We start from the raw sequence: 144179 nt of genomic DNA, 5'->3' as shown, positions 1-144179 counted from the left end.
TTTCAAAATGTCTCAAAATATCTTTCTTTTCAAAGTATTTTCAACAATTCCAAACATGCATCATGTTTTCAATAAACTTTTTTTCAAAATCATGTCATGTGTGTTTGATTCTTCTGCATTCTAAGATTTAGAATAATTTCTTAGACATTTAAGCAAAACAAAGCATACAGTTCAATCCTTGGTTTGATTACCCCTAGTTAAGACACTATGAATGGTTGAACAGGCATATCCCAATTTCTAAACTTTTCCCATATTTTTTAAAACGGAGACGAGTTTTCTAAAAACATTTTCAAAAGGTCAGTTGAATTGCAAAAGTAAAATTTTGCATGATAACAACCCCTAAGGGAGTCTCATGTGTAGGCCCCACAAGCCAATTGCTAAAAATAGGAGACGACGCCCCATGTGTGGGCTCCACCAAGCCCAGTCATCCTAGCTTTATGGGATCTTACATCAGGATCTAGTAGATCCTTATCAATCACCATGGCACATTAAAATGATATGAAGTAAATAGAAACACATGGAAATTTAGGAGTTGACAACGACAGATTACAGGTGAGACCTGACAAGACCTGTTCTTCCAGCTAACAAACATTACCAAGAACTTTAAGACATCATTTCCAATATATTTTGTAAAAAGCATAATAAAACCGTTTTAAGGTCAATGACCTCATGTCTTTTCTACATCATGTAACAAACAAGACTTGTAAGATTCTGGCAGCTGAAAGGGAACAAGAACAAAGTGAGAAAAAACAATAGAAAGCAGTCACCTTCTCAAAGTAAACCCACATATTGTTACCTATTGTTGCATAAGTTCTTTGAAAAATCCATTCACTGTTATGAAAATGTGGCGTGCAAATCACTGCATTGTTAGACTTACTGATCTTCCACGGTATTATCAGCAGAATGCTGTTCAGAACGTCAGCTGGTCCTGGGATGAGATTTCGATGAGCAAGCTTCTTCCTTTCTCTTGTGATGGGCAAGCAATGTGATTTACACCAGAGTTCATTGTCATTAAATAGATCTCGAAGCATTTGGCCATCAACTCCAACCCCATATCAAATAAATAGATAATGCATGCACAACACAACACACATTTCCAAATAAAAGCAATAAAGCCTATATACCAATCAAATACCAAGGCGCTTAACACCACATTCCGAACAAAACTTGGACGTCGCCCGTAAATAGGGAGCTCCACATTCATCACAAAACTTTGCTGGACTTGTTGGCTGGAAAAGAGAGAGAAAGAGAGAGAGAGAGAAGAAGAATTAAAAAATAAGAAAAAGAAAAAAGGCAGTACTAACATTAGAAGCTCAAGAAGAGGCCTCTGAAACAGTTGATTCAAAGAAAAGCTAAATATACATTTCAACGTACTCTTGACTGCTAGCTAAAAGAGAGCAAATGCAATGATTTAGAGGAAGAGAAAAGTTGAAATTGGCAAAACCAACTAAAATTAAGTACATAATAAGTACTCTTTAAGCATGATAGTCATGATTAAATGAAACTGCTGCAACCAAAGCTATCAAAACTATATAAAGGGGATACACATAGTTGCATAAAAAAACCATACCTGATAAATTAGAAAACCCAGCTGCTACAAGATAAATACAGGTCCAGGTTTTAAAAGGCTATGTACTTGTATGCTAAAATACATATGTTCACACAAAAATGGAGTATCATGATACATCCCTTATCCACTAGTAATATGGAAGAGATGAAATCCTCAACCAAGATTAATAGAAGGGAATATTTGTAATCTTCTAACAGGAAAGATGCTTCAGATTCTCCATAACTGGCATAGTTGACATTCCATCTCATCCAGTGTTTTAAGCATCACTTTCACTAGCAGCTTGCAGTTATTCCACCGTGGAAGTATTGCCTAATAGGAAAACTATTTTAAGTTACAGATGACAGTTATTCCACCGTGTGGAAGTATTGCCTAATAGGAAAACTATTTTAAGTTACAGATGACACCTACTAGGTTATTGGCACCTTCACATGGATGACGATTATGTAAAGTTCATTGAAATACATCATTTGACTCTTTCATGTTGGCACCTTCATATGGACGACCATTATGTAAAGTTGATTGAAATACATCATTTGAGTCTCATGTTGGAACTCAAAGATTAAAATTCTAAGCAAATTCAGTGAAAGATATCTTGACATCAGCTTGCATCATGAGAGTAAAAGCTTTACATTGGTGAGTCAAGAATGAGATGCAGGTCGAGAAATGAGAAGAAAATTGAGAATAAAAAAACAACTTAAGGATGGGCCAAAATATATCACACATTTCCCTCTATATCTAGAAGAAAATCAAACAAATTATATATTCTTACCAGCACATGCAAGCGGGCTGCAACATGCATTCCAGAGAGAGGTTGGAGACAAGGCATATGCTGTGAAATGGTTGGTGACTGATGTGTGTGAGATATATCTGGTACGTGAGAAGCATGAGCACACTGTTGCGTATGAGATGGATGGGATATATGGGGAACATGCTGATTTTGGTGGATAGACTGGTGTGGCACTTGATGCATAGAGTGAAGCTGTGGCTGATGTGTCAAAGATGGAAAATGCTGTTTAGGTTGAGAATGCTGCTGATTCTGTAGCTGCCAAAACACAAAGCACATGAAAATTGAGATTCAATAGACTGGGTTACTGAACCAATGAAAGTTAGCTTGCTTACCATGATATTAAATAGAACGTCTATAAAAAATACAGCTAGACAAAGAAAATACAGGGAACAATAATTTGGGTAAAACTAAGGGAAGTTAGTAACGTGACGTTTAAATTACAAGATGGTATGAGTTTACTTGTTCCCAAGAACGTTGGTACAAGGTTTTAACTGTGGGGATCTTAAGCTATCAATCCAAGCAAAAATATTATAGTGCTCCTATAAGCTAAATATGTAAAACCCGTGTCTTTTAAAAAAAATGTTTTGGATCTAGGTTGGATCCGACCGGATCCGGGTCGCAGCCACCCCCCTCCCGTTGTAACGCCCCAAATTTCAAATTTGCGAACATTTTCAGAAAAACAGGCAAGAGACTAGAAATATCTCTTTCCTTCAGAGTTTGATTATGAAATCAGCGGAAGATTTTTCTTTTGATAAATCATAAGGCAAGCTGACAACTTTGGGCACATTAGCAAAAGGAACCAAAACTCACAAGATTCGGATATCCCAAGGAAAATCCGATACAAACCCATAGCGTCCAGGACGCGAGCTAAGAGCAAGAAGAGAAAGTCTTGAAGCTATCTTGCAATCGCGCCATCGCCCGTAGAGTATCTAATCATCACCTGTACCCATAGAATGGGTTACTTTCGCAAAAAACTAGAAGGTGCACAAGAGAGACTACAAGAAACTGAATTAAGTACATTTAATTCAGTAGGTTACGCAGTTTAAAGCAGATATGCAGTTAAACAGGTAAACAATGCAAGCAGGTGAATAGTGCAAACGCGTAAGTAGTACAAGCGAATAAGTAGTGCGAGCGAGTAAGCAGTGCAAGCGCGTAAGCAATTCAAAGCAAGTAAGCAGTGCAACTGACAAACGCAGCATACGATTCAATTGATTGCAGGCTGTGAACTACTATACAACAAGCTTGTTCTCGTTCCTAGAACGAGGTCTCTGCATCTAATCACCATCAGGACATTGTTTGTCACTCACTACTTCCAACAAACGCTTTGTCCTGAACAACCTTAATCTATTCTTATCTCTCAAAACCTTACGCGGCCAACTGCCACTTGTTATGACTCACTAAGGCATCATACTTCCTCAGAAAAGCTCACCCTTCCGTAGAAGGTCCAAAACATAATCACTAACTCAAATCGCTAACAATTTGATTCTCACATATGAATCCTGCATGTAATCATGCTAAAACAGAAAGCCGAAACTATGAATTCATAGTTGGCTATCACAAACAATCTCAGGAGATCGTCACAGCTCACCATAACTTTTTATGGTAAGTAAAAACACAAGATCCACGTCAGATCGCTCGGTCCGAGAGATATACGACCGGACAAGGAATTACCGCCCTAGAGGGTATACCTGATCTTGGACCATACACTTCCTTATAGGAGTTCACCGACTTCGCGGTTACCCGTTCGTGGACAGTGTACATCCTCACAGAGATTCTACCGCTCTAGCAGGGTCACCTGGTCTTGATCATACATACCCCCACAGCGAACCCTTTGGGAAGCGGGTCCCTAACAAATGTCATATCCAATGAAAAACATTGCGATACACGCATCAACACAAATGACGGTTCTCAGGGTCGATAGCCACTAATACAAACGACAAGATCAACGTCGGATCACATAGTCTGGGAAATGTATAACCTCAAAAGGAATTCCGCCCTAGATGGTATACCTGGTCTTGGACCATACACTTCCTCACAGGAGTTCACCGTCTTTGCGGCTACCCGTTCGTGGACAGTGTACATCCTCACAGAGAATCTACCACTCTAGCCGAGTACCTGGTCTTGATCATACACGCCCTCGTAGATAATCCTTTGGAAATCAGGTGCTCGACAGACACCCACTCAGTGATACATGCATCATTAATCGATTGCTCTGAACCATTGACCGCCTCGGGGTCAGTAGCCACAATATGGGCACAAGCATGCATATCAGCAATATGTATCATATCACTTCACATAGAAGCATATAATCCTAAGCATCGTGTTATTGCCACAAGGAATATTGCAATCCTCAAATAGGCCCTCAAAGCATGTGTAAACGACACATAAGAACGCGCAGATATGGCAATCCAGTTGATACTATGGGCGAAGAGTAACTAACTCTACCCGTCAGCCAAACAAAACAACTGCACTCATAACAATGCTCGAAAAACATATAATTACCATAAAATGGCTCAGTCCATCAACATGTAATTTAATTAATCATAAGGCATAAACCATTTCATCACAAGCCATTCATAAGCAATCATACGGCAGCAGTTATATCACAACATGTAAGCAGCTTATAAGACAAGCGACCACATCAATCCTAGTTGCCACCAGTTCGTAGATTACGAGCTGTATGCAATCACATCAATCATAAGAGATGCAAGTCAACAAGTGTTACGCTACAATAAGCACCAAACAGTTCGACCAAGGGATAAAGCAAGTCACATGCTAATATGTAGCAACTGGCATAATGCTATTATTATAAGCATTTAACTAGTATGAGAAACTCCTTATTACTCCGCAAAGAACTGCGTAAGCAGTTTAACCAACTAGAGTAACGCCTTGACAGACGTGCACAGCTCAACGAGTAGCATACTGAACTACCGAGCAAGCAAGCGATTCAGTAGTGCAAGTGAATCAATAGTGCAAGCGAGTCAGTAGTGCAAGTGAATCAATAGTGCAAGCGAGTCAGTAGTGCAAGCGAGTCAGTAGTGCAAGCGAATCTCCCAACCCAAAGACCTGTGTGAACAGACCTTATGTTTCGATAATTACGAACCTGCGGGTACGCGCAAGCAAAACGTAGAACCAACTGAGACTAGTTCGGGCATCTGTTATTCTATGTATTTTCAATAACCCGAATAGCTAGTTGAGTTCGCTCCAAAGGGACGGCTTTAGCCGAGAGAGGATTCCCCAAAGAAGGTTGTGCCACGGATGCATCCAACTTCTGCAGAAGTGTTGAGCTAACTAATGTAGCCCCTTTCCCCTAACTCCAATGACTGGGGAGGCCGAATCGTTGCCCGTAGGGTGGTTGTTAACAACCTGTCCATTGGAGTTTGTACCGCTCTGTCCTCTCCCTTGACAGACACATAGAAGCGAATAGGTACGTTAGGGGTTGCTTAACTAACGACCCATTCTATGTTGTGGTCTTTAAACCACTCGAGCATCTTGCCTGTGAAGGCGAATGTGAGGTCATTTATGTGATTACAACATTTTGCATTTAGCGTTGTTCGAGGTCGCACGACCGTCTCATCCGATCATCGCAGTACTAGACGTGTTGTGCACGACTACAAGTACTATAGGATGAAGGGGGTATAGCTCCTCAATAGAAGCCTCAACAGGAGTGTTTCACAAAGACGTAAAGTTTATCAACTTTACTTTATCTTTTGAAACAGCAGTACCTTGTGCCAACATTATGCATGTGATTATCTCGAATCACATCCGCTATCGGGGTATCTACAAGTCTCGCATGACTCGATACCGGCCTCGATAGACGGGATATGGGTTTCTCAACAGAACACCCGCCAAGAAGTTCGCTCGGACCCCCAATTCGAGATCACCCAAGATATGCCAAAAAGGCGAGCATAACCAGCCAGTCACATCCTTCCAAATGCTTCGATTTGGAGCAGTCTTTGATGCTTTTGCGCAACTCTCTAAAATCTCAAGTCGTCTCTGCAGGACTGCGCACACGAAGAGCCAGGATCCTTGCGAAGTATCCTTTTCCTTAGACGAGGATGTGTCGCTCGCTCCCGACTGAACTCTTGTCGCAAGAGGGACAGTGGCAAATGCCCGTTGCATCCTCCACGAGGATGCCTTTAAGGCATACGCAAAGAGCAAGAACTTGCACATCATCTGCAATAGCAAGGCAATACCAACACATATGCAAAAGCAAGAGCCTAGGCGCAAAGCGCGACGACAAAGTAAAGGCGGTAAGCAGAAGTGCAATGCAAACCCTCGGCACAACGCGCAACGGCATGTAAAGACTGTAAACAGGAGTGCAACGCCAAACCTTTGTGCGATGCGCAACGACAAGGTAAAGGACAAGGATCGCGATACTGCGTCCTTGAGTTAAATACGTACTCGTATAAATATATATGATATATATATATATATATCATATATATATATCATATATATATATATGCATATATATTTATTTACTTGTCCTTTTTTAGTTAATTGAACTCAATTCAATTGTCCAAGTCTTCTGTGCAATCTTCCCCTACCTTTGGGAGTTGCAAGCTTGCTGGCGTCTACGAGTGTAAGCGGTGGACGGCTTGGGTAGCGGAGCGCGAGCAGGATCCGTCGCACGAGCTGCAAAAATAATGATCTTAGCAAGTTACCACCAAAATAGAAAGTCAGGGGCACTATCGTCGTCCTGACGTAAGGGAAGCAAAGACAGGGGCATCGTGCACATGCGCACCTGCTATAAGCGCAAGAAACAGGGGCTGGGGCTGCGAGCCCCTGCTGACTTGCTGTCAGCGGACTCAGAGGAGGCAGGGGGTCACGCCCTTGCCCGAAGAAGACAACGAGAGAGGCTTCGCCCTGCCTGCCAAAAGAGCAAGGAGGCGAGGCCCTTTCCTGCAAGCCACTAAGGGGGAGGCAGGAGGCCTCACCCTGCCTGCCGAATGTGTAAAGAGGGCTAGGGGACTCGGTCCTCTGCCATCTCTGCAAAAGGACAGCGGCAACGACCCTGCTCTGTCCTGCAAAAAGAAACAAAGATAGGAGATGAGCCCCTGTTTGCCAAGCAGAACAGAACACAGGGAGGGCTCGGCCCTCTCCCAAGCAGTAGAGGGAGGAAGGGGGGTCTCGGCCCCTTCCCAGCGAAGCACGAAAACAGGGAGGGGACTGACCCCTTCCCTACGCAATTAAACAAGCAGGGAGGGGCTTGACCCCCCCCTGTATAAAAGACAAGCAGGGAGGGGCTCGACCCCTCCCCTAACATCAAGGGACCGAGGAGGGGGCTCGACCCCTCCTACTGCATATTACGAAAGCAGAGGGGGGGTTGAACCCTCCCCTGCATAGCACATAGGCAGGGAGGGCTCGAACCCTTCCCCGCAACAACCAGAGGCAGGGAGGGTCGAACCCTCCCCTGCATGACAAAAATGAGACAGGGAGGGCTCGACCCTCCCTGTGAAAAAGGGACAGGGAAGGCTCAACCCTCCCTATGACCAAGAAGAGACAGGGAGGGGTCTCGACCCTCCCTGTGAACACAAAAGGGCAGGCAGGGGCCCCAAATTCCCTGCCAGAACCCTTCTCACAGGCGGCAAGGGTTTTACCCTTGCCGACCTAAGTGGTAGGGGCTCGGCCCCTGCCGACCTACCCGAACAAGAGGCAGGTAGGGGAGGCGGGGCTTGCCACCGTGTCGTCCAAGGCACGAGCAACCCCTCCCCTGAAGCCCTACGCCCCAGAGAAGAGGCGATGCAGGCGGCAGCCCTGCCGCCTGCCGAAAAGAAGAAGGGGAAAAAAATGAGGGGAGGTGCTCAGCACCTCCCTCCCTGGCAGGCCCCGAGCGAGAGGCAAGGGGAGAGTCCCCCTGCCAACGAGTGGCGACGATAGGGGGCTCAGCCCCCCTGTCGGACGATCCCGAGAAAGAGAGAAGCAGGGGCGGCGGAAGGTAAAGAAAGGAAGAAGGGGAGGTGGAAGCGTACCTGGGGTCGTCGGAGCGGAAGGAGGTGGTGGTGGGTCGCCGGCGCCTTCGCAGCAGAGAGAGGGAAGGAGATGGCTGGCAGCGGCGACAGTGGAGGGAGGTCGCAGGTGGCAGCAACGGCGGCGTCGGAGGGAGGTCTCCAGCGACAGAGAATGCAGAGCCGAGTCGGGGAGAGAGAACGAGAGACGAGAGGAGGAAGGAGGTTTCGAGAACCTCCCCCCTTCGTTGCTGCGTGCTTTTAAAAGCACGCAGCCGACTAATTTACCCGGGTCGGATCCGAGTCCGGATCCGGTCCGGATCCGGCCCGGATCCGGATTTTTTTTTTTCGACTTTTACACCCGTAGTCTATTTAAACCCCCACAAGAGGGGGGGGGGGGTCTTGATACGAAACCCGGAGGCATGCTGGAGTACCCCAACCCCAAGTCACCCCCAACTCTCACTCCCCCCCCCCGACTTTCACTGTTTAGTATCCGCAGGTTTTAATGAAAATGGAATTAAAAATTGTGTGCATTTAATAGAGACATGCATACAAAAGAAAACTCTGATAATAACTTAATAAGTTATTCATGCATGTGCATTAAATCCATACATCTTACTGTTCTGCATTAGATCATGCATTTTTATTGTTTTCTTGAATGTGATATATCCTGTTGCATGATTCTTATTCTTATAATGCATGAATGGTTAGCTGAAGCATGAGATAGCTGTTACAATTCCTCTAAAGATATTGCTTGAATAAGATTTATGTTCTTTTTACTTATTCGAGTTGCTAGAGGGATTCGTATACAGAATCTATGATTCTGACACCATACATTTTGTGTTTTTCACAACCTCTAAGACCCAGTGATGTGACTAGCTGCTTCGAGGAGCTACGAGAGCTACACGACTGCTTTATGATTTTTACGAGAGGGAGAGAGTGGCTCTATTTTTTGCTTTTTCATGTTCATTTACTTATCGTTCCTAGACATTATGATTTGAATGAATAAAGTTGAGTTGGTTTTGTTGATAGTAGTATAAGATCTTTTGTGGATGTGGTTTGGACTGTAAGACCGGGTCTTTGGGAATGTTTTCGCAATTGTTTAAAAAAAATCTACTTTTTAACAGGTAATTTGATAAAAGGGTTTCTTTGAAATTTCACTTTTCGTATAAACTTTAAAACCTCATTTTGAATCTATTTGGTTTTAATGAATGTACGGAGTTACAAATCTGTTGGTTCGCAAGTAATGCACCCAAGGTCCATTGACTTGTTATTTCAAAACACCATTATTTTTTGCTGAATTACTATTTAAAACTCTGATAAAGGAATGATTGCAAAGCTTTAAATTTTTTTTTTAAAAGTTACAAGTCCGTGATTTTGGGGGCGTTACATAATCAACTTGTTTTGGGTTGGTCTACATCATACCCAGATAGACCGGACAATCAAGTGAAACATAAAATACCTGCTCACTTTACTTTACTGCAAATTATTCTTGTTCCTGAAAGTTGGTAAATTCATGCTTATTAATATATATTTTGTTCTCATCTGGATTTGATGTTAAATGCTTGAGATTGTTATTTCACACTTGCTTATGAATTATGGATGCATGAATAGCTTGTGAAAATCTTATATCTGCCTTGTTGATAGTTGATGCAAATTTTGATATATTTATATCATGCAAGCTTTATGTGTTGTATCTTGCATTAACTGTGTGAACTTTACTGAGACTTTTCAAAGTCTCATTCTTTCAAAAAAAATATATTTTTTAAGAGATGTGATGTCTAGAACGAGTGCAGGATGCTGAAAGGGGTTGTGCACACTGATGTTTTTTATGATCCCAAGGGCTTCTTGTTTCATTTAAATTCTAATACTTTTCGATTATTTGAATGACTATTTAATTGGACAATTGATTTATTGGTTCAATTTTGAAATGCAATTATTTTATGCTCAGTCAATTCATATTTGGGGTATGTGATAGTAGCAATTCTTGTAAAGTAATGTATCCGAGAGATTTGACTAAGAAACCAGTTTATGAAATTGATTTAAAAAAAAAAACAATATTTTTCCATTGTGTTTACTCACATAATAATGACTTAAGGATTTTGTCATTCAGATGCTTTAATTTCAAACTATGTTCTATGAAGATATTAAACGTCGGTGCATGCGCAGGCTGACTCCCTATAGCTTAATTTGATTAAAGCAATGACAATGATAAAAAAAACTTGGTTTAATATTTTATGTTATGTAATGGTTCAATCAGATTCGTTGGCGGTGAATCTGTATTGGATTTGGTACTAGGAGGCTAAGACACGCTCGCGCTTGCACTCAGGGGGGTCATCTAGTACTTGGTACGGTTGGAACAAGTCCGTTGAGGAGACCGTTGTATTATTATATTTTAGAAAAAAAATATAGAGAATCAACATTTTGTAAACTTGACGAAAAAAGATTCCTGGTATTTTTAGGTTGAAATCTGTCGGGCCGTTACAGTTGGGCCTTTCCAAACGTCTCTTGGTTTTGAATTTTGACTAGTCAACATAGTTGTCTAGTTTGCTTTTAACCAAAAACAAAGAGACTAAACTATATATATATATATATATATATATATATATATATATATATATATATATTACATTTTTAATATATGTCGGGTCGAGTACCCCACCCCGACCTAGTACCCATAAGTCGACACAGGTACTGGCACTTGGGTGGCATACCCATGTTGATAGGAGCACATAATTGTCCTGGATAAATGTTCCTATGGTTTTGATAAAATCATATGAATGAAGTGTTGCAACTAAACTGCATAGACTCAACCAGCACTCCTTGTGCAAACCATGGTTCCAGAGATGGAGTAGCACTTCATATTAGGTTTTTGAGGATTTTCACACACTCAAGATCTCAATGCCGAGTTTTCCACCACCCAACACAACCATAGTTGTCTTATACTAAGCACATGAATTTTCTTTTAAGTGGTATTAACAAATTCTTTAGTCATCTTACAAATGGATAAAACATTCTTCAAAAAAGGGAGGGCTGAATGAGATGTCTGGATGGTGAGGTCATACTATCATAACCGAGGGGACTTGGGTTCGAATCCCATGGGGGTTATCCCCCAGCTTGGCTATTCCAAAAAATAAGAGATCTTTAGCAAAGGTGCATTTTCTTATTTCCCTCAATGATGGGAAGATCCCAAGATAACACCAGACTATTTACAACAGGTTCCACAAAATAAAACTCATGATAAAAAAACACCACCTGCCATCTTTAGTTAAGGTTTCTTTCACACTTCTAGAGTTAAGCCTGTGAAACACAAAATAATCATGGATCTAGAAATAACTAGAGGCCAGTAATGGTGTTTACTGGTTGTGCAAACTAAAAAGAGAAAAAAAAAAGAAAATTAATTGCAGTAATCATGAATATGCACTTTAACACTCACAGGAGGTCGGTGTTCTGGTGCATTTGAAAGGGGAGGTGAATGTTCGATACTTGGAAATGCCTGGGAACAGATTGACACAAAAGAATAAACAATTCGTATTGTGAGTCATTGTTACCAATATGGAAACAAACATCATACACACTTGGAGCCCAGGGATGCTGGGAACTGAAGGGGATGCAACACGCCTGTATTTATGTCTAGGCGAATAAAACTTATAATCTCTTGCCAATACAGCAACTTCATGCCGACCAGTCAAGCGTTTAAACCTGTAGCAAGTATTTATTATTAACTGGCGAAAGAGTATCAGGTTTACTTCAAAATTTAGAAGCATTAAATAAATATGCAGCAATCATAATACAAAACCTTGCATGTCCAGCTATAAACACCCACTCGGCTGCTCATAATAGTTACCAAAAGCATGGCTTGTAGCAGATTTAATTTAAAATTTAGAAGCATTAAATTAATATGCAGCAATCATAATACAAAAGCATGCATAATGTCCAGCTATAAAATCCCCCTCAACTGTTCATAATAGTTACCAAAACCATGGGTTGCAGGTTGTGGTCACTTTAAGAGATGTAATAATGTAATTTTGTGTATTTGTCTTGCACTTGACTAATTATACTATAATATACTTGTAGGTATTTCCTCTCTTGCATTTATTCATTTGTATTCAAGGTATACTAAAGGTAAACCTTTTTGTATATTTGATCTCTAGACCAGGTATACATAAAGTATACCTATTAGGTTTAGGTTAAGTATACTTAATGTATTCTTTACGTTAGATTAGGTTTTTTATTTATTTTTATCATTATTAAGATGACTAAACAGCTTTTTTTCTGTTTTTTGGACATTTTTTAATGACCAACTAGTCATTGGGACTTTCTCTAATCAAACTAATTGTTAGATGTCCTTTATATATTGCTTCTTCTTTTGTTGTCTAGGTGAGAGGGTGATGGGTGTAAATATCTATTTGTTTATGAGTGTTTGTAGGGAGGTTTCCTTCGTAAATATTATGAAAATATTTCAAGCTTAATAAAATTATTTATTTTTTATTTCTTGTTTTTTACTATGTTGTTTTGTTCACCTTTGATAGATATATTATGTAATGTATTTGCTTTTTGTTAGCAAAGTATTTATGTTTTATTGGATCTTTAGATTGTCTCGGATTCTGTGACATGGTACTAAAACCAAGACTTGATCCTTCAGTTTATTTCCATGTCCCGATTTTATTTTCCATTTACTGAAGATATTATATATGAATAAGAAAAATACCCCTTATTTGAATCCATTAAAATAGTTAAAACTCAATATCAATTTCAAAATTTTATGGATGGGTGTAACGACCCCAACTCATACCCGTTAAAAAGTGATTTTTTTTTCTTTTTTAAAACATTTTCAAAAACATTCCCAAAGACCCGAGACCTTTGCAGTCCTAACCAATCCACAACCACAAGGAATCTTACATTACCATCAATGAAACCAAACCAACTTCATTAATAAAAATCATATAATCTGAGAACAGTATGCAAGTGAATATAAATAAATCAAAAGGTGGAGCCACTCTGTCCCTAAGAAAATCTGTCAAAAAGTCTACAGCTCTCATAGTTCCTCGTAGTAGCAAGTTCCCTCACGGGGTCTCATAAGCTGTAAAAAACATAAAAATAAGTGTATTAAAATCATAGATCTTGTGTACAAGTCCTTCTAATGAATCAAACAAGTAAAAAGAACATAAACAAGATTCATGCAACATTTCAGAGAGATACGATTTCAATGAAATCATTATTCAAATAATCATTCATGTAATAGGGAACAATAAGGAATAACTATTAAACAATAGAAAACAAGTATCATGCATTAGGAAACAATGATCATGCAACCCTTAATATAACACAAGTAAGAAAGCAAGTAAATATGCATAGCAGCAATATGCATGAATAATTTATTATCTTTTACCAAAGTTTTCTTTTATATGCATGTCTTTACTAAATGCACCCAATTTTTTTTGTTCTTTTTATTATCATTGCCCGCGGATACTCAAAACGGGTATACAATTCTCGAGGTCAAGTTAGGTTCCTAGTTGTAACTTAGCATATAATTTATATTTTATTTCACACTTAGCCCTCGACCTATATCAGGAATTAACACCATCCATCAGAACATTAGAAATCAACATTTAATGCCGAGACATTAGGGAAATTAACATCCACTAATGTCATTTTCTTGGTATACCAATAATAACAATTGTATCTACACACCACCCCAAGGCAAAGTGGTGGAAACTCCCTAAAACCGTGTCCGAGAGGTGAACCACCTAGTTGGGTTTAAGAGCACAAAACGCACACGGAGTTTTAGTATCCTCATGATTCTCCAAAACCGCAGTCCAGAATTCTCGCACTAAAGAAGAGACATCAAGAAAAAACGTGAATTACACTGTTCTCTTCTTTTTATCTTTTTATTAAAAGAATGATTTATTTCAATTCTTTATTTTGCAAATCAACATGCAAAACTCATCACGAGACCACAGTCCGTGGTAACATGAAACAGTGCAATTAATTCAATAAACATTAAGTGGATTTTTGTAATGCATAAGAAAAAATAAACATGGAGCAACACATGCTCAAGGCTCACACGGCCTACAATGATCCATCTTTTGACCATCGATGCATCTAATGCAAAAACCATCATAAGCATGCCACTTAAGAATTCCTTTAACATGCTTTTGAATGCATATTCATACATACTAAACAAAAATGTACATGAATAACAACTTTCACATGCATGTGTTCACATGATTATACAAAATACATGTTTCTTTTTATCAATCATCTCATGCTCAATATATGAACATTCATGCGAATATGCATAAGCATAACAATATAAATTTTAGGATTTGCACATGCCCACTACATACATATATAAGTAACATTATCTTAAAAATATCATAATCATGCATCAACCATAATTCTTTTAGCTTTTTAGGCGAGCTCGGGGTACAATACACGTACCCACCGGGTCCAACCCATGCTGCCCGCACTCGGGACAGCATTGGTAGGCGCCAAAACAAACTTAATTAATTCCATGAAAGCCTGTATAACAGTCCGGAAATAACCATACAAATTCTGTATAAGTGCAGTCATAAAAATCTGCATCTAAAGCATGTATAATTTCATTTTTCTACATGCATAAAACTCAAACTTATAACATGCACAAATCTGGAATTAATATGGGCATTTTACATGTGAAAATCTGCACGTATCTTTGGGCATTTAACATATATGAATCTGAACACATAATGACTGAATAAAACAGTAGATCTATACATAAAAACACATAAGTTTGAATTATGCATTTGGACATACAAATTTAGTTATACATGTAAGCCCGAACATAATAAGTAAACCTCAATATGCAAAAAAGCAATGAATCTGAAATTATATGCACTTTTTGGTCACACACATAAAATCTGGACATTCAAAAGTAGGCAAAGTCTGGATGCACTTGATCACTATATATAAACATATGGCTCCTTTTTATCGAGATCCGTCCAGCATTCATTGGGTCTTATTTTTTTTTTTTTTTTTATTTACACACTCAGCCGAACTCACCCCTGCACCTACCCAGCCGAACTAGGTTGGCTGGGCCTGGCAAACCATACGCTTGCCCAATTGGATATTTAATTATTAATAATTAATTAATTAATTTTTAAATTAAAATTAATTCAGAATTTCAGTTTTGGTTAGCTAAATGGACTCCCTAAAAAGAGTCCCTAAATTGCTAAGAGTTAAGAATAAAAAAGATTTATTTAAAAGAAGAAAGACTTCTTTAGGAAGGAATTGAAAAGTCAACAAAAGAGAGAATTTTAAAAAATTTGGAAAGTGGGCGAGAGAGACTGTAATGACCCCAACTCATACCCTTTGAAAATGCGGATTTTTTTTTTAAACCATTGCGAAAATCTTCTCAGAAACCCGAGGCCTTTACAGTTCCACTCCCAATTGGATAAAACAACCAACCATAGTAGAACTTATACTTATCATCCCAACCTATAGCAACCCATTATTTATTACACATGAAAGAAAGAGTATCCAACAATAATTGCAAAAGACATATCAGAGTTATTTTAATAACATAAAAGTAAATAAGAAAAAAGACTGAGCCACATTGTCCCTCTGTGAACTGTTTAGCAAGAACATGACACTCGTGACTCCTCTAGAAGCCAGTCGTTTCACTGATCACCTACAACTGCGAAAAACCATAGAAGTAGGGTGTAAGAACTGAAATCCTGAGAACAGGTACTTCTAATGAAACAAGTGAGCATAACGAATACAAATAAGATTTCATGAAATCATTTAGAAGAAAGCAATTATGACAACTTCATAATTTCAATTAAGCATTCATGCAACAGAGAATAATTTTTAAGCATGAAGAATCATTAAATAGTAGCATTGATCATAATTTAAGTAAGCAGGACATTTAGCATGCATTAGAAATTAAGCCTCATGCATTCACCATCATGTAACGATTAAGAAAACAGGTAAAATATGCAGATTCTGCATAGCATGATTATGCATGATTTATGTGCAATGCATGAATTCTTTATTATCTTTCATTAAAGTTTTATTTTTCCATATGCATGCCCTATTAAATGCATACACTTTAAGTTCCTCTTTTTAATTAACTACTGTTGCCTGCGGATACACCAAACGGCTAAAATTCTCGAGGTTAATTTAGGTTCCTAAGGTAGCTTAACACACAAGTTGTATTTTACTACTGGATTCCAAACTTAGCCCTCGACCGATATCAGGAATCAGCACCATCCATCGGAACATTGAAAATCAGCATCCAATATCGAAAACACCATGAAAATCAGCATCCACTGGCGCCACTTTCTTGGTATACCAAAACAATAGTTGTGTCTACACACCACCCCCAGGCAAAGTGACAAACTCTCCTTAAAACCGTGGTCAGGAAAAAGAACCTCAATATCGGGTTCAGGGGAAAAAGTAAAGCACACGAAGTTTTTGTATCGTCGTAGTCTCCCCAAGACCGAATCTCTAAGATTCTCATTCTTCCGATGGGAGATCCCAGAATATATATTACATTGTTCTTATTCATTATCTTTTTATTAAGAGTCAATTATTGAGTTTTGCAATTCAGCATGCAAAGCAAAGACAAAAGCTCGCATCTACCCCTACGAGAACCATCACGAGACTCCCGCTCATGGAAACACATAGAACAGTATAATACAGTGCAATAAAAATAGATGTGATTTTTGCGATGCATTTAAAAGTAAATAAAGAAAGAGCATCTAGTGCTCGAGGCTCTCCAGGCCTATGATGATTCGCTTGGATCATCGATGCACCATATGCAAAAATCATAACAAGATGCAATACATGCAATGATACCAACATGTTCCCAAATGCACATTCATACCCATTTAACAATGTGCATGAGGTACCACAATCATATGCATGTGTCTACCATCCATGTGCAAGTGCTTTCATGAAATCACTTAACACATGCATTCATTCATGATTCATAAGTACATGAGAACATTTATGTAGGATTGTACATGTCAAACACATCGATTTCACGTATGCACATGCACTTGAAACCAATTCATAAATGCACGATAATTAAACATGTTCCATAAATGTAGGCACATGAAACTGTTCATTCATAACATATGTTAACATCCACACACATGAACATAACCCGGATCTAGAAATTGAATTTTAGGGCAGCATACATTCATATCATATATGCACCTGTACCAAAATAAACTTTGCCATAACATGTTAACATGCATGCATTCATATCCAACATGTCATATAGGAAATAAACTACATGCTTTCTAAATGCACATCCATATATGCAAACCTTTATCATGCTGTAAACACCCCAAATTTTCACCCTCATCCAGTGTTTGTCCATTTCATGTGTCATTGCATGCATTCGGCATATCATTTCATCGCATTGCATAGCATTGCATGCCATTACATCTCATTCTCGGGATCCAGCACTCCTATTTCAAAACATTCAATCCAGATTTGAATTTTAAAGCTTTATTTCAAAATCAATTTCAAAACCTGGGTTTTTATTCAATACTCTGTCATTTTCCAACCCCAGGACTTTATATTTCGAAATATTTTCTCAAGGAAACAATCTGGATTCATTTCAAATTCACATTTTAATCGATTTCAATTCACAGATGAGACCCATTAAGGTGGTGTCGCTTCTGAATTCCTCTATTCATCAAATTTCTCAAATTTTTGAAAGTTTCAGTCCGATCAGGACTCTGTCTCAGAGTCCTAATCCAGTCAGGAGTCTGTTTTTAAGTCTGTTTTACTTCCATTTTTAGTCTTTTTCGATTATTTTCAACATTTAGGTCATTTTACAGAGTCCAGTTAGTTCAGGACTCTATTTTAGAGTTCGGTCGAGTTAGGAGTCTAACCCTGACTGTGTTTTCTGACTTATTTCATCATTTCTTGATAAAATCTTTTGAAAATTCTTTCATTTGGCTTTTAAAATCTAAAATCTCAGAGTCCTAAGAGTTCAGGACTCTAACCCGGAGTTCCAGTTCGCTTGAGACCCTATTTTCAAAAATCTTGAATTTTAATTATTAATTTTAACCCCTTTTCAAAGGTATTTTCAGTGTTTATTTCAAAATTTGCAAAAGTCGATGTGGGCCCACTCAGTTGGTACCATATCCAGAGGAGTCCTGACCCAGTTAGGACCCTATGCCATTTCAAAAATTTTAATTTCAAAGTTTACTTTTGAAAACTTTCTCAATTTCAAGTTTTAAAATAAATTTTTTTTTTTAAAACTCAAGTAGGGCCCACTCGGGGTGGCGCCATATTCGAGTAAGTCAGGGCTAAACTAGAGTTAGTCATTGTCCTAGTTAGGTTAGAGGTTTAGAGGAGTCAAAATCAATTTTAAAAATCCATTTTATTTAAGTTTTAAACCATTGGTTTTTAAAGGTTTTAAATTCAGATTTTAAAAACCAAATGTGGGTCCATACTAGGTGGTACCACATTTGGACTTTTTAGGGTTTAATTAGGTGTTAATTAAGGTTTAATTAGAGTTCATTTAGGGTTAGAAAACCACAAAAAATCGTTGCCTTTAGTGGATTTATTAGAAAGAGTCCTAAAAAAATGAAAAACCTCTTAATTAACCCTAATTAAGTGACTTTTTGAAAAACTATAAAAAGGGACCTAAGGGGGGCCAAAAGGGGGGCTCTTTTCTCTCAAATTTTCGTGGCCTCTCTCTCCTCTCCAGCACCTCCACCTTCCTCCATTGCAGCTGCAAGCACCAAGGTAATATTTTTAATATTTTTTAGTTTTATTTAATACTTTTTCATGTTTTAAATCAATTTTAGTCATTGGCACCATCACCTTCATGGATTAAACCATGGATTCAACCTCAAGAACCATCAAGAATCAGCAAGAACGATCCAAGAAGGTGATCTAACCCTGTTTTGGATGATTTACAGAGGTTTTAATCCATTAGAATTGATTTTAATATGATTCTTTACATTATTAACCAATAAAATATATGATTTACCCTTTTTAATGGGTTAAATCTATGTTTTAAAGGTGATATCAAATTCCAGCCATTGATTCCCTGTTTTTATTTTATTTTCATGGTTTATTCATGTTTGTTTTACGTTCTATAGCATAGAAATAAGTTTTATTTACTGTTTTATGGTTTATTTTATTTATTTACATTAGTTAATGCATGGTTTTTCAAGTTTCTTAAATTTCTGTGTGTTTTAGGTTTAGAACAGTAAAGATAATGTTATTTCGGATTGAAGTTCTCATTGTTTATTTCTGATTTTTTTATATGTGATGCATGAATGAGTTATTGAGTTACTGTAGAAAAATCAGAGGTTTTGGACCTCGGGAACCCTGTCAAAAAAATAAGACATCAAATCGGGTTTTTAAAGCTTTAAAATCGTGGTTAAAATCAAGAAGGTAACTTGCTGTGATGATATTTCTCTCATCTTATATCCGATTTTAGATCTGTAAAGTGCTATGGATTCACATTGAGTAGATCTGTCTGCTGTGAAATTTTCAGATTTTTTTATCACTGTTTAGTATTTTTCCCTTTTCAGAGAATCTGTTTTTAAATTTAAAACTCGTTAGGGTTTACAAAAACCCTAATCAGACTTGTGTTAGTCATAAATCCCAAACCACAGATCCGATTCATGATCTGTAAAAAATGAGTATTGTTATTTTTCTGTCTACTGTTCACCACTAAAATTTCAGAGATTTTTGTTTAGGATTGCTATTTATGTCTGTATTTTCAATCTGGAATAGTTGTTTTAATCCCTGTTAAGAGTGATATATTTTAGTTCAGATTGCCGGAAGGGTTTCTCCCTAACCGGAGATGATTTTTCCGATCTGTAAATTGGGAAATCTCTGTTTTTCTTCCTAATTAGTCTCTGTAAAATTTCATAAATTTCCATGGAGATTTGACCCCTGGTTCAGGTCTTGGATTGGAACTGGTTGGTGAATTAGGTCAAAAATAGCATATTTTAGAATTTAATGCAATTTTCGGATTAATTTAATATCAAAAAATTATTTTTATGATTCCAATTCGATATTAAGGTTATAACAAGTGCAGGTACCAATTTTTATGGATTTTGGAATCCATTTGATGGCTGAATTAAGCAAATTGTAAAACTGGGTTCCTGAAAGATCCAAAAACACTGCTAAAATCACGGTTTTTGTGATATTATTGGATTTTCGTGCATGAGCATATATTTTTAGGATTTAATCATGTTCATAATCATATTAGGATGCTTTAGGTTTAATTTTGTGCTCATTTGATTTCATTTAGTGCATAAAACCTAAGTTTTTACCAAAATCTATTTCTAAAAACCCTGATTTCAAGGCCATAGTCTTGCTATCAGGGGCAATTTGGTCATTTGACCTAAATTTCGAAATCCCTAACCCTAATTTCATATTTTTAATCATGTCATAGCATATTTGGTTTGAGTTTATTCCATTCAAATTTCAAAATTTGCATTTTATCAAAATATCTTTTTAAAAACCCTAATTTCAATGTCATAGTCTTGTTATTAGGGGTATTTTGCTCATTTTGACCCCAATTTCGAAATTTCATATCTTATCTTCCTTATTTATTCAATTTTATTTCATACTTTATCATTTTTATTTAAGGGAATCAAGGAAAAGGCTTATATCTAGCAAAATCCAACAATTTCCTGATATTGTTGGATAAATCTAGAAAAGCCAACATATTTTCATTAACAAAGTTTTCTAGTTTTGCAGGTACATTGAAGACTTTATTTTTTCATGTATTTAAATTTCAATAGTGATGTAACTTGTAATTAAACTTTGGAATAAGAATTTACATTTTCTGCTTAGCTTAGGTTGCATTGCATATAGCTTATATTTTTTTTAATAATGTTAATGTGTGGTGGATGATGATTCATGCATATTCTTACAAATTCACCATGGTCTACACGAATGGCACATGCACTAGCTTTTATGAAGTTTATAAACTTGGTGGAATTCGTATTTATGGTCATAGTCAGAATATGAATGATACCCAGATTTATGATCTTCACATTAGCCACATTCAGCCTACACTCTTAGGCTAACTTCAAAATGCACTGCATTTCTCAAAAATACAAAAAGTATTTCTCAAATCCTCAAAATCATATTCATTCATTTCATGCATTTGCCAATTCCAATTCAAATTGTAAGTCAAAGGGAATTGAATTTCTCAAAACCTCCTAAGTCTTATAGCAAAATCGATTTTCCCAAAAGCATTGAATTTCAAAGAATATTTCAAGTATTTCCCAAGTTCCAAATTCAAATTTTCTAAGTTAGAATTTCAATTTCAAAGTTTGAATTCAGAGAAACCAAGTCTCTCAGAATCGATTTTCACCAAATGTCAAGGATTTCTCAAAATCGATTTTATTTTTCTCAGAAGTACATTTCAAATCCCCATTCACGATTTTCCATGTGATACCTATTCTAAATATTTCAATCATTCAAAGCAAACATCATATTTTCAAATGTGCATTTTCTGAAAATTCATAGCACATGCCTGATTCTATGTGCATTTAGAAATTAGAATATGATTTAGACAAGTTGAATAGAGTAGAGCATAAGATTGATCCTTGGTTCAATTACCCCTGTTAAAGGTGGCAGGAACGGTTGAACCTCGTACCGACAGGCGAGTCCCATTCTTCGGAATTTTCCCGCATTTTAAAAACGGAGGCGAGTTATTTTCAAAATCTTTTTCAAAGGTCAGTTTGATTCGCAAAAGTAAAATTTTGCGATGATAACAGGTTTGGCGACCGTGATGGGACCTGTCTTTGCCTGATCAATCTAATGCTCTACTTAGTTCAAATTGTCAAAATCGATTTTCATGGAATGTCAGCTTTGCTTTATGATATCATGTGAACCTAGGAGCCTAGACTTGAACCCAGTTGACATGGAATGCATATAGACTAGGTATGGTTTGGTAGGACCATATGAAGGAGAATTATTCATGCTCACATAGACTTAGGTCTAATACAACACTCCTCAATTTAGGAATTGTATGAAAACAATGTTTGATTCTTCAAATATTTCAAAATTCTATCTCTTTAGGACTTAGAGCCCTCTGTTTTCTTGCATGTGCTCATATTTCAAAAATCACCCTACCTATATTGTCCCGGTCTTCACGTTGTTGGGCTCTCTTCCAGAACCATAGTTTGGGACAGAGCCTCACAACTGGGCCACCTATTTGGGTGAAAACCCCCCTGCCACGTACCAAGGGCCATAGTCCAACGTATATCGGCAGGTGCTCAAGGATGTTGGAAAACTTGAACCTAGAACCAGAGAAATTGATTTTATGCCACGTACATCGAGCCTTGGCTTGAGTATATAGGCATAACTGGATTGGATACAGTTGATCTGAACCTTAGAGTTAGGATTAAGGTCCTACAGCTATTTCAAAATTTGTGCATCTAGAGTCAGCTTTTAGGGAATGTTGTATGTGCATACTTGTTTATGCAGAATGTGATTGAATGTGTTATTTCCTTTTTATTTTCCATATTTTCCCAATTTTCTAAAATACTGGACGATTTTCTCAAAATTCCCCAATCTATGTCCATGTACTGTCCATGTTTTAAACCTTGGACGATTTTTCAAATACTTCATTTTCCATTTTTCATCAAACCCTGGACGATTTTCCAAATTTCCCTTAATTTCCTCAAAACTCCAGGTGATTTCCCATCTTTCATGTCTTCTGGATCTCGAATTTCCTGCTTTATTTTTATCCTGCCTGCATTTTTCTCAAAATTCCTGTATTTTCAAAGTCTTATTCCAATTTTCCATGTCTTCCAGTCCGATGGCATCCAGTCAGCTTGATTCAGTCTTCCCTGAGAGTCACATCTCCTACGAGGTGCGACAAAGTCTTCCCGAACATCGAGTCCTCAGCACCGGATCCTTCTTTCCCCGGTGGTATTATTCATGGTTCAAGAACTTCTCTCGTATGTTTCCGGACCATCTGGACGAGTGTGGATTGGAACTGGCGTCCGCAGTGGGAAAGCAGACAGTCAACGGCAACTTGATCCATGCACTAGCAGAGCGGTGGAATCCGAGCACTTCTACCTTCTGGTTCCCGTGGGGCGAGATGACAGTACTGATGGATGAATTCTCAGAGATTATGGGATTGCCCGAGCCAGCCGGTCAGCCTGGAGATCCATTGGAGAAACAGTTTTTGATTAATGTCAAGGGTCTGGACCCAAAAGATGCCTTAGCTCGCATGACGGGACGCAAGTCTTGGCCTCTGATTGAAGAAGATGGAAATGAATATGTGGACCTGCTCGAAATCTACAGACAGCATGGGACATTTGTGGAAGTCAGTTCGTTGTCCAGGACAGCTCGAGAAAGAATTCAGCATGCGATGGTTCTGTGCACGGTGGGATTAGCTTTCTTTCCCGATGGACGGAATTACATGGATATCAGAATAGTTCAGCTTATGAGGAGATGGGGAAGTCGACAGACCAGCCACCTCTCAATAGCTATGGCCGCACTAGCTTTTCTATACCGAGGGTTGACTCGTTTCGCACTCGGAGAATCGATTCTAGTCGAAGGGTGCACCTATGCCTTGCAGTCTTGGTTCCTCCGGCATGTGTCAGTCCGAGCCAATTCATTCAGATACAATGGAGAGAAGCTTCTTCCAGTTGCGCGATGTCGGTTCTTGATCGACAACCTTCAAGAGGAAGAGGTCGTATGGGACTACTTTGATCGTCAAGAATCACCTCCCAGATACACTTATGCTTACGGCAAGCGATTCAGACTACTTGGCCCGTTTTTCTGCGCATACTATCATCCAGAGCGGTGTGTCAGGCAGTTCTCTCAGAGGCAGAAGCGCATAAAGATTCGTCCACCAGCCGGGGTTCTGCCAGAATTCGATCTCGCATCAGATCAGTGGTCCGGAGCATACCATTCTGCCAGACATGGCTGGGATTCCTTTGTTACTCTCACTATTTTTCCTGGTCCTCGTGTATCTTCTGATTATCCGGAGTGGTGGAAAATTGTCTGTCCCCCTCCCCTCTGTCAAGTGTATTATTGATAAAATCATGTTTTTCCCCTCAATAAAATTCCTTTATTTTACATTTCACTTTGGTTTGACGACCTCGCCTAGGTAACAAGGCATATTTTCAGTTGTTTATCTTGCAAAGAATAGCAACACAATTGTCGTAATCCCAGCGACGACTCAATCCCTAGTAATGGGACATTATTTCAATTGTCTACCAAAATTCTCAACAAATATTTTCCTCCAAACCAAATTTCCTTCAGAAGCCTAACCATCAGTTCTGCCCTGCAGAGAGCATCAGCAATATCCAAGAGAAAAATTGTGATACCCAATGGTTCATACAAGATCCAGAAAGAAAACCACATCAGTTGAAGGCGTCGCGTACTCAGTAGCTTCAGAAGAAGGGATGGACTCACCTCGATCCATCCAGAGTCAGGGTCAATAGGCGGATGATGGCATCGATCCCCAAATGTACGTCATATTCAAAAAAATGATGACCAAGATGCTGGCAGAGCAAGCTGAGGCCAGTACTGAGCAAATTCAGACCAAACAGAAAGATAAGGGTCATGCCGTCAAGAATATGAAGATCAGCAAAAAGCAGAGTCGTCACGAGGAAATATCTGATGAGTCAGAATCAGCTGACGATGCTGACAAGGAATGTGAAAATAAATATGAATTCAAAAGGTCGACTCAAGGCCAGGGGTCGGCTTACAAATCCAAGAATCAGTCTGTTGATGACCCTACGCAGTCACAACTGAAAGATGTGATGAAGATGGTTAAGGATCTTCAAGCTCGTGACAAGGGCAAAAGAGTCTTTACAAGTGAAGACTTCTATGATGCACTAGATGGGGATGATGATCTCGATAACCTCCCCAAGAAATCCATTAAGTTTGATGGTTCGGGTGACCCAAAGTCACACCTCGCCCTTTTCTTTGCAGAGTGTTCCAAGTTCAGGAGGAATAACCGAGCCTTATTTCTTTGTTTCCCTCGCAGTCTGGAGGGTATTGCAGCAAAATGGTATTCAGAGCATATTAATCCCATAGAGCTGAAAGAGTTTGATAAAGTGGTCAATTTGTTTATTGAGCGCTTTTTATTCAATGTTGAAGCACTCCCGACTCTAAGTCATCTCTGCAGTCTGAGGCAGAAGGAAAACGAGAAGGCCAGGGATTTCATTCACAGATGGAGATCCGCTTGCAATAAGATGCATGAGCCAATAGCAGAAGGACACGCACTATCTTTGATCCTGAGCAACTTCTCGCAACCCCTGAGGGGACTGATTTCTACATCTCCATCGAAGAGCTTCATAGAACTGACAGAACGAGCTGAATGGATTGAGTTAAGTATGGAAAATGGATCTTATGAAGGTTTCATATTCACCAAAAGCAGCAGTCAGCAGGAATCTAACAAGAAAACCCATTTTACCTACTCTACCAGCAACAACAAGAACCATTATAAGGGAAATGTGAAAGATCACAGCTCTGGCCCAGGTGGACCAAACCCCAACAAAAATGAGCAAAAAGGTGAGTTGATTCCCCAGTATGATAAGCAACCTCAGCGATCTTTTGAGCAAGGGTCGAGACCTCAAGAAAAGTCGAAGCACGACAACTGGACTTTTAAACGTGACTTTACTCCCCTAGATCAACCGCGTGAAGAAATCCTTGAATATATGTTGGCCAAAGAGATGATTAAGCTCCCAAGAGTCGATGATCCTCCTATCACTAGGGGAAGATTTAAAGATCAATTCTACAAGTTTCATCGGGCCATGGGGCATGATACCGAGTACTGCTTCGTTCTCAGGAATATTATTCAAGACTATATCGATAAAAATATCCTTGTGGAAGGCAAAGAAGAAAATAAAGCAACCAGCTCATCAGCCCCTTAAGAGCGACAAGGCCATCACTCTTTCATTCTTGCATTTTGCTTTCGTCATTTTGTATGGATGGCATGGTCTCATCTCTTTCATCAATAAAATTATCAATCTTCCTCATAGTTTGGCATCATCTTTTGTATTTCTCCTTCTTTACAAAATGTCTTTTTACAAGGAGTAACCTCTTTCAGAGTGTCTCCCGAATTCATCAAGAAGCACATCGTCAATCTTTCCACTGTTATCTTCAGAGAACATTCCTCAAATATCAATTATTTATCCTTTCATCCAATATCTTACTCCCCCATTACACTGGGGCATTATTTTAAAAATTGTCTTCAAAACATCCTGTATGCAGGCAGGTACAAGCAAATCTCTCATTTTGCACACGTGTACTCATTTACATCATTTTGCATTTGCATGCATTCATTTGCATTTTTGCATACATCAACTTGCATCAATCCAATACCCATTTAGGATAAGGGATGAATTCTGAGACTCGTGGCATTTGTCTAGGTCAGCGTGAGGGTAAAAGATTGAAAATCTCACATTACAATCATCAAGCGCTTTCTAAACACCAACCTTTTTCAAGTTCGTCCTGCGGGCCGAGTTTTTATCAAAACCATTTTTACCGGTCAACCTTCGGGTGAAGCGAACTTTCTTGAATCCAGTTTTCGCTGGTCGAACTTCTTAAATCCAGTTTTCACTGGTCGAACTTTCTAAATCCAGTTTTCACTGGTCGAACTTCCTAAATCCAATTTTCACTGGTCGAACTTCCTAAATCCAGTTTTCGCTGGTCGAACTTCTTAAATCCAGTTTTCACTGGTCGAACTTCCTAAATCCAGTTTTCGCTGGTCGAACTCTTTAAATCCAGTTTTCACTGGTCGAACTTCTTGAATCCAGTTTTCACTGGTCAAACTTCCTAAAACCGGTTTTTACTGGTAGAACTTCCTAAATCCGGTTTTTACTGATCGAACTTCCTAAATCCGGTTTTTACTGGTCGAACTTCTTGAATCCAGTTTTCGCTGGTCGAACTTCCTAAATCCAGTTTTCGCTGGTCGAACTTCTTAAATCCAGTTTTCATTGGTCGAACTTCCTGAATCCAGTTTTCACTGGTCAAACTTCCTAAATCCGGTTTTTACTGGTCGAACTTCCTAAAACCGGTTTTTACTAGTCGAACTTCCTAAATCCGGTTTTTACTGGTCGAACTTCTTGAATCCAATTTTCGCTGGTCGAACTTTCTAAATCCGGTTTTTACTAGTCGAACTTCTTGAATCCAATTTTCGCTGGTCGAACTTTCTAAATCCGGTTTTTACTGGTCGAACTTCCTGAATCCAGTTTTCACTGGTCAAACTTCCTGAATCCAGTTTTCACTAGTCAAACTTCCTAAATCCGGTTTTTACTGGTCGAACTTCCTAAATCCGGTTTTTACTGGTCGAACTTCTTGAATCCAGTTTTCGCTGGTCGAACTTTCTAAATCCGGTTTTTACTGGTCGAACTTCCTAAATCCAGTTTTCGCTGGTCGAACTTTCTAAATCCGGTTTTTACTGGTCGAACTTCCTAAATCCGGTTTTTACTAATCGAACTTCCTAAATCCGATTTTTACTGATCGAACTTCCTAAATCCGGTTTTTACTGGTCGAACTTCTTGAATCCAGTTTTCGCTGGTCGAACTTTCTAAATACGGTTTTTACTGGTCGAACTTCCTAAATCCGGTTTTTACTGATCGAACTTCCTAAATCCGGTTTTACTGATCGAACTTCCTGAATCTGGTTTTTACTGGTCGAACCCTCTAAATTCAGTATTCACTGGTCAGACTTTTTCAAAGCCCAGCATTCGTGCGGGTACTTTTTTTTTAAATCCAGTGCTCATGCTGGTATCCTTCCAAAATTCAGTGCTCGTACTGGTAGTCTTTTAAAGTCCAGTGCTCGTACTAGTAACCTTTTAAAATCCAGTGCTCGTACTGGTAACCTTCCAAAATCCAGCGCTCGTACTGGTAATCTTCCAAAACCCGGTATTCGTACTAGGTAATTTTTCAAAACATAATGCTTGTATTGGCACATTTTCAAAATTCGGTGTTTGCACTGGTACACTTTAAAATTCAGTGTCCACTAATTTAGTTTTCCTTCGGGATTCGAGTTCCGACTCGAATCTTCTTTCCTTCTGGTTAACCTAGTTTTCCTTCGGAATTCGAGTCCCGACTCGAATTTCCTTTCCTTCCTCACTAGTTTAAGTTTTCCTGCGGGATTCGAGTTCCGACTCGAATCCTCTTTCCTTTTGGTTAACCTAGTTTTCCTTTGGGATTCGAGTTCCAACTCGAATTTCCTTTCCTTCTAATTGATCTAGTTTTCCTTTAGGAATTCGAGTTCCGACTCGAATTTCTTTTCCTTCTGACCGGTTTAGTTTTCCTTTGGGATTCGAGTTCCGACTCGAATCTTCTTTCCTTCTAGTTGATCTAGTTTTCCTTCGGAATTCGAGTTCCGACTCGAATTTCTTTTCCTGCCAACCGGTCTAGTTTTCCTTCATGATCCGAGTTCCGACTCGAATCTTCTTTCCTTCTAGTTAATCTAGTTTCCTTCGGGATTCGGGTTCCGACTCGAATTTCTTCTCCTTCCAAATTGATTTACCTTTCCTTCAGGATTCGAGTTCCGACTCGGATTTCTTTTTCTTCCATAATGGACCTGGTTTTCCTTCGAAGATTCGGGTTCCGACTCGAGTTTTCTTTTCCTTCAGAGATGGTCTAGAAAATCCAAGTTCCGACTTGAATTTTCTTTCAAAATCCAATTCATCTAGCTTTCCTTGAAGAATTGAATTCTGATTCGAATCTTCCCTCAAAAAACCCAGTTTAGCACCTGGTCCATTCAAAGCTCACAAGTTGGAATCATTCCTTCTTAAACTATGATCCTTAGGTTAAATCCCTATGGAATAGATAGTTCGTAGGTCGAATCCCTACAGAACCCATGTCATTCTCAGTAAACCAATTCACAATTTCGACCTTCGGGTCAATCAATTTCCAATTTTCAAATATCAAATTTCAAAATTCCAATTTCCAAAATTTGACCCTTTTGGTCACCCAATACCCAATTTCAATTATTTTCTCTTGCGAGAGACCCTTTTTATAGGAAGAGTTCGAGGGAGCTCGCTCTTTTGGCATGCTATCCAATTCGTTCACTTAGCCCCTTTTCAGGGAGAGTTTGAAGGGACTCGTGTCTTTGTGAACCGTTTGCAAAACAAAATTTCAAATTTCACACAAGGAACCCTTTTTATAGGGAGAGACTCGACGGAGACTTGCTTTCCTTGTAGCCCCATGATTTCAGACTTGGCCATTTCATCATGAAGGACCCTCTTTTCAGGGAGACTGTGATGAACTCGTTCCTTCATGACCAATTTACCAACCTCACCAATTCCAACCCCCTTTCCATAAGAGAAGCCTAATGTTAGGAAGTTTTGACGAAAGCTTAATTTCTCTTCAAAAGTTCGTTTTGCAAACACCTCCTCTTCAGAGAAGAGAGGAGTAATTCCCAATTCTAATTTCTGAATCTTCTCCTTTGGGGAAAGGAGAAGAGAATTTTTGTCATGGATGTGTTGCGTTGTGCTTCAAATGCTCACTTTCACAAAAGGATTTCAAGAAAATTTTGCCAATTTGTCATTAAATATTTGTTTATTTCAAAAATCTTTATTGCACAAAATTATTACCTCAGAATACCCTCAGTATTACTTCCGAAAGGACAAAGCTTTCGCGAAAAAGGATTCAAAGTTCAAAATCTTTCTATTGGCCAACCAAAAGGATGAAGAATAAATCCGCAATATGGCCAGTAAAGAAAACTCAATGTTGTTGCAAAGCCATGTGTGATTGATATTGATCGCGGTCAATGGCACATTTTTAAAGACCATTCTTGAAAAAATAAAGCAGTCGAAATATCCTGGGTGATACAGAAAAATCCACTCAATTTTCATATCTCCTCAACCACCTAAGCTGCAATTAAATATCTGCAAAAGGGATCTCTCAATTGTCGTCAAGATGAAGGCGAATTAAGCGAGTCGACCCCCGGGGCCAAAGAAGATTTGGATCATCTCCAAGATGACGGAGTTTGTGACGGATCCTTCCAGGGAAAGTTCAGATCACCGTCGAGATGAAGGCGAGTGTGATGAGCCTACCGACAAACCCTAAAAGATATTTAATTTCAGCCATCATCAAGAGATTCCCAACCAATGAGCCAATAACTATCAAGATAATCCCTGAGAGAAAAGAAGGATCGGAACATCTCTGAGATGAAGGAGTTTGTGACGTACCCTTCCCAAGGAAAAAAAGAGAGAAAAGTCAGGACATCTCCAAAATGAAGGATGATGTAATTCCCGAAAAATCCAAGAGAGCTCCAATCTGCTAAAAAGAGAGGGCAGAAAGATCATCATGAGAAAAGAATCTCAGGATATCAGACTGCCAAATCTATCAAGAATCTTCTTTAATTTTATGAAATTCTTTTATCAATATTCTTTCACCAATAGCTCTCGCAATATCAAGAATACTTTCTTTTCCGCCCATATCAAGAAAATTGATAGCTTCCTTGAAAGAAAGCCAATCGCAAGCAATTTGAATTTGAATCTTGATTCTACGGAGTTAAGCCCAGTCGGAGGTAATACTTTCGGTAGACAAGAAGGAATATTTTCACACCAATGTGCATCATTTTAAATTATTTTGAATCAACAATAATTTTCAACATTTTGACAATATTTTCTAGCTATCCTAGCATGAAGCGAGAGCTTGAGGTTCATCTTTGGCACATCCTGACATCAGTTGTTATCCCTTTTAGGACTTGATAACGGAAGTTTTCAAGATTCCTTCCCTTCTTTGGTATAATCTGAGCGCACGGGCTCTCAGATTCGCACACTTCCCTGTGTCCCCACTGTCCCACCACAGACAGTCCAATTTCGACTTTGAGGTTAAGCCACCAATTTCAGCAAAAGACAATTTCAAAAGTTATTTAGTTTCAGCAATGAGGCGCCCAAAATCAATCCCTTTTCAAACTTTAGGGACCCCAATTTCCTTCCTTTTGCAAAACCCCTATCGGATTCATTGTGCGGAAATCCGAAGGTTCCATCACGGTCTCTTCTTTCGAGGATTCCGTCCATTTTCTGCCCAATCAGGTTAAGAGTACAAACATGAGCCTCCTTTGATGAGGTATTTCATTTTCAGCCCAATCAGGTTAAGGGTACAAACCTGAGCCTCCTTTGATGAGGTATTCCATTTTCCGCCCAATCAGGTTAAGGGTATAAACCTGAGCCTCATTTGATGAGGTATTCCATTTTCTGCCCAATCAGGTTAAAGGGTATAAACCTGGGCCTCATTTGATGAGGTATTTCATTTTCAGCCCAATCAGGTTAAGGGTACAAACCTGAGCCTCGTTTGATGAGGTATTCCATTTTCTGCCCAATCAGGTTAAGGGTATAAACCTGAGCCTCATTTGATGAGGTATTCCATTTTCTGCCCAATCAGGTTAAAGGGTATAAACCTGGGCCTCATTTGATGAGGTATTTCATTTTCAGCCCAATCAGGTTAAGGGTACAAACCTAAGCCTCCTTTGATGAGGTATTCCATTTTCTGCCCAATCAGGTTAAGGGTATAAACCTGAGCCTCATTTGATGAGGTATTCCATTTTCTGCCCAATCAGGTTAAAGGGTATAAACCTGGGCCTCATTTGATGAGGTATTCCATTTTCTGCCCAATCAGGTTAAGGGTATAAACCTGGGCCTCCTTTGATGAGGTATTTCATTTTCCGCCCGATCAGGTTAAGGGTTAAACCTGAGCTTCACTTTGATGAGGTATTTCATTTCCCGGTCAGGTTAATGGTCAAACCCGAGCTTCGTTTCTACACGAGGTATTTTCTGTCTCATCCAGGTTAAGGGCAAAACCTGAATCTCACTTCATTTTGAAATAAAATTTTCTTCTTATTCTCCATTTCATATCTATCATCATTACTTGGATTAATTCCTTCATACCCAGTCAGATTTATCTAACTGGGGCATTTTTATGGTTCAAATTTGGTATGTTTTCTTTGCCACTAAGCTCGGCTTTCAACCGGCTTAGCAGCAAAGAGGGGCATCTGTAAACACCCCAAATTTTCACCTTCATCCAGTGTTTGTCCATTTCATGTGTCATTGCATATCATTGCATGCATTCGGCATAGCATTTCATCGCATTGCATAGCATTGCATGCCATTACATCTCATTCTCGGGATCCAGCACTCCTATTTCAAAACATTCAATCCAGATTTGAATTTTAAAACTTTATTTCAAAATCAATTTCAAAACCTGGGTTTTTATTCAATACTCTGTCATTTTCCAACCCCAGGACTTTATATTTCGAAATATTTTCTCAAGGAAACAATCTGGATTCATTTCAAATTCACATTTTAATCGATTTCAATTCACAGATGAGACCCATTGAGGTGGTGTCGCTTCTGAATTCCTCTATTCATCAAATTTCTCAAATTTTTGAAAGTTTCAGTCCGATCAGGACTCTGTCTCAGAGTCCTAATCCAGTCAGGAGTCTGTTTTTAAGTCTGTTTTACTTCCATTTTTAGTCTTTTTCGATTATTTTCAAAATTTAGGTCATTTTACAGAGTTCAGTTAGTTCAGGACTCTATTTTAGAGTTCGGTCGAGTTAGGAGTCTAACCCTGACTGTGTTTTCTGACTTATTTCATCATTTCTTGATAAAATCTTTTGAAAATTCTTTCATTTGGCTTTTAAAATCTAAAATCTCAGAGTCCTAAGAGTTCAGGACTCTAACCCGGAGTTCCAGTTCGCTTGAGACCCTATTTTCAAAAATCTTGAATTTTAATTATTAATTTTAACCCCTTTTCAAATGTATTTTCAGTGTTTATTTCAAAATTTGCAAAACTCGATGTGGGCCCACTCAGTTGGTACCATATCCAGAGGAGTCCTGACCCAGTTAGGACACTATGCCATTTCAAAAATTTTAATTTCAAAGTTTACTTTTGAAAATCTTTTGAAAACTTTCTCAATTTCAAGTTTTAAAATCATTTTAAAAAAAAAAAAACTCAAGTAGGGCCCGCTCGGGGTGGCGCCATATTCGAGTAAGTCAGGGCTAAACTAGGGTTAGTCATTGTCCTAGTTAGGTTAGAGGTTTAGAGGAGTCAAAATCAATTTTAAAAATCCATTTTATTTAAGTTTTAAACCATTGGTTTTTAAAGGTTTTAAATTCAGGTTTTAAAAACCAAATGTGGGTCCATACTAGGTGGTACCACATTTGGACTTTTTAGGGTTTAATTAGGTGTTAATTAAGGTTTAATTAGAGTTCATTTAGGGTTAGAAAACCACAAAAAATCGTTGCCTTTAGTGGATTTATTAGAAAGAGTCCTAAAAAAATGAAAAACCTCTTAATTAACCCTAATTAAGTGACTTTTTGAAAAACTATAAAAAGGGACCTAAGGGGGGCCAAAAGGGGGGCTCTTTCCTCTCAAATTTTTGTGGCCTCTCTCTCCTCTCCAGCACCTCCACCTTCCTCCATTGCAGCTGCAAGCACCAAGGTAATATTTTTAATATTTTTTAGTTTTATTTAATACTTTTTCATGTTTTAAATCAATTTTAGTCATTGGCACCATCACCTTCATGGATTAAACCATGGATTCAACCTCAAGAACCATCAAGAATCAGCAAGAACGATCCAAGAAGGTGATCTAACCCTGTTTTGGATGATTTACAGAGGTTTTAATCCATTAGAATTGATTTTAATATGATTCTTTACATTATTAACCAATAAAATATATGATTTACCCTTTTTAATGGGTTAAATCTATGTTTTAAAGGTGATATCAAATTCCAGCCATTGATTCCCTGTTTTTATTTTATTTTCATGGTTTATTCATGTTTGTTTTACGTTCTATAGCATAGAAATAAGTTTTATTTACTGTTTTATGGTTTATTTTATTTATTTACATTAGTTAATGCATGGTTTTTCAAGTTTCTTAAATTTCTGTGTGTTTTAGGTTTAGAACAGTAAAGATAATGTTATTTCGGATTGAAGTTCTCATTGTTTATTTCTGATTTTTTTATATGTGATGCATGAATGAGTTATTGAGTTACTGTAGAAAAATCAGAGGTTTTGGACCTCGGGAACCCTGTCAAAAAAATAAGACATCAAATCGGGTTTTTAAAGCTTTAAAATCGTGGTTAAAATCAAGAAGGTAACTTGCTGTGATGATATTTCTCTCATCTTATATCCGATTTTAGATCTGTAAAGTGCTATGGATTCACATTGAGTAGATCTGTCTGCTGTGAAATTTTCAGATTTTTTTATCACTGTTTAGTATTTTTCCCTTTTCAGAGAATCTGTTTTTAAATTTAAAACTCGTTAGGGTTTACAAAAACCCTAATCAGACTTGTGTTAGTCATAAATCCCAAACCACAGATCCGATTCATGATCTGTAAAAAATGAGTATTGTTATTTTTCTGTCTACTGTTCACCACTAAAATTTCAGAGATTTTTGTTTAGGATTGCTATTTATGTCTGTATTTTCAATCTGGAATAGTTGTTTTAATCCCTGTTAAGAGTGATATATTTTAGTTCAGATTGCCGGAAGGGTTTCTCCCTAACCGGAGATGATTTTTCCGATCTGTAAATTGGGAAATCTCTGTTTTTCTTCCTAATTAGTCTCTGTAAAATTTCATAAATTTCCATGGAGATTTGACCCCTGGTTCAGGTCTTGGATTGGAACTGGTTGGTGAATTAGGTCAAAAATAGCATATTTTAGGGTTTAATGCAATTTTCGGATTAATTTAATATCAAAAAATTATTTTTATGATTCCAATTCGACATTAAGGTTATAACAAGTGCAGGTACCAATTTTTATGGATTTTGGAATCCATTTGATGGCTGAATTAAGCAAATTGTAAAACCGGGTTCCTGAAAGATCTAAAAACACTGCTAAAATCACGGTTTTTGTGATATTATTGGATTTTCGTGCATGAGCATATATTTTTAGGATTTAATCATGTTCATAATCATATTAGGATGCTTTAGGTTTAATTTTGTGCTCATTTGATTTCATTTAGTGCATAAAACCTAAGTTTTTACCAAAATCTATTTCTAAAAACCCTGATTTCAAGGCCATAGTCTTGCTATCAGAGGCAATTTGGTCATTTGACCTAAATTTCGAAATCCCTAACCCTAATTTCATATTTTTAATCATGTCATAGCATATTTGGTTTGAGTTTATTCCATTCAAATTTCAAAATTTGCATTTTATCAAAATATCTTTTTAAAAACCCTAATTTCAAGGCCATAGTCTTGTTATTAGGGGTATTTTGCTCATTTTGACCCCAATTTCGAAATTTCATATCTTATCTTCCTTATTTATTCAAATGTGATCGTCATGTTTTGTGTTGCCACAATTTAAATATTAGGCGAGTAGCCGAGTCTAAATGAATCCGGACTGAACCCTGACAAAATTTAGACTATCTGTTTAGTGCTTCCACGTGTTGGATCCATTTGGATCTTGGATTGTGGACTGACCCGCAGTTGGTACCACATCAATATATATATATATATATATATATATATATATATATATATATATATATATATATATATATATATATATATATATGATGTAATAGGTAATACCCAATAGGGGTATTTCATTCTTTTTACTGTATAGGTTGTCCTCACTAGGGGCACTAGTGTCTATATATTTTTTATTTCCTTTATTTTTTCTGCTTTGTAAATTCCTGTTCTTGTAATGGGCAATATTGTCATTGCCCAAATATAGCCATTGGGAGATCCCAACAGCTATATCTATAGTTGCTGGGAGATCCCAACAGCTATATCTATAGTTGTTGGGAAATCCCAACACCTATATTTATATGGGTGCTTCCCCTTAGATGGGATGCTTGTCTCAAGCAATTTATTCTCAATAAATCCTATATTTTTTAAGTTGTGTTCTAGCCTCTAAGAGGCTCTTGTGCTTGTGTTTGTTATGTTCTATCCCCTCAGTGGCTCTTGTACTTCATTGTTGTATTTAACCCATAAGTGGTCCTTGGTTGCACACGTTCTAATGTGTTGTAAGCCCATAAGAGGCACGCTTTTATTCTTTTTGTATTTGATTACATTGTTGTCTAGATGAATGCATCATGTTGGAAGCATGATCATTTTTTACTAATTGATAAAATAGTACAAAACAAAACACATAGACATACAACTGAAGTATAAGAAATGGAAGGTGATACAAAAGGTGTAAATATGTGTAAAAGAATGCCACGCACTGGAAAATCATAGCTGTGATAAAAGAGAAAAACTATATCCATTAGCCACCAACTGCCACAATCAATCCATATGAAGTATCTCTAGCCACCATAGTAGTTAAGACAATAAGAAAATATGACCTTGTGAAATTCTCATAAAATTCATCTTAAAATAAAGAAGAAGAAGAATATCGGTATCAAATCTAAACTGTCACTGAACTTGGGGATGCAAATCAGACTTAAATATGCAAGTGGAAGGTAAACTTGTATTCTGAAAAGTGTGGATTCATAAAACAAAGATAACACAAATTCATTTTCAAACTTACCATTCAGCATCCTCCATTGAAATAGTATCTGGCTTTTCAACTATCGCCAAACCATTAACAACAACAAAGCGTACACGTTTTTCTTCTTGTATCACTAGCTCTGGAAATCTTGTTCTTGTTTCAATGGAAGTTGCCAATTCCCTTCTTTTGAAGGTGCAAGGTCCTAAATGTTGTAGTTGTCAAACATATTTATAAATTTCCAAAGATAGAATATCCTAAGCTAGAAAGTTAATGTAGTACCTTTCCTTGGAAACTTTTTTGCAAGCCTTCTGTACAAACCACCTGCTGCCTCAAGAGCTACTCCAATAGTCTTCTCACGAATACCATTCAATGAGGACAGCCGCATATTCACATCATGTACTAAGGTTTCATATAAATTTGCCACATACATCAAGGGTAAAACAAACCTCGAGTCACCTTCATATTGAGTTTCTCTTGACTTCCGCTTGTTCATCTTGTCCTCTCCAGATTGATTATTATAATCTGAATCCAGAGAACCTTGCACCTCGACAACATGATCGCGAAGAAAATGATCCACAACAATATCCAAAAACCTTGCTCTAGCTGTTTCAATTGGTGAAACATCTAAAAACAAGTAACTGTAAGTTAGCTTTAAAGTCAACAGTGACCAGTCATGCACAAAACTACATGACAGGAATAGGATCTTAAGTTCAGAAACAGAACTTTCAAAAGTTACCTTCAATGGACAAAATGTCATACGATGCCCTAGATGATTCATCACACTCAAGTGCAACATGATCTTCTTCAACCCCAACAGTATGAAGTGGTAGAGAATTTCTATATGATTTGTGCATGCAATCCTAACATATGGCATGAAACCAATAACACAAGCACATAGGACAATATTAGTAATAAAACAGAACACGTTCAGAGTAAAATTTAGGCTGCTTAACAAAAGCTATGGTCTTTAAAATTATACATGCCATAGAAACAAAATTCATGATTAATGTAATTATCTTTTATTTCAACATCTTTAGCTGCTAAATATAGGCCAACCACTAGTTTTTTTTTAAAAGGAAAGGAAAGGAATTGATCAATCAAGCAAGAAAGACAGAGGAGCTCTATGTACAAGCACCAGTGGACTTCATTTATTTTCTGTTCATTTTTTGACATTTTGCAGAACCAACTGAATCTCCAAATATAAGCCAGTGGTTTTCACTAATAACAATCTATGAACTATAAACATAAGTTGAAATCTTTAAAACAAAATTATTCCTATTCGACTCAATTGAAATAACCGCAAGCATATAATCTTATGCCATCAAATAGTTTAAAATTTACCATTGCGGACAAACAAGAGCGAGGACAGGTAACACCATAAGGAGTAAAAATCTTTAATCTACAAAATGCACAAATATATCCATATCCCCCATCAACAATTTGCTCAGAGGCTTTTAACCTTGGGGTTTACTTGGTCCACCTTCACCAAGTGGAGCCTCAATATCTTAACCTGAGAGATAATACAAAAAGCAATGAGATCCCTTATGTCAAGAGTCTAACATAACAACAACTACGTTGCCTTCCATGCAGGAAATTTTTTTTATCCATGTTTGCATCCTTTAATCTTTCCATACTCAAATACTGCTTGTCAAAAATGTTCAAGGCTTCAAAAAGAATGATGGTGACAGAAGAACAAGGATCGGAATTGCCTCCTTAAGGTCCTATGATTGATCCTATCTAAAGAAAAAAACGAAAGCATCGTGAATTACTAAGAACTGGGAATTGTTTATAATTGGACTGATTTTATTTCAGTCTACAATAGTGCATCACCATATCCAATGGTCAACAAAATTGCACCTTTCCCCTTCAGACTTCCAATTTATAAACCATAGTTCTTGTCTATACGGATAGCACCAAACCCACTAAACTTGGCCAACCAAGGAAGTTCACAACACTATCAAGGTCAAGTCCAAGGCCACTTCATTGAGATGATAACATGAATCCATACAATTAATCACTTGTTCATTCTCCAAACTAGTTCATAAGATGAAGAAGAAATAGATAATGGTGCACATCAATGTTAGACAGCTGACGTGGACTTTTATAAGAAGGAAATAACTCGTTGGGTTCCCTTACCCCATGATCCCACAGCCTTACCAATGTGGCTGTTGATCAATCAAGGACATCCAGAACTTATATAGGAATGATTGCTGAGCTCCTCAATTAAGACTGGCATTTATATGCAGTCAAAATCGCCTAAATGGAAAACTTTCCATGCCAAAGGCAAATGAGAGTCATTTTCTGTGATCTCTGGGCACCTCAATGAACAAGTGATTCATTCAATCAAGGGGAAGACAGATTGTTGTAAGGTATGCAATTATTTTTCAAGTGCACATGGTTGGTGATTTTTCTCACGCCTGTACATTATGAGATGAGTCTAATATATTATCATGTGCCTCATCATGTTCAACATCAATATCATTATTTAAAGAATTATCATACATATTGTCATGTTCAACATCAACATGATATTTTTCACAATCATTTGATTCATGTGAACCATATCTTTCCATGGGTAAAAGATCAAACAAGAAAGAGTAGTTTACTTCCTCTTTAATATTGGTTTTATCAAAGTTGTTCTCATTTTCCAAGAAGGTCAAATCTCTAGAAATATATAATTTATTATTTTTGAAATTATAACATCTATAACCTTTTTTATTTTCTCCATAGCCAAGAAAAACACACTCAATAGCTATTTATTAAGTATATTGAAATTAAGACAGCTTTGGCCTTAAAAGAACATCATTTGAAATGAATAAAGCTTTAGTGGTTTCTATAATATGCCTATTTTTCTTTCTGCTAGACCATTTTGTTGGGAGGTTCTAGGATAAGACTATTGATGACAAATGATATGTTCCTACCTGCCAAGCTTAACCCACCTTAAGCTTGGCCAAATCGGCTTTGAGCTCGGTGAGGTTTTCCACGTTCTCATTTAGATGATTTTCTCAAGTCAAGTTTAAACACTATATTTTCAGTTTTATTTTTGCATTCAAGGGTGTAAGGGGATTATGGATCTAAGTTGCATGGATCAGAGACCCAAATGTTGGGATACAAGTGGTGGCATATGAATACCACACTTGACGCCAATTGGAGACTATGCTTGAATGAAATTTGGAATTTAGGAAGTCTCTATCCTCTTCTTCTTCAAAGGTCGATCTACGACACAGAGCCAAATTGGCTAGAGCTCGGCCTTCCTTTAGCCTTGCTCATGTTGGCTAGCTAGCACGGTCGCAAGATCCCATGAGCTGGATTGGCCAGCTCGCCCGATCTCACAATCGAGTGGCAGGATTCATTTTGGAGTGATATCATGATAAGAGTGGAGTGATATCAAACAAGCTCTATAGTTGGGAGAGAATGACTCATAAGATACTAACCTATTTGGTGGTATGGGCACCAGTTTAGATCTTCTAAGGTCTGGTCCATCTATAGGTTGGCCTTGGGAGTATTTTTCAAGTGCACATGGTTGATGCTTTGGCTCACGTCGAGTATAAACATATCATCATGTACATTATGAGATGAGTGTTAAAATACATTATATATACATCTAAATATGTATATATATATATATATATTCTTGATGTTTGGCTATATCTAAATCAAAATACCCTTCAAGGGTATTTTGGTTATTTCATTTTGCTGCATAGTTTGTGCCCAATAAGAGCATACTTGTAATTGTCATTTTGATCTTTTTTATTTTTTTATTATTGTTATAATATGTACACTTGTCATGGGATATATTTCTAGCTATTGGGCAACAACTATATTTTTAGCTGTTGAGGAGGCCCAACAACTATATTGGCCTACCCACTTCATTATAAATAAGGCATTCTAGCCCAAGTGAATATCATCCTTTTGAAAGGATTATTTGTTAATAAAATTTTGATTCTTTCAAGTGTTCTTGCCCTTGTCTTTTGCATTAGCACTTTGAATGCATTTTATGTGTTATCCTCTTGTTCCATTGCGGACTTCAAGTGTATTATTGTTATATTGTTGTTATACTTCAACATTTATCACTTTTATAGACTTCCCCACCAGTTTGACATGGTATCAGAGCCTTGGTGCGATTGAAGATAGGTGGTAGATCGTGAGAGCTTTGGTTGGTGCATTGGGAAGCATGCCATCACTCTTTATCATAAAGTTCATCTTCTTTATGCTTCCTTGGTGGATTGTGGAGGCTTTTGAGCTCATTAGAAAAGGTTTGAAAAGCTTGTGGTCTACATCTTCTTTTAAGGTTTGTGGTTCTTTATACTTGACCTTCTCTTTTTCAAAACAGGCAAAAAAGATTCCATGACGACGACTGCCTTCAAATTAAATGACTCAAACTATCTTATGTGAGCAGCCGCTATGGGAAATCATTTAAAAAGAAAAAAACTATGGGGCTATGTGAGTGGATCGATATATGAACCCCAACTCATTCTAACCAAGAAAGATGGAGATCAAATAAGGGCCCTAAATGATGATGAAAGAGAAAAAACTCTAATCAAATACCAACAAAAGGTTGAGGATTGGGAAGCCGAGAATGCCCAACCCCTATCTTGGTTCCTCAATAGCATGGAACTCAAAGATTGCGGCCAGTATCGTGAAATTCAAAAGGACTAGTGAAGCTTGGATATTTTTAAAGAATATGTTTGTGCAAAAAAAGTCTTAGCACGATAATATTTTCTCAAAAAAAAGGTTCGAACAACTAAACAAGGAGACAAAAGCGTGAAGGACTACCATGGTAACCTCTCACCCTTGTGGGATGAACTTAAACTTTTGGAACCTAAATGGGAAGGCGCAGCTATAAAAATGAGAAGAAAGCAATTGGATAAAGAACACTTACCTTTTTGTATAGGCTAAGGCTAGGATTTGAGCAAGTGAGGTCTAACATTCTTCATATAACCTCTGTAACCTCACTTGATGATGCTCTTGGTGAGGTGTATCAAGCCACAACTCGGCTTAAAATAAACACATATGCCTAGTTCAGTTTTGGTGATATTCTTGCTTATGTACGCTGAATATATATATTTATATGTTCAGATTTGTCGAGTTTTATGCTTTTGGAATATGAACATATGTATGGTTGTCGAGTTTCATCATCATGCATCTAAATATATATTTTGTTTCAGATTTTTTCAAATTTGAAAGCATGCATCTGAATACGTTTTACTGTTTCAGCCTTAACAAGTTGCATATACATGCATCTAAAAATATAATCTTGATTCAGATTTGTCAAGTTTCTTATGCCTGCATCTGAACATTATGTTTGATATCAGATTTGCCGAGTATATGCTCATGTAGATCTGGTTCAGATCTGCCGAGTATATGCTCATGCAGATCTGGTTCAGATCTGCCGAGTACATACTCGGTTGTCTTGGACCAGATATGTCGAGCACATGCTCATTTGGCTGGGTTCAGATCTGTCGAGTTATTGAGAGTAATTTTGTTATTTAAATCATATTGGACCACTCATGTACTTTATACAATGTAATGAGAGGAATTTTTATAAATGAAAAATATTATAATATAAAGGTGGGATGATTCCCAAAAGAGGCACATGGGACATCTTTTCTAGATCTGGCTGCATACTCCTCTCTTTCTCAACTTTGTTTTTGTGCACAAAACCTAAAGCTTCACATATCACTTAACTTTTTTCTTACTCTTCATTCGCCAAACTACTTGTCACATGAATTAGGGTCAACACTCCATTTGGTGCAAAGAAAATTATTGTAACGCACCAAAAATCCTGGACTTGTAACTTTTTAAGAAAATTTTGAAAGCTTTGTAATCATCCCTTTATCAAAGTTTAAAATAGCAGTTCAGCGGAAAATGGTGTTTGAAATAACAAGTCAATGGACCTCGGGTGCATTATAGGTGAACATTTTCCTTTACACAATGGATTTATAACTTTGTACATACATTGAAACCAAATATATTCAAAACGAGGTTTTAAAGTTTATACAAAAAGTGGAATTTCAAAGAAACCCTTATACCAAATTACAAAAAATGTCCTCAGAAGCGAAACGCCAGTGAAAGAGTCTTATCTTGATATCATCACGCCATTGCGCCATTGCGCCATCACCTGTCGTTCCGACCTAATCATCACCTATACCTATGAAATGGGTCAGATTGATAAAAATCTGGTAGGTGTATAGATATAACAATCCAGAACAAGACTAACATATACATTGTTCATTTCGTGATGTGCAAGTCAAAATAAGTAAAATAAACATGATAATCTTGTTTTGATATTAAACTGTCGTGAGAGTACACACAAGAAAAACATAGAAACAACTAAGGTTGTCCGGGGGTTTGTTATACTATGTATTTTGATACCTCGGACAACTGGCTGATTCCGTTCCTAAGGGGACGACTAGTGACCGAGAGAGAATTCTCTAGAGGCATTTGTGGCAAGGGATGCATCCAACTTCTGCAGAAGTCCATAAGATTTATCACGTAGGATAATTTTTTGTAGCCCCGTCCCCTAACTCTGATGATCAGAGACACTGAGTCAATTGCTACTCAAGGAGCGTAGTTGTTAACAACCTATCCATCAAAGTTTTTATACCATCACATCTCCCTTGACGGAACCAAAGAGACGAATGGGTATGTCAGGTTTTAATCGATGACTCATTCTACATCATTTGGTCTTTTAAACTAAATTGAGCATCTTACCTGTGAAGGCGATGATCACCATTTATGTGATTTCCTTTTCATCATTGTGCATTTGCACGCTACGAGGTTATCATAAACCTCTCATCCAATCATCGTAGTACTAACATGTCGTACATGTCTGATAGTACCATTACGATGAGAGGGGTATTGGTTTCTCAGAAAAAAACTCCAACATTATTTAGAAATCTCAAAGTCTCAATTATCACCATTTATGTGATTTCCTTTTTTATCATTGTGCATTTGCACACTACGAGGTTACCATAAACCTCTTATCCAATCATCATAGCACTAATTGTTAAATATATATACCTCTTATCCAATCATCATAGTACTAACTGTTATATATATATATATATATATATATATATTTTCATCCAAAAATACCTAACAAGGGTATTTTGGTCTTTTCACATGTAATATAAGTTATTTTGTATAAACAACTTATTTCTTAGGTATTTTACTTTTTTTATTATTTTCTTTTTTATTATTTTATTGGGACCCCACAATAATAGACGTTGGGGCTTCCCAACGTCTATTTGTGGGGAGCCCCAAGGCCCCCCTTCTTTTCCTTCTCATTGTGTATATATAGGGGGTGTTCCCCCCCTTTCCTATGTATCTTTTCTCTCATTCTCTCTCAATAATATTCATTTTATTTATGCCTTTTGGCATTACCCCTCTGTGGGTTTATGTGTGTGCACATTAAGTGCTTGTGTAATCTTTTTATTCTTGTTCATTATTAAGATCTACAAGTGTTCTCCACTTGTTATTGTATTTCCGCTCATTTCATTACATGGTAACAGAGTTGTTTGGGTTTCTTTGATCTTGGAAGGTTTTTCTTGTGAAGATTGTGTTCTAAGTTCTCTCTCTGCCTTATACCTCAATATAGAGCACGAGTCAAGGGTGGAGCTCTCCTTCAAACTCAATGGTTCAAATTACTTAATGTGGGTGTCAGCAATGGAGAATCACCTTCTCGGGAAGAAGCTTTGGGGCTTTGTGATGGGGACGTCTCTTGAACCAACATTGAAGCTCACAAAAATCGGAGGTGTTGAAAAATCTCTTGATGGAAAAGATCGTCTGAAAGTTATACATGATCATCAATTAAAGGTAGAAGATTGGGAAAGTAAGTACGCCAAGATTTTGGCGTGATTCATGAATAATGTTGACATTAAAATTTGTGTCAACATTGCTAAGTTTAGAAGGGCCACAGAAGCGTGGTCCTTCTTTAAGGGCATGCATACTCAAAAGGATCTAGCTAGACAATTTTTTTGTCAAGAAAATATTAGATCCACTAAACAAGAGGACATGAGTGTCCGCGATTATTTTAGTGCATTGTCGCTTCTTTGGGACGAACTTGCCCTTCTTAAGCCTAAATGGGTGGCTCCAAAAAACAATGAAATGAGAAGAGAACAAATTGAAAAATAACACTTTTTTCAATTTCTTCATGGCCTTAGACCGGAATTCGAACAAGGGCATCTCTTCTTCATAGGAGCAAGGCATTGCCTATCGAAGATGCCCTTGCCGAAGTATGTTGAGGAAACTCGTCTTGGCATGACTCATAATAATGATGATGTTTTGACTGTTACTAGACCGGGATCAAATGTAAAAATCTATAGACCTCCTCACTTTGACAAAAATAATGGGAATGGATCCAATTATAATAGTGGATATAGAAAGGGAGTTACTTGTCACTATTGCAATGAACCGGGACATATTAGACTGGTTTGCCCAAAACTTAAAGGTAAAGTAGTTTCTGTTGGTGAAGTAAACAAAAACGGATGAGATATTAAAGAAACTCTTAACCAAATTTCGGAGGCACTCCAACATCTTCTCAAGACTTCCTCCACTTCGGGTGCCGCCATTACTTCTCCTCAAAGTATGTCGATTATTGACTTCAGTGCTTCTTTTCATATGACACCACATGAAAATGTTCTTTTTAAAGTATATTCCAACCCCTCCTCATCTTATGTTAAAACGGCCGATAGGACTTCTTTAAAAATCAAAAGCATTGAAACACTTGATTCAAAATATTCCCAAGATTTTCTTTTTGCTAAAATAAGGGTTGTTCCAAAAATAAATTTAAATTTTTTTTGTCTCTCAAATTTCTGATCATAGATACAAAGTCTCTTTCTCATCTAAAAATTGCATCGTGCAGGATCTCCAGTCAGGGAAGCTGATTGGGCAAAGCCATAGGAGAGGCGATCTATATTTTATAGATTTTTTTACTCTTCCACCCATCTTTTTGTAATTTTGCAAATGTAAAAAGCATTGATATTTAGCATGAGAGACTTAGTCACCCTACCTTTTCAAAGATGTCTCTCTTATCCTTTTTGGGAAATACATGTAATGAGAAAAACATTGCTCGTAAAGATTGTATTTTTGGAAAAATGAAAGCAATTCCATTTCCTCAAAGAAACTTTGTGTCTTCTGGCTCGTTTGAACTTGTCCATTCCAATGTATGGGGTCCATAGGTTTCTCGTATTATGTGATTTTTGTTGATAACTTCACTAGATTCACATAGGTCTACTTACTAAATCCCAAATCGGATGTATTCTCTTTCTTTAAAGAATTTCATATAATGGTTAAAGAATCAATTCTTAAGTAATCTCTCTATTTTAAGATCAGATTAGGGAGGAAAATATATGTCAAATAATTTTTTAAATTATTTAAGACTAAATGGAATTTGTCACCAAAGGTCTTGTCCTAAAACTCTGCAACAAAATGGCCTTGCGTAAAGAAAACATAGACATATAATAGAAACTACTAAGACTTTTAATCTCCAAAAATATTATAAAGATCTTTTGGGCCGAAGCCGTTCTAACCTCAACTTACTTGATTAATAGAACCCCTTCAACGTCATTGAACAATATTTTTCCTTTTGAAAAACTTTATAAAATAATCTCGAATTTTAAAAGATTGAGAATCTTCGGTTGTAAGTGTTATGTTTTTACTCATAATGAACAAACTCTTAATAATGAAGATAATGGTCAACATGAAGAATTAAATGAAAATATATCAAGTAATACACAAGTTTATGCTAGAAGGGAAGAAGGTACTCATCCTTGTGCTCTTGACAAGTACTCTCAAAACTCATCTTTAGAGGAATCTTCGCATAGAAGATCAAATCGTGTTTCTAAAGCACCAAATAGATTTGTATCTTATGACTTTTTTTCTCCGAATTTTAGAGCATGCTTAATAGCCCTTTATTTCTTTTATGAACAATCTTATTATAATGACACCAAACAATATCCCTATTAGAATGAAGCTATGGAATTTGAACTTAATGCACTTAAGAAAGCTCAAACATGAGAAATAGTTTATCTTTCTCAAGGAAAGAAACTTACAGGATGTAGATGGGTTTTTAAAGTAAAAACTAAAAGTGATGGGTCATTAGATGGATATAAGGCTAGATTAGTGGCCAAAAGATATGCTCAAAAGTATGGGATAGATTATGATGAGACATTTGTCCTGGTTGCTCGAATGACAAGTGTTCGAGCTCTCATTACTATTGCATATATCAAAAAGTGACTTATTTATCAATTAGACGTTAAAAATACTTTTTAAAATGAAGATCTTGGTGAAGAGGTTTATATGGATTCTCCTCTTGACATGAGTTTAAATGGTCAAGTTTTAAAATTAAAAAAGGCATTATATGGTCTTAAACAAGCTCCTAAAGTTTTATGATAAATTTAGTAATATTCTAATTAATTTGGGTTTTGTTCCTTGCTATATTGACACTGATCTTTTTGTCAAGAAAATAAGTGACTATTGTGATCATTCTCTTATATGTTGATGATACGATCCTCACAGAAAATGACAAAGAAGTGAATGAAACTAAAACCATTTTAAAAAAAACTTTTGACATGTTTGACCTGGGTTTCTGGAGATATTTTTTAGGTATTGAAGTGGCCTATTCACATAGAGGATACATACTCTCTCAAATGAAATTAGTCGTTGATATTTGTGCTAAGTTTGGGATTTCTGATGAAAAGAAAGTGGAGACTCCAGAAGTTATAAATGCAAAATTAAGACTGGAAGATGATGTTACTCTCAATGATCCTACTCCCTATCAGGAATTAATCGGATCTCTTACTTATCTTTCTATCACCCCACCAGATATTTCTCATGTGGTTCATGCGGCAAGTCAGTTTCATCATGCACCTACGACAGTTCACACATCAACAGTAATAAGAATTGTGTGATATATCAAGAACACTATTTCAAAAGGGCTTTTCTTGTTCTCTTTCTCTTCTCTTGACTTAACTGCTTATCCTGATGCTGATTTGGGGGTAATCCTAATAATGAAATCTCAACTACTAGTTTTTGTATCTTTTTAGGAGATTCATTTATTTCATGGAGGTGCAAGAAACATCAAAAGGTGTCTTTGTCATCCACTAAAGTTGAATATCGCAGCATAACATCTACAACCATGGAGATTGTGTGGCTTAGAAGTCTTCTTAGCGATATGGGGATCACCATCGCAACTCCCTCAAAGATGTGTTGTGACAACAAAAGTGTGATCTACATAGCAAGCAACCATACATTTCATGAGCGCATCAAACATATTGAGATGGACTGTCACTATATTCGTGATTAATATTTAAGAGGAACTATCACTTTGCCCTATGTCACCTCGGAATATCAGTTGGCAGACTTTATCAAAGCTCGTCCTGCTCCTCGTTTTCTATTTCTCCTTAGCAAACTTTTTGTTCTCTCCCTATAAAGTTTGAGGGGGTGTGTTAAAAATATATATAAATATATAAATATAAATATATATATACATAATTTTTTTTGTTTCATCCAAAATACCTGATAAGGGTATTTTGGTCTTTTCACATGTAATATAAGTTGCTTTTTATAAACAACTTATTTCTTAGGTATTTTACTTTTTTTCATTTTTATTATTTTATTGGGACCCTTGGGGATCCCACAATAATAGAAGTTGGGGCTCCCCAATATCTATTTGTGGGGAGCCCCAAGGCCCCCCTTCTTTTCCCTCTCATTGTGTATATATAAGGGGTGTTCCCCCCCCCCTTTCATATGTATCTTTTCTCTCATTCTCTCTCAATAATATTAATTTTATTTATGCCTTTTTGCATTACCCCTTTGTGGGTTTATGTGTGTGCACATTAAGTGCTTGTATAATCTTTTTGTTCTTGTTCAATATTAAGATCTAAAGTGTTCTCCACTTGTTATTGTATTTCCACTCATTTCATTATGCCATGCATGGCTGATAGTATCATTACGATGAGAGGGGTATCGGTTTCTTAAAAAAAAAACCAACATTTTTTAGAAATCTCAAAGTCCCATACTTTAGGCCGGGGATATCTGAGTCATTCGGATATCAAAACAAATGACTGTACGTACCACTTAAGGCTACGCAGTCGAAGCTCTTTCGTTACGCAGGGTTGAGGGAAAGACTTGGTTGCGAGTATGCAAACGTCAAATAATCATTTTTGCTTTTTGAAACAACAAATATTACGAGCTTTGAAATTTTGCATGTAAAATACCCTTTTTCTTTAAAGACTTGGCAAGTATAAGCAAATCTGCGTCTTTAAATACAAGCGTAATGCAAAGTAGGCAGAAGTACGCAAAACTATGTACTTTACAAAGTTATATATATGTATATATAATAGATATATATATATATATCAAAGCATAAGCATGTGCACATTGCACCATGGCAACAATCTAAATGACATAAAACCAGACTCGATGTGTGAATCCACACATCGAGCTAAATAAATTGCGTAAGCGATGCACAATGTACGAAATCATACATTGACTAAATAAATTGCGTAAGCAATGCACAATGTACAAAATCATACATCGACTAAGTAAATTGCGTAAGCAATGCATGATGTACAAAACCATACATCAGCTAAGTAAATTACGTAAGCAGTGCACGATATACGAAACCGTACATCAGCTAAATAAATTACATAAACAGTAGCTTGTGCACGTAACCACACTTCAAGCTAAATAAACTGCGTAAGCGATGCACGATATATGAAATCGTACATCGACTAAATAAATTACGTAAGCAATAACCTGTACACGTAACAGCATAACAACAAAGTAGATGACATAAATTTTAAATAGAGAAGAATACGCAAAATTGTGTCCTTGAGTTTAAAAGCATATATATAAGTTAGAAGTATTCTGTCATTTTTTCTCATATGCAACTTTCTCCTACCTCAGAGATGGTTGGACTGACGGACGATTCCGAGCGTAGATTTTCAAGGGTTCGTGCCTTGGTGTGCGTGATGCATCCGTTGCGCCGATAAGGTGCACTAAAAGGTATTTTATCGTGTTGTGAAAGAAATGATGAAACCTTTTTAATTTATTGAAGTAATCAATGCTTGTGTCACAGGGGTCAAACCTGAACCTAGTTCAAACCGATCGGACCGAGCCAGTCTAGGTACCAAAAAGATGGATTATGCCGAACTCAATTCAGCTCAGCCAAGTAAGAGGCAGCCCAATGTTGCCCCTTGACCGAGCTGGCTCATGCCAAGGGTGAACCGAGGTGGGCTCAGCGCTAGCCAGGCTCAGTTCGGCTGCGTCCGATCAACAGAATGCAGGGATCGAGCTGGGCTCAGTAATGACTGAGCTCAAATCGATCGGGCCTTCCCAGAATGGCTAGGCCACTGCTGCAGGCTATGGCCAGCCCATGGCTGGGCAGGCCATAGCCAAGCCAGGCTCGGTTTCTGGGCAAACGGGGAAACAAAGGGGAGGGGGGTATGCTCACGGTTAGGCCGAGCCTGGCCTGGCCCACATGTTGCGACAGAAAGGGACGACAGGCCCGACTCGGCAGAAGGGGTGGGTGGGCTCGGCAGTCAGACCGAGCCTGTCTTGCCCCCCATGCTGCGGCAGCAAGGGGCGACAGGCCCGACTGGCAGAGGGGCTACCCACTTCAAACTTGACACAAAAGAAAATGCAGAGAGAGGGCAGAAGGGGGGGGGGGGGGGTTGCCCTCCTCCCTAATGTTAACAGAGATACGAGAGAGGAGGCTTTCATGAGCCTCTCGTAACCCAGAGAGAGACGAGAGAGAGGGCAGGAGGGGTGGCGCCCTCCTGCCGTGTGCTAACCGAGAGACGAGAGAGAGGGGGCAGGAGGGGCGGCGCCCCTGCCTGCTAATAGAGGGAAGGGAGAGGGCAGGAGGGGTATCGCCCCTGCCTACTAATAGAGGGAAAAGAGAGGGCAGGAGGGGCGTCGACCTCCTGTCAGAGGTTAACAGAGAGAAGAGGGAGAGGAAACGCGTAACAGCGGAAGGGGGGTTTCCGGTGAGGGTGGGATGCCGGGTGTTTCGGCTGCGCTGGTGCATGAAAGAGGGAGACAAAGGGAGAGTCGAGAGACGAGGAGGGAGAGAGAGATGAGCGTCGGCGTGAGGAGGGGGGGCCTGGCGAGAGGGGGAGAAGACGAGGAGGGAGGAGGTCGGGGTTGCATCGGCGGGTGGGGGTTTGCGTTAAGCAGAAACCCCCCCTCCCCTGGGGTTTAAATCGAAACACGGGGGGGGGGGGGAGAGCTGGATCCAAAACTATATATATATATATATATATATATATATTGAAAATCACGAGTGTTACAACTATAACTTTTTCTAAGAACCGGAAGTAATGCTTGCAAATTATCATTTAAAACTGCCTTTGTGGAAAGTGAGTGATATTATTGTGCATCTCATTAGGATGCTTCAACACTGAAGATCTTTTCCTTAACAGATCCTTTCTATTTAAGAGTGTCATATGCTAATATACACTCTTAAATAGAAATGTTTTTTTTGTGTCCTGTTCTCATATAAGTCTTGCAACTTCTTTTTTAGAGATTTTGCCATGTGTATCAAATGCATGATGGAATACTACACCATCCAACCATCATTGGATTTACTGCTACAACTTTTACACCAAGTTCCTTCCATTCTCTGCTTTTGGGGTTCATTCTTCCGTAGAAACATATACGTCCATAACATAAGCAAAAGATCTTTCACACTTGTGTTTTGCCACTTCCGCTCTCACCATTTTTTAGTCAAGTTCCATCTTGATTCACAAGGATAGCAATGGAAATAGATATAATTATATCTAATGCAGCTTGTTAGAAGGAAATAAAAAAAAAATGTGAAAAAGAAAGTGTCACTAAAAAATCAAAAGATCCAAAACTTAAAGTACCAAAAACACAAGCTAAAGAGTGAAAAAGAAAATAGTAAGAGCATAAAGAAATACATAATCAGAGGAGAAAACAATGAGTTCACGGAAAACACTCGAGAGAGAGAAGAAAAAACAAACATGGTTCAACGAATAATCACCATTTGTAGTTGGGCTAACTATGTTGATTTTGGTTTCACAGTCACAAGAAAATCTTTCTCACTTCTATACCTCCTCAATCTGAAGTTTAAGCTCTATCACAATCTGGAAAGCTTCACCATAAGCCAGCCCCTTTCATTAACCCCAAGAAGTGGGTTTTGTACTATTTATAATTCCCCCGCAATGGATCACAGAATCCACGGTAAATATGGCAAAAATTGAGGTCATAATTCTTGGTTAGAAAGAATCATCCTCAAATGTCAAAAAAAAAATTTGATGAAACATGTTTGAATCTACTGAATTCACATATTCAGAGAATCATCTAAAATATTAAAGACGAAAGGTGATTCGGAATACCCACAAAAACTAAGCCTGAAGAACCAAAATCCCTAGACATTATGTTCTATGTACAAAATAAGAGCTATCAAGAACATCAATTCAAAACATGATGGTCAGCAACAACCGAAGAACTCACCACTGAGCTGGGATCATCGTCATTGTCCAAGCTATCCTCTGTGACGGCATCCCGATCAACATCTCCAATCCCCTCGATGCCGCCACCAGGCCTAGCGTCGACGGTGTTGAGGTCGTGCAGGGAGCTCCCTATGTAGGAGTTGGAGGACCTCAGATTGTAGTGCTGAAGGGGGATCCTCGTCCCCATCTCTCTCTCTCTCTCTCTCTCTGAAAACCCTAATCTTATCCCGCGAGGGGGGGGACCACGAGTTTATTCGAACCCCAATTTCACCAATCGCCCTCTTTATGCTTCTTCTTCCTCTTCTTCTGATTATTTGGGAGCACGAAAGCCTGCAAAGGAGAGGGAGAATTTAAATTTGGCAACGGCTAGTTTTTGGGAACACAGAGAGGTCGTGAAGGTAAGGACGCCATGCCTGAGCTTCGACGCACAACAGAGCCTGACTCCAAGCCGCCCTAACGCTCCCCCCACCCTACCTTTACCCTACACCTTTTATTATTATAAGTGTCAGACCACATCTAGCTGGCCCCGGCCACTTTGATGTGGTTCCCCTTAGGTGGCACGGGCTCGACGCTTACCCGAGCCCAAGCCTTCACAGTGGCTTAGGGCCTGGCTGCCGGTTCGGTAGCCCTGACCTACTCTTGGGCTCGTGAAAGAATCGATTCTGACGCTATTCGGGCATAATTAAACATATCAGATGTGGTGAAGGAGCACACTTTTAGTGTGCAATGTCATTGCACCTAATCCTCACTGGTGGTACCTCCGAGTCTCACTTGAGTTCTCGTTAAAAACCACTATTTACAATGTAAAAGGCATAGCAACAGAAAATTTTACCTGGGCTAATTAACCTTATCCGCGTATTCCGAAATCCATTATCTGCCTAATTCATCGATGCCCTGGTTTATATTATCTATTTTGAAAGACGGGTCTGGACTTCTTCTTCTTAGTTTGGGTCAAAGTCTGGCCTGAACTTGGGCCCCATAGTAGTTTCACAGTCGGACCCACCTGCATGTCCGACTCATTGACCGCCCTCTAAGCTCTAATTTCTAGGAGACCAACGTTACTGGGTTCAAATCTCTCTTCCTCTCTTCCTCTCTCTCTCTCTCTCTCTGTATGTGTGCGCGCAAGCGTGTGCGTGTGCGTGTGTATGCGTAATTAATAAGTTAAATGTATTTTGAAATTAGGGGTGCAATTAAGTAGGTCTGGTCACTGTCAGTATCAAATTTATTTGACATGGGTCTTAACATTACATTCAAATCGCGATTTGAACTTTTCTGATTAGTGTTTGATTGGGTTCAGTTGCATATCTAGATCAATTCTTTTATCTATCTACTTTTGAATACTTTTTCTTATTCATTTTTTTTGGACGGAGAAAGCTCGGGTTAGGCAGACCCCTACCAGTTATACAACTATATCGGATTGGAACCTGCAAGTCCCAACACAAGGTGACGTGCACTAACTGCTCCTGCCACACAAGCATAGCCCCGTTGGTTCCTTCTTTATACTTGTACAAGAACCTTTTTTAAGGCATGGATTTGAAAGAATAGCCAATAAACTCGAGTTTTTGCTCTCTTGTTCACCGAGAGATCAAGTATTATATTTATAATCATATACGTACAAATGTTGATAATACAAAGTTACAAAACAACTAAGATAACCATCAGCTAAGACAATCATCATTTATCATTTTTGGTAGAATTACCAAAACTATAATATCGGATTATCGTTTTTTATAGTTCTTATCAAAAATGATAATTGATAAATATTCGGTAGGTTCATAAGTGTTCTGATTGGGGTCTGAATACGTGAAGTCTCATTTGAGCTATCCAGAGAGAGTCCATAATTTATTGAGGTCTCATTTGGGTTATCCAGAGAGAACCACAAACGTATTCTTATGATACCCCTGTGAGCTCAATGTGGGGTCAACGACGTTGAGCATGTCACAAATAAAACTAAACCTCGAAAATGGAAGAGGCTTAGTGAGCCCATCAACGAGCTAGTCAGAGGCGGCAACAAATTTGATTTGAAGATGACCTTTTTGCACATGGTCCCAAACAAAATGAAAACAATTTCAACGTGTTTTGTGCGAGCATGAAAAACCGGATTTGTTGTGAGATATAAAGAACCAATATTGTCACACCAAAGAGTAGGTGGCGAGGAGGGAACAAAGCCAAGTTCAGTTAGAAGGGACTTGAGCCAAAGAAGATCATATGCAGCGCATGCGAGGGACTTGTACTCGGCTTCAATGCTAGATCAAGCTACGGTCTGTTGCTGGTGAGAAGACCAAGAAACCAAATTAGAGTCTAGAAAGACAGCAAAGCCACTTGTAGACTTGTGGTCATCAAGGTTACCAACTCAATTGATAATGCATTCATTCTTAATACATAAAATCATGCATTTTATTATCTTTTATTGGTTTACATTCCATGCTTATGATGTTTCAGGGTTAAAGAAGTCATGGTTTGAATTTCGTGCGATTCGGAGTTAAAACGAAGAAGTTATGGGCGTTTTACGATTTTGGAATGAATCCCAATGCAATTTGAACCTTGATTCAGTCCAAAACACATTAATTGAATCTTAGATTCAATGCTAATGTATTCAGCAAATGTAAATTCCCAAATTCATTTCATAAAAATTCTTGAAACTCCTTGAAATTGATGTTAACCCCTTATGAAAATCTTTAGTTAGCTAGATTGCTTTTTGAAAATAAGAAAACTTTAGGTAGTTAATTAGTAATTAGTCTAACCTAATTATTTAATATAAATAGAGAGCATAGGGGGGCATGAAAGGGGTCTTCAGCCCCTTTCACACCAGCCCTAATCCTTCCTCTTCACCCCTTCTTTGTTCCAAAGCCTTCCTTCCCTTGCTCTTTCTCTTTTTTTCTTCTTTCTCTCTTCTTTTCCTTTTTTTTTTTCTTCTCCTTCTTCTTTTCTTCTTATCCAGCAATGGAGGCATGCTTGGAGACTAATTCGGATTGGATTTGCACAATCTTTAGTTGAAAATCAATCGAACTCATTGGATCTATAGATTTGGTGAGTTTTCTTTTTCCCTCTCTTCAATTCATGCATGGTAAATGTGTGTTTTCCTTTTGATTTATTCTTGTTTTAAGTTTGATTCAATCATTCTGTAATTCTAAGCATGTCAATAGTTTAATTAGTTTTGTAGCATTGTTTTTTAATCGATTTTCATTTCAAAAGAGATAGATCAATCAATGAAATTGCTTCTTGCGCAATTCGATGGGTAGATCATCTCTTGTTCATTAAAGTAATTGTTTCTTTTCAATTGCATTTTAATTTCTATAATTTCTGTTGTTAACTCTACAATTAGATCATTTAGAAATTAGATTTTAGTTCATGAATCTTGAATTTTTCATCATTTGATCTAATTCAATAGATCAAAGTGTGAAAGTCGAAATTCTGGAAATTCATTTTTGTGATTTTCTATAACTTGTTGTTTTGATCATAAATAGAGCTTTTGGAATTCAAATTAAAATCCATAAATTGGATTTGATTTGTGTTTGAATTCTATTTATCTCTGCAAATATTCAGCAAGATCGGATTCCGTTTCATAGTCCATTCTGAGCTTTTTTTGGAAGTATATTCTGGCAACTCTATTTTCTGCAACTTTTATTTCGTGCATTTTTTTATTTTTGTTTTTGATATATCTGGAGCTTCCGGACTCCAAATCCATAAAATGCATTAGATTTTTTAATGAAACTAATTTTTGTTGTGAAAATTTCGTTCATTTTCAATCTGTTTTACTATACTGAATTTGTTAAATACCGAAAGTTGTGAGAAAATTTGACAGCAATTTTCAGAGTTTCAAAGTTGTTGTTCATTTGTTAATAAATCAAGTTTTATGCTGAATTTTACAATTCTGTAAATTGGATTCTCTTCATTCACATGTTGAAAACATATCTAAAAAATTTGAGAATGATCTGAATCCAATTGATACCTAATTCGGTTAAATTAAAGAAACCTATTCTGATAGAAAATTTTGTAATAACCAGTGGCAGAATTGTAATTTCATATATTAATTCAAATTAGTGTAGAATTTTTTATGTTTTTGTTGATTGGTTTTGCAGAGAAGCGCCATTTGCTGATTCCACAATGTTGAAATGAAGTGTATTTGAATCTAAAGTGAAGAGGCAAAGGGCGAAAAGGCTTCATTTTTATTTTTTTTGTATATTTCTTTTTCTAGTTAATTAGGGCCTTTTTGGCCACATTAAGGAGTTGTGATTAATTTCAATTCAAGTCTTGGGTTTATAATAATTCCTAATTATATTTTATTTTTAGTTAATTCAAATTTTTCCTTCTAAGGCAATAAACAATTAGCATTTGTAGAATACAAAGTTTTATCAACCCGTTCCTCGAGTTCGATCCCAATTCTCACTACTTGTGAGAGTTAATTTTTTAAAATTTGATGATCAACTTTCATAAATACTTTTAATCAAAATATCCTTTTAAAAATACATTGATAAAGTGTACACCAAATTTTTGGCACCATTACTAGGGAACGATGATTGAAAAATAAGTATTCATTTATTGCATTTTTGTTTGTTTACGCTTAATTAGGATTGTTAGTTTTTAATTTTTGCAAAATAATTATGATTGTTAGTTTAATTTATTGCACTTTTAATTACGATTGTTAGTTTGTTTTTGCAATTAGGATTAGATCCACGTTGTTTGCAATCCATAGTGCCAGGCTTACTTTTCTTGCATGGCCCACCGAGTAGGATGACCCTGATGTGTGCATGATTGGTACCTTGCACTTAGTTTAAATTTTGAAAATTTAATTGCATGGTTGCAAGTGCGTGTTTGATTGTGTTTACTTGCTTTTTAGTTTACTTTTACAAATAATTGCTTGCTTTGTGGTTTGATCACGTGTGCATGGTGGGACCTTGACAAATAGATTCTTGGAATTGCTTTTGAGAGACCTTTTGGGATTTTGGGTTATGATGTAATTTTGAAATGTGATGCAAAAACTCTTATATTTTTTGGTATGAATCAAATATAAAAACTCTTGTCTAAGCATGAAACCCATTCTCATTAGTGATCCTGGTATGATCAATATGGTTTGGAAAGAACCTTTAAATTGACTTTTATATTTTGAATAAACCTAAAAAGTATTTCACCAAGGTTAAAAAAATGCTTGGTAAAATACTTGGAATGTCACAGCTTTTTTTGTATAAGAGGAGTCCAAAAGTAAGTCCAGATCTGGTCCAAAAGTTCAAGCTTCATGTTCTATTGACGTTTCGTTGCCAGTTAGTAGGGTTTTGTGTTTATTTTGTGCTAGCAAATATCATACATTTTAGGATGTATATGTGTTTTATGATAATTTTAATCATAGAACAAATACTATGTTAAGTTCGCTCTTTTTCATCAATAGATGTCTCATCATCCTCAGAGTTGAACCCAGGAGAGGGATTTCCTTATGGGATCCCTCCATATGTTGACTTAGTTAGTCAAGGCACAACAGTCATGACCGCAGGAAGTGTCCTACAAGAAATTTTTGGAGTTAGACCTAGCAACATTCATGGGAAACTCAAATCCAAAGAAGGCAGAATCCTGGATCAAGGAGACAGAGAAGATATTCGCTATTCTTGGGATTCCAGATGATAAGAAGACGTTGTTCGGATCCTACAGAGTGAAAGATGATGCAGAGAGATGATGGGAGATCATCCGAGAGGTCTGGTTTGGTTCAATGTCAGTGATTGCTTGTGAGGATTTGAATGAGGCATTCTACTATGCTTACTTCTGTGCTCATGCGTCAAAACATGAGATGCAAGAGTTCCTTGAATTGAAGCATAATGTGATGTCATTGTCCGAGTACACCAGCCGTTTTAAACACCTGGAACATTATTACCCAAACACTTACTCCACTGAGCGAGCCTGGGGAATGAAGTACACCCGGGGCTTAAAGGACAAGCTTAAAACTAGGGTGTTGACTTGAGGTCCATAAATGTTGAATGAGACCATAGAAGCGGCCACCATCATTGAGGAAGACTAGACAACATCAAGGAAGGCTCACAAGCATGCCAATTCATCTGAATCCATGCAGGACAACAAGTGGCCTATCTCCAAGAGCTATGAAAAGGTTGTGTCATTCAAGAGGCAGCTCGCTTAGAGGAAGGTACATTGGCAAAGACCACCGGTCATTGGGGTGTGCCCGAAGTGTCAAAAGAAGCATGCTGGGCATCCTTGCCCCCTTGAGTCTGACACTTGCTACCATTGTGGAAAGTTAGGGCACTTTGTTCGAGGGTGTCCCCAGAGGATGACACAGTTCTAGCCCCTGCAACAACAACAACCACAACAACACCATTAACCGCCATTGCAGATTTAGCAGCAGAAGAGACCAGTTGAATGTGTGTATATGGCCACCGTAGAGGAGGCGGGGCCCAAGCAGTCGTGTGATTGAAGGTATTATCGCCATTGTTGACTTTTCTGCTCACATTTTTATTTGATTTTGATGCTATGCACTCCTTTATTCCATATGATTTTGCTAGACTCCTCAGTCTACCAATTAGGGAGTTGGATATGTCTCTTGAGTTAACCACTCCTTTGGGAGTGAAGTCGAGCTGTGTATAGTTTATTTTGAACATTGATGTGTTGATCTGGAGACGTGTTCCTAGTGGAACTTATTATGCTAGAGATAGTAGAGTATGATGTAATCCTCAACATGGATTGGCTATATGAGCATTTTATGAGCCTGAAGTGTCACGATCAGAAGGTCTGGTTGGAGAGACCTGACTATCCTGTGATTGAATTGAGGGCTTCTAGAAATGAAAGGTCAATCTCTGCACTGCATGTTCAGAAGCATGCTCAGCGGGGATGTCAGATATTCCTTACGAGAGTTATGATGTTGAATCGTGATATGATAGTGATAGAAGAATTAGAGGTGGTTCAAGATTTAAGAGATGTATTCTCGAAAGACTTGCTCTGTTTGCCCCCAAGTTGAGGGAGATCGAGTTTGCCATCAATCTAGTGCCTATAACTGCTCTAATTTCAAAAGCATTATATCTTATGGTCCCAACAGAGTTAATAGAATTGAAAAAACAACTATAAGAGTTATTGGATCACAGATTTATCAGGCCTAGCATATCGCCATGAGGAGCTCCAATATTTTTCGTAAAGAAGAAAGATGGATCCTTGAGGTTATGTATTGACTATCAGATGTTGAATCAAGTAACGATTAAGAACAAATACCCACTACCAAGGATCAAGGACCTGTTCGACCAGTTGAAGTCAGACAAAGTGTTTTCTAAGATTGATCTTAGGTTTGACTACCATTAGCTGTAAATCGAGGCTGACAATATACTGATGACAGCTTTCAAGACTAAATATGACCACTAGGAGTTTCTAGTGATGCCATTTGAAATGACGAATGCCCCAACTGCCTTTATGGATTTGACGAATCAAGTATTCAAAAACTTCTTGGATCAATTTGTGATCATGTTCATCGATAATATTTTGTTATACTCAAAGGATGAGGAGCAATATAAGATCCATTTGTATATCATTTTGGAGATACTAAGAGAGCATAAATTATATGCTAAGTTCTCAAACTGTGAATTCTAGCTCAATTGTATTATTTTCTTGGGGCGCGTAATCTTTGACAAGAGTGTGAATGTAGATCTGGCCAAAGTGGAGGCAGTGTTGGCATGGGAGCAACCCAAGAATGTCATAGAGATTCAGAGTTTCTTGAAACTCATAGGATATTATTATAGATTCATCTAAAATTGCAACTCAGTTGACTAAACTTTTAAGGAAATGAGTTAAATATGAATGAATGATTTCAAATTGGTGTATTTATTTAATTTGTCTAAATCTATATCCTACAAGATATGTCTATTGCAACAAGGAACTAGTTTTGTCCTGTTCGTAGGACTGTACTATATTTTTAATCCGACCAGTTTTGAAAGAAAATTTATTTCTCCTAGACAACAAATCTGAAAAATGCAAATGAGGAATCTATCCTATTCTACATTCTGAACTTAAATTTGATATATTTATTTAAATTTGTATCCTAGAAAATATGTCCATTGCAAAAGGAGACTAGTTTTGTTTTGTTTGCAGGATTGTACTGATTTTCTAACTTGATCAGTTTTGCAAGAAAATTTGCATCTCCTAGACAACAAATCTACAACAACAACAACAACTACGCCTTCATCACAAAACAATTGGGGTCGGCGATATGAACCAAAAAAGAAAATCATTTTGGGTCTTCCACATGAATCCTTCTCCTTCAATCATTTCTATCCAATGTCATGTCCTCGGTGAGGTTCAAAGCATTCATATCCTTTCCTATCACCTCCATCCATGTCTTCCTAGGCCTACCCCGACCTCTTTTAACTAATATATTTTCCCATTTCTTTATCCTTCTAACTAGAGCATCATTAGGCCTTCGCCAAATATGTCCAAACCACCGTAAACGATTCTCTCTCATCTTATTTTCAATGGGTGCAACACCTACCTTCTTACATATCTCCTTGTTATGAATCTTATCTTTTATTGTATTTCCACACATCCATCTCAGCATACGCATCTCAGCTACACTCATTTTTTGAATATGATGTCTCTTGGCAGCCCAACATTCCGTACCATATAGTAAAGCGAGCCTAATAGTCATCCTATAAAACTTTCCCTTCAACCGCAATGGCATTCTACGATCGCACAACACTCCAGTTGCACTTTTCTATTTCATCCACCCAACCTTTATCCTATGATTTACATCTCCATCAATTTCTCCATACTTTTGAATGATAGATCCCAAATATTTGAAACAATCATCCACCGGTATTTCTTGCTCACCAAGCTTCACTACACTCCCATCACTACTTCGTTGCTTACTAAACCGACATTCCATGTATTTTGTCTTACTCTTACTCAACTTAAAACCCCTTGCTTCCAATGTCTGTCTCCATAATTCTAACTTAGCATTAACCCCAGCTCTAGACTCATCAATCAAAACAATATCATCAGCAAACAACATACACCATGGCACATTTTCTTGAATTGATCTCGTAAGCTCATTCATCACTATAGCAAATAGGAAAGGGCTTAAAGCAGATCCTTGATATAACCCAACCGTTATAGGAAAAATGGTTGTTACCCATCCACAAGTGCGGACATTGGTTACTACTCCTTCATACATATCTTTAATTATACTAATGTACTTAAGAGAAACACATTTCTTCATCATTGTCCACCAGAGAACGTCCCTAGGTACTCTATCGTATGCCTTCTGCAAATCAATAAAAACCATATGCAAATATTTGTTCCTCTCTCTATTTTTCTCAATAAGTTGTCTAAGAAAATGTATAGCTTCCATTGAAAATAACATTATCTATAAACTCACGATTCATAACAATCTCTACTCCATTCTTATTCCTATTTATTCCTGTATACCAAATCTTATATCCCCAAGGTTCTATCACTTTTGCTTTCTCACCTACCCATTTGGTCTCTTGTAGACATAAAATATCAATCTTTCTCCTACACATAACATCTACTAACTCTACCAACTTACCAGTTAAAGACCCTATGTTCTAAGTGGCTAACCTAATTTTATGGTCTTGGACTAACTTCTTTACCCCCACCCATCCAACAAAATGAGAGAACCCTTGCCTATTGGACACCACACCCGAGCGCCGGTGTGACGCGTCGCTTCCGGGTGACGACCTAGCAACCCTTGCCCATTTATCACTGCCTCCGAGCCTATAGAGTACAGCACGTCGCTCAGTAGAGAACGCCCCAACAAAATTCTCATATTGGTTCATATTCATAGGGTATGACTAAGTTTTTATGTTGGTTGTCACAGGCCTACCGCAACCCTCCTCCTTTATCCGGGCTTGGTACCGGCAGTGTATAACTAAACAGTTATACACAGGCAAAGTTTCCTAGACAACAAATCTAAAAAATATAAATAAGGATTCTATCCTAATCCACACATCCTGATCTTCGATTTCATATGTTTATTTGATTTAATTGAATCATATTAATAGGAGTTATATCCATTGCAATAGGGAACTAGTTTCTGTCCTGTTAAAGGACTATAGAGATTTCTCTAACTCAATCAGTTTCAGAGAAAAATATTTATCTCCTAGACAACAAGTTCGATAAATACGAATAAGGATTCTATCATGATCTACACATCTAGAACTTGAATTTGATATATTTGTTTGATTTAATTTAATTTGATTCATAGTAGTTATGTCTATTATAATAGGCGACTAAGTTATGTCCTTGCTGCAGGACTATACAAAATATTTATCCCAACCAGTTTTGGGAAGAAACCTATATCTACTTGTTTATGTATCCAAAAATTATAAATAAGGATTCTATCAATATCTACACATTCAGAACTTTAAATTGGCAGATTGTTTTGATTTGTTTGACTCAATTTATGAGAGATATGCCTACCGCAACATAAAGAAAATTTTTTGATTTGATGCAAAACCATTTTGACTTATGTTGAGTTATAAGTCTGGAGATAAGTCATATACATATAGATATATGTAAACGTATATTGGAGACATTTGTATGTATGTATATATATATATATGGTTTTATCAAAATTAAGGTTGCGTTCATATGTGCATTCATTAGTGTACAAGAATGAGTCATGGCATGAGATGAAATTCTATCATTTATGCATGAAAAGATTTAAATATCTTTTATTGAACTTTGCAAAAATGCATGACAAGTGTATGCAGTTATTGTTTCGCATGAGATTATGTATATTTTGTATATGAGTGTCATGATTATAGTTCAGAATATAGAGTGCATGTCATTGAATGCATGTGTTTGATAAACTTTATGGATGTAGTGGTTCATGATTACGCAAAAGCTCAATGACGAGCAAAGCAAGTTCAGTTGAACCTCTGTAGTGCCACATGAACACTTGAGATTTTCATTTTTGTGTCATGCCAATGATCTAGTCATTCAACATGGATTCACTCTGTATAATAGAAAACATGCTCTAGGTGCTTTCAACACTGGAATTGCTACATGTTTGTGATACTATATGTGATGGTGTCCTTAGTGCACCTAGTTGTTCGCCCACGAGTTGGGCATAAGGTTGAATTGGACCAATGGGGTATGTAGTGTACACCCAAGATAATAAAAATAAATGAGTGCATAAACATAAATTGAGGTCTGGTTGGTTTCATACCAGAGCTTATTTTCGGACCTCGTCGGTGTTTTGACACCACGAGTACACTAGATAGGTTATCATAATATATCATAAGATAATATATCGACTACCACACTGGTGTAGTCTGTGTCCTTGCCATGAAGGCAGGTTGTTGTGTACCCTGGTAGCCCAATGAGGCAAGTATAATTAATATCACAAGTAAATCTGGTTCTAGTGCTACCTTGGAGAGGATAGATGGTACAAACTTAGTGGTTTTTTTTGTTGAAACATACAACGTTATTTATCATGCTATGAGCGACAATATCTCAGTGGTCCTCTACCCACAAGAGTTAGGAGATCGAGACTACCAAACTTGAATCCTAGATGGGTAGGTCTTATAACTTCTGAAGAAGTCGGATGCATCATGGAATCTTGACCTTTAGGGGAGTTCTCTTGATCATTATACTGCTCCTTTTAGAATTTGATTTAGATAGTCATTCGGGATTTTAAATCACTCAAGCATAATAAACCCTTGGATTTTCTCATCTGACTCGACGTAATCAAACTTAGCATATCCATAGGGGGTTAATTATGGAACATAATTGATGATTGTAAAGCTTTACATTTTCAAATGCCATTGATCTTTCTTACTGAATTATGTGAATGCACTATGGTTAGCCTTGAATATGTTGTGAGATTTATGTAATTTCAATATTTATAAATGTTTAATATTTAATTTCATATAATGCATGCTTTCACATGTTTTGTATTAATTCTGTTACTAATGAATGCTTAACACTAAATTTCTTATAATGCATGCTCTTATATATTGGTATGTTGTTTTCGTGCTTTGAGACAAATTTCTATATTGAGACTAGTGTAGTCTGACTGGCATTTGCCAAAAATCTACAGGTTAAAAATGATGAAGGAGCCGTTGTGGGATGTTGCAGATGCGATCATAATTCACACAATCTCTGGGGACCCTGGCCATTGTTTATTTGATTGAATATTTTACCATTTCATTTGAATAAACTTATTGCAATAATTTTTTAAAATTATTATGTGATAGACCTCTATTTTTTTATTCATTTAAATTGATGTTATGTTTGAATACGAACACTTGTAACTTGCCCAAGATGTTTACCATTTTATTTAAAATTATTTACATTATGCTTACTATTTCAAAAAAATATATATCAAAAATTTGGGTGAGATTTTGGGGTGTTACAACTAAGACTTGGAAAATGAAGAAACAAACACAATAGGTGAAGGTTAGGGAATTCCAAAGTTATAAAAACAAAATAAATGGACAAAATGAATAACAGAATGCACTGAATCTCACCTTGGGCTTAGAGATGAGCGCAATGGAACACGAGCAACACTTTGGCTAGTCGCGGGATCTAAAAGAAGGGTGTGATAAGGGATATGGGTCCTAGAGTAGGCTAGGTAGGCTGAACTAGGATAGGGCTGCTAGGTCTAGTTGTGCTAGGATTTTAGCAGGGTAAGGGTATAGTTACGGCTTGAACTCTATATACTAGAATAGAGGGAGTATGGCCCCCTATTTATAGTTTTCCTGATGGATCTAGATATGTTTCTCGAATATCTAGGATCTATCTTTTCAAATACATCCAAGATTAAGATGGAGGGATCCTATTTGCTGATTTTTTAATAGAGGGTTATGATTAGTCATAGGTATGTCGCCTTAGATGCATGGGTGGAATTTAGTCAAGAGGTTTAGGATTTGAAATATTCTTTTTCAAGTTTGGAAGGAGGGTAGGATAAGATCAAGGCGATGATGTGCTTTATAAAACCAGCGAGAAATGTTGACGGCAAATAGCTGACAACAAATAGTGCTGATGGCAAACACTGAGTGTCGTCAGTAGAAAGGGCTGACGACACCTCATGGGGTTGGCAAACTCTTCATAATAGATTTATGTGTCATTAGAAAAGTCCTATGACAAATATGATAAAAGGCTAATTGTTGATGACAAACAAAAAAATTTGTTGACGACATTGCATATATCATCAACTACTAATGACTTGTTTTGACCATAACTTTTGATCTTGATGTCAGATTGATATGATTTTTGGCTTGATCGAAAATTGAAATCCTCCTATTTAATTATTCATTTGGTAAAAAACCTTAAGGAAGCCATTTGAAAGCCAAAAATATGATTGAAATTAACCTTATTTTGAAGTAAACCGACGATATGAGTTTCTTTAGTATATGAAATGTTTCAGTAAAAAATATGATATCTATAGATGCTCGTCTTTGTCGTTTAGTGTGAGAAGCTTGATCAATAACAAAAAAGTCGACACATTGATTTTAGAAAGAGCAAAAGATTGGCTCTCACAAAGTATTTTTGAAAAGTCTTATAAAGGAAGAGACATAGACAACTTGATGGTGCAAGATGATAGATAAAGGTGCATACGTAGCTCAACATGATGATCTATCTATGATGCATGTCTATATAGGCATAGAGGTTTTGCCAAACAAGGTTGGATCAAAGGCTAAGCTAGTACCCAGTTTCATTCGAGGGATTTCCCTTGAACTTAGTAACTATGAGCAGGAAGTCTTTGTTGAGTGAGGTCAGACAAATACGAAACAAGTACCTTGTCGCTTGAGATCGCATGAAAGATGACTGACAAGTTTGTAACGACAAACTTTTTTTTGAAAAGACAGACACTTTTTTGGGGAAAAAGTATAAAAGAGACAGATTGTTTTAAATGGTGTTTGTTTCAAAGATGCATTTTTTTGGAGAAAGGGTTGTGGAAGGGATGGTTTACACACTCATCAAATGGGCTTCAGATTGCTCCATCAATTTGTGGGACAACCTATGGACCTATTGTCCATCTATCTACAAAATTATTTTAAGAATTACGATTGGGTAGACTTTGCTAAAGGTTGATTTGGTTCTTGCAAAAAATGCAATTCATGGAATGCATGAAATACATGGAATGCCCGAGATGCATGAATATATGAAATTCTTGGAATGCCTAAGATACATGTGATGCATAGGATGCAAGAGATGCCTACTGAAAAGGCTCATTTTGGAGGGAGGAGCCATCCCAAAGAATCAAAATTGTCTTCCCCTTTCATTGACAACAATCCATTTGTCATTAGCAAACTGCCTCATTTGTTGATGACATATCATGGCTTCAGAGATCCTTTGAGGAACCTTGCTCCTTTTGTTGATGGCAGATGTGTTTCTTGCTCCTTTTGATGATGATACATAGCCCACTGCTGACGACAATTAATCTGCCGTTAGCAGTTTTTTGCGATTTGATATGATAGAAACATTTTCCCTCTGTTTTTTATTTGCTTTCCTTGTGTTTTTTATTTCTTGGAATCCTTTTCAGATTATGCCTCTTTCCTTTCCACGGTTGGACATCATGTCCTTTGGACCTCCCTCGGATTGGTTTCTTATGGCTTACTGATTTCGAGGCTCACCATGAAGATGTGAAGGGTAAAAAGACCCTAAGGAAGTTGAGTATTTGTAATTTTGGACATCGGGAGAATATCAGAAATTTTGAGACATTTTGGGAAGCATGTCATTTTGTTCATATAGTACGGTCATTTTCCGTATCAGTCAAAGCAGACATAAAAAGCCCAAATAAATTGGAATTTCCTTTGTATTAAGAAGAAATTTCTCTTCCTGTCGGCTCACCATGTGACACTAGAGAAAGTGTCTTTATCCCAAACACACTTTACAAAACAATGGTTCAAATACATGGCAGGAACTACACATACAACCGAAATGTGGAAGATGGAATCTAATTTTGAAACCCCAAACGTGCATTGCTGATAAAGAGATTACGCCGGACCAACCTTTACATCAAACCCCACATCAACGTCGATCCTAACAATTGCTGCTGAAGGCTTTCCATGGTATGGTCGCAATTTCTTGACCGCATGCACTTAAGTGATAGCAAATAGCAAACAGCTTCATTAAGAACCATGAAAACAGCACGTTGTAGATGCAAACAGCTGTATTAAGAACCATGAAAGAGCACAGAAGTTGCAAAGTTTTCTGTAACCCACATAGAAAGCTCAGCTTTGATCTCTCACTTGTTTCTCCAAATGCTCCAGTTTGCGAGAATTCCTACACCCAGATGGACTGGGCACATTATGTGAACTCAAGCTTGCAGTTCTCAAGAGCCTGCGGAATTCTGACAGACTAATCTTACCATCCTTGTCAATGTCGGCTTCTTCTAGGAGAGGGTCAATGGAGCCCTTCAGTCCTGTATGCTGAATAACAGGACCATAACAATCCAAATGAATCCAAGTTTCATCTCAGATATCCCTTGGACAAATTAGCATTTGAATAAGATGTATATACACTAGAGTTCATATTACCATTCTTAGTTCTTCAGGTGTAATGAATCCATCTCGATCCACATCGAATTTATCAAAAGCAGCCTGAGAACGCTGCTCCCACTTTGCTGAATCATGCTCTTGTAACTGGTGCACATGCAAGGTTGCAGCAACAAACTCCATGAAGTCAACAAGCCCATCTGTGTTGCTGTCAATCTGATAGTAGAAATAGGAAATGTGACATAGACATACAAGCTGTGCAAAGAAAAAAGACTAAAATTTTAGAATATTTAACCAAGAATGCAGGGGTTGGAGTAAGGGGGATTAGAGAGTTCGCACTGGTGAATGAAACATGGCACTAGAGCTCCCAAACACTTTGTAATTAGAATGCATATGCAGAAGGTAAGTAGCAAGTGCTAACTGGCTTACAGCTTGAACAATCTCCAAAACACGTGATTCCTTCAGTTTCCAACGGAGATCCTTTGCAAGTGCCTGCAATAAGCCAAAGAATTGCCAGAATTATCAGGTCAACAAAGATAATATTTCGGCAGTCAATACAAAGGAAATAGAAAACAGCATGCAGGTAATTTTGCAATTTAAACACAGAAGGCTTCGATAATGCAGGATCAAAGTTGGCATGGTCAGTAGGCTCAAGCAAATAAATCCAAAACCATAATGGTAAGAAAGTCATACGTGTCTCATTTCCTCAAGACTGATAGATCCATTTTTATCCACATCAATTGCATCAAACTGATCTTTAAGATCAGCAAGTTCATTTTCATCAAGAGTGCTTGCCAGTGCCTGCAAATAAAGAAAAGGATACCAAGAAAACTTAGATTATCTTCCTTTCTTTTTAAATAGCAAACATTTTCTTGCAATCATGATTACCAATCAAAACAAAGTTTCAGTACCCTCAGTGCAAATTGCTTCAACCGGCTGTATTTCACAAATTGGTGCATATTGGATAGCACAGAGATATCTAAAGGAATTTCTGATGCATCTCCACCTTCTCTCACCCATGGATGTGCTACAACAGCGAAAAAAAGTATGGAAAACAATCAGTAACTAAATATGGAACATGAGGAAAAAAATCTATAACAAAAACACTTGAAAATCTATTACACTATACCAACTTCAAGCAGCTCAGTTGAAGTGCGAAAAATAGCAGATAAAATATTCAATGTACAATCAATCTCCAGTTTAAGTTGATAGACTTAGATTGTTATTCCCTTTATTTATTTGTCATTTTTCTCTCCTTCAAAGGTTTTATGTTATTGTTGTTTCCTTGTTATTTAAGGGACTGCTGCGTCTAATTTTACCATGCTGTATGCAAATGTAGGTGATTTGCTGAAGCACTCTTTCAAGGATATGCATCATATGCACGGTTATGAAATATTTATAAAGAACTCTAGTTGATACATACAGAGGGCTTGGGCAGCAGTGAGTCTCACACGCGGATCTTTCACCAGTAACTTCTTAACAAAGTCTTTAGCACTGATGCTTATGCTTGGCCATGGCTTTCGACGAAAATCAGGTTTGTTTTTCAACACCTGCCAATATGTACATTTAATGGGTTCAGCATTCCTTATATAAATCAACAGAAACCAATCAATCTAGAGATAACCATGGAACTCACAACAGATGCCTCATTTGGTTAGACATATTACATAAGCCATAAATCAGAGAAGCACAAGTAAAACAGAGTTCATCCTTATAGCTGACAAAACAAATCACTTATTGACAGATAAGGTATTTCAGGTTCTTCATAAAGAAGACATGCCTAGGTCTTGGATAAAGATCATATATCACTCAGGTAGATTAGGAGAACGAAAGGAGAAAAAGAGAACAGCAACCGCCAAATGCTTTGGAAATAGGACTGGACATCCACTTTCATTAACTATGTATATCATAACTTTATAAATGAGATCTCACATATTCCCCTATATGTTATTCAACAATATCATAAAAATGCTGTCAGTTAGTCGAGTCAACACTAGGAGAGAATGAGATTAGTATTGCTACAAATATGAAGTATTGAAAAGAATAAAATATGCCATTTAGATATTTCATTTCAACTCTGAAGTTTTTTTTGGTACGGAATGTTGGGCTGCCAAGAGACATCATATTCAAAAAATGAGTGTAGCTGAGATGCGGATGCTTAGATGGATGTGTGGAAATACAATAAAAGATAAGATTCGGAACGAAAAGATACGTAAGAAGGTAGGTGTTGCACCCATTGAAAATAAGATGCGAGAGAATCGTTTACGGTGGTTTGGACATATTCGGCGAAGGCCTAATGATGCTCCAGTTAGAAGGTTGGAGAAATGGGAAAATATATTAGTTAAAAGAGGTCGGGGTAGGCCTAGGAAGACTTGGATGGAGATGATAGGAAAGGATATGAATGCTTTGAACCTCACCGAGGACATGGCGTTGGATAGAAATGATTGGAGGAAAATGATTCATGTGGAAGACCCAAAATGAATTTCTTTTTTGGTTCATATCGCTGACCCCAATTGTTTTGGGATGAAGGCGTAGTTGTTGTTGTTGTTGTTGTTGTTGTTGTTGTTGTCTGAAGTTTTTTTTGGTATGAATGGTTAGTGGATCGGAACATGGTTCCTGAAGATCAAAACAGGATATGCATAAGTTACAAATATTTTTGATGTATTAGCAAAGAAACACGGGACAACATTGACTTCTGGATTCAATGCAGATGATTTTAGAAAGTCTTACATGCCATTCAGAAAATTGGGTTGTTCTTATGATTCTCGTGCATCCTGGTGTGATGTATTACCATATCCCCAAGGATTGGGACACTTTTGACAGGTCAGTGGAATCCTTATGCCCCAAATCCCCATTCCAATAGTCACTTATTCGGTACCTCCCAAGGAGCAGAAAATGCCATTCTAACCCTTCTCGGGGGATTTCATCCGCAAACTCAGAGTTTATGATAGAATCCAATCATATTTGGAAACCTCTTCTTGGGCATTCTCTCTAAACAGTACTTTTTGCATATGAGAATTGTATATGCAGAATGTCTCCATCTTTGTGGCAAAGGTCAACACGTGGGCAGCTAAAACAACTGGCATTTGTGAAGTAAAAAAAGCCTTCAAGCACAAACAAATGTCCACCAATAGTCCAAAGCAAGGTTGCCAAACTAGGAAGCGGAAGTGGGAAATGATACGAGAAGCGACGCATTTTAAAATTTATAAGAAAGTGGGAAGCGAAGTATGAATTTAAAAGCGAAATATGAATAAAAAATAAAGCAATATGGTAACTGAATAGGAATCGAACAAGAAACAAATAAAAACTAAAATAAAATTGATCATTCTTATATTTCATGATTTTTCAATAAAAGAGTTAATTTTTTGTTAAAATTTAACAATGATGGTTACCAATTTAAAGAAAGTACTTGGGAAGTGAGTGAAAGTGTGAGAGGAAATACATAAAAAACATAAAAAGAAACATGAGAAAAGCATATAGGAAGCGTAGACCATGTGTGTAGGAAGCATAGAAGAAGCGTGAGGGAATCGAGATTCCTATGAAGTTTCGGAAGCGAGGAGTATCGCGCTTCCGAAGCGAGTTTCTGGGAAGTGAGCTTCCCACCTACCTAAGAAGCTTCTGGTAACTCTGGTCCAAAGTGGACGAGCAAAAAGGCCACTATGGGCACACTCACAAATGCCACTAAGGGCACACACCAAAAGAAGGCACACAAAGTACAAAAATAATATTTTATTAATGAATCAAGTATGCAAGAAGCATACTTTCAACGAGAGGAGATCCCCTATTTATATACAAATGAGAGAGGGAGATGAGAGAGAGCATCACTAGCCATTAGACCAGCTCTAACGGCTAGTCAAGGTTGTGACAAAGTTGACCAAAAATAAAATAAAAAATAAAAATACAAAAATATTACAATGAAAAAATATATGTATTATAGATATATGTATACATATACATACATATGCATATATACATAAGCACATATATATAATATATATACATATTTTAACAGCATTTACATGACATTGTTCAGGGAAAAGTTCACATATGCACTCATTGATATCTTGAGGATGTCCCTCATACTTAGGCGGTTAGGCCCTTATTTTAAGGATTCCCAATACAAGGGCCCTAATGTAGCCATGAACAGACAAGAAACTTAATGATCCAGTTGCCGCATTTTCTTTATCTGGATATCAAGCCCTTCATCAAGCATATTGGAACTATTTGGAATTTTTCTTGGGTGGGACAAGTAACCAAAGAAATCTGAATGTCCTACAAATGAAGGTAAGATCAGGATTTTAAAAATTGAATAAAATATATAGTAAATTTTATATAAAATCATGGTTATCCTCAGAAGCTTAAAGCAAAAATATTGATTCTTGTAAAACATGTTTGAAGTGGGCCTCTAATATGCAATATTTTACACAATAATAAGCACTAAATAAATTCATAGATATCAAACCAGTCCTCTGAACAGTATTTACAACCTCTACCAATTTAAACTAATAATGATCTTTAGAAGTTTTAATATTGCTTTATACATATTAATGTCTCGAAGCATCACTAGATTTTATGATATACATGTATGTTTATCATAAAAAGCTAAAACTAGAAATATCATGAAAACAATATCTAGCATTTGATAATTTTCTTTCTTTTCTTGCTCTTTTACCTTTTTGTCATAAAGAAGTATTTGAAAATTTTCACATGCATACAGTTTTTGAGATATCTAAACACTGTGAACCTTGCTTCTTTATGACAGGCACATGCCACTAATCTCCATTAATTTTGAGTTATATATATATAGGAGTTAAATGTATTTACCTCTCTAAATATTCCATCCTCGGTCTTATCCCAGAAGGGACGCTTTCCACAAAGTAGTATGTAAGTAATGACACCTATACTCCAAACATCAGATTCAGGACCAGACCTGCGCTTCAGAACTTCTGGTGCAACATAATAAGCACTGCCAACGATATCCTGAAACCTCTTCCCTGAAATTTCAAAACCAAATAATTGATAACATATAGAAGTAGGAGAGATTGAGAGAAAGAAAGAGACAATGATGCCCAGGATAGAGTAACTTTAAAAGGAAGTATCTTGGGTCATTGGCTGACCTGGTTTTGTGAAGTCCGATAGACCAAAATCTGTGGCCTTGAGTGGGGAATCCTCTTTTGTTGACTTGAGAAGAAAATTCTGAAAAATGTAAACAGACAAATCACTAAATCAGGCACTGGAAAAGAACAGAGACCATGCATGAATGCCTATCAGAAGTTTAACACCTTCAACAAAATGTCATCTTATTCACACCTCAGGTTTCATATCTCGATGAACTACACCGTGTAGATGGCATTGTGCAGCAACTTTAAGCATCTGGCGAACGACTATTGCTGCATCTTTTTCAGTGTAACGGCTATCCTTCCTGTAAAATGGGAATAGTTCAGATTTTCTACTTTGTGACTAAAGAAATGCTCTACGGGCAAATAGGACAATTGTCAAACTCTAGTAGTTTCTGGCCATGGAGGCTGGAAATCAGTGTGGATAGGACCATAGAGGAAGGATAGCTTCCCTCCATCACTTTCTGACCTCAAGAATACAACCAGATGCCAGCTATTAAATATAACAAAAAGAACAACAGGAGTTGAACAATCATACTTGGCAAGGATTCTGTCTAGTAGTTCCCCACCCTCGCACAATCTGACACACATAAACACCAACAACAGATAAATCATCATCTTATTTTCACATTATGCTCGTATCCCACCACCTCAAGTAAAAGGAAGAAAACATTAAAAGTTACAGAAATTACCATGAGAAAAAACAAGGGGGAAAAGACAGGTCAAAATATTTACAATAGATAGTTGAAGCTTATGTGCACATTTCTTTAAAAAAAAATGAGTATCTCAAAGACAAGCTAATCTTAATCTAATAATGCATCAACCTCCATAGGTAAGATTTGGAATTGAAGTAAAGGACCTTAAACAAGATTATTCGAGTTTAAGGTCAAAAAAGAGGAACTGCCAGTGTATGATATCAGTGTGTTTTTGTTTAGGTGTTACTGGAAATGGTTGGGGAGCATTGACATTAGTTACTAATCATATATAAAACATAACAATAGGAAAGTAGGTCTATGTTTGTGTCTGTTTGCATGCTTGTGTGCATATAAACAAAAAAGAAAGTGAGAAACTGAAGACTATTCAGACTCACTCCCAGACAGGATGGACACACAATTTAAGTGTATTAGATAATAAATATTAATTGTGTGAGATTTCTTGAAGAGCTATCCCTGTACAACACAGACAAGAAGAGAAAAGCGCAAGAGAGAGCAGTGAGGAATAACAGGACCTCTCACCCTAACTGGGTGACATCTTTAGATATATATATGTGACTTTATTACAATTACAATAATGCCCCTTTCACACACGATTTTACATAATGCATATCGGGTCTGGATATGGATCCAAAACCCATGAATATTCTAACACTATTCTAACATGCCCCCTCAAACCGAGTGTGGTCGACCATGGACAGTTTGGATTTCAAATTCCAATGACGATGAACCGTAAGAGCCTTGGTGAAAAGATCAGCCACCAGGTCCTCTCCTATAATAAAGACTGGCTGAATTTCTTTGGCTTCGACCTTTTTCCAAACAAAATGTTGATCAATCTCTACATGTTTCATCTTACCATACTGAACTGGATTAGTAGAGATAGCTACCACACTCCTATTATCACAATAAAGTAAAGAGTTGGATATATGCTGATGCAAGCCAAATAATACTTGTTTAACCCATGCAACTTTTGTAGTAACAACTGCCATAAACGGGCAACGGTTTTCTGTTTTCGACTAGCCCAAAAGACCAGGTGTGTTCCCAAATAAATACCATAACCAGTCACTAAACGCCTTGTGAGAGGATCATGGCCCCAAACTGCATCAGAATAGGCTACAACCTTGATGGAGACATAAGGACTCACCGAAGAAGGTCTGAAATATATGAGGTTGTCTGAAATAGTGCTCTTAATATATCTAAGAACCCTCTTTACCGCTTTCATACGACGCATTTGAGGTTTATGCATAAATTGAGAAACTTGATTCACTAAAATAAATAAATCTGAACGCGTGAAGGTAAGGTATTGTAAGGAACCAACAATGCTTCGATATTTTTCAGATTCGGGAAAATAGCATCATCCGAAAAACTATGACCCAACTGAGTTGGAATAGCCATGGGAGTAACTACAAGTTTTTATGTCAGCATTCCACTGCGATGTAGTATGTCTCTAGCATATTTTTGCTGTGAAAGAATGAGATGGTTTGATTGTTGATCCACCTGCACACCCAACAAGAACCGAAGAGGGTCCAGATCTTTCATGTGAAATTGACTATGAAGAATGGATTTCAGGTGGGTAATCCTTGCATGATTGTTGCCTATGATGACTATATCATCCACATAAACCAAGATGATTGTGATCGCAGATTTGTCATGATGCAGGGAGTAATCACAATGACTGTGGTCAAAACCAAGAGAACGAACAACATTGCTGAATGTATCAAACCATGCCCGTGAAGCCTAAGCCGTATATAGCCTTTTTAGTCTAAGAACAGTGTTGTGAGCATCTCCCTCAGGATAGCCAAGTGGATGCTCCATATATACTTCTTCACACAAATCACCATGGAGGAATGCATTTTTAACATCTAACTGGAATAAATTTCATCTATTAGATATGGCGAGATACAAAACAATATGAATCGTTCTCATGTGTGAACAACTGAACTAAAGGTTTCATAAAAATCAAGTCCATGTTTCCGAGTATATCCTTTAGCTACTAACCAAACTTTAAAGCACTTGATGCTACCATTAGATTTGCATTTAATTTTGTACATCCAACGACAACCTACCACGTTTTTATTTATTGGTCGAGGAACTATTTCCCATGTATTACACTCATGAAGGGTTGTGATTTCTTCATTCATAACATCAGTCCATCGTGAATGATGACTAGCTTCAACAAAAGACCTAGGCTCTTGAAAATCATAAAGTGATGAAGCATATACCTAAAAGTCCAGAGAGAAGGACTCATAACCGACCCATTCATTAGGAGGATGTTGAACACTGCTGGATATGCAAGTAGGGTGAGGTTGTTGAACAGAACCAACATCTGTTGCATTATTTGATGGCTTAAATGGAAAATTGCTAGTAAGCTTATTGGAGGTGCTATCGTCAACCAATGAGGGAGGATCTATAATCTGATCAGTAGTGGAAGTAGTGGGCTGAACGGGTTTGGCATTTGATTTGCTATATTTTTCATGTTATTGTCCACCTTGTCGACTATAAATCTCTTTAAAAATTTGAAAATGAGGTTGTTGTTCATGTGATGGTTGAGTATTATCAGCAGCAACTTTGTCAGTAAAAGTATGTTAAGTTTGTTGCATGGATGATGGCCAAAAGAAATGCAATGAACTATTGATGATTTCAGATGAGGCAGCCCCACAAACATCTTCATTAAAAATATGACGAGAGATAAGAACCTTGTTGGCAGCATGATCAAAGCATCTACATCCCATGTATTCTTCATCATACCCAATAAATTGACACATGGTGGCTCTGGGAGATAATTTGTTTTGCATTGAGCCATCAATATGGACAAAGCACCGACATCCACGTAACCAAGAATAATTAGGGTATAATCCATACAACAAAGAATAGAATGACTCACCTCCAAGGTTGGATAGAGGCATTCTGTTTATCAAATAAACTATTGTGTAGAAGGCCTCCGAGCATAGGTAAGAATTGAGATTATCATCATACATCATGATCAAGGATATGACGATATTTTCATCCAGCGACACCATTTTGTCTAGAGGTCCTTCGACAACTCAACTCACATTGAATATCGTTATCAAGTAAAAATTGTGTGAACTTAGTGGACATGAACTCACCACCACCATCACTCCATAAGGTTAAGATTTTTCAAGAAAATTAAGTTTCAACATACAATTTGAATCTACGAAAGACATTTAGGACTTGGTTCTTGGATTTTAGGAAATATATCCAAGTAAAACGAGTAAAATCGTTTACGAAAATCGCATAATACTTGGACTTGGATAAGGACATAACCGGAAAAGCTCCCCAAAGATCAGAATGAATCAACTCAAAAAAAAAAGAAGCTTCTTTATTAGATCTTGAGAATGAAAGTTCATGACTTTTACAAATACGGCAACTAACACAAGAAGAAGAATTTCTTTCTCGAACATCAATCAAACATTTATTACATAAAATATCAAGAAAACACGAATTGTAATGACCTAATCTACGATGTCAAACATTAACTTGCAGATGGATTCCTAGACTTGATGACAACGATGCGCATAGAACAAATGATTGGCTAACAATGAAAGAAATTATGGAGTTTCATTCAAGACATATAAGTTTTTGCACCTTCTTCCCTCAGCAAGTGTCTTACTCGTGTGAATGCCCTTCATAGAACCGAAAGATGGAGAGAAAAAATATAGGAATTAGTAGCACAACAAAGTTGAGACACAGATACAAGATTTTTTTGAATATTGGACACAAGAAAAATATTGGACAAAGAAGGAGACCCTTTACTAGTAGGAACGGTAGTAGTACCTATGTGAGTAATGTGGTGGTTTTTTCATCTCCCGTAATCACACTCTCATTGTTATTATAAGGCTCAACATGAGAGAGTTTACTTGAATCTCCCATCATGTGGTGTGCAGCCCTTGAGTCTATAATCCAGCCTTATGAGGGAGTGCCAGAAGAGGGTCCAGCTGAAGGTAAAAAGTACAAGTTGACAGCCCATGGATTCCCAACAGAATTATGGTTATGTTGAAAGTTCAACTAACCAAAACCAACAGTAAGCGCATCTAAATCATGAAAACTTGCAACTGAAGGAGGATAAGTATTGGGAGGAGCTTGAACAAAATTTGTTGAAGTACATGGACCTGATCCAGATGGTGCGAATGTTGGGGCAGCAGCTGCAAAAGCCCTAAAGCGAGCGGGAATCGATATCGTGGGCGGCCGATAAGTAGGAACATATCGCCAATAACAGTTAGAACACGTATGACACTTTCTTCCATACATCTGACATACCAAATTTGCTTGATTAGTAGAAAAGAGTATACCACAGCCACCAGAATAGTATCCATGACCACATCCTCTTTCTTGAGAGGTGTTGAAAGTATATATTGCAACCATTACATCATGACTCACTTCATCCTTCGAGGACCCAGATGATATATTAAACATTGCTTCATGTTCTAACAACATAGTGCGCAGTCGATCAAAAGGTGGGTGAGGAATTATACTAGTATAAACCGTGATAAACATATTATATTCATGCCCAAGGCCTCTAACAGTTTTTTAGCATATATCCTCATTTGACAACAGAGAGCCTATGGCTGCAAGCTAATCCCCCAAAAACCTTGATATTATCGAGCTATTCAGCAATGTGTGAATCTCCCCTTTTTAGATCTATGAATTCTGCCTTCAACTAATAAATCCTGAGAGTAAAAATCTCTTCATACCATTTATGCAAAGTATCCCATAACTCTTGCTGGAACTCTAGATGGAATGTGAAGAAAAACTTCACGAGAAAGAGTGGTCATGATGAAAGCTACCGTTGACTGATCATTCTTGTGCCACATGGTAAAATCTAGATTTTTTACCATGTCTTTGGAGGCTTTCCCTGCGCTTTTATCTTGCTCTGAGATTGTTTGGGGAACGAACTCCAAGGGTACCAAAATTGACCCATCAAGGTGCCCTATCAGAGATCATGACTGCTAAGGAAAGTGATGATCTTTTGCGAGATAGCGGCTAGATCTCTCAAATCAATGTATTTGGGAGTGGTGTTTTACAACTTTGGTTCGAGTATCCGATACGACTCGGATAAACCTGATAGGAACACGAACTTGTGTTTTGGGGTGATCCCTTTGAAAAACCCTTAACCTGTTTATCGAGACCAGTATTGCGAGGTATGCGCAGTATACGGATACTGCAATAAACGAATGAGAGATCTGTGGCAATCTCGCCTCGTATGAGTTGCACAGTGTGGTACTCATGGTTTGAAAGATAAATCATGTTCAAAATAAGATTTTTAGTTCAGCATATTCTAAATATGCTCTTTTTCAAAAGATGTGGGTTTGCGCATGGGTACTAAAATTCTTGAGAAAAGGATTTCTTTTTGTGAGTCCAGCTTTCCAAATAAACAGTGTTGCAAAGCAAAGTTTTAGAGTCTTTTGATCTCGAAATACCAGCCAAGTCTTCCTAATCGACGTATTTGAGAATAGTGTTTTTGTTACTTCTGTTGCGTTCTGATACAACTCAGATAACCCCATTTAGGGGCATGGGCAAGGTTTCTACTGAGAAACCTTGCACCATTATTGGTATCGCAAGGCAAGTGCATCATGTTGATGTTGCATTATCTTTGGATGAAAGATCTGTGGAGATTTTGTATCCTGCAATGTTGTTCAAGTAGTTAAAAGTCAGGATATTGTTGTATCACTTATTTTGTGAGTTATTGCAGTTGGGTTTCTTTTGCAAAAATCCATACCCCACTCTTTGTAGTCACACTTTTAGACATATACGATATGTTTGGACTACGATGAGTAGGATGAGAGGTCTCTGGTAACCTCGAAACCTGCTTTGGCACATTATTGTAATCACATGATGTTGATGTTCGCCTACCCAGGCAAGAGGCTCGTGTCGGTTTAAAGGACCAGAGCATGTCAAATTTAAACTTGGATGATTACACCATGTATTTTTGCAAAACATTGATATAGGGATTTTCTTTGAGAAATTCATACCTCTCTCATTGTGGTTGTACTTTTAGATAGGTACGTTGCGTACTACGATGTGTAGGATGAGAGGTCTATGATTACCTCGAACGTGCAATGGCACGTGATTGAAATCACATAATTGTGATGCTTTCACCCTCACAAGTTGACCCCTCTCATTGTGGTTGTACCCTTGGATAGGTATGTTGTGTATTGTGGTGAGTAGGATGAGAGGTGTGTAGTTACCTCGAACATGCAATGGTGCGTTGAAATCACCTAATGGTGATGTTTTCGCCTTCACAGGCAAGATGCTTGAGTAAGCCGAAAGACCAGAGCATATAGAATGGGTCTTTAGCTAAATAACTCCTGATGTACCCATTTGACCCGTTGACTTCATCAAGAGAGAGGATAAATTGATACAAAACTCTGATGGACAGGTTGTTAACAATCACTCCTCGGGCAAATGACTCGGTGTCCCCAATCATCGGAGTTAGGGGGCAGGACTACCATAAATTATCTTAGGTGGTAGATCCCATAGACTTCTGCAGAAGTAGGATGCATCCGTTGTCTACGAATTCCTTTGGGGATTTTCTCTCTTGATCATTGACCGTCCCCTTAGGATCGGACTCAGCTAGCTACTCGGGGTATCTAAAATTCGTGGCATAATAAACCCCCGGATTAGTCTCAGTTGTTTCTACGTGTCGTGTCTTATGCGTACCTACAAGGCCAGCTAATATTGAAACAAAAGTTATCATGCTCACATTACTGTTGAATCTAGATTAGTTCATATTACTTGTCGAATCTAGATTTATTCATGTTAACTTGTTGAATTGTGTATCGTGAATGCATTTGATGCATATGTTAGCTTTATTCACAATACTTGTGATTGAGTCTCTAGTGTTAATAAATTGTTTATCTGTGTTATTTACCGGCTTGCATCTTGTGATTAATGAACTGCTTATATATTGGGTTAATGAACTGCTTGTCTTGTAACGACTTATATCTTGTATGAACTGCTTATCTTATGCTAGAAATAGCTTATTTGGTTGCATAATCAATTGCTCATACTAGAGATAGTTTACTTGACTGAGTAATCAACTACTCATGCTAGTTATAGCTCATTACTTGCTAAAATCGCTTAAAATAGCATACATTGCTAATTTTATTTCTTTATTGTCTTGTTTGGGCACCTACCAGTTTTTTATGAAACTGACTTATTTTATAAGTACAGGTGATGTTTAGGTTTACAAGACAAGCGATGGCACGATGACGTGATGGTATATCAAGATGAGACTTTTTCCCTGACGTTTCACTCTTGAGGATATTTATGTAATTTTGCATAAAAGGTTTCCTTAAATCCTTCTTTTATATAAACTTTAAATTATTAAAACTACATTTCTTTTTAATCTATTTGGTTTTGAATGTACGGAGTTTCAAATCTGTTGTGTAAAGGAAAAGGTTCCGCAAGTAATGCGCCCAAGGTTCGTTGACTTGTTGTTTCAAAAATATCATTTTCCGCTGAATTAATATTTAAAAATCTGATAAACTAATGATTTCAAGGCTTTCAAATTCTTTCTTAAAAGTTACAAGTTCAAGATTTTTGGGGCGTTACATAAAATCAGATCTAATGTGATCTGACAGAAAATACTTTTTTTCATGGGGGGATTTGACAAAGGAAGAATATGAAAGAAGATATCAAATAGATTTTTTTTAGATCGATTTGATTGATAATATCAGTAGATCTGATTGACAGCAGATCTGATAAAAGAAAAGAAGGAAGATCTTCAGATCTCAGGAAGAAATCAGGCCTATTGATGAAATCAGATCTGGATCGATTAGGGTTACCTCTTATGGCCGCTCTGATACCATGTGAGATTTTTTGGAGAGTTGTCCCTGCACAACACAGACAAGAAGGAGAAAAGCGCAAGAATAACAGAACGTCTCACCCTAACTGGGTGACGTCTTTAGATATATATATGTGGTTCTGTTACAATTACAATAATGCCCCTTTCTCACATGGTTTTACATAATGTATATCGGGTCTGGATATGGATCCAAAACCCATGAATATTCTAACTCTATTCTAACAAATTGATGCACCAACAGATGGAGGAAAAACATCATTCTCATGCATAAAAATAATACAGATACCAATAATCACAGCAACTACTGAATATTAACTTCCAGTAATTATGAAGTTCTAAGAACAAAAACATGGTGAAGAAACATTTACGGAAAAGATGAAAGATTATTGATATTTCTGCATAAATGATGTAAGATAGACAAGCAAGTTTGACAATGAAAGAAAACACAATCAGAGTTTACCAAGGCAGTTAAAAAGTTCTGAAATATGGGCAAAGAATGTGCATTTACAGAAAGTTAAGATCTGAAGATAACTCAGTTTATCAATGCTAAGCAGGTAATCCATCTCCTATAGGTATTCAGAATTCAAAATTATCCAAGATAATGCCCATCTAGGAAGAAACAATAGGATGAACTTGTAAAAGTATCTTCAACAAGATACTATAATCGATTCCTTGAGAATAAATGTGTAAACATACACACACCAAGAACACTTAGAACACTTGTGCAAAAAACACAAGAACACAAAATCACAAATGTGCAAATGCACTCATAAGATTCATAAACAAGAAAAGGTTGGGCAATAATCCCAAAACCCTTGAAGAAATACAAGAGGAGCAGCCCATATTTATAGGGCATTTAGGAGGCCTTGGAGGGGAGCTCCACATAGTCGTTGGAGCCCCTCCAACGGTCACAAATGTGACCGTTGGAGGGGTCCAACGACTAGTGGGTTGGGCCCCTCCCAAGGCAAGTACAAGCTGCATTAATTAAAGAAAAGAAATAAAGAAAAAGAAAAAGAAAAATTACAAAACATATTCACGAAAATGAATATGTGTAAAATGCCTAAACTACCCTTAGCAATATATGTATTTTATATATATAATAGGTAGATACATATATATATATATAATATATATGTATATGTATTACCTTATATATATAAAATATATATACGAAAATACAAGATTGATTTACATAATTTAACACCCCCCCTCAAACTTAGGGCAGGATGACCGATAGTTTGCCAAGAAGGAAGTTGAACCGCGGAGCGCACAAGGCTTTAGTAAAGAAATCTGCCAACTGATATTCGGACGTGACATAAGGAAGATCAATGACTCATCGGAGATATGCTTCACGAACATAGTGACAGTCCATTTCAATGTGTTTGGTCCGCTCATGAAAGGTGTGATTCTTCGCAATGTAGATTGCACTCTTGTTGTCGCAACACAGCTTGGTGGGCCCTTCTATTGTGATCCCCATGTCTTCTAGTAGTTGATGAATCCAAACAATCTCTATGGTAGTAGTTGCCATGGCACGATATTCAGCTTCTGTTGAGGAGAGTGACACCTTTTGTTGCTTCTTGCATCTCCATGAAATTAATGAGTCACCTAAGAATACACAAAAACCAGTGGTGGAGTGACGGTTATTTGGGTCACCTCCCCAATCAGAGTCAGTATAAGCCGTTAATTTTAAATCGGAAAAAGAAGACAGAAAAACTCCCTTATTTAGAGTACCCTTTATGTATCTTACGACTCGTAAGATGGCACTCATGTGGACTGATGTAGGCGCATGCTGAAACTGACTTGCAGTATGGACTGCATGGAATATATCCGGTCTGGTAATACTCAGATACATCAATGATCCTACAAGCTGCCTGTAGGTGTAGGATCCAGAAGTGGAACCCCATCATCAACTTTCATTTTTGCCCCTACTACGACAGAAGTTTCACAAAGCTTCTCATCTGTAATACCTGACTTATCAATGATCTCAGAAGCAAGCTTAGTTTGAGATAAGAAATATCCTCTAAGAGAGTATGCTACTTCAATCCCCAAAAAGTAAGTTAGAAAACCCAAATCAGACATTTCAAATTTATCTTTTAAGATAGATTTTATACTCTTAACCCCATTAGAGTCACTCCCGGTGATGAGCATGTCATCAACATATAATAGTAAAATCACAATCCCTGCATTAGATTTTCTAACAAATAGAGCAGTGTCAGTAAAGCAAGAGGAAAATCCATTTTCAATCATTACAGAGTTGAACCTATCATACCAAGCCTTGGGGGCTTGTTTTAGACCATAAAGTGTTTTTTGAAGACGAAGCACCTTTCCCTTAGGAATCTCCATTTCAGGTGGAGCATCCATATAAACTTCTTCGCTTAAGTCGTCATTTAAAAAGGCATTTTTAACATCCATTTAATAGATGTTCCATTTGTTGATAGAAGCAACGGTTATAAGACATCAGACAGTGACCATACGAGCTACAGGAGCAAAAGTTTCTTCATAGTCAATACCATATTCTTGACTATATCCTTTCGCAACCAAACGAGTTTTATACCTTTCAAGGGATCCATCACTTTTTGTTTTAACTTTGAAAACCCATCTGCACCCTATTGTTTTCTTATCTTTAGGAAGATTTTGAAATTCCCAAGTTTTGGCTTTTCTTAGAGCCTCAAGTTCATTGTCCATTGCATTAATCCATTCAGGGCACTTTCGTGCTTCTTCAAAATTTCTAGGTTCTATATAGGAGTGGATGGCACTAAGGAAGGCTCTATATCTAGGTGAAAAGGAGTCATAGGAAATGAACCTAGGAGGCCTTCTACTTCTTTCGGTTCTACGAGGGATATCTTCATTCTGAGCGGCACTGGGACTAGCATCATTATATCTGTCAAGAGCACTTCTAAAGTTGCTTCGATCTTTATGAGTATAGGTGATAGGGTTTCTAGGTAATCCTTCATTAATATGTTGATGTGACGAAGGAAGCAAGGGGATGTTTTCTTCAGTTTCAAATTCATTTGGGTTACTTTGATCTGACTCATCATCACTAGTATCATCGTCTTTATTCAGTAAATCAAATAGAAAAGAATAATCCATATTTTCACTATGAGGGTCACTATGTTCGAATCCACTTAGATTTTCCAAAAAACTCACAATCCTGGAAACATACCGTTTATCACTTTTGACATCATAACAACGAAAACCCTTTTGGGTTTCAGAATAGCCAAGAAAGGCACAAGGAATGGCTTTAGGCGAAAGTTTGTCATTCTTATCAGTAAGAACAAAACATTTACACCCAAAGATCCTTAACCTGCTATAATCAGGTTCCTTATCGTATAGTTTTTCAAAGGGAGAAATTTTGTTTAAATTCTTTGATGGAAGTCTGTTTATGAGATAGACAGAGGTAAGAGTTGCCTCAGCCCAGAGATTCTTTGGAATGTTTTGTGAAATGAGTAAAGTCCTAGTTGTTTCAATGATGTGCCGGTGCTTTCGTTCGGCTAACCCATTTTGTTGAGGGGTTTTCAGACAAGATTTTTGGTGAAGAATACCAAAATTTTCAAGATATCTTTTGAATTCATTTGAGAGGTATTCTCCTCCAGAGTCGGACCTAAGGATTTTTAGGCATCTATTGAATTGATTTGAAATCATCATATGAAAACTTTTAAAAGTTGAAAAAACTTCATGTTTATGTTTAAGAAAATAGATCCAACAAAACCTAGTGTAGTCATCCACAAAAATCACATAGTATGAAAAACCTCCTTTTGACATCACAGGAGCCGGACCCCATACGTCGGAATGAACAATCTCAAATGGTTTTGTCGTAAACATGGATCTTTGAGAAAAAGGCAAGCATTTCATTTTTCCAAGAATACATTCATTACATAGAAAATCACTTTTACAAAGATGTTTAACAAAAGGCAGATAGGAGATTTTAACACTATTGGGATGACCCAATCTCTTATGCCATACATGAATATCTTTGTTTTGAACGACGTTGCAAAATTGACTCTTGGGAACTTGAAGAAAATCTACGTAGTAGAGCTCTCCTCTTCTAGAGCCTTCCCCAATCAATCTCCCGGACTGGCGATCCTGTATCCAACATTTATTAGAAGAGAATTTTATATCGCAACCATGGTCCGAGAGTTGGGAGACGGAAAGAAGATTTAAATTAAGTTTTGGGATAAAACGAATTTTTGGAATAAAGAAGTCTTGTCTTTCAAAATTACCTATTCCTTTAATCTCAAGAGATGTTCCGTCCACGGTTGAGACAAAGGATGGAAAAGAATTTTTAGAAAGATTTGAAAGAGAGCAAGAGCTAGGGGTCATATGAAAGGATGCCCCGGAATCTAAAAGCCAAGATGTCTTACCGGGGGAAGAGGATGACATAGCGGCTCCAGAAGTGGCACCCTTGAGAAGAGGTTGTAATGCTTCTACGATTTGTTGAAGGGAAAGAGACTCACTTGATGATGGAGGTCGTTCTTCTGCTTGGGATGCCATAGCCGTTGCAATCAATTTCTTCCATTTCGGACACATAGGTTTGATATGTCCTGGTTCTTTACAAAAGTAGCAATTCAATTTGCTAAAGTCTCTTTTGCCATGCCAATCATTTCCTCCTTGACCTTGGTTCTTGAAATGAGGAGGTCTATAGGTCTTCATGTTATTCCCCAGTCTTGACACGGCATTAACCATTTCACCATCTTCTTGAGTAGAAGAGGCAACAAGAATGCTAGGATTATTCTTGCTAATCCCCATACGTGTTTCTTCACCACTTAGTTTGGTGATAACATCTTCAAGTGCGGGAGATGTGAATGCGGAGAGAAGAGAGGACCGAACTTGTTCAAATTCGGGTCTAAGGCCATTTAAAAAATTGAAGAACCGGTCTTCCTCAAGTTGTTTGTGCCTCAATTCGATAGCTTCTCCACTCCATTTTGGTTCAAGAATTGCGAGCTCGTCCCAAATAGAGGATAATTCGGCAAAATACTCCCGAATGCTCATATCATTTTGTTGAAGGGTCAAGGCTCTCTTTTGGAGAAAGTATTTGTGGGATAAATCTCTTGAAGTGTACATTTTCTCAAGATACACCCATGTTTCGGAAGCCTTTTTGAATTTGATGATATTGGCGTTTATCTTGGTTTCAACGAATGAGAAAATCCAAGATAAGATCTTGAAGTTCTTCATTTCTCAATCATCATGTTTTTTTGGAATACTCTTCAAGAGCCCTTTGTCTTTCCTCCCCTTCAAGAATCTTAATATCTCCTCCTTCGATGATGGTGATTTTGGGTTCCGATTCCGGTATAGATCCATGAACGTAACCCCAAAGCCCCTTTCCTTTAATATGGGCTTCCATATTCCCGGCCCAAACATGATAGTTTGAGCCATTAAGCTTAAACCCAAGAGAGAAATGGGAGTCTTTTTCACCCATTAGGGAGGAAAGAAGACAAGAAATAATACGTACCTCAAAACTTTTTCGCGTCTTTCTTGTCAAAAGAAGCTTCTAAAATATTGCCTGAAAAAGATGATCCACTTCGATTCCAAAAAGCTTGAAGGCACATTTTTCGAGGAACACAAGTGAAGGCGAATGACAATCCTTCTTCTTCAACCTTGCTCTGATACCATGTAAAAGTATCTTCAACAAGATACTCTAATTGATTCCTTGAGAATAAATGTGTAAACATACACACACCAAGAACACTTAGAACACTTGTGCAAAAAACACAAGAACACAAAATCACAAATGTGCAAATGCACTCATAAGATTCATAAACAAGAAAAGGTTGGGCAATAATCCCAAAACCCTTAAAGAAATACAAGAGCAGCAACCCATATTTATAGGGCATTTAGGAGGCCTTGGAGGGGGGCTCCACATAGTCGTTGGAGACCCTCCAACAGTCACAAATGTGACCGTTGGAGGGGTCCAACGACTAGTGGATTGGGCCCCTCCCAAGGCAAGTACAAGCTGCATTAATTAAAGAAAAGAAATAAAGAAAAAGAAAAATTACAAAACATGTTCACGAAAATGAATATGTGTAAAATGCCTAAACTACCCTTAGCAATATATATATTTTATATATATATAATAGGTAGATACATATACATATATAATATATATGTATATGTATTACCTTATATATATAAAATATATATACGAAAATACAAGATTGATTTACATAATTTAACAGAACTATGTACACAGGACTGATTATATTCTAAATCATGCCACATGGATACTCCATTTTTACCCTTGTTCCGCTTCTCCTTACATAATATTCATAAAAGAAAGCTCCATAAACTGACTATTCATGTCATACAGAATGAATGAATCATTTGGCTGATAGGCATGCATATGTGCATGTATCCGTCTGCATGCACCAACCAAAAGTAACTAAGATTTGGATATTAAAAGGACGGAATAGCAAGCCCAACTGAATTGAGAAGAAAAGCAATTTCACTAACCTCTACAAAATAAAATATATCAAGCCTAAAATAAGACTGCTTTCAACAGTCAAAGAAGAAACAAATAGGACATGTAGCAATATGACAGCAAAAAAAGCCAGATTGTAAGCCTTATTCCAAGTTATCTGGCTTTCTGGATTGTTTGTAATTGTAATGCACATATTTAATGCATCTATGAGAACCATTAGCATGCACATGCAGAGTGACCTGTAAAAGAATGTGGCACGCATGGCCAGTTTGTTATGGATTAGAGCTAGATGCCTAGACGTAAGGAGTTTCATTTAGAAGGTCCATTAGTACGCTTTCAAACTCAAAAAATGAGGCCAAAGGATAGTCTTCGGTCATCAATAAAATCATGTTCCAATCTTCAGTATGGGTCAGTGCATTATACTTGAGTATTTGACAAAGAGGCTGTCCAGTCTTGGAAAAGATGGAACTGCAGTTCCATAATACAACCAGGCTATGTCACATGGATACAGATGCACGAACATAACATGACGCAGATATGCTTCGTACGATACGATAATTTTCAAATAGAGTCTTAATTTTAGATCTTAGAATTAGACAATGCCGCAAAAGGGATAGACATATGATAGATCCTAGAATTAAGTGGTGGGCAATGAAAGGAGCTAAACAAGGAATGTTTGTAGAGGAGGTAGTTATGGAAGTTGATTGGTGTCTCGAGGAGGATTCGGAATCAATGTGGAATAAGATAGCGGGTGGCATGAGAAAGGTGGCTAAGGAGGTCTTAGGTGAGTCTAAAGGCGGTGCACCGCTAGGTAAGGATACATCGTGGTGGAACGAGGATGTCAAATTAGCTATTAAGGTTAAAAGAGAGAGTTATAGAAATCTAAGTAACAGTCGTGATAATGAGAATTTGGAGAAGTATATAATAGCAAAGAAGGAAGCTAAAAAAGTAGTTCGGAACGCGAGAGATAAGGTATATAAGGAGGTTTATGATAAGTTGGATACCAAAGAGGGCGAGAAGGATATTTATAGGCTTGCAAAGATGAGAGATAGGAAATCGAGGGATCTGGGTATGGTTAGATGTATCAAAGATGAAACACAAAGGGTTTTAGTCAAAGATGAGGAGATTAAGGAGAGATGGAAAGATTATTTTGATAAGCTATTTAATGAAAGGCATGCTCAGGATCTTGGAGACTTGTCCATTCCTTTTCATGAGATGAATCGTGACTTCATGCGCAAGATTCAAAAGAAAGAAATTGCAGAGACTTTGAAGAAAATGAAATCAAGAAGGGCAGTTGGCTCAGATGGTATACCTATCGAGGCTTGGAAATGCTTGGGAGAGAAAGGTTTAGAATGGTTGACAAATCTTTTTAACAAGATTTGGCGGACAAATAAGATGCCTAATGAGTGGAGGAAGAGTATTTTGGTGCCTCTATATAAGAATAAAGGTGATATACAAGATTGCACAAACTATCGTGGTATAAAACTCATGAGTCATACTATGAAACTTTGGGAGAGGGTGATTGAGTCTAGGTTGAAGAAGGTTGTCATGATATCGGAGAATCAATTTGGTTTTATGCCTGGAAGATCAACTATGGAAGCTATACATCTTCTTAGACAACTTATTGAGAGAAATAGAGAGAGGAACAAAGATTTGCATATGGTTTTTATTGATTTGCAGAAGGCATACGATAGAGTACCTAGGGACGTTCTCTGGTGAACAATGATGAAGAAAGGTGTTTCTCTTAAGTACATTAGTATAATTAAAGATATGTATGAAGGAGTAGTAACCAATGTCCGCACTTGTGGAGGGGTAACAACCAATTTTCCTATAATGGTTGGGTTACATCAAGGATCTGCTTTAAGCCCTTTCCTATTTGCTATAATGATGGATGAGGTTACGAGATCAATTCAAGAAAATATGTCGTGGTGTATGTTGTTTGCTGATGATATTGTTTTGATTGATGAGTCTAGAGCTGGGGTTAATGCTAAGTTAGAATTGTGGAGACAGACATTGGAAGCAAGAGGTTTTAAGTTGAGTAAGAGTAAGACAGAATACATGGAATGTCGGTTTAGTAAGCAACGAAGTATTGATGGGAGTGTAGTGAAGCTTGGTGAGCAAGAAATACCGGTGGATGATTGTTTCAAATATTTGGGATCTATCATTCAAAAGTATGGAGAAATTGATGGAGATGTAAATCATAGGATAAAGGTTGGGTGGATGAAATAGAAAAGTGCAACTGGAGTGTTGTGTGATCATAGAATGCCATTGCGGTTGAAGGGAAAGTTTTATAGGACGACTATTAGGCCCGCTTTACTATATGGTACGGAATGTTGGGCTGCCAAGAGACATCATATTCAAAAAATGAGTGTAGCTGAGATGCGTATGCTTAGATGGATGTGTGAAAATACAATAAAAGATAAGATTCGGAACGAGGAGATACGTAAGAAGGTAGGCGTTGCACCCATTGAAAATAAGATGAGAGAGAATCGTTTACGGTGGTTTGGACATATTCGGCGAAAGCCTAATGATGCTCCAGTTAGAAGGATGGAGAAATGGGAAAATATATTAGTTAAAAGAGGTCGGGGTAGGCCTAGGAAGACATGGATGGAGGTGATAGGAAAGGATATGAATGCTTTGAACCTCACCGAGGACATGGCATTGGATAGAAATGATTGGAGGAGAAGGATTCAGGTGGAAGACCCAAAATGATTTTCTTTTTTGGTTCATATCGTCGATCCCAATTGTTTTGGGATGAAGGCGTAGTTGTTGTTGTTGTTGTTGTTGTATTAGGATATGTGGACACAGCCACGCAGTGTTGTAAATATCGTATTGTATCATACGATACATATCGTTAGTTTTGGGCTTTGTGATACAATACACACTCGTATCACAATACGAGTGTGTATCATACCCATATCAGGTGTATCGTACGATGCACCCCCTATATCGTGTTGTATCATACGATATAGGATGTATCATATGACACACTTTCGACGTACTTTAAAAAGGCCAAAAGTTACTTTTTTCATTTTAAGTTTTAAATACCTCTTGAGAGTCGACTTCTTCATTTGTCTAGAGGTCATTAGAACTGCATTTCCACAGTTTTTTTACACAAAGAAGTGGATTAAAGTAAAAAAAATCACTATTTTTCTACTCAACAAAATGGGTTGAGGTAAAAAAATCTTTATTATGAGTAAAATTAGAAAGCTACTTTCAAAAAAGTTAGATCCGCAAAAATTAAAGATTTATATCAAGGTAAAAATCAGGCGCCACACTCCAGCAAAGATAGCATAAGATGATCCGGCGTTGCAATGGGACACTCAAGTAATTAGTGAAAACTAATTGAAAATTGAGTACAACTATTGTCATAATAGTTTTGTTTATGTAATATGAAAATATGAGTCTTGTGGCATGTTCTTAATTGCAAGATATTTAATATTTTGCATTGTTCTTGTGAGATAGTTGATGTTGGATGATGTCTTATGTTGGTCATAGAGACATAAATATTTCATATATGATTTTATGGTTGTATTGTGTGCAACTCATCATTGTTTCATGCAAGGTTGTAAGTATTGTATCATTACCCGTATCAGTCGGGCCCAAAGTAACATTGTATCGTATCATAAACATATCGTAAAATTTTAATAAAAAAATCTAAAAAATCAGGAAAAAATTTAAAAAATCATAACACATAAAACAATGATGAATTGCACAAATTACAACTATAAAAGCATTTATGTCTCTATGAGCTACAATATACTCTTGCAATTAAGAACACATCACAATATTCATACTTTCATATTTCATAAACAAAAACAAAATATTATATAAAACCTCAATAATCAAAATCACCATCGTCTTCTTCTTCTACTTTTGCTAAAATTAATAACAAACCATGCAACTAATAACTGACAATGTAAATAAAAGGCATCTAGTACATAATCTAAATTTTAGACACTATTAAAGCCTTAACTAAGAATATTAAATTTATATCCAAGTCATACTATAATGTCATAAGTCATAACTAAACTACTAAGAGTTCATGATAACTAAAAATATTACATTTAACCAACGTCTTACATGTTAATCTTCATCTCTAAAGTTATAAACTATAAAAATCCTAAAACTAAACTATCCTCTAGAGCCTATTTGCCAAACATTAGGACAATATTTCCTCAGTGTTGCATCCAACTGTCGCACAATGATCTCTTTATCTTCGGCCACTTTTTTGGCAAGTGGATCAACATCATCATCTTCAGAATCTGAAACAATGGTTGGAAGTCCCTTGCATTTTTGCAAAATTCTTCTTTGAATTTCTTTAGATTCTTCCAATTCAGTAATAACATCAGTACCAGTAACCAGCCACACCTTTCCCCTTCGTTGCAGAACTTCTTACTTCTAATCTTATGCTAGGGGTTGTAAGATCAAAAGTAAGGAGCTCATTTTCATCATACGCATCCTCCCAAGGCTCCACATACCCCATTTTTGCCACATTCATCTTTCTTTCTTGTCTTTTTTCGATCAGACCATCAAGTAATTATTGGTATTGCCATTTCACGGCATTCGACAATTGCATTGAATTGCAAGCGACAATATTATAATGTGTCCCGGCTAAATGATGCTTCAATCGAGAGATAACACCCAAAAAAATATTTTGGCAATAATTGCATTTCATTTTTAATGGGTTTTTACTCATTACTTGAGTGCACCATTGCCATGCCAGATCTTCTGATGTCATCTTCCCCCAATAGCACTCAATAAGAAGAAAAAAATAGAGATTTTTTACCTTAAACCACTCCCTTGAGTGAAAAAATGGGTGAAAATGCACTCTTGAGAAAATCGCAAAATCCCTCTCCCTTGCACACAAATCAGCCCCCAAATTGATCTCTCAGCTCTTAGAGTGCATGGGTTCCTTTCTAGCAGTCTCTACACAAAGTGAGAAGTCGGACCTCAATAGGCCTTTAAAACCCAAAACTTAAAAAGTAAATTTTGAGTCTTTTTTAAGTGTCACACCCGTATTGTGCGATATGCCCTATATCATATGATAAAGCATGATACAGGGGTGTATCGTACGATACACCCGATACGAGTATGACACACACTTGTAGCGCGATATGAGTGTGTATTGTATCGTATTACCAAAAAGTAATGATAAGTACAACATTGGTTTCATGTGATATGATTTTTTTAGAGATTTTGCTAATTTTTTCTTATTTTTCTTATTTTTCTTATTTTTTTGAATTTTTTGAAAAATTTTATTACAAATTTACAATACGTTTACGATACGATATGGTATGGTGTTACTTTGGGCCCAACAGATACGGATAATGATAAGATACTTACAACCTTGGGTTATTCTACTCCAATTCATTAATAGAACACCAAATTTACCTTTTGTCCATCACTATCCTTGTGAATTAGACTAAGTTCATAAGGTGCATCCAAAATGCCCAATAATTTCTCCATGGTGCTCAACTAAGTCCTTACGTACAAAAAACACTTGACATGGAGTAACACTGTTAGTAGCAAAAGACATAAAACGACAATGCCATGAGCCAACAATGTCAACATTTGAAGGAAACTTTTGTATAGACATGATGAAATTCAGAAAATATCCTGAAAAAACAGGCTTTTGGTATATGAATATGAAACTCCACAATTTTTAGTTAACTGAAGCAACATACATTACAAAAACTTAGTAAATCATCTAAATGTAGACACAAAGATGATACAAACAGTTTGATCTAATACTACTCCAATACATCAACCAGAAAACAGTAAATCGAGCATAAAGAGAAAATAAATGAAGCATGAGGTTACAAATGCACATGATCATGAAAATCCAAATTGATGCTCAGTTTCATCATCAAGCATGACACTGTAGCAGAGATCTGTCTCCATTTTAATATTTGTGTCCAAACAGGTCTTTTCAATTACATTTTATAAGGTTATCAGATCAACAAAAGGAACACGTAACAGAAGGAAAGGATCAACCTTCTTGAAGTTGCCAAGTCTTGCCACAATATGCAACAAACAATCATACACATATGTGAATGAACATATGTACTTATTGTTTATTTTTCCTTATTGGTATGGTAGACATGATAAAAAAATTACTAATGTTTTAGTCAACTCAAAACATAAGAGGCATATAGACAAATTAGACTCAGCATAAGAGAAAGTGAAACCACAAAGCAAATAATTACATAGAAAAATATTTCCTGATAAAGAAGTCCTTGAAATTTTTTAGGTGAGGTGAACTTACTCCATCACTATGTATACATAAGAATCATCCTCAAATGCATTATAGAACTGAACAACGTTTTCATGGCCAGTCAAAGCTTTTAGGATCTCGACCTCTCGTTTAACATCTTCAACAGCAATTGGAAGTACCATCTGCAGCCGATACAAAGATCCACTAATATCATTAGCAACCAAAATTCATGAGAATGGTAAATAAATATTCTAGGAAGATCTAAGAGATCAACCATTCACAGTAGGGAACAGGACATGGTAAATGAATATCATTTTGACATTAACTTAATAGAGTTTGAACTGTAGTAATTGTCCCAAACGACACTAATAATATCTAATCCGATTTAACATTTTCATCACCCATTTTCAATACAGAAATATAAAGAATAAAAAGACAAGAAAAGCACAACAACGAGTTCACGGCAATATACATTTGAAGAGAGAAGTGCAGCGCTTTGACCTCATATATTAAGTGGTCTTATGTAAAACTACCAGAAATTTTAGATAACAACCAAAACTATAGAACTTGGAACAGAGATTGGGACAGGACAATCTAGCAATCGAAATGCAGAAACCAAGTCAATGAGAATACAGGAATTTCAGTCACATTTTAAAAGAAATCCTAAAGACTTCAACCTCACAACTCAAAAAGGCTTTTACAAAAAAAAATCAGAAAGGACTTGTTTCATTTAGTCGGAAGGAAACACAAAGGCCTGAATTGGATCCATTCTATTCAGCAAAAAATCATATCTATTTCTTAAAGTTCGAAATTAAGAGGGCAACATGATTGACAACCGTCGAATTACCGGAAACAATTACCGCACATGGGTCAACAATTTAAACGTCATAACTGTCAAGACGCATAATAAAACACGGATCCATAACGTTTAAACCCTTCTAATTGATGAAAAACGCAAAATTAGCGGCAACTCACTACCCAATTCTTCTCAAATCATCAAATTTCGCATCACCAACCGATCAATTCAACCCGGGAAACCCGAAAAAAAAAGAAAAAAAAATATCATCGGGAAATACCTTGGTTTTCTCAATTCTCTTCACGGCGACGCGATCGCCATTGGATTTATCGGTGGCGACAAACGTGTAGCCGAACTGGCCATGGCCCAACAGCTTCCCGAGGCTGTACCGCTTATCGAAATCCCTCTCGTACCCGAAATCCGTCCGCTTGACGCAGGGCAAGAGGGAAGGCGACCTCCTGGCGGGTGCCTTGTCCCTCTGTTGCTGCTGCTGATGGTGGTTCTTCTGGTTGCTGGTGGATTGATCACTCTTAACTGGCTGTGCCGAAGGCTTCTGTTTCTCCTTCTGATGATGGTTGGTGTGGGGGTTGTTGGCTCTATTGCTATTCGAACCGCTCACCTTCCCTGAAGACAAGCACGAACCCATCTCTCTCTCTCTCTCTTCTGCAATTCCTCAGAATGAACCATCAATGGAAGGGAGGCACCAAAATCCAAAGCTTTTAATAACTGAGCGACTGGTGAACGGGAAGGAGTCGTAGGAAGGTCGACTGCAGGAGAGACGAAGAAGGGGAGAAATAACTCAATTCTCATGAATCATGATGGCGATGGTGACGATGATGAATGCATGCATGATGATGATGATGATGTAAGAGACTTTCTCGCCCCCACGCTCTTTTATTGGTTTTGTTCTTTTCGTTGGTTGGTCGGTGTGAACTTTCCTCGTTGGGGAGACGAAGTAAGTTCCTCCCCTTCTCCCTGCAGGGCGCCCCACATTTTTTTTCTCTATTATTATTTTGATCACTTTTTAGTTTCTTTTACTTTGTTCCAGCCCTGCATTGTCTATCCTGTTTTTTTTCCTTTTTCTCTGAATTTTCCTCCCTAAATTTTGACGTATAGCACAGCAGGGGGCGTGGCACTGCCTGAGCGCAACGCTGACCAGGTCGTTTGCGATACGGTTTTATACCGGCATGCCGGCTCGTTATCATCTTCCAGACTCGGGATCTGAAAACGCATCGTATGCCATCACATCGCTCCCTAAAAAAAACGCAGCCCAATCTGTATGCGTAAACACGATAACTGATAAGCCCGGGCCCCACCTATTCCAACTAACACGTGTCCTACCAAGTCGGTCGTACATTCCTCTTCACTGTGTAACGTGATTGAAAGTGCATTATCTGATCAACATGGGTAATGTTTTGAAAATAACATAATTGCAGATTTAACGGCAACAAAATTGTATGCGGGATGGGTCTAGGTTCAAATCCCGTGGGCATCATCACCGGATCCACGAAGTCAAAGGAATAAGCTTACAAAGTTTTATGCCAACATGGAGAGAGACTGTAAATGCAGGAGGTTGCGCCAATGCACTTGTAAATTTTTTTTTTAGTCGAAAACTATATTAATTTTCAGGTTTTCGTAACCCACGTGGCGAGTTTTAGGGCAATGACTCGCAGGTCAAACAATCTTAGGGCACCAGATACAAAGTATTCTTCAGACTCAATTGCTTGAGTCACTAGACTTTAGATTTTTATAGTTACATATAGTCGTCTTCCTGTCATGTGCAATGTATATATCTATTAGGCTTTCTATAAAGTTCATGTAACGGGCTTTCAAACCGATAACTCCTAAACCATATGACTTTAGGACACTAGGTGTCAACACCTCTCGTACTCTACTTGTTTGAACCAAGTATAGGCCACAAATATCGATTAGACAAAGAAATGATCTCCTTATTTGTTCTTTTCAACATGAGAAGAAAACACTTCAATTTGTATCTCAACCCAGCTACTAGGAAGCAACCAAGATATCAAATAAATTAAATATATTACACAAACTATCGTGGTATAAAACTCATGAGTCATACTATGAAACTTTGGGAAAGGGTGATTGAGTCTAGGTTGAAGAAGGTTGTCATGATATCGAAAAATCAATTTGGTTTTATGCCTGGAAGATCAACTATGAAAGCTATACATCTTCTTAGACAACTTATTGAGAGGAACCAAGATTTGCATATGCTTTTTATTGATTTGGAGAAGACATACGATAGAGTACCTAGGGACGTTCTTTGGTGGACAATGATGAAGAAAGGTGGTTCTCTCAAGTACATTAGTATAATTAAGGATATGTATGAAGGAGTAGTAACCAATGTTTGCACTTGTGGAGGGGTGACAACCAATTTTTCTATAACGGTTGGGTTACATCAAGGATCTGCTTTAAGCCCTTTCCTATTTGCTATAGTGATGGATGAGGTTACGAGATCAATTCAAGAAAATATGTCGTGGTGTATGTTGTTTGCTGATGATATTGTTTTGATTGATGAGTCTAGAGTTGGGGTTAATGCTAAGTTAAAATTATGGAGACATACATTGGAAGCAAGAGGTTTTAAGTTGAGTAAGAGTAAGACAAAATATATGGAATGTCGGTTTAGTAAGCAACGAAGTAGTGATGGGAGTGTAATGAAGCTTGGTGAGCAAGAAATATCGGTGGATGATTGTTTCAAATATTTGGGAATTATCATTCAAAAGTATGGAGAAATTGATGGAGACCTAAATCATAGGATAAAGGTTGGGTGGATGAAATGAAAAAGTGCAACTGGAGTGTTGTGTGATCGTAGAATGCCATTGCGGTTGAAGGGAAAGTTTTATAGGATGACTATTAGGCATGTTTTACTATATGATACGGAATGTTGGGCTGCCAAGAGACATCATATTCAAAAAATAAGTGTAGTTGAGATACGTATGCTTAGATGGATGTGTGAAAATACAATAAAAGATAAGATTCGGAACGAGGAGATACATAAGAAGGTAGGTGTTGCACCCATTGAAAATAAGATGAGAGAGAATCGTTTACGGTGGTTTGGACATATTCGGCGAAAGCCTAATGATGCTCCAGTTAGAAGGATGGAGAAATGGGAAAATATATTAGTTAAAAGAGGTCGGGGTAGGCCTAGGAAGACTTGGATGGATATGATAGGAAAGGATATGAATGCTTTGAACCTCACCGAGGACATGGCATTGGATAGAAATGACTGGAGGAGAAGGATTCATGTGGAAGACTCAGAATGATTTCCTTTTTTGGTTCATATCGCCAACTCCAATTGTTTTGGGATGAAGGCGTAGTTGTTGTTGTTGTTGTTATATCTTTATATTTTTTCATTTGCTTAGTTTTTCAATGAAAAATAAGACTATGCAAATTCATGTGTGATTTAAAATGAACTCTAACATTCATATATAATCTTTTACTTGAAATCCACATAAATGACCACTCTTTCTAGATTAGTTCAAGAAAAAAAAATTTACATGAGGCTTAAAAATCTCTAAAATGTTAGATTGTGTAAAAACATTCATATATGCTTAAAACTTATTTTTCAAATGCCTAATTTTATGAGTTTTTGTCAAAAATAGATACATAGACAGAAAAAAAAAGTATGTATGCATCTCATACTTGAATGACACTGTCCCTAGTGGCATACAAAAATGCAAACATGCAAATGCTGATGCACACCTAACAACGTAAAAATAAATATGGGAGAAATGGAGGATATAACTTGTTTAAGCACAGAGCCTCTTGATATGATAGTCATCATGTCCTTGCACCACTATCATGCATATACGAATGCATGATTTTTTGCTAGTTTGGCAAATGATATGCTCATGTAAAAGTGTCTTGTATCCTGTAACCTAAAACTCATATCACTAAAGCACAAAAAACTAAAGCATATATGCATGACAATGTAAATCAAAAGAAAACAAGGCAAACAATGAAAGATGAGTGAAAAATCAAATTCTACTCTTACTATATATATGGTACACGATTTCTGCTCAGATCATATCTTATTCTTCTTTTAGACACGATGTGTCCTAGCACAATTCCCTTATGGACCATAAAGTGGCTCTTTTACCAGTTGAGCATGAGATTTATCTTTATACATTATTTGAGTACTCTTGTCAATTTATGGAGACAATCATCAAAGGAAAAGTCATACATAGAAAAGTCATCCATGAAAATTTCCATTACATCATTCACCATATCAAAGAATATCGCCATTATGCACCTCTAAAAAGTGGTCGAGGCATTGTAAAGCCCAAATGACATGCGTCAAAAACCAAAGGTACTATAGAGACAAGTAAATGTAGTCTTCTCCTAGTCGTCAGGGTGCACAGCTACTTGGAAACAAAAGTAGCTCTGGCCAACAAGTCTTTCTAAGATTTGATCAATGAATGACAACGGGAAGTGGTCCTTCCTTGTTGTTACATTGAGCTTTCTTTAACCAATACAGACTCACCACCCTATTGTGGTCCTCATAAGAATACCTTCCCCTTTATCATCTCCTGTAATTGTAAGTCCATATTTCTTCGGGACCATCTAAACTGGGCTCACCCATGGGTTGTCTAAGATTGGGTAGATTATTCCTACTTCAAGCTACTTGACCACTTCTTTCTTCACCACTTCCTTCATATTTAGGTTCAATCTCCTTTGCATGTCTCGCACAAGTTTAAATCTTTCTTTGCAATGAATCATGTGCATCAATCCCTCTGAGATCGGCCAATGCTCACCCTATCACAACCTTATGCTCTTGTAAAACCTCCATTAATCTTTTCTCTTGATATTCAGTGAGGTCTACAGAGATGATGACGGGCAGCGTGCGGTTGTCTTTGAGAGATGCGTATTTGAGTGAAACCGGTAAGGGTTTCAACTCAAGCTCTGGGGGACACTCAATCGAAGACTGGGTTGGGGTCTCCGCTACGGCAGAGAGAAGTTCGAAACATTCTCCCCATGGAAGGGAACTCGACACCATGGAAGACGCATCTATAAAGTCTCTATCTTTGCTATCTTATACTATATAATACACCTCAAGTGGATCATTGTATAACAACAAGTTAGAGTCTTATTCCAACAATTCTTGAACAATGTCTACATGGAAATAAGACTCATCTCCGGTGGGTCCCATGGCAGCATTAAAGATATTCAATTTGGTGTTTTCTGTTGTCAAAGGATAAATCCATCGCTCCAGTATGACAGTTGATACACGCATTGGCCGTCGTAAAAAATGGTCAGTCTAAAATAATCGGAGTCTGTTGATGGCTTTCTACACCCTCCATGTCTAAGATTATGAAGTCGACTGAGAAATAGAACTCATCGACCTTGACTAGCACGTCCTCTAGGATTTCTCTCAAAACCTTGATAGAACGATCTGCTAGTTGTAGGGTCATCGGTATCGACTTCATTTCTCCTAACCCAAAAGAATCACAAAAGTATCCAGGTAAGATATTAACACTGACCCCTAAATCCAACAACGTTCTCTTGATTTGGATATGTCCAATGATGCATAAGATGATTGGAGCATCAGGATCTTTGAGCTTAGGTGGAGTTTATGTTAAAGCACTAAACTCATCTGCTCCGTCAGGAGAACCATGGTAGAAACTTTGCCTCTAGATTTATGCTTTTGTGTGCAAAGCTCCTTCAAGAATTTGGTATACACCAGAACTTATTGAATGACATCTTAACTCCTTGCTTATTGATGCCAACTGGAGATTCTAATGCTTTAGGACAGGGTAGTTTAGGGACATGTTCGGAGGGTTTCTCCCCCTGTTGAGGAGACTCACCTCTATCTTTTTTCTTATTGAGGATAGACGGTTGAGACGAAGTAGATGTCATGGTCTTACTGGGCTCATTTGTCGTCTCTCTTGGGGCTACATGATATTCATGTCCGCTCCTAAGGGCCATCACTGTCTTAGCATGCGGATGATAAAAAATTGTCATATGTAGGACAAACATAGGTTCCTTGCCCTTGAGGTTCATAACAAGTTGTCTGGGTAGACTACCCTCAGTTCTCCATGTTAGGGCCTCTGCTAATTGTTCCATTTGTTACTCAAGCTTAGCTATGGATTGGGTATGAGAACTTAGCACTTGGTTACATTTCTCGAAAGCATTTTGATTGGAGGTTGTCACACCCTGAAGTGCTCAGAGAAGTTTCTCCTTAAAAGACAACTCTGGAGCGGTCTCTTGAGGGGTAATTGTAGAAAAGTTTGAAGAGGGTTGGGGATAGTTCAACCTTTGATACGAATGAGTGAAAGTGCTAGGCTTAACCTATTGATTAGGAAGGACAGTAATTGATGCTTGTGGATTTCTCTATGAGAAGTTATGGTGGTTTCACCAACCCGAATTATATGTGAAAGAATATGGGTCTTTCATGGGTTTGGCGAATCCCTTAACAACCTGAACTTGTTATTAAACAAATTCAGGGTACTAAGATACTGAAGGACTCTTTCAGTAACAGAATATGCCAGACTGGCATAGAGAGCACACACCTGATGAGTAGGTGATGAACCCGCGAGAAGTTGGTTGAGCTTTTGAGTAATCAAATTGACTTTGCTCTTTAACTCAGCAACTTCCCCAATCTCTAGAGCACCATCTGTCTTGACAATGCTAGGTGAGGTCCTCTTAGAAAGAGAGCTAGAGGCATGATGTAAAGAATTTTTGCTCAAAGTATTGAATAATTGTCATGCCTCATCTTTGCTCTTCAACATGAATGTGCCCTTACAAGAAAAATCAATCATCTGACGATTTCATTCAGTTAGACGGTCATATAAGCACTGCACCAATTGTCATCACGACACCTAGTGATGGAGACACTTTCGAAAGAGATCTTTTATCATTTCCCAGGTCTCATGGAATTGCTCTCCCTCTAGCTCTGAGAAGCTAGTGATGGCTCACCTGAACTGGTTGGTATGGCCTATGAAAAAATATTTCTTTAGAAACTCCTTTTGCATATGATCTCACGACTCTATTTCTATGGTATCTAAGGACTTTAATCAATACTTAGCATTATCATTCAATGAAAATGAGAAAAGGGTCAACTTTAAAGCATCATCCCCAAAATTTTGGATATTCACAGTAGTGTATATTTCGAGGAACTCGTATAAATATTTGTAGGGATCTTTATGACTAAGGTCATAAAAAGAAGGTAACATCTGGATCACGCTAGCCTTAATCTTATATTGTGGTGCCCCTACAGTAGGTCTCCTCATGCAGGATGTATGGGTGTACTCTATGGGTAAGAAGTACTCCCTCAGAGGGAGTGTAGGTGTAATGGTCTCTATGTCACCCATCTCTCTTTGACCTTGAGGAGAATGAATAATTCTCTCAGAATATTTGACAAAGGGATACAATGGGTTACCCAAAGTCCTATGCCCTTGCATACACTAGTGCCTGAATCAAGTATACACAATGAACCTAATCTAATATAAGAATCTAATTACGCTAAACAAAAAAAAGTGAATCTACATGTACTAACTATGTTAAAACCTATACTAACTATCTATGTATAAACTAACCTAACATAGATATTAATAAAGCAAAAAGTGAAAGTATTGCCTTTCACCGTTGCCCGGCAATGGCACCAAAAATTTGGTGACGATTTTGAAAATAATATTTTTAAATCAAGAACTGTGTACCAAATAATAATTTTAAGCCAGTTCTTGCACTCGTTGTAGAGTAGCAAGTCAGATTGTCTCCACAGGGAACAAAACTTAGGCAAAATAATTCACCGAACTTTACTTTATTGATAACTGAAAAAAAAGAAAAATAGTTTTAATTACAAGCTAACCGAAAAATAAAAGGGATAGAAACAATGAGAATTCTAAACTATGCTCGGGCCCTTAAATAAAATTCAGGGAGCTATATAATCCTTGTCTTCTTTTATATCCACCTCAGCCCACCCTCCTCCTTATGCTGGTAAAGTAAAAACTTGTAAAAAATTTAAAAGGGACATTCCCTCTTCTAACAATGTATTCTAACTAAGTAAGGGATGATAGTATACTGCTGAAGGGGAACAATAAACAAAAAGAGGACTCAACTAAAGGGCACAATAAAGATTAATCAACTAAACTATGAAACAAACTACGATTACCAACTAATAGGAAAATCGATTATTCTAAAATTAAAACTATACTATGACCTAACAACAATCAATCTAATAATTGAATCTAACTAAATTAACTAAGTATAATTAATTCAATTAAGTATAAAAATGTGAATTCAATAAATAAATAAATTAACTAACAACTTAGCTAAAAGACAAGAAATAACTAACTTGACTAACTACTTAAAAAAATCAAGGAATCAAGCTAACCGAATTCAAGATTTGACTAAAATTAACATACTTACTAAATGACAAAATAAATAACAAACTTCAAACTAGTCTAACAACAAATATCTACTGTACGGAATAACTAACAAATCAATAAAACTAACTATGATAGCTAAATTAACTAATGTATTTAATGAATTGATTCTAAAACAAAAATTGGCTAAGATTTTTATCTAAATAAACTATACAAGATTAAATTAAAACTAACTAAACAACTAACGCAAATCAAATAACTAATTTGCTACAACAATTATGATTGAAAGAAAAAAACAATACCAATTGAACCAATTAAAGAAAGCGATAATTGAAAAACACAAGATACGACTATTGTTTAACAACTAATTTAACTATGCAAGATGAAAAAATTCATGTACTCAAAAATTAAATAACGTGAATTATTTTAAGGCTAACTACATAAATAAACCAAAATCTACAACTGCACATGATTGCATGAAACTATTATTAACTAAAATATTAAAGGAAGAAATAATAATTGAAATAAAAAGTCAATCGGCTAAACTATATTCAATATAAATTAATTTTAATTTAACAACCTAACCTAAACTAAGTTCTAACATGATTAACTTATTTAATTCTAACTGATTAACATAAAACAAAATTTAATGAAAATTAAAACTGACTAATTAAAAAGAAAAATCACAACTATCTAAATTAGCTCGAATTAATCTAATTAATTAAAAATAATAATTAAATTAAAACAACTATTTCTAATCTAATTGTTAAAAAGTAATTTCTGAAAATAATTATTAATTTTAACTAACTAATAAGAATAACAAATAAATCTAATCTATTCAAATGAATTAAAAGAATTAAAATAAATAAAGATTTATACTACCGATTTCTAATTTAAGCTAGTAATTAAATAGAAACTAATTAAAATTAACAAAAACTAATTAACATGCAAGAAAAGTAACAATAATGTGATTCAATCAATAAAGAACTAATCTATTAATGAAAATAATCAAGAAACATTAAGATCTAATTACCGAAAATTAAAAAGAATAAAAAATCTACCCAAACCCCTAATCGGCTATTGAGAAATTACTAAATAATTAATTAAAACTAAATAATGAATTAAAGAATCTATTCTAAATTAAATCTAACCTAGATATGAACCTAAATAACTTAAATTCACGTGAATAACAAAATAATCTAATCTAAACCTAATGATTTGAAGAAAAACATAAAACTATGCATGAAAAATCAAGAAGACCAATAAAACCTAATTCTTCTTAATTTTTTTTATAAAAACCTAAATCTAAAAGTAAAGAAACTCAGATCTACTATAAAACTACTCTAAACTTAATCAAATCAAAGTAAATATAAAAATAAACTACCCTATGGATCTATCCAGATAGATTTTATAAATCAGAACTTTCCTTACAAGCCTTTTCGGTTAAGTTATTCGACCATGACGACTCAAGACTCAGCCGAACCACCCGAAAAGAAAATGATCGGACCTCAAAAATATATTTTAAATGATAAATAACACCTAAGATAAAAAACCCAAAACAAAACGAAAAAAAAAAATGGCCAAGATTTTTTTTTTTTGAAAAAAAATGAAAAGTAACGAGGGGCTTGAAGGTGCACCACAAGGGTTGCCTGACGATTTTGGGGATAGAAAAGAGTAGACATATAGCTTGGTTTTCATGTCATATATGTCTTTTTCTTGCTAGAATTCCATTTTTGTTATAGCACGCCTGGAAACCGAGTTAACGAAGGGGGAGATCAACGTCGGAAGACCCATACAACCATCCAACATCTCACTGTATGTATATTTCATTTAAATTATTTGCTTTTGATGGTTGCATTGAAAAAAGTGATCGAATTATATTGTGTAAATTGAGAACCTATAAATAAAGAACTAGGCACATCACATAACAACCTTGATTGTAGGGCCTGAGAACTCATACAAATTTTATTTTTTAAGTTAAATTATTTAATTAGAGTGTGCAGTGAAAGTATGTTGAACTATATTTTGGTAGTTTTTTTTGTTTAATGCTTATATCAAATTTTGGAGATAAAATTCCTTTCAATTTGGATAAGATATAAAACCCAGGACTTTTTTGGCAATTAAAGTGAATAAATGATGAATTTTTGTGCATCTATGATGAGTGAAAATTCTTTATTTTTCAGAAACTCTCGATTTTATTAAAATTATTGATTTTCTTGATTTTGACTAATTATGAAAGTTAGTCTCGAGTTATGAAGAACATTACAAGAATAATTATAAAATTTAAAATATGTGGACTAAACAAGAAAGTAATGATTTTAGATTATGGATAGTGGATTTGGATCTAAATCATAGCATTTGGATTCAATATAAATTTAAGGTAATAATTTGGAATGAATATAATTTAAAATGTTAATTGGATCCAATACCAAGGGAATGGACCCTCATATGAGATGACTTATATAGACCCTAGTTGGATCCAAGAGTCCATGTGGTTCAAATATGATTTAGTTTTAATTAAAAAATAATAATTAGGACTTTATTTAGGAAATTAGATCTCTAAAAAAAAATGAATTATTAATTAAGAGAACAAAGACGGTGGGACATTTCATACCTCTTTGATCAATTAAATAAGTTGAATATTTGTTAGTGGTTAGCTTGTAGAAAAGTCAAACAAGCAGAGTCGTAATTAACTAGAGTTTTAAAGAAGTTGATTAACTAATTAGGAAAGGAGTTTCTAGAGAGAGAGAGTTTGAACTATGCTAGGACTCCTCCCCTTCCACGTGTTTTTTGAGGGGAGGGTTCCAACCAAGTTAGAACTTTGGGTCAGGTGAGAGAGGGATATATAAAACCCCTCTCACACGCCTTTCTGACCAAGTTATAATAGCATTTACAATTTTGGACAACAGACGAATTTGAAAATTTTAAGGCATTTCAGTAAACGTGTCATTTTTTGTCTTACAGTGTGATCATTTTTTCATTTGTGAAATCATACATGATTCAATTCCAACTGAACATCACACGATCAAACCAAAGAAATCAAATTTTTTATTGCGATTGTATATCAACCAATATGTAAACACATTTTGAGACATAATTATAAGTTTCAAATTGAACATACAACTCAATACATATGCTGATATCATAAATTAAAAGGAACAAATTCCAAAAATGTAGTAATTCCCTACAAGAGATTTTTTTTCTTATTTATTTATCTATTTTTAAAATTAATTTCTTTAAACCACAAAATTAACAAGTCCTCATGTTTTTACGGTATGATGTGACCCCGTTAATACGGGATATCACACATGATCCATTTTTGGATCAGTTTTCCCAATTTCATTTTTAGGAAAATTTGAGTTCATAAAAAACATATTTTTTAAATTAAAATAATTTTTATATTTTTCTTCTTTTCTTAAACATAGAACCAATCAGTCTTAACTCCGTTAAGGACTGATACAATTCAATCTTGATATGATTCCATGATTGATCCAGATGTGGATCAGTTCCCAAAATTTATTTTTGAGAAAGGTTCCTAAAATTCGAGTTTCTCTTTTTTTTTTTTCTAAAAACATTTTTTTTCCAAGTCTTTAACTGATCAGTCCTATCTTCGTTAAGGACTGCTACAGTTCAAGTTTAATAAGGTTCTAGGACTTATTCATGTGTGGATCAATCCCTAAAATCATTTTTGAAATAAACTTGCGTTTTTACATAAATATCATATTTAACTCAAAACTGATTTCGGGTTCTCTTATTCCCAAAATTTGTATAAGTCACAACGGGAGTTATGACTGATTCAAAGTTTGAAATCTCAACATTAAACCCTCTAGTATGCTCATGCATACCGATCCTACCTACATGTGTATGCATTAGAATCCCCTACCTTAGAAGTCGTCAGGATTAAGAACACCCAAAAACATTAGAGTATTGGATTGAAGCACCCTCAAAACCGTTGTATTAGTCCCTTGTCTGATCACCTTCTCCAACCACTGAGGTTCAACAACTCTACATGTCTTCCATAGTGTCTCCTTCCTATGGTCTTGAGGAAGGGAGAAGAGAGAAATTGGGAGAGAGAAAAGAGAGAAAGAAACAAGAAAGAGAAGAAAAAAAGTGGGGCATGTGAAAGGGACCTCCTTATAAAAAAGATGGCCTCATGGAATAAAAACTATCAGGTTTCTTATTTTTATTGTATTACCCACTTAGCATAATCCTTATATGACAAGGTCTCCCAAAAACAGTGTGAGTAGGGGAAAGGGTTGTCCTACATTCCTTAACTTACCTACTCTACGTAGATTACTACCAAAATCATGTGAGTGAGGAGAGAAAGTCAAACTTGTTTTTTTATCAAAAAACCTCTTTTAAGTAGGTTACCTATTTAAACGCAACCCTTGAATTAGACAATTCTAATAATTTATATCCTAATTAACTTAGCAACTTAGAGGGGCCCACAAGTGGGAAACATCCCACCCTTAGAACTCCTAGTACATTAACTATGTTTTAATTTTATCTTTAAGTCCATATAGCCTGCCTAATTAATTAATTTATCTTCTTAATTAAATAGCTTAATTTGAATTTCATCCAAAGATATTATCTTAAATAAACTTTTTTTTTGAAAAGAGGGTGGGGACGTCCCACTCTCCTTGGACTGGTTTTGACCCAATTGGATCCATCCCATATTGGCATCCAATATCTAAGGGAAGAAACCACATGGGGTGTCCCACATTATGGGTCAAACTTTCAATTTGGATCCAAATTCTAAGATCCAGTTTTTTATGTTCTAAATCAAATCTAAATGCAACTTCACACATAATCTAAATCCAAATTAAAAAAATTCAAATTCACATTAACTTGAATTCAAATTAAATAAAATTCTTGATGTAAACTCAATCTCAATTAACTGCAAATTTAAATTCAATTTCAATAACATTTAAATTAACGGGAAACTTAAATTAGAATTGGCATTACAACTTAATTCTAATTTAGATGAAAATTTGAATAAAAATCCAAATCTAAATTAAGATTCATTTATTATAATATCTAATATTCATTTATTATATCCAAATTAAATTAAAATTCAATCCAAATTCAAATTCCCAAATCAAAATTCAAATTCGATAAAATTCCAAATTTAGATGCACACTCGATGTCAATCCAGATTAAATCTAATTTAAAAAATCCAAACCCAATTCAACATAAATTCTCAAATTTGAATTCAATTTCAAACTCTAATTCAATTATGATTCAATTTAACGTATAAATTCAAAATCAAGTTGGCGCTAAATAAAATTATAATTTCACCCAAATTAAGCACAAACTCATATTTTAATTATTTATTAATTTTTAAAAAATCACAAATATTATATCTTTTCTCTTTAAAGAGATTTGTCCATAAAATTTAGTTATGATTACTTACTGAATAACCCGAAGTACTAAAATAATGATTATCCCTACTAAAATCTAATATAAATTTATCAAAAATTTGTGGGTTCTACATGCACAACTAATAGCAATTTTAACATGAATCTAATTTAATATATGTTGTTCATACAATTTAACACATAAAATAAATCATTAATCATATAAATCATTTTTCCAAAAGAAGGCATCCATGAACCAAAATTGGTTTTCACATAGATGAATTATATTTTAAAATTTAAAATCAATCATGCAAACTAATATTGGTTCTAACATGAATCTAATTTAATACACATTGTTCATAAAATTCAACACAAAATAAATCATGAATCATATAAACCACTTTTCCAAAAGAAGGCATCTATGAACAAAAATCAGTTTTCACATAAATGGATTTTATTTTTTAAATTTAAATCAATCATTCATACAAATATCAATTATAATATGAATTAAGAATCATCTAAAATATTTTATGAAGAACAACTTGATTTATTCTATATCTCCAAAACATTCTTCTAAAAAACCGTGTTGGAGTTTATTAAAAACCTTCGTACTCAGTGTAATATCAGCCTATGCATAAACTATGATTGACATTCATATGGATATGCATATGAGAATCTTTCACAACATGCACATGCACATTGACACTATGCCCACACCAACGTTAGAGTGCACCTACCTCAACAAAAATGTTGGATTAATGATACCCTTCTTCTTAATGTTCACCTTCTTCTACCAGTGGCACCATCAATTCTCTTTGAAATTAGAAGGCATGTAGAGACGTTCCACCTCCTTGGATCCCTTGATTAGGTTGAGTCCATCTCATAATAGACTCCTAGAATCTAGGAGGGGCCCACCTAAGGTGTAACGTCCGAAAAATTGTAACCTTAATTATAGTTCAAATATTAAAATTTTGAGATCATTTTTTTATAAGTATAAGTAAATCAAATCTTATAATACGGAAACGATTTTTAAAAACGGTTAAGACTTTGGGTGCGGTTACACTAAAGATAACAATCAAATCAAAATGTACATGATATACACATTTCAAACCACGTACAATATAAGACTGAAATACGAAGAGTTTTAATTTCATTTCAAATCAGAGTATGAAAATAATACTTCAGTCTCTACATGATCAAACACTTAAAATGAAAAGATCATGAATACCAAGATCGTAAGGTAAGAGTGTATCATGATAAGACAATATATATAACATCCACAATATGCATCGAATATGACTTATACATATCCATAGTAGTTATATGTGTACTATGTATCAAATTCATACAAGTACATAAAGCAACATAGTATGCACAAACCAAAGTATGATGACACACATTGCGTACATATTATACATTCATAAGTGCACAAACATTCAAACCCATGCACAAGTGTACCTGCAACAAACACACTTCATATTTCGCTAACTACAATCATGACAAACATGATCTCCAAACTACAATCACAAGAGTCCTAGATATCCACAACTAAGTGAAGTGTGTGAGCATAACTTGTATTTGCAATTCATTTAGATATTCAATGCAACATCATGCTTACACAATTAGTGCCTAAACATGCTCTCTATAAGTTCAATTAAGGTATCTTACCTTAATAATGTGAAGAACAATGAATCGAAACTCAAAAGACCGAGGAGTTTCGAAGTCCGCAAAGACCGCTACCCAAGCAATACAACGAATCCTTCGTGTGCGATCGAAATGCCCAAAACTCAAAAAATGCCAATTATAACAAGATTAGCCAAAAATAATAAATTACCCTATAAATCATTACCAAGAGCCAAATAACACAAATACAATTCAATAATTTACAAACTACATCAAAAATATATTTAAATATATATATATATATATATAAATAGTGATTTATAGCACAAAATAGTTCTATAAATGCAAATTATACCCTGATTGGCTTGAATAAACAAATGAATATGTAATAAATAAATAAATAAAATTCAAAAGCTAGAAACACATTTCTAATTTGAAGATAAAAAAAATGAGTTCTTTATTTATTAATAATCCTTAAAAATTACGGGTTTTACATAAGGGGTGTCCCATCCTATGATTCAATTCTCCATAATTAAATTCTAAATTAACTCTAATTTAGAATTCAAATCTAACGTACTAAATTAAATTAAACATTAAATCTAAATTAGAATTTAAATCCCAAATTCAAATTCAACCAAAATTAAATTCTAAATTTAATTCAAATCCAATTTGAAACTAAATCTCAAATTCAAATCAACTTGAGATTCACACTTAAACGAGAATTCAACTCTAAATGGAATTAAATTTTAAATTAAACATTTACACCAATATGAGATATAAATTTCATATTTATTTATTAAGAATATTATAAATTTTTTTTTAGTGTTACACAAGGGATAAAATGGTAATAACTTTATTTTTTTATTTTTTTCAACTTTGGGTATCATGAGGCTTAAAAGGGGTACCAATGAAGGTTGGATGAGTCATTCTTGAACGTAAGGCTCAAAGAAAAAAAATGGGTTAAAGAATCCTAAGCATCTATTACTTGAGATCTTTAATTACAAAAGAAACATTGAAATTTTTTTAGCTTTCTCATATATATATATATATATATATATATATATAATGCCTCTTTTATTTAGTTTTTTTTGTTATTTTGTTATTTTTGCATTTCTTTTTAGATTTTTTTATGCTCAAAATAAAAAATACCCCAAATTAAGGCTTGAATGTGTAGATTTTGCTTTGTACAATGAGATTATTAACATATTGATTTTCAGAGATGTTGAAAACAATACTTAAAAACAAAATGTACAAAAGTTTAAGATGGATAAGTTCACAAGATCGATCAAATTTAGGGATGAAAAGCAATAGTATTAATATATTTTAACTTGAAGTGTTTCTTCTTTAAGTGAATCATTATGGTCTCAAACCATGCCTAGTCTTTAATATGCATGTCACCAGTACAATGCAATGGATAGCAGAATAAACCTACTGCCACCGCCCCAGACAAGCTACTATAAAGAAAACGGATGCTTACACATCAGTGACGAGGTGCTCATCAGACCAGCTGGGTTTGCTATGTTCAAAATGGCTAGTCATGTGTAAGCTACCATATTTATACAACAATTAAGAACGAGGGTTTCATAAATCATGTTTAATGGTAGAAAAAACAATAGGGTAATTTTCGTAAACTTAGAAGTCTAACCACGGTAAACTCACTTGGGTCAAAGGAAGCGGGTGTCTGAGAATTATTCTGCCAAAGGCTTCTATTTGCAAAATATGAGAACCTAGGCGTGAATCTGCAAATACGTCAAAAAAAGTCTAAAACGTTTCATGCTATGCCTCACGCCAGATCGAAAATCCAAACCCACAACACAACTCCGATCCATTCAAATTTGAAGCCCATCGAGCATGTTTTGAATCCCGCAGATCTCATCCTTGAGGTTTCATACCCTGAGATCCGAGGATCCCTAGTCACGGGATGCTGATCTTCACGCGGCGGCTTCTCCGTTACCGTGCCAACCTGAAGAACTCCCTCCTCCTCACCATCTCCCATCCGCGCTTCTGTCCTCTGCCGTCGGATCCTAGCGCCGACGCTCAAGATCCTCCCTCCGCCTCCTCGCGCCTCATCTCCCTCCTTGCTCCGCCCTCAAGCTTCTTTCGATGCTTCTCGGAGGGCGTCGTCCCCAAAACCCTAAATTTCAGGAGCCATGGCGACGTCGAGCCGGAGAACCCTATTCTCCATATCTGTCCTGGTTGCGGCGTCTACGTGCAGGATGAGAACCCTAAACTCCCCGGATTCTTCATTAAACCTTCGAAGAAGAAACCTAAATTCCGATTCCTCACCGATGACAAAGATGAAGATGGTGATCCCAGAGACCCTGGCCCCGATTTGGATTCGGCTGATGAGAAGCCGATGGTCTGCGCCCGTTGCCACTCGTTGCGCTACTACGGCAGGGTGAAGGATGAGAGCGCAGAGAATCTGCTGCCTGATTTCGATTTCGATTACTATCTGGGGCACCGGCTGTCGAGCTCACGGGGAAGCCGCTCAGTGGTGATGATGGTGGTGGACGCCTCAGATTTTGACGGGTCGTTTCCCCGGCGGGTTGCAAGCTTCGTGTCGAAGACGATTGAGGAGGACTCGGCAGCGTGGAAGAAGGGAAATCCTGGGAATGTACCTCGGGTTGTGCTCGTGGTGACGAAGATCGACCTCCTCCCATCAAGTATCTCACCGACAAGTCTGGAGCATTGGGTTCGGAAGCGGGCGAAGGAAGGGGGATCGAACAAATTGACGAGTGTTCACCTCGTGAGTGCGGTGCGCAATTGGGGATTGAAGAATCTGATTGAGGATATCAAGAAATTGGTTGGGATGAGGGGGAATGTCTGGGCAATCGGGGCACAGAATGTGGGGAAGTCGACGCTGATCAATGCGATAGGGAAGCACGTCGAGGGAAGGGTTATGCACCTGACGGAGGCGCCAGTGCCGGGGACTACTTTGGGGATCATTCGAGTAGAGGGCGTTCTTCCTGGCCAGGCGAAGCTGTTTGATACACCGGGCATATTGCACCCTCATCAGATCACAACTAGGTTGACTAGGGATGAACAAAAGTTGGTTCACATCAGTAGGGAGCTTAGGCCGAGGACTTATAGAGTGAAGGTTTGATGCTTAAAAAAGATATTCCTCTGTTCTCTTCAGAGATTTGAAATTACCATGTCAGTTAGTTTGAGTAGTTTTAGTTTTTTGTATTCGTAGCTAAGGTGCATTATAATATCGGATGCATTTCATTCATATTCTGGAGGATGTTGCTATTTTGGTGTCTCGTCGTCACTTTTGACTTCTATTTTCTAAAATAAACTCCCCTCCGGAAAAACATAATGTGGAGGATGTTGCACTCACACTGAGCTATGTTATTTAATTAATAAATTGATCTTGCATCTAACAATGTGAGAGGAGGTGAAAACTGAAAACAATGGATCGTGTAGACAAACGCACATGCAATTCAACCAATAAGTTTCCTTTGGAGTTAAATGAAATATTTGACAAATCGCTGTATTGAACTTATGAAGAAGTATTCATGACCTTTGGTTAGTTGTCTAGTACGAACTCATTAAGTTGATCTTGCCTCTGCCAATCTGAGAAGAGGCAAAAAACAATGTATGCTGTAGACTAATACACACACAATTCAACCACTGACATCTCTTTGGAATTCAGTGAACTATGTAACAAATTGATGTAATGAACAACATAACATAGAAATTAGAATTTCATGACCTTTGTCAGGTTAACTAATAAGAGCTATAGCACTTGAAGTTTCCTCATCATATATAGGAAAGAAACTTTTCTTACACTATATAGGTCTGCCAATGGATTGGACATGATCTTGATTCTACTTTGAGGTGTTGTATTGGGTCTACATCTATGTTCGACTGGGCCTGGCTCAGGCAGGACCAGATCTGGGTTTGTATAGCAAGGCCTGCTTGATTCTTTACTTTAATATTTCACATGTAAAAATTACAAATCTTTGTCAGATCTCAAGTGATAGGTCGGACTGGGATCTAGCTATGTAACATGGGTACTTCCAGAAGGGTGCCATACCCATGTCATGCCGTATCAACAATGGTACTAGTACTAGTACTTCATGAGTATAAGTCGGGCCGGTTTTGGATCTGAGTTAATTTAGACTTGACCCATTGCCTTTTATGTTAAATCATTTCATCTGATGATGTAAATGGGTCAGATTCAACTCAGATTTAAGTAATACCAAATCTTAGCTAGTCGAAGTGCAATTTGGAGTGATCTCTTGCCTTTTAGAAGGTAGGATTTGTAATCAGATGCCAATGAAGTAATACAAAGGGGCAATAAGCCAATAACACACACCACTAAGGGAAACACAAATGTAATAAGGCAAATAGGGTGTGAAAGTGAGAGAGAACACACATAAAAGAATATAATTTTATTAATGATAATGCTCAACACACCAAGCATGGATTACAATGGGTTTGAAATCCCATTTATATAGACACTAGGAGGCATGAACTAGCTGTTAGAAGTGTCTAACGACTAGTTCAACTAGCTGTTGGACTAGCCGCTAGCCACTCCTAACTGCTAGTTCAACAGCCATATTACAAAAAATAATAAAAAATACAATACAAAGAAATAAAACATATTTTTACATATTATATATTATATATAGATACTATACATATGGATATACATAAATAGCATATACATACTATGTAGTATATATTCATATATAACAATATTTATCACTCCCCCTCAAACTGACAATGAGAACATTGAAAGTTTGCTAAGAAGGAAAAAAAATCATGGTAAAGGTAGGGCTTTGGTGAAAAAAACCGTGATTTGATATTTTGACGACATATAACGCAAATCAATAGTTCATTTCAAGTGGTCTTCCTGAACGTAGTGACGATCCATTTCAACATGCTTAGTTCGTTTGTGGAAGGTATCATTGTTGGCAATATATATGGCATTCTTGTTATCACGAAACAACTTCGATGGTTTTGAAACATCAGCTCCCATATCTGGAAGAAGAGTCTGCAACCAAACGACCTCAGTTGTTGCTGTAACCATAGCCCTATATTCAGCTTCCATGGAGGATAATGATACCTTATGTTACTTTTTACATCCCGAATATATAAGAGAATTACCTAGGAACACACAAAAAACAGTGGCTGAATGTCGGTTATTGGAATTTCTTCCCTAATCCGAATCAATATAAGCGATAAGATTTAAAGATGAGGAGGATAAGAAAATCCCTTTAGAGATAGTATTCTTTATATATCTGACTATTCATAGTACCACACTCATGGGAACTGAAGTTGGCACATGCTGAAATTGACTTGTAGTATGCACAATGTCTGGTCGAGTAATAGATAAGTAGGTTAAGGAGCCAATAAGTTGTCGATATGTTGTTGGATCATCTAGTGGAATTCCATCTTTAGCTCTCATATTAGAATTAACTACTTCTGGTGTTTCAACATTTTTATCATTCGTAATTCTCGAGCGAGCAACAATATTAGTTGCGAACTTCATTTGAGATAAAATGTATCTTCTTGGCGAATAGACAATACCTAAAAAATATCTCAAAAAACCGAGGCCAGACATATCAAAAATTCCTTTAAGCTTAGGTTTAATTTGTTCAACCCTTTTCTTATCACTTCCTGCTAATCATATCATCTACATATAAGAGCAGTATAACAAAAGTGTAACCTGAAGATCTCACAAAAAGAGTAGTGTCTCTATAATATTATTTAAGGCCAAGATACAACATAGTTCTATTGAACCTATCATACCATGCCTTTAGGGCTTGTTTACGCCCATACATGGCCTTACACAAACTACCTTTCTCGATATGAAGACCAGGATGAGGATTCGTGTATACTTTATTCAAATCTTCATTTAGGAAGACATTTTTAACATTTAATTGCTATATAGGTCAGTTCCTAATGAATGCTACCGCAATGAGAGTCCTAACACTAGTCATACGAGCAACATGGGCAAAAGTTTTTTTATAGTCTAATACCATATTCTTGAGAATATCCTTTGAATCATCATTTTTGTTGGTGAAAACAAAACATTTACAACAAAAACTATTAACCTTTTATAATCGGGAGGAATTTTAAACAATTTTTCTTTAGGATAAATGTTTTCAAGAATTGTTGAAGGCATTCTATTAGTGAAGTAAACCGTCGTCAGAGTAGCTTCAACTAAAAATTTTTAGGAACATTTTTTGAAATAAGCAACATCCTTATAGTTTCAATAATATTTCAATGTTTTTTTTCAAATAAACCATTTTGTTGTGGAGTGTCTGCACATGATCTTTGATGTATGATTCCATGATGGTCAAGATAGTTTTTGAAATTATTTGCAAAAATTTTCCTCTGGAATCAGATCTAAAGATCTTATTATTTGCTTTGAATTGATTTTTAACATGTTTTATGATTTTTTTGAAAACAATCAAATACTTTGGATTTGTGTCTAAGAAAGTATATCCACGTGTGTCTACTATAATCATCCACAAATATAACATAATATGACACTCCTTCTTTAGACATTACCGGTGCCGGTCCCCACATATTCGAATGTATTAACTTAAATGATTCTTTAGAGATAAAATTGCTAGATTCAAAAGGTAGAGACAACAAAGAGCCAATAAGGGCTTAATACAAGGCAACAAACATAAAAATGGTCTTTTTTTGATAATATGCTTTAGCAAAAAGCATAAAATGATTGAGGACAAAGAGTCCCTATTTATACACAAAGAGCCAAAAGGCAAGAAGCCTTGGGAGCCCCCAAAGAGCTATGTCACCTGGGTACGGGTGCAGGTACGGGTACAGAGGATACAACACGGTAATTCCAAAAGCTGTGGATACGGGGACATGGCTAAATATATTCTGAAAAATATATATTATATATCTAAAATATACTGAAAATATATATTATATATCTAAAATATATATTATATATTGAAAATATAATACATAATATAGGACACAACAAATACCGTGTCCAAGTACCAGTATGTTGACTCCGGTATGACACCATCAGTTGCCCTCGTCTTCAAGTTTGCCTCCATGGGAGAATTTACTCGTTTTGCGTCATCTGTCAATCTTGCTTTCACCACCAAATCTGTAGCTTACTCATGTTGGGACAAGTACAATCTCCTTGAAGAGTACACTATCTCAAGCCCAATACTTCAACCACCCCAAATCTTTCATCTTGAACATATTGGCTAGCTTTTTCTTGGTCTCTTCAATCTTCTTTATGTCATTTCCAATGAGAATTATATCATCTACATAAAGAAGCAATATACATTTTCCAAAAGCCGAGGAAGACAAACAAATCCGGATCATAGTGACTCAGATTAAAACCATATGATCTCACTGATGAGTTAAACTTCTAAAACCAAGCTTGAGGTGCTTGTTTGAGACCATATAGAGTTTTGCAAAGCCTACATACTCTGCCTTCTGGATCCGGTTAACCTTGTGGTAATGCCGTGTACATTTCTTGTAAATCCCCATTCAAGAATGCATTCTTGACATCTACCTGCCAAAGATTTCACTGCTGCATGGCTGCTACTGCTAGCAACGTACGAATTGTGGTCATATGAGGCACATGAGCAAAAGTTATCTACAAAGTCAATACCAAAACGCCGACTGTATCCTTTAGCTACCAATATGGATTTATACTTGTCTACTAACCCACCAGCGTTTGTCTTTACCTTGTACATCCAATTGCTGCCAATAATAAATTTTTTTGGAAGTGGTTTTACTAGTTTCCATGCTTGCATTCTTTTAAGTGCATTCATTTCATCAACCATGACTCTTTGCTACTCCTTTCCTATTGTTTTTGCATAGGATTCAGGCTCAACATAAGAATGAATTTAAGGCTAAGAAAACATGATGATGAGGTGCAAAGGACTCATAGGACACAAAATGAGACGAAAATGCAGAGGGTCTAGAACTTGTACGTACCTAGTTAGAAGAAGTAGAAGATAACTCTAAGTTTTGTTGTTGTCCTAGATCAGTTGTCGGAAGAATGAGATCAAGATTGGCCTCTTCACTTTCTTGCTCTTCCACTTGATCTAAAAATGAAATTTTAATCACATTTTCACGTCTCCTTGAGTAGGTCTGACCAAACCTATCTCCTCTAGCTAGAACTTGCTCCCCTTGACTCTCCATCCTCTCTCTCTCACCTTTTCTTTCTTCGAAGGTAACCAAAATAGACAAGTCAACATCATTTTTTGTCTTTTCTCCATATTGACTAAAGTATAACACATTCTCTTGAAAAAAACGTTTGGATACCCACACTTTCTTTCCAACTGGATCATAGCACTTGTATCTTTTTTAACTCTCAGAAAAACCAAGAAAGCAACATTTGACAACTTTAGGAGATAACTTGTCTCAGTATCTATCAGCCAACAGAACAAAACATACACAACCAAACACCTTCAACATATCATAGTTTGAAACTTGTTCATATAGTTTCTGAAAGAAAGATATGCCTTTAAGTACTTAAGAAGGCATACAATTTATCTGATAAATGCTCAGTTGAACTACATCAGTCCAAAATCCTTTAGGTACCTTCTTCACCAAACAGAAGAGCTCTTATTGTTTTCAAAATGTCTGTTTTTCCTATCTGCTACAAGCCTACACCATTTTTCTCAGGAGTGTAAGGACATGTTTTTTGGTGAACCACACATTTCTCTTGTAGAAATCTTTCAAACACAACTAATATATTTGTTAATATATATACATGTATTGTAACCAAAATACCTGGGTATATCGGTCTTTTCACTATAATAGGCATCAGCCTATTAGGGACTGAAAACCTTTTTCACCTTTTTACTTTTTGTTTTTTATAATTTTTTGTTTTTTTACTGTTGGGCCAACTCCAATATAGCTGTTGGAGCTTTTTTGTTTTTTACTGTTGGGCCAACAGTCATAAATATTACCGTTGGGAGCCGCCCAAGAGCCATATTGGCTGCCCCCCTTAGCCTCTTGTATTATAAATAGGCCTCATGGTCTTTGTATTATTTCCTCTCCTTTTCAAGAGAGTTTTTTATGCAATATACTTTCTCATTTGACCCTTATGTGGGTGGTGTGATTATTCAATAAGTGTTCCCACTTGATTGAGGTTTGTGTTATTGCATATTCATCGGATTTGATCCACTTTATTACATAGTATCAGAGCTTGGGTGTTCCAAAAGCCGTTTTTAGAGAAGATCGTGACAATATCAAGAGGAGGATCGTGAGCTTGGTAAAATACAACAAATCACGAATTGTTGCATTGGGAAGCGAACCACTTCAGAAAAAGTCTTGTATTTTCTTCCTCGTTCTCTCTTTCTTTTTGTTTCTCTCTCTATCCACTTGTTGTAAATGGAGAATGAGAGGGAGGTAATAGTCCTCGTTCCCATACGCCTAAATGACACAAACTATGTGATGTGGGCATCCATAGTAAAACATAAAATATGAGAAAAAAGACTTTGGGGATTGGTTGACGACACCGAAAAAGAGCTTAAACTCATTCTTACAAAAATCGAGAATGAAAAAGAAGTTGCGCTTCAAGGAGAGGAAATGGCTAAAGCCGTTTTCGATTATGAGAAAAGATGAAAGGAATGGAGGATGGGCCATTCTAAACTTATTGGATGACTCATCAATAGTGTGGACATCCACAAGTGTTCTAGTTTGGCGAAGTTTGACTTCGCTAGCGATGCATGAAAATACCTTAAAGACATGTATAGTCTTAAGGATATCATATATATATATATATATATGCAACGTCCAAAACAATGTAAGGACCATGACTCAAGAAGATATGAGCATAAGGGAATACTACAATGCTCTCTTTCTCCTTTGGGATGAATTGACTCTTCTTGAACCAAAGTGACATTGCCCATAAGATATTGAATTCCGTGAAAATCAAATCAAAGCGGAACATTTCTATCAATTCATAAATGGGCTTAGGCCCGAATTTGAAGGAACTAAATTCGCTTTACTTCATAGAGGAGGGGTCCCTTCCATAATTGAAACTCTTGAAGAATTAACGATGAAAGAAAATAGATTGAAAAAGCCATCCACTTCTAAAGATGAAGAATCCATGCTTGCTATGTCAAAGCCTGAAAATCATAACAAGAGCTATAAACCACCTCATTTTTTAATAAATGAGAATGGTAGAAATCCCAACAACTATGAAAAGAGGGGTGATCATGATTTTAAAAGGGGTGGAAAAATTATTTGTTATCATTATTATGAATCGGGACACATCAAACCTTTTTGTCCCAAAAGAAAGAAGGAGGATCACAAAGAAGACAAAAGAGTGACTTCGGTTGAAAGGAGTGAAATTGATGACTCAAAATGTATCGGCTCACTCTCTTTAGCTCAACTAATGGAGCCACTACAACCTATGCTTAAAGCTCAAGCTACTTCTTATTCGGCAGTGGCCATATCTACAAGTGACAACCATGGTAAGACCTCTTGGATCCTTGACTCTGGTGCTTCATTTCATATGACCCCTAATGAGTCCATATTGATCGAATGCAAGTTTAATCTAAATGATTCTTGTATTTCAACTGTCAATGACACATCTTTGAAAATGAAAAGTTTTGGTATTTATCAAAAAACACCATACCAAACATTAGAGTAGTACCAAAATTAAATTTAAATCTTTTATCGGTTTCTCAAATTGCGGATTGTGGTTACAAAATAGTTTTTTCATCTAATGATTGTCTAATGCAGGATCTCCAGTCCGGGAAGCCGATTGGGCGATGCCATAGAAGAGGAGATCTCTATGTCATGGACAATCTTGAATTACCAAAAAAACTTTTTTGTAATTTTGTGGAAAAGAAAGATATAGAAATTTGGCACAAAAGACTAGGACACCCTAGTGTGACCAAATTACAATTGTTTCCATTTCTTTTAAATTGTAAAGAGAAAAATTTTGTATGTGAAGATTGCATTCTTGGCAAAATGAAGTCTTTACATTTTGGACCAAGACACCTTATAATTAAAAATCCATTTGAATTAGTGCATTCGGATGTACGGGGACCGACTTCGGTTGTGTCCAAAGGAGGTGTTTCCTATTATGTTGTGTGTAGACGATTATAGTAGACACTCGGATATTTTTTCTAAAACACAAATCGGAAGTATTTGATTGTTTTAAAATTTTTTATAGTTATATAAAGAAACAATTTAAAACTAATATTCAAATCTTTAGAACTGATTTCAAAGGAGAATTTGTGTCAAAAGAGTTTGAAAATTATCTTGACCTAAATGAGATTGTTTATAAAAAATCGTGTCCATACACTCCTCAACAAAATGGACTTGCCGAAAGGAAGCACAAACACATTATAAGACCACTAGAACACTTCTAATATCTAGAAATGTTCCAAAAGATTTTTGGGCCGAAGCCGCCCTTACGACGGTCTATTTGATAAATAGAATGCCTTCAAAAAATATTGAAAATGTCTCCCCTATTGAAAAACTTTGTAAAATGTATCCTGATTACAAAAGGTTGATGGTCTTCGGGTGCAAGTCTTTTGTTCTTACCAACAAGAATGATAAACTCTCTCATAAAGCAATTCCTTGTGTGTTTTTAGGCTATGTCGAAAACTAAAAAGGATATAGGTGTTATGACATTGAAAGAAACAAATTGTATGTTTTTCGAAATATTACATTCCTTGAAAATGAAAACGGTTTTAGCAAAGAAAAAATCCAAGAGAGTTGTGATTATTCATTTCTCTTTGACCTAGTCAATGATAAGTGTGAAAATATTCATGAAAGTGAAGATATGCATGAGGCAAATGAGAATGAATCTTGATGATATGGACCTATCTCACAATAATTTACAAACCTATGCTCGACGTACCGAAGGTCACCTACCATGTGCCCTAGAAAGATACTCTCAAAACCAAGAAAAAGATTCTTCTAGCCTTAGAAAATCTATAAGAATTTCAAAACCTCCTAGTAGATTTATATCATATGATTTCTTTGTTCTTTGAACCAAGGTATAGATCGTGTCTAATGGTCTTTCACTCGTATTTTGAACCTCAATCATACCATGAGGCTAAACATCATCAAGAATGTGTTAAGGCCATGAACGATGAATTAGAAGCATTAGAAAGAGCAAAAACTTGGAAAATCCAAACATTACCTAAAGAAAGAAAAACTATAGGATGCAGATGGGTATACAAGGTAAAAACCAAGTACAATGAAACATTAGAAAAATATAAAGCTAGGTTAGTGGCCAAAGGATACAATCAAGAATATGGGATAGACTATGATGAGACGTTTGCCCCAGTCGCTCGAATGACAACTGTTAGAAATGTTATTGCCATAGCATCGATTAGAAAATGTTCTATATTTCAAATGGATGTTAAAAATGCATTTTTAAATGGTAATCTGGATAAAGAGGTGTACATGGATCCTCCACCAGGCTTGATTTTAGAACATGAGAAAACTCTTCGGTTACGTAAGGCCTGAAAGAAATCATGGTTCCCTGTTTCATACACAAAAGCAGTCGAATGTGTGAGAGAGAGATGAGAAAGCTGCAGGATTTTCCCCAAAATGAATCACACGACTGTGGTATTAGGCTTCACGTTAAATACATGCTGTTACAATTACTAGGGTACGAAAATACCCATCATACAAGAAATGTAAATTACAAAATGCCATTAGTGACTTTAATGAACATGTGCTAATTAGAGTGCTAGTTGGATGAACTCAGATTGGGTTTGGATAAGATCCAAACCCAATCGTGTGTACACAATCCTTTTCATCCTCCCTCAAGTTGTACATGGTTTTGAACCATGAACAACTTGCCTTTCAACATCCAGAATCGGTCCTTGATAAGCCCTTTGGTAAACAAGTCAGCAACTTGATCAGTAGTCCGAACAAATTCTGGTTCAATTTCCTTCTCTTCGACTTTCTGTCTTACAAAATGTTGATCAATTTCAATATGCTTGGCACGACTGTGGTAGATAGGATTGAATGACATGTTGATGGCACTTTGATTGTCACATAGGAGAATACATTTAGATATTGATTCTCCTACTTCTGTCAACAAATGTCTAATCCATGTTACTTCAGCTGTAGCAGCTGCCATTGATCTGTATTCAGCTTCTGTGCTTGATCTGACAATAGCCCTTTGTTTTCTACTGCTCCAAGATACAAGATTTAGGCCAACGAAAATACAGTATCCTGACACTGACCTACGCTCATCTGGATTTCCTGCCCAGTCTGCATCGGTGTAAACAAGAAGTTCATGCATATTATGTTCATTCATAATCTTTCTGTACAAAAGACCATCTCCAATAGTTCCCTTCAAATATCGAAGAATGCGTTTAACAGCTTCCATATGTCCAATACGCGGTTCATGCATAAACTGAGACACTTGATTGACTGAATAGACAATATCAGGGCAAGTAAAAGTGAGATATTGAAGCATCCCCACTATCCTGCGATATCCTGTAGGATCCTCATACAAATCGCCATCTCTAGAACTGAGTTTCTGATGAAGTACACCGGGTGTGCTTAGAGGCTTGCAATCTTTTATACCTGCTTTGCTGAGAACATCAATGGTATACTTATGTTGGGTAAGTGTCATGCCTTCTATAGTTCTGTCAACTTCTACTCCAAGAAAATATCGCAGTTTACCAAGGTCTTTCATCTTGAACCTGTGGTTTAGGAGTTCTTTGACCTGCTCAATGTGTTCAGCAGAACTACCTGTAATGATTATGTCATCTACATATATCAATAATAAGGTAATTGTGTCGTTACATTTGAATATGAAAAGTGAATGATCAAGAAGCGAACGACTAAAACCATATTTCTCTATTTCAAGAGAAAAGCTGTCAAACCAAGATCGAGAGGCTTGCTTCAAACCATATATAGCCTCTTTAATCGACACACATATTCTCTGGAGTTCCCTTCTGCATACCCAGTGAGTTGTTCCATGTACACTTCTTCCTTTAGAGTTCCATGTAAAAATGCATTTTTTACATCCAGTTGACTGATAATCCACTGATGTTCAATAGCCAATGATAGTATGATTCGAATAGTACCCATTTTCACAACCGGACTGAAGGTCTCATCGTAATCTTGTCCTTGCTCCTCGGTGAATCCCTTGGCAACTAGCCTAGCCTTATATCGCTCAATAGTACCATCCGGCTTATACTTTATTTTGTACACCCACTTGGACCCAACTACATTTCGATCATGTGGTCTGGGAACAATCTCCCAAGTGCCACATTCATGAAGAGCCTCCATTTCTTCATTCATAGCTTCAATCCATCACTTAGAATTTGCTGCTTGATAGAAAGTCGTGGGCTGATCTTCCTTACCTAGAGAGGTTAAGAAGAGTTGAAAATCCATAGTGAAATTCTCATAACTTACCCATCTATCAATAGGATGTCGGGGTCGAGTGGATCTTCTGGGAGCAGAAGAAGAATTCATCTCTTGATTAGAATTAGGAAGAATCCCCTTCTCACGTCGAGAGTAAACAATGCCTTTATACCTTTCGGGAAGCAAGAGTGGATCAGAAATGACACTTTCCTGAGTCGTCTGTACATCATCAGACATGTTTCTCTCATCTCTTTTATTACATTCTGAAGGACAAACATCATTAACACTAGAGAAGAGGTCAGAGTTCAACCAGGGGTGATAAACTTCAATTTCAGGAAGGTTGTCAACCTTGTGATCAAAATTCAATTCATCAAATACAACATTCCTGGATATTTTGATACGCTTGCCCACGAGATCATAGCATCTGTACCCTTTATAATCATCAACATACCCCACGAATCTACACTTCAAGGCCTTATCCTGAAACTTATGCCGCATTGAACTGTCAACATGAACATAACATACACACCCGAATACTCGCAAATCATGATAATTTGGATGAACACCATGTAAGGAAAGGTAGGGTGATTTGTTTTCCAAGATATTCATGGGCAATCGATTTATGATATGAACGGCTGAATGAAAGGCCTCTGCCCAGAAGGTAACTGGAAGGTTACTATCATGCATCATGCTCATGGCATTCTCGACAATATGGCGATGCTTGCGTTCAGCAATCCCATTCTGTTGAGATGTATGAGGACAAGACACCTACCTACGTATTCCGTTTGTCTGGAGAAATTTAATAAAGTCATTTGAGGAGAATTCACCCCCTCCATCACATTGGAAACAAAGGATATTATCAGAGAATTGATTTTGAACAAAGGAATGAAAAGTTTGAAATAACTTGAATGTTTCAGACTTACATTTCATAAAGAAGATCCATGTATACCGAGAATAGCTATCAACAAAAATGAGGTAATACCTGATGCCAGACATGGAGGGAACTGGAGCCGGACCCCAAACATCAGAACAAATAATTTCAAAAGGCTTTGAAGCTCTTTTATTAATAGAATGAAATGGAAGGACATGACTCTTACATTGAAGACAACTAGAACATTTCTTATCATCAACATTTAAATTTAGACTTGACTTGGGAATAAGACTGCTAGAAACAAGCTTTTCAATAAAACGACTACTACAATGACCCAAACGACCATGCCAAAGATTTGGCTTATTACACTCAGAAAGGCTAAAAACATTTTTAGAAGAAGCTGAAGAAGTTGATGATGCGAGCTTCGAAGTGGAAGGATTCTCTTGAAACACGTACATATTCCCTTGTCGCTTTTCTTCAGCGAACGTTTCCCTCGTGTGGAGATCCTTGACACGAACAGAAAAAGGAGTAAACTCAACTAAGGCATTGATGTCATCAACAAGCTTAGAGACAGAAACAATATTTTTCTTGATATTCGGAGCATAAATGACATTTGAAAGAGCAAGGGAAGAAGTAGACATAGGTATGACAGAGTTTCCAATGTGGGAAATACAATGATGAGACCCATCTCCAGTAACTATACTATTTTTACCAGCATAGGGAACACAAGTTAGGAGCTTACCAACATCACCAGTGACATGAGTGGCTGCACCAGAATCAACATACCAAGTGCCCCGATCATTTTGCTTTAAGTTCAATTCAGCTAAAGCAAAGAGTAACAACTCTTTCACTTCATCACTGTTCTTCAATTTATCTGGCCCCTTGCTTGTCTCTGGCCGTTTACCTTTATTTTGAGGATTGAACCAACAATTTGCTTTGATATGCCCCCTTTTATTGCATAGAAAACAAGTCGGTATTGGTCTTTGCCTTTGCCCACTGGGATGAATATTAGGTGTAGGTAATATTCCACGACTTCCTTGTCCATTTCTTTATTGACTCCCTCTATCTCGAAAATCATATGTACCACGTCCTCGCCCATATGCAACTCCTGTGGCAAGAACAGTGTGTGCTCCTCCTTGAGAATAAGTATCTTCAGAAAATCCCTTTAGGGTCATCTCATACTGCAAAAGTTTGGCACGAAGATCTTCAAAAGCAGGTAACTCTGACAAACACAATAAGGAAGTAACCATCATATGATAATCTGATCCCAGCCCACTCAAAGTCTGTTGCACCATATCTTTGTCACTAATTGCACATCCCACGATGGCCAGCTGATCTGTAATGGTCTTTATTTTGTTCAAGTACTCCATGATGGTCATGGAGCCCTTTCTTAACATTTGAAATTCTTTCTTCAAAAATAATATTCTGGCCTGAGAAACTTGAGAATATGTCTGAACCAATCGATGCCATAATTGCATTGCAGAGCAGTCATCTGGAATTGCCACAAGCACTTCCTGTGATAATGTAGAAGTGATGTAGGCAACCAGCGCCTGATCTCGCTTCATCCAGGATACATATTCTGGATTTCTGACATAGGTAATAGAAGGATCTCCCTCACCATGCTTTGCTTCTTGTGATACAAACTCTGGAGGAACAAGAACAGAGTCATCCAGATGTCCAGAAAGGTCCTGACTTCTTATGAATGGAATGATTTGTCGCTTCCAAGTTAGAAAATTGGAATTGTTGAGTTTCTCAGACACGAGTTGAATTAGAAAGTTTGAGGAAAGACCAGACTGAGAGTGAGGAAATGAGTCCATATTCTATCGAAACCAAAAATATAAGAAGAGATAAGAATTAAGAAAATGACTTTACGACAAGGACCCAATTGCAGTTGAGATCTAATGAAAATCAGAACAGAAACTTAATATCAGAAATTCTGCTGCAAGCCTTTTTGAATGATAAAACTGAGGTAGAAAACCAGAAATATTTACCAAGAAACTATTCTGAATTAGAGTTTGATCAAAGATACACGTTACTTTAAAATTAACGTGTGTAATTTCAGAATATGAGGGAATATGGATTTATAACTCTGGGATAGAAACAGACAGTGTGAAACAAAGAAGAAGATAGAGAAAGATCAACTAATGTAATATTAGTTAATCAGGACAACAATATCTGAATTTGATATGCAGTCAACTTGTAAAAGAAAAAATATTTAACGTGACCCTATTCACGCAAAGATCAAATGATGTGAATCTGATCTTGCGTGAGTATTTGTGCTGTTAACATATAAGATCACGTGCAGTGACAAGTCAAAAGGGAGACAAAAATATGCCGGATGATTCAAAGGCAAATATGATGAAGTGAAATATGTAGGATAAAGTGATACAGAAATATGTAGAGAAAGAAACAGGTAGGCTAATGAAAGAAGGTTGTTCAGCAAACAGTGAAAACAGAAATATGCAGAGAAACAAGTAGGAGAGATGATTCAAAGGCAAGTGAGTGGGAAGAGACTTTACCGGATGAAGGAATAAGATCCTTAAGCTTGGATCTGTAGCTCTGATACCATGAAAGAAATCATGGTTCCCTGTTTCATATACAAGAGCAGTCGAATGGGAGAGAGAGAGAAGAGAAAGCTGCAGGATTTTCCCCAAAATGAATCACACGACTGTGGTATTAGGCTTCACGTTAAATACATGCTGTTACAATTACTAGGGTACGAAAATACCCATCATACAAGAAATGTAAATTACAAAATGCCATTAGTGACTTTAATGAACATGTGCTAATTAGAGTGCTAGTTGGATGAACTCAGATTGGGTTTGGATAAGATCCAAACCCAATCGTGTGTACACACTCCTTTTCAAGGCCTTATATGGCTTGAAACAAGCCCCCAAAGTTTGGTATGATAGGTTTAGTAATGTGATGACACAACTTCATTTTAAATCTTGCTTTATTGACACTGCATTGTTTGTTAAGTCTTCTAATGCAGTAATGATGATCCTACTTCTTTACGTAGATCATATGATAATCACATGAGATGATAAGCAGGGAGTTAACTATATCAAAGATGTGCTTAAAGCCAACTTTGATATGACAAATCTTGGTTTTTTATGATACTTTCTTGGAATAAAAGTTGCTTACTCACATCGTAGTTATTTTTTGTCACATACTAAATACGCAGCGAAGATCATTGAAAGATCAAGACTCTCAGATGAAAAATTGGTCGATACTCCGAAAGTCATAAATGCCAAAATGAAGAAAGATGATGGAGAATCCTTGCAAGATCCAACGCCCTACATACAAATGATTGAGGCTTTATTTTATCTTTCTATTACCCGTCCTGATATATCTCATGTTATTCATTTTGCTAGTCAATTTCAGCATGCTCCCACTACAGTGCATATGAGCGCTGTAATGAGAATTGTTAGCTATATTAAAAAATCTATTAATCTTGGCTTGTTTTTATCATCCTCCTTCTCACTAGAAGTCATTGCGTATTCTGATTCTGATTGGGGAGAGGATGTCAATGATAGACGCTCAACCACTGGTTTATGTGTATTTGTAGGTGACTCCCTAATTTCATGGCGATGCAAAAAGTAGCAGAAAGTGTCACTCTCCTCCACTGAAACTGAGTATCGTGCCATGACGACAACTACGTCTGAGTTAGTGTGGCTAAGACAACTTCTCAAAGACTTGGGGGTTCATATTGCAGAACCTTTAAGATTATGTTGTGACAACAAGAGCACTGTATACATTGCAAGCAATCATACATTTCATGAGAGGACGAAACACATTGAGATGGATTGCCACTATGTTCGTGAAGAATTCCTGAGAAAAATCATCACATTGCCCTATGTTCCGTCTGAATATCAATTAGCAGATTTCTTCACCAAAACGCTTTCGTCTCCAAGATTTCACTTCTTACTTGACAAACTCCCGATTGTTCCACCATGAGTTTGAGAGGGAGTGTTGTATATATATATATATATATATATATATATATATATATATATATATACATGTATTGTAATCGAAATACCCAGCACGGGTATGTCGGTCTTTTCACTGTAATAGGCGTCAACCCATTAGGGGCTGACAACCTTTTTAACCTTTTTACTTTTTGTTTTTTTATAATTTTTTATTTTTTACTGTTGGGCCAACTCCAATATAGCTGTTGGAGCTGCTCCCAACAGTCATAAATATGGTCATTGGGAGCATCCCAACAATCATATTGGCTGCCCCCCTTAGCCTCTTGTATTATAAATAGGCCTCATGGCCTTTGTATTATTTCACCTCTTTTTCAAGAGAGTTTTCTATGCAATATACTTTCTCATTTGACCCTTGTGTGGGTGGTGTGATTATTCAATCAAGTGTTCCCACTTGATTGAGGTGTGTGTTCTTGCATATTCATCGGATTCGTTCCACTTCATTACAGTATTCACCATTAGAATTAGTACGCAGAGTTTTAACCTTAGCTGCAAATTGATTTTCAATCATGGTACAAAAGTTTTTTAATTTTTTTAAAAAGATCACTTCTATTTTTCATAAAGTATATCCAAGTAAACTTGTACAATCATCTATGAAAGTCACAAAATAAGATAATCCTCCTTTTAATATAACATGAGGACCCCATGTATCGGAATATATCAAATCAAAACGACTCTCTGATTCCTTATCACTAGACTTGAATGACAGAGTATGACTCTTGGCCAATCTACAACTCACACAATGTTTAATATGATTTGACACAACTAGTTTAGATTTTTTAAATCTTTATTAAGATACTAAACTTTGCAACCTAGAGTTGGAAATATGCCCCCGTCTCTGGTGCCATAAAACAGACTCATCCAAAACTGAAGCTCTGTATCCAGTTCTAACTTTTTGCTGCTCTCTCATATCAATCCAGTCCAGGTAGTACAAATCTCATAGTTAATCCCAATACTTCTTCCCTGACAACTGATCCTGCACAACACAACCAACAGAAGAGAAAATAACATTACAATTTAGTTTGGTAATTTGACGCATAGAGATAAGATTCATGGCAAGGGATGAAGCATCATAAAATTGAGAAAGATTAAATTTACTATCAGAAAAAGAGTCATAATTAATTGAGCCTAGTTTGGAAATAGATATAGAAGAACCATCTGCAATGCGAAAAATGCTACTACAGGGATGACAAAAATGACCTAAATAGAGTTGATTTGAGCTTTCAAAAACCGAAACTGAGCTAGGTTCAATGCTTTCCTTAAATCTGGATTGAAACTTTCAAGAAATCCAAAAAATCTTGGAAAAATTACAAAAAATCCAAAACAAAACCAAATCCAATGGAGTTTGATTTGTAGAACTCCTAAAATCAAACCCTAGAAAGTGGAAAAACCAAACTAACCAAAACTGGTCTGAACAGACCAGTTGTTCCTCCAAGGATGACGCCAGTTGACGTCAGACTGTACCAACCTCTCCTCCTTCCCGATTCAATGCATCCTCTCCCCTGCGCATTATAGCTCTGATACCATGTTAATAATTAAAGGAAATAAAAGCAAGAGGGTTTAGGGTTAGAGGAGACTCAACAAAAGAGAGAGAACAAGTTCAACTGTTCAATATCGTGAAAGAGGAACATTACACATTAAAAAGGGTTGACCCCCTTGAGTACATAAAAAAGAAAAGGCTGAAAAGACTAGCATACCCCTTTCTTAATAGGATATGTACATAATAGTCAAATAAGGTTATTTTACACTATTGTGGCCTATATTATATTACATAGACTTTCAATAGCTCTATCTACTGCAAAGGTAAAATATAGAGCTATAGCTCAAGCTACCGCACAAATCATATGGATTAGATGACTTTTGAAAGAACTTGGAGTTACACTGACCAAAACATCTCTGTATTGTAACAATATGAGTGCTATTCTTATTACTAAGAATCCAAAATTTCATGAAAGAGCACAACATATCGAGATTGACTGTCATTTCACCATGAGGGTTTATGAGGATGGAGTCATAGCCTTAGAGCATGTTGGCATGAAGGAGCAAGTTACAAATATGTTCGCCAAGAATTTGGCTCCGTTACACTTTCAATCATTCTTCTCCAAACCTATGTCACATGGGTGCGGGTGCGGGTGCGACACGGGTGCGGCGCAATTCCAAAAAATTTGGACACGGGGACTCGGCTATATATATATATTAAAAAATATATATTATAAATATATATATTTTAAATATTATAATTATATATATATAACAATAAATTAACACATAAAGATTGTAAATTTTAAAGCAAAAAAAAAGCAATTCTTAACAACACAAACTTACCAAAATATAACACATAAAGAAGCTTGTGAGTGTGATAAACAACAAAACTTATCATAAATCTGCCTCATCGTCTGAATTAGAAGGAAGAACAGGATCGATGTAGTCCATGTTGAGAGTATGTAAATTATGTTCTCCCTCCAAGTCAAAATCTTCTGGATTTACATCCCAATTCTTGGATGGTCCACAACTGCATCAAAAAATCACTATATTAGTATCTAACTTAAAACTTTGAATACAAATATGAAATATTTAAATGCAAACTTTGAATACAAAGAAAAAAAAGTACCTATACTCTTCTTTGGTGCGGCGAGAAATTAATCGTAGATTTGAGTGAACATATACAAAATCCTCTGCTCTTTTACTAGTGAGTTTGTTTCTTTTAATGTTGTGAATTTGAGCATATGTACTCCAATTTCTTTCACAACAAGATGATGTAGCAGGTTGAGATAACAACTTCATTGCAAGACGTTGCAGATTTGGTGTCTCTGATCCATATGTTGCCCACCAATTAAGAGGATCTTCCTCGTCCCTTGCCGCAAGTGCTGCTAAAAAATCAAATCTTCCAGTAGAAAACTTGCCAAACTCACTATTTACAACCTTAAACATGTGAGGATCATTAAAAACTCTTCCCAAATATATCATTCTATTTCTTGATATCTCAGGATCTTCATTTGGAGAAACACGACCAACATCTGTTGTCAACCATTTTTTTGCATAGTATTTTGGATTGAGAGAGTGTGCCATGCAATGCAAAGGTGTATTGCTTTTATCCCATCTTCTCACTAAAACTGAATGTACATGATTGTAAAATTCTGAATCATCAAGTGCAATATCTTTCTTCTCATGTTTAAAAATGATACTTTGAACTTTTTCAATCATATTGTCCCACATTTCATAAATTCTATGAAGCATGGGTACATCTCTGTAAACTTCTCTCAGCATTTCCCAAATAGGCTTTGTAAATTCAACAAAATATGTAATTTTATCCCACCAAAAATCATCACAGATGCATTTTTTGATAGCTTGAGCCTTGACATCATCTTCAGTACGGTAAAAATCCCAATCTTGATGAGCCACCATCATCATCAATGCATTCTTGAGTTGCTTAATTCTTTTTATCATAACAATTAGAGAAGCAAAACGAGTTTCAGCAACTTTCAGTAACTTGAGATCAGAATGCCTATTAAATATAGAAAGGGCATGATGATGGTTTACAACAAAATTTCTAACATTTCGAACATCATGCTCTATTTCCTCAATCCATAAGCACATTTCATGTGCATGTGCATCATCTTTTGATGGATTGCATATACTCTTAAGTGCCAAATTTAAACTGTGTGCTGCACAAGGAGTCCAAAAAATATGTGAATATGTATCTTCACTTGCCAAATTCATTCCTGCACGACTGCAAACTGGAGCATTGTTAGTAATGATTTGCACCACACTTTCTTCACCCACTTCTTTTATCACTTCAACAAATAATCTCTTTAAATATTCAGCATCTTTATACTCTCCAGATGCATCAACAGTCTTCAAAAAGATTGGCCCATTTAGTGAGTAAGCAATGAAGTTTATCAGTGGTCGCCTTTGTATATCAGTCCACCCATCAGAAACAATCGACACTCCATGTCGTTTCCATGCAAATTTTTGGGTCTCTAGCAAGTCTTCAATTCTATTTTTTTCCTCTGCAAGAATGACTGTTCTTAGTTTTTCTGAACTAGGAGGCACATAACCACTCAAATTGCAATTAGCCAAAGATGTAATCATATCTTTCCAGTATGGACTTCTAGCTACATTAAAAGGAATTGAGCTTGAGTAAAAGAATCGACCAATCTTTTTATCAATTTCTGCTCTTGCCATGTTTTTGAATGACGCTTGTATTGTTTTATTGTTTTCCATCTTTCTTTTCTTTAAAAGCTCTTCTTGTGTATCACTAGCGGTAGGAAAAGACAAATTAATCGAATCGCTTTTCATCTCTGCAATTTTCTTCTTTTCAGCTTCCTCTTGTTCTTTTTTTAATTGCTTTAACATGTCTTTGTCAACCCCAGAACATGCCCTAATTCCTTGACCACGAATATGCAAAAGATGTGCTTTCACACGCTTATAAGAACCTGTGAAAACAGTCTTACATAGATTACAATGAAACTGCACATTCCCACCACCACCACTACTAGCTTTTATCCCTTTTGTCACAAGCCTCCAAAGTGGTTGAGAAACATCTAATTCAGGGTTAGAACTTGAACCAAATGTATTGACACTACCGCTAGAACTCGCCATTATATCTGAAAAGTGAAAACTGAAAAGAAAATAATTAAATAAGTAAATAAAATAAAGTTAATAAAACAGGGAATATTGGAGGGGCCGAGCCCCTCCCCTGCGAGCAGAGGGTGCAGGAAGGGGGGCCGAGCCCCTCTTCTGCGTGCAAAGGGTGCAGGGAGGGGGGCCGAGCCCCTCTTCTGCGTGCAAAGGGTGCAGGGAGGGGGGCCGAGCCCCTCTTCTGCGTGCAAAGGGTGCAGGGAGGTCCTCTGCGAGCAGAGGGTGCAGGGAGGGGGGCCGAGCCCCTCCTCTGCGAGCAGAGGGTGCAGGGAGGGGGGCCGAGCCCCTCCTCTGCGAGCAGAGGGTGCAGGGAGGGGGGCCGAGCCCCTCCCCTGCGAACCGAGGGTGCAGGGAGGGGGGCCGAGCCCCTCCTCTGCGAGCAGAGGGTGCAGGGAGGGGCCGAGCCCCTCCCCTGCGAGCAGAGGGTGCAGGAAGGGGGGGCGAGCCCCTCTTCTGCGTGCAAAGGGTGCAGGGAGGGGGGCCGAGCCCCTCTTCTGCGTGCAAAGGGTGCAGGGAGGGGGGCCGAGCCCCTCCTCTGCCAGCAGAGGGTGCAGGGAGGGGCCGAGCCCCTCCCCTGCGAGCAGAGGGTGCAGGGAGGGGCCGAGCCCCTCCCCTGCGAGCAGAGGGTGCAGGGAGGGGGGCCGAGCCCCTCCCCTGCGAGCAGAGGGTGCAGGGAGGGGCCGAGCCCCTCCCCTGCGAGCAGAGGGTGCAGGGAGGGGGGCCGAGCCCCTCCTCTGCGAGCAGAGGGTGCAGGGAGGGAGGCTACGAGCAGGGTCGACATACCTGACGGAGGGGGAGACGGTGGCTGCCTGTCGCCGGAGTTCGGATCGCCGGCATGGTTGCAGGAGAAAGCTGCAGGGGCTGAGGGTGAGAGGCAAAATCGAGAGGGTAAGCCCCTCTCCCTGTCGATAAACCCCTTTTAGGGTTCGGCTGCCAAAAAAAAATTGGATCTGGGTCGGGTTTGGACCCGACCCGACCCGGATCCAAAACAAAATTTAAAACTCGAACTGGACAATTTTGGACTCGGTCAAAGTTGACCGAGTCCAAAATGTGGTCGGACTCGGCCCGGACTCGTTGACCGAGTCCGACTCGGAGTTGACCGAGTCCGGGCCGAGTCCAAAGCCGCACCCGAGTCCGCACCCGAGTCCGTGCGTGTCGACGCGGGTGCGGCAACCCTTTAGCCGAGTCCGTGTGACATAGCTCCAAACTTGGGATGATTCCTTTAGCATCATCTCAAGTTTGAGGGGGAGTGTTGTATCATGTGTATTACTAGTCTTTGGTGCTATCCACTCAAGTGTACGTAATTTTATTTAAGAGGGGTATCCATGTAATTTGTCAAGATGTTAGAGTCCAGTGATTTTGTCTTTTAGTGTAACCAAGGGGGGTTTTGGTTTTTCTTTCTAATGAAGCTTCAAGTATTTCTCTCTTGAGTTTTTTCTTGCTTTTGATACAGTTTTCTTAGAGCTTGAAATGAAATATTTTGTGGTGAATATGATATTGCATATTTTGTTCTTAAAGGAAAACCATTTTCTTTAGATTATTTATATATATTTTTAAGTAAACTTTCGTTTATTATGTAGCGATGTATTGAGAATAGGAGAATTCTGGCCATCAACTAGCTCAAAGGGAAATGGAAATAAAGAATAAAAGTTGAAAGAACACGAACATACTGCTCATTAGCTATGTCACAAAGATATGGCATGCATGCACGGGATTAAAAAGATGGGTACATGCATACATCTATACGCGTGTGGCATAGCTAATGACCAGTATATTCATGTTCATTATATATATATGGGATATGGGTAAATATTGGCTACTAATGAAGGTACCAAACTAATGAGCTAGATATCATAGGTACAAGTTGTATCAACTCAATCTAACCACGTAGATGTGTTCAGTATGGTTTGTTTGCTAAGGATCAAGCCTTGGATTGTGCTTTTCTAATATAAAAATATGAGCTTTTGAGTTGTAAAATTTTGGCACGTTGTGGGCTGTTGACTTTTGCACTCCTTAAAAAACCTAATTACTCGTATTAATCACATGATTCAAAACAAGTTTCCTACTAAACAAACCGTGTAGATCACATCCATAACATTTGATCTACAAAAAACTGAAAACTTTTGAAGAAAAAAGTGAGTTTTACTCATTAGTTCTGTACCTTCATTAGCAGCCAATATTAACCCATATATAGTGAGTGGTAGTTGTGCAACCCTTAGGTGCGCAGCTACCTACGTGATGCTGCTGAGCATCCACCATGGGCGTGATGGACGCTCAGCATTTTTTCTGAGAAAAAAATGCTGAAACAACTTCAAAAATGCTGAAAAATGTCTTTAGCGGCACTTTCTAAACACCGCTAAAGTTTTTTGAAAAAAAGACGGGTGCATCGTTTATAGGCTTTAGCGGCGGTTTTGAGCGCCAAAAAACTCGCTTTTCAGTGTTGTTTTCCACTTTTCTTGCGCTAGCCATACATCACGCCCTGTGCTGGACAGCCAGCATGAACCCGTATACCACTTTCTCTCTCTCTCTCTCTCTCTCTCTCTCTCTCTATATATATATATATATATATATATATATATATATATATATATATATATAGCGAGAGAGAGAGTATCATCAAACACTCAAAGTGTTTGATAATACATCAGATGCGTTTCGGCTGCTGATCCTGCAAGATCAGTTGCGGAAACATCAAATTTTTTAAAAGACTTTTTAGCGGCATTTTTGGACCACCGCTAAAGGCAGTTTTCCCACCCAGACCTTTAGCGTCGGTCCTGACCGCCTGCAAAGGTCAAAACTTAAAAAACGAAGACATGGATGTGCTTATCGCATCCGACAATACGCTGCTCTCCCCTCCCCCCTCTCTCTCTCTATATATAGAGAGAGTATCATCAAACACTCAAAGTGTTTGATGATATCAAATTGCTTTTCGGCTACTGATCGCACAAGATCAGTGGCGGAAACATCATTTTCTGCCCAGACCTTTAATGGCAGTCGTGGCCGCTGCTAAAGGTCAAAACAGTGAAAAAAAAGAAACGAACGCTTGCATGCCCAGCACGTCCTATGATACAGCCATCTCTCTCTCTCTCTATATATATACATATGAGAAAATAATGGTGGTTATATATCATGATATCATACGGTGGTATTCACTCTTGTTGTGGATTTAACTTGTAGCCACCAAATGTTATATTTAACTGTATAAATGTGTTTAGCATTGTTTATTTACTATAATTACAAATTACCAGTATGGGTATGACATAGATACGAGGTTCTTGTAGAAGTACCCATGATACATAGGTCATTAGTGTGCATGGGACTGACTCTTATCTTGATGCACAAAAAGTCTTGCTTAAAATGTCCTATTTTGCAGCTTGATACACGTTATTCATGCTTAGATGCACTGTGGAGGTTCAAACTCGCTACATTTATTTTCCCCGTGTAAGAATTGGACTAGAATAAATAATTGCATGTTTAGCATGGAATGATGTTGGCTTGCAATAACTGCTCTGTTTTTGTCTTACATAAGCAAACTATCTCTTCAGAATCATACCTATATCCAGAGATTTTTCTGACATTCATCTCTACAAGGATCATGTTTAAATTGATTGTATTTTAATATGATGAATACATTACATGCCTTTCTGCAGGTTGGCTATTCAGTTCATATTGGTGGTTTAATGAGGCTTGATGTGGAAGAGGCATCAGTAGATACCATTTATCTTACAGTCTGGGCATCACCTTATATACCTCTTCACATGGGCCGGATTGAGCACGCAAACACAATGGTGGAAGCCCATTTTGGGCGGCAGTTGCAGGTAGCACTAATCCATGCAGACTTTGTATCCAAACATTTTATATTGCTTCCTCTTGGTATACCCTTATTCTATCTATTGAAAAGAAACCATAGGGCTCGTTTGGCTGACAACCAAAATGCCCTTTTGGAAACTAATTTTTGTCAAAACATCATTTTGAAGATGTTGGGTTGACAGAGTTTTCAAAATGGCATTTTTGAACCCAAAATAGCTTTTTGGAAAAACAGACCAAAACCTGTTTTTTCATGACCACATTTTGGAAATGAAGCTTGATTGTTGGGCCATTCCCTCCCCCTTCTCTTTCCACCATAGGCGCATAAGCCCGCCAGTAGTTTTTCACCATCCTCTGTTCTCTCGATTTCATTTATAACCCATAGCTTGAGACCTCAACAAGGAACTCATCTTTTAGAACTTTCTGGCGAGATTGTTTGTTGTAAGTGGGGAAGAACCACCACTACTCCTCTGCCTCTATGCTGCCTTCCGCCTCTTCCTCCTCTCCCTCCACCACCAATGCAGAGATCCTTCGGCCAGCAACCATCTCTACCAGTGTCATCCTGTAGCTGTAGATGCCCACCTTCATGGTGGTTGTCATGCTGGAAACCACTTTGGTGTGAGGTACCCTCTTGCCCTCATGGTCGTGAGCACGATCAGCTGAGCTTGGGCCACCAACTTCGGTAGCATGAAATCCTAGAGTTTTGCCATGATATGCCCATCAAGAGTTTTCTGGCTTCACGTTGATGCTCTCACAGCATCCTTCATGGAGGGGCAATGGTTCTTCCCCTGCAAGGTGCTGAAGACCACTTGGGGGCTTTGGGTGGGTGTACACGTCGGTGGTAATGCATGCCACAGATAGCACCGAAACAGCATTGTATACAAAAAGATAGTTTAAAAGCATTTTATCGGTGAATCTATTTTCAAAATGAATTTATTACAATGAGTTTGTTAAAAAATGTCATCCAAACAGGCCCTTAATCCTTGATTATTGTTGTTGCAGCCACCAATTGGTGAAACTCGAGTTGAAGAGCTTGGAAGTTGGATTAGACGGCAGTATAAAGTTTCTGGGGCCAGTTGGGATATGAGTTCCATGGATGTAGCTGCTGCTGGACTTGGTTGGTTTGCTGTCGGATTGAATGGAGAGGCTGTTCTTGGTGTGTGGACTTATGATGGAGTTGATGTCACACTGCGGAGTGCATTAATCCCTCATAGAGCAAAAATATTTGAAACTGTTGGATTCACAGTCTCAAAGATTGTGTCAAGAGCTGACAAAGCCATGAACAAGAGTTGTCAAGTTGAAAAGGTGAAGGAGCCTAGCGGCAAAAGAGTTAACCTTGAACCCATGCCTTTTGCCGGTGCAGATGCTGGAGCCTGTTGATACGGTTTCCACCGTAGTGGCTGCCTAGCTGATTTCTCCATTGGCAAAAATGGGCTTACAGTGTGCCCCAATCATCTATTCCTTAACATTGTAAAGGCTGTTGAAGAAAGCGAATGGCTTGTGTAACAGATGTTAACTGGGAATTGTTCAAGTATCATGATACCATGCTGACTGAGCTTTAAAACTCTTGGAGATGACATGACGAGACTCCCTCTCTTAGGTGATGGATGGCGCAAGAGAGTTCTCTAGGGGATAAAAAATGGAAAACCCACCATCTACATGATTCCACAATATGTCATAAAGGGTTTTTTATTTTTTATTTTTTTCCTTAGCAGAGCTGGGGAATGAAGGCCCCTTCTTATTGCAAAAAGGCTCTAGTCAACATTAAGGTGAGCGTCTCCTCCAGAGAAACGCTTCCCTGTTCTGGGCAATTTGCATACTGAGATGCAAGGATTACAAGTAGTGGAAGCACGAGGCTGAAAATGACGAAGTCCAGAATGTCGAGTGTGAATCTGCAGACGCCCTTCTGTCATATCATCACCGATTGTTACAAGAAATGGATGTGGCTGGAGCTAACGGGTCAGTGTATTCAAACGCCTGTTCAAGAACCTAAAACTCTGGCACAAGTAGATCATCAAGCTCCAGCAACAATGACCTCACCACCCCTTTTTTGAACAATGAATGCGAATAGTACTCCTGAACTCCAATACATCGAAGCACAAGTTCGAGAACTTTTATATAGCAGGGAAAAAATTTATTTATTTATTTGTTTGTCATTTTTTTTTGGATGGTATGGATGGCAATGGGCCATCGCTATCATGAGGTATAAATAATTACCATGTTATGTGCTCATCTTCCGCGTGCAGCTTTCCGAGATCATTACACAGACGACATTCCTCACATGTACAATATGTTTATTTTTGCTTATCAAATGTGCTTGTCGGGACAAGTTTAAGCCCAAGACAGCCTCATGGTGCATGTGCAGATCAACGTGATTGCTTGCCCATGGATAAGCTAGTAGCACACCGCCTAAATAGAAAATGTTGCAGTTTTCGGCCAATTCATGCGAGGTGGTAAATTCTGGAGCCTGAAATAGGTCCATTGGTTGTAAACAACAGAGCTTGTAAAGAAAGCATACTAGTAGTGTTTGGGGTGAGTTGTAGGAGGGGAACAAGATTCGGTAGGCCCTTACCGGAGCTCAATTAGTTCGAGTGTGCACAGCTATAATGCATTTACTAGAGAGCTCAAGTTAGTCAGAGTGTAGTACAGATGTAATGCATTCAATGGGTAGGTAGAGGTGTGAATCTAGGCGGATCGTAGCCTGTGCACTCTTCATTGGTTACGGTTGGTGATGCAGCTTAGTTTTGATTGGATAATAGAATTGATTCGGTAATTGATTGGTCAGATTGCATTTCTACATGTTACGTGAGCAGATGGACTTGTGCGTGAAACACGTGGACTGCAGCTAATGCAAGAAGATTCAAATACTCAGTTCGGGTAGATTTTTTGAAATTTGCAAGACAAGACCCAATTAGTTGGATCTTGTAAGGCTTTCTGTTTCCAAAGGACGATAGAAGAACGGGAGGTAGAATTGGTGTTAATCCGTCTGGAAGATGATGGAATAGTGTGGTATAGGTTGTATGAGGCTTAGGATAGCGATCCTACTTCGGACCAGTTCGCCAGGGTCATACTAAGGCTTGGGCATTCAAACTATTTGGATTTTAATGTCAGAAAATGATGGCATTTTCTTAAAATGGCATGATTTAAAAAATGCCAGCCAATGTCCACACTTATGGAGGGGTGACAACCAATTTTCCTATAACGGTTGGGTTACATCAAGGATCTGCTTTAAGACCTTTCCTATTTGCTATAGTGATGGATGAGCTTACGAGATCAATTCAAGAAAATGTGCCGTGGTGTATGTTGTTTGATGATGACATTGTTTTGATTGATGAGTCTAGAGCTGGGGTTAATGCTAAGTTAGAATTATGGAGACAGACATTGGAAGCAAGAGGTTTTAAGTTGAGTAAGACTAAGACAGAATACATGGAATGTCGGTTTAGTAAGCAACAAAGTAGTGAAGCTTGGTGAGCAAGAAATACCGGTGGATGATTGTTTCAAATATTTGAGATCTATCATTCAAAAGTATGAAGAAATTGATAGAGATGTAAATCATAGGATAAAGGTTGGGTGGATGAAATGGAAGAGTGCAACTGGAGTATTGTGCGATCGTAGAATGCCATTGCGGTTGAAGAAAAAGTTTTATAAGACAACGATTAGGACCGCTTTACTATATGGTACGAAATGTTGGGCTGTCAAGAGACATCATATTCAAAAAATGAGTGTAGCTGAGATGCGTATGCTGAGATGGATGTGTGGAAATACAATAAAAGATAAAATTCAGAACAAGGAGATACATAAGAAGGTAGGCGTTGCACCCATTGAAAATAAGATGAGAGAGAATCGTTTACAGTGGTTTGGACATATTCGCCGAAGGCCTAATGATGCTCCAGTCAGAAGGATGGAGAAATGGGAAAATATATTAGTTAAAAGAGGTCGGGGTAGGCCTAGGAAGACATGGATGGAGGTGATAGGAAAGGATATGAATGCTTTGAACCTCACCGAGGACACAACATTGGATAGAAATGATTAGAGGAGAAGGATTCATGTGGAAGACCCAAAATGATTTTCTTTTTTGGTTCATATCGCCGACCCCAATTGTTTTGGGATGAAGGCGTAGTAGTTGTTGTTATTGTATCGACATTTTTCTCTTCGCAGAAGCGAACCTGCTGATGTTCGTGTGATAGATATGTACGTTGTCCGAAGGTCGCAACATCTCAATGACAAGGAGATTCACATGAATATTTCATAGACCAGATAAAACTCACACAAAATATTTGCAAACAGGGCTAACTTGATTCCAATACAGGCGCCCGATGCATACTTTCTAGAATTTATAAGTTTGAGCACCGCAGGTTTGCTCCATACATTTGCATAAATTTTGACTTTCGCATAGACATCATGCGAAACTCGTTTAACTAAAAACTCTCATAAAGTCAGGACATATGTTCACAAATTTATAGAGCGAACCTCTTGTTAATATTATATGCGAAAGTCTGACATTCGCAAAAGTCTAATATTTGTAAACATTATATGAGAAATTCTTGTTAATGCAACACAAATCTATTTAACATACAAATGTCTTAAGGTTATTTTTCAAATGTTCTTACCTTCAAATGTTTTCGAATTTTAGTTAGCATGTTTGCACAATACATTTGCGGACGTCCTCTTGACGTTCGCAAAGATGACTTGCAAACTTTTTTCGTATATGCAAAACTTTTGACCTCAGTTGCAGATCTATTGAACATTTACATATTCAACATGCAAACTTGGTAGGTTCACAAATATTCTCATAACCTTTGCATGAATCTTCTGACCCTTGTGCGTTACATTTGCGAAGCTCCATATGTGCATTAAATGTGACTTGCGTATGTATAAAAGTTGTGTTTTACATTTTGTTGTACTCTCTAGATTTTTGGGGTTCATATTGGTCGGACTAGAGTTGGAACCAGAAGAGGGGCCAGTTAGAAGATCTAGACTTGCAGCTGACGAGTACGTCAAACGAAGTTCGACAAACTCAAGTGGATCAGTCCTGTTGAACTTAGGCCTTGGAGCCTGTGGGTTACGTGTCCTAGGGTCATAACTCTTGCTGACACAGTGGAGAAGTGGTCAAAGGTTTCTTATTGTTGTAAATGATGAGAAACAGAGGGACTAGGTAAAATGACTAGTCGGTTAGGTGCGATTTGGGCCTAGTGAGTTGTTCAGGTAAGGGTCTAGGTTCATAACTTGTAGGATTTGGTCTAGGGGGTCAAGGAAGGTCTAAAAACTTGTAAAGAGGTATGAGATAAGTGTTGGACTATGATAAAGGTTGTTGGTAGTCCTGGGTTACCAGAACGGTTCAATCGGGTAGGCTGATCTAATGGTAGGATGCAATTTTGGGTTTTCGATACTACAAAATGGGTAAGGGCTTGACTAAGGCTAGATCATGGTTTAGGTGTACTTTCAGGTCTGTAGCAAGTAGAGGTGTCACACACATTTTGTAATGATGTCACATGACCCACACTGAGGAAACACCGACCAGTTCGCGAGGAAAGCAAGACTGCATAGTCTAGGCACTAGAAGAGTTTGAGAACTTTGGGAAGGGGTGATCGACCAACCTGAGAGGCCTGGTCCTTATATGAACCAAAGAGACAAGGGAGAGGGAAGAGATAGAGAGAGATAATATAGCGAAGAGAGAGAGAATCAGAATATAAATTTTCATAACTTCAAAAGGGGACCCTAGACCACTATTTATAGTGTCTGGCCTAAGTTTGGGTCTAGCTCTAATCCAAAAATAAAAACCAACCCATTTAACCCATACACCCTCTAACTGTGAAAATGAGGTCATAACTGTTAGTTAGAACAAGAATAGGAAGGGGGTTAGTTGGACTGACTGGAGTCCCTCCCTAACCACATCCTAATCAAGCCTTATTACCCAAAAAAAATAATTATAAAAAAGAAACATGCCCTGGTTGGACCCTTCTCACTTTTCTAGATAGTAGGAAAGATGGGAGACGTTTTTTACAAGGGGTGGGGGTGGAAGACTACTTTCCTTTCTTCTTCTCTATCCATGTTGCCTCTTATGAGTCCCTTTGACTTATCTCTCATTCATACTCGTGTGGACATGTGTCCCTTGACTTTTCTTTTTGGAAAGGAGCCATATCAACAACCATATCACCTCCTTGGTCACCACTTTGCTTGAGAAACACCCTTGACTTAATGAAGTGGCATCTAAAACTTGGAGTAATGGACTTAATATTCTCCCTAGATCTTAGATTGTAATAGCTCCACCACGCTTCGGTACACCTTGCCCCCAAGGTCCAAAGTTTGAGAACCTATTTTTCAAGTCAAATTCTCATTCCCACATTGCAAAATCTTTGCCACTATGACCCACTCAACTAGATGCTTTCAGATCATTCGATCGTATTTTCACACCCTATCGGTCTTTAGTATGATGGTAGGCTGGGCCTCATGATCCTCCTCATGGGGCACATCCACAGTTGAAGACTCACCATGAAATGGTTTGAGGTGAGAT

The 144179-nt window shown here is 37.2% G+C and overlaps 3 protein-coding genes across 8 annotated transcripts; 1 reads left to right on the top strand and 2 right to left on the bottom strand.

Annotated features, from left to right (window-relative positions):
* Window positions 1-602: 602 nt before the first annotated feature.
* Window positions 603-52532, bottom strand: LOC149842470 (PPR containing protein). 4 transcript variants are annotated; one of them, XM_089999199.1, is made up of 8 exons: window positions 52201-52532; window positions 37454-37577; window positions 36997-37341; window positions 36757-36919; window positions 11887-12010; window positions 11745-11804; window positions 2340-2612; window positions 603-1229 (listed from the first exon to the last, which is right to left on the bottom strand). In XM_089999199.1, the coding sequence occupies exons 1-8, from the start codon at window positions 52384-52386 to the stop codon at window positions 1128-1130; spliced, it is 1377 nt and encodes a 458-aa protein (XP_089855325.1). In that variant the 5' UTR covers window positions 52387-52532; the 3' UTR covers window positions 603-1127. The 4 variants fall into 4 exon arrangements, with proteins under 4 accessions (XP_089855325.1, XP_089855327.1, XP_089855328.1 ...); XM_089999201.1 differs by having other exon boundaries at window positions 2340-2606; XM_089999202.1 differs by lacking the exon at window positions 52201-52532 and adding an exon at window positions 49625-49732.
* Window positions 52533-66868: 14336 nt separating this feature from the next.
* LOC149842469 (calcium-dependent protein kinase 28-like) lies at window positions 66869-95468 on the bottom strand. 3 transcript variants are annotated; one of them, XM_089999196.1, is made up of 12 exons: window positions 95009-95468; window positions 93984-94114; window positions 73301-73342; window positions 72956-73067; window positions 72763-72841; window positions 72470-72639; window positions 69069-69195; window positions 68557-68672; window positions 68339-68446; window positions 67985-68137; window positions 67688-67861; window positions 66869-67579 (listed from the first exon to the last, which is right to left on the bottom strand). In XM_089999196.1, the coding sequence occupies exons 1-12, from the start codon at window positions 95372-95374 to the stop codon at window positions 67382-67384; spliced, it is 1776 nt and encodes a 591-aa protein (XP_089855322.1). In that variant the 5' UTR covers window positions 95375-95468; the 3' UTR covers window positions 66869-67381. The 3 variants fall into 3 exon arrangements, with proteins under 3 accessions (XP_089855322.1, XP_089855323.1, XP_089855324.1); XM_089999197.1 differs by having other exon boundaries at window positions 67688-67900; window positions 68075-68137; window positions 95009-95466; XM_089999198.1 differs by having other exon boundaries at window positions 68075-68137; window positions 95009-95461.
* A 16456-nt stretch (window positions 95469-111924) lies between these two features.
* Window positions 111925-139224, top strand: LOC149842468 (P-loop containing nucleoside triphosphate hydrolases superfamily protein). Its single transcript, XM_090001448.1, has 3 exons — window positions 111925-113150; window positions 137509-137676; window positions 138668-139224. Exons 1-3 carry the CDS (start codon window positions 111975-111977, stop codon window positions 139043-139045), a joined length of 1722 nt encoding a protein of 573 aa, XP_089857574.1. The 5' UTR covers window positions 111925-111974; the 3' UTR covers window positions 139046-139224.
* The last annotated feature ends 4955 nt before the right edge of the window (window positions 139225-144179 follow it).

The sequence above is a fragment of the Nuphar pumila genome, chromosome 3 (genome assembly GCF_984573655.1).
Source record: "Nuphar pumila chromosome 3, dmNupPumi1.hap1.1, whole genome shotgun sequence".
In the NCBI taxonomy this organism is placed as follows: Eukaryota; Viridiplantae; Streptophyta; class Magnoliopsida; order Nymphaeales; family Nymphaeaceae; genus Nuphar; species Nuphar pumila.
This window is presented reverse-complemented; position numbering and strand designations above follow the sequence as displayed.

Bases quoted from the DNA above. Each gene is read 5' to 3' on its own strand.
- LOC149842470 (XM_089999199.1), bottom strand. From the start codon at position 52,386: ATGGGGACGAGGATCCCCCTTCAGCACTACAATCTGAGGTCCTCCAAC. The intron at 37,342-37,453 runs GTAACTTTTGAA...ACTTGTTTTTAG, and splicing joins TGACATTTTGTCCATTGAAG to ATGTTTCACCAATTGAAACA. The intron at 12,011-36,756 runs GTAAGTTTGAAA...TACTTGCTACAG, and splicing joins TCAATGGAGGATGCTGAATG to GTTTAAACGCTTGACTGGTC.
- LOC149842469 (XM_089999196.1), bottom strand. From the start codon at position 95,374: ATGGGTTCGTGCTTGTCTTCAGGGAAGGTGAGCGGTTCGAATAGCAAT. The intron at 72,640-72,762 runs GTCAGCCAATGA...TTGAAATTTCAG, and splicing joins ATCGGACTTCACAAAACCAG to GGAAGAGGTTTCAGGATATC. The intron at 68,447-68,556 runs GTACTGAAACTT...CTTTATTTGCAG, and splicing joins TGAAGCAATTTGCACTGAGG to GCACTGGCAAGCACTCTTGA.
- LOC149842468 (XM_090001448.1), top strand. From the start codon at position 111,975: ATGCTGATCTTCACGCGGCGGCTTCTCCGTTACCGTGCCAACCTGAAG. The intron at 113,151-137,508 runs GTTTGATGCTTA...GCCTTTCTGCAG, and splicing joins CGAGGACTTATAGAGTGAAG to GTTGGCTATTCAGTTCATAT. The intron at 137,677-138,667 runs GTAGCACTAATC...TTGTTGTTGCAG, and splicing joins ATTTTGGGCGGCAGTTGCAG to CCACCAATTGGTGAAACTCG.